Source organism: Panthera pardus, unplaced genomic scaffold, assembly GCF_024362965.1.
Source record: "Panthera pardus isolate Hobbes unplaced genomic scaffold, ASM2436296v1 HiC_scaffold_8, whole genome shotgun sequence".
Lineage (NCBI taxonomy): Eukaryota > Metazoa > Chordata > Mammalia > Carnivora > Felidae > Panthera > Panthera pardus.
The window spans coordinates 27,048,862-27,193,040 of record NW_026527013.1 but is presented as its reverse complement, the minus strand read 5'-3'; the positions used below and the strand labels follow the sequence as shown (position 1 = coordinate 27,193,040).

At 38.6% G+C, this 144,179-nt stretch overlaps 1 long non-coding RNA gene across 1 annotated transcript; it reads right to left on the bottom strand.

Annotated features, from left to right (window-relative positions):
• Nucleotides 1-67,718: 67,718 nt before the first annotated feature.
• Nucleotides 67,719-106,162, bottom strand: LOC109279144 (uncharacterized). Its single transcript, XR_002086034.2, has 3 exons — nucleotides 106,065-106,162; nucleotides 104,824-104,953; nucleotides 67,719-67,846 (listed from the first exon to the last, which is right to left on the bottom strand). It is a non-coding gene; the product is annotated as an uncharacterized LOC109279144 (long non-coding RNA).
• Between the last annotated feature and the right edge of the window lie 38,017 nt (nucleotides 106,163-144,179).

Sequence of the window (144,179 nt, the reverse complement as noted above, 5' to 3'; positions counted from 1 at the left end):
TAGCACAGTGGCCTAAATCCTAACAATGACAACCACAATCACAATGATGATAGCAGCTCTAACTTTGTGTATGTCTTTCAAGTTTTCAGTGGTGCTCTGGTTTTAGAGCCAGACAGATGAGTGACAATGGGGATGATGACAGTGTGAAGGGGTTGTTACTTTTCACTGACAATACAACTTGTTTGTACAGAAAAATATATATAATTGTAAACAATTTTGACCAAAATGAATCTGACTTCCCCACTCCTCTCCCCACCACTAGTGGGAATAGTGGCAGGGCAGGGGAAGTGAAGAGAGGAAATGAAATATACAATCTTGCTTAAAACTGAATCTAATCTGAAAAGTAAAGAATTTCTTTAGTTCAGTCCCTCTTCATTAAAAAGCTTAGACCCTCAGAAGCTCTTCTCCTGTCTCTTTTCCTAAGCAGGTATTCAGGTATCTTATTGAGGTGTTCAAGTCTTACATGATATGAGGGAGTGTGGGAAGCTCAGGGGTTTGGCCTCCAGTGTCCTCAGTTTCCAGGAACAAGCTCCTGTTCCCTGGTCACTGTGGCCATTCTGGCCCTCAGCTAGGCTTGGTCCAGTCCCACTGCTGCTTCCCAGTGTCTTGGCCTCTTTTCACTCCTGCTGCCTGCAGACCCAGATCTCTGTACTATCTTTCTTGCACAACCATGTGACAGAAAGTCCCAAGGCAGGCCCATGGTTCACACTAAGTGTCCACACTGCAGGACTGAGCACAGTCAGGGAAGCCAAAGCCCTGAAGCTCCTTCTAACCACCTGTACAACTTAACAGGGTGAATTCTGGGGCTGTCCAAAATGAGATCCTTGTCCAAATGCCTCAATGGCATGGGCAATAACCCCCTTTCCTCAATTAAATCCTCACTTATGTGATAGACCTTCCCTCCCCAGAGCCAAAAGTGAGGAAATCCACACAAATTCCTCTCCTCTTGCTCCTCCTCTCCACTCACCTGTTTCTCTTCCTACCATTTACCAGGCCAGAAAACAGATGGGCTATTTTCCTTTCACTTCCCCTACATCCTGATACCTTAGAGCCAGGCTGGCTGCCTGAGCAGAAGAAATATCTTCATGCAACAGTGTTATAAACTAGATCTTCCATATTTGGACCCACCCCAGTCCTCCAAAAGAGGAAATAAAAAATTTAAATATTATTTCAGGGAAATCATCCAACTTGCAAGTTTTCTTTGCATCTCAGAAGCTAAGACCTTGTCTCCGACTTCCTTCCTTAACAAATCCTAATGTTCCTCCTCACTCCCACATGCCACCCCAAGCAGATGCCACAGTTGAGCTAAGGAGAGCAAAGATCAAATTCTCAGAAAGACAAAATTAAAAAGTGCATTAATGGTTTCTAGTCAGTAATCCCTTCACACCAAGCAACATTTTCATTGGGTTACACTGAGGTTGTGTGTACGATACTGTAAGATATTGCATGTAAATTGCTTAGAAAGAATGCTCAATTAGTATGCAATAAAATGAAGTTATTATTATTTATTACCTGCTGTGTCATCCAACCCACCAAAACTTGGGAGGCAGTCAGAGCAGGTGGCTCTATCTCCATTTTACAAATTAGAATAATGAGCTCAAACTGCTACTTTCTCTGGGTCTCTCGCTCTCTTTTTCTATGTAGTCTGGGTAAATTAGGATTCAGAGTTTGTGACCCCTTCTCCTGTACTCAAAATTTTAATTTTCCTCTCTTAATCAAGTTCCACCTCTTATACAAAGTCTTCTGGGATTTTTAGATAAATAGTTAGCAAACTTTTTCTGTTAAAGGCCAGATAATAGATATTTTAGATGTTGCAAGCCCAAAGGTCTCTGTCACAACTACTCAACTCTGCTGTTGTAGCACAGAAGCAGCCACAGAATAAATAGCCACAGCTGTGTTCCAATAAAACTTTATTTACAAAAACAGGTAGTGGACTGGAATTCACCTTTGGGCTGTAGCTTGCTGACCTCAATTTCAGATCAATGCCAAGTTCCTGGCACCTAGTGAGGGATCCAAATTGACTTTAGGTAAATAAGTGAATAAAATAATGATATGTCCTACTGTGAATTCTTTTAGCCCTAAAAGTCTCTGCTGTCTAATCTAGCATGAAATAACATGTGTCGTTATGTTATTCAATATCATTTCCTATGTCTCTTCTCTTTCCCATACTACTGAATGTGAGTCTTGGGACTTTGCAGTCTGATAGGCCTGGAATCGAGAAATCTTCCCATTTGAGCAAATTAACCTTGAACTTCCTTTACCACATTTGCAAAATGGGGATAGGAATGCTACTTGTAGAGGTAGGGGGTTCAGAAATTATGTAGGCACAGTGATAAATGAATGGTAGTCATTACTATAAATGAACTGCAGATAGGAGACGGACTATGATCTCTGCAGACAGGGACTTCTTTTTCGGTCTCTTAGCAAAACTTTCTTGTTTTTAATCTCCCTGCTTTCTAAATGGATGGGAATTGAGAATGGTGGTGATTTTGGTCTGGCATGTGGGGGAAGGAGGCTGCAGACTAGGAGGCATGCCACATGCTGAATTGGCTTGGCTACTGCTTCCTCTCTCTAGCTGTGCACAACTTCTGAGGCTTTGCAAAGGGCCAGGGAAAGGTCCCAATTTTTGGCCTGAGCTCATGCTCATAGCAGCTGTTCTGCAAGCTATCGATAGTAACATGTTCAAGACCCATGTTTCAAATGCACTGTTGAAGATTTTAACACTTTACTGTCTAAGTTAAACTCTTCAGCTGGTATCCATATATAGGAAAGCACTGTTGCTTCTTCGTGGTGAACTCAAACTTGAATGGAGACATGGCCAGCTAAGGAAGGAAGTCCTGCTATATGAAGTCAAAAGACCTGGAAGATCCTGGGAGTTAGAAGACATGAATAATAGTCCCAGCGGTGCCTCTCACTTGCTATCTGACCTTGGGCAAGACAGTCCCGTCCCCTTCTCTGGGCCTCAATATTTTTCAAATCTCAGTAATATATATCCCATCTTCATAGTTTTTTATCAAGTCTGTGTATCCTCATACTACTATTTTTCTCTATTTCAACTAAATCCACAAATTTATTTTACTTACCCTTGCTCTACACAATAATATCTATTATGTAAAGGTACACTTATTCTTCCTATTACACATCATGATAAATACATGCACACTTATTGAAATATAAATTATAACTAGTGTAACAAAAATGTTCCTTCGCCTGTCAGCTAAAATCATCCCAGGTATCACCAGTGGTAGGTGTTCCCGCTTTTTGCAAACACTGGATTTGATGATGGATATCTATGTCCTTTCCACACTGCGTGATTCTTTCAGACTCTCAGCAGCGCCTGGACCATGTCAAACACATACATCGTATGTAAAGCTCTTACATTTGCATAGCGCTTTATAGTCTCCAACGTGCTCCGACACACTTATAAAGGAGAAGGACATGGAGGAGAGAACTTTCTTAGAGGTTTATATAAACTTGGCAATGAAGAGGAATAACGGGAAGATCCCAAAAAAGAAACCAAACCACCCACTGGGAAGCCTCTCTTGACCATCCAGCCCTGTTTTCTCACTGTGAAGAAGGCACAAGGTCCTGGGTTAGGGTAGCAGCCTCCCTCCAAAGAAGCCAACTCATTTAGAGGGTGTTGCTTCTAGTCCTCTCTCCTTAACCTTGAGGTTTTTGTTGTTCCTTAAATTGGGCCTTGCTCTTTGGCACTCATACACATTCACTGATAAGTTATCTGGCTGAATTACTAGCAGAAGGAAAGTCATGGGATTCTAGGCAACTTCACAGCATTATTAAAGCAATATTTTTTGATATTATTACCAAGCCTAATGCTATGTTGAATCTGCAGTTATGGAGTTCATTCTAAAGTACTTGATTGTGCCCAGAAGAGAAATAGTCTCACAAGTAATTTTCTCAAGCACGCTTGAAAAAAGGGTAGTGTATGGCTCAGTAAATACAACAGCCTGGACAGTTATGAGCTATCAAACTAAGTTGAATTGACTTACTGATATAACCTGCAATGAATGAGTTTTATCTATGAGAAGGTCTCTGGAAGTTTTCAGAGCCTATGATTTTATGGGTGTCTTGTGCTTATTGATAGATAGGAAGACTGATGTTATCTGATATTTGAAGGGAGACTCCATGAACCACATGACTTTCAGCTTAATTGGTTCATGAATAACTATTTAGTACAATTAAAATGACTTAATTTTTAATATCGCTATTTGTTTACGTAGTGGTTAGCTGTTCTCTTATTTAGGATATAATTGATAGCAGATTTTGGTGAGTAGAGGGAGTATCTTGCAGACATTCCTTCATGTTGTTTTACTAGTTTTATGGTCAAGTATGTGTCTTCCATTAGGTATCCTAAAAGTCTTGAACTATCCTATATTTGAAATTTTGTCTCAAATTCCAAAGATGAATGAGCTGGATCCTGAGTGTCTTCCTAAGGATGCCTCTTCCCTGCAATCACATACCTTACACAGAAAACTGAACTTCTTAGTAGATTTGGTAGTCACATGGGTTCAATTATTTTGATACTAATTTATGTGAGTTGAGTTCTGCATCATCTATGCCAACTCATAAATCATCAACAGACAGCTAGAAATTTAAATGTGAAAATGTATGCATGCTATCTCATTTTATCGCCACAATAGCACTTTGAGGAAGGTCCCAATGTCATCCTCTTTTAACAAATAAAGGGGCTGAGATTCAGAGAGGATGCATAATTTTTCTTGCAGTCACACATCACTGTGAGCCATAATCTGGTCCAGGATTACCAGGCTTCATAAACAACAGGTCTTAACTGGGCTAAGCCACACTGACTCATTCAGCATACCCTTATCTGCACATTAGTCCCCTTGAGGTTTCATAAGAAGCTATCCTGAGGCACCTGGGTGGCTCAGTTAGTTAAGCGTCCGACTTCGGCTCAGGTCATGATCTCACAGTTCGCGAATTCAACCCCCGTGTCGGGCTCTGTGCTGACAACTCACAGCCTGGAGCCTGCTTCGGATTCTGTGTCTCCCTGTCTCTCCCTGCCCCTCCCTCTCTCTCTCTCTCTCTCTTAAAAATAAATAAACATTAATTTTTTTTTAAAAAGCAGTCCTTACACAGCTTCATATACCAAGAAGAGTGACTCCAAACTTGGACATAACCCTGGTGGGGTACATGGGAACTTTGCAAGGCATGCTGCACACAGAGTTTAAGAGAATGGGTGTGTAGATCCTCAACTCATTGCCAAGACTAACCTGTCTGAGTAGGCTCTGAAGGCTGGGTTCTCCTTTCTCAACCTTTCCTTTTATGGCCTGGACAGGGATCTCCGAATCTTCTCAAGGAAAAGTTTCTTTTCACCACCGTAAGTCAGACTGGCTCTTGAATAAGGGAGAGATCCTATCCCTTCCGCCCCCAAAATTCCTTGCTGAAGAATCTCTTCTCTGAAAAGAGGTCATGGAGTGACAATTAGCTTCATCTTAAGGGAACTGAACTATCTGTTTATAGAAATGGGCCAAAATACTATGTGATGGAATTAACATCACTATTTTCAGATTTAGCAGGTCAGTGCTAGCTCATTTGGGTATAGGTCATATAAGCAAATGCATCTGTCATACCAATTTTCCTTTCCCTCCAGCATGGTCATTTCTTGGGATCTGGTATTAATCTAAATGTACATGTACATTACATTTTTATATAAAATTCTTCGTGTGAGTACAAAACACCTGCATCAGTGCTGTTCTCTCTTAAAATTAGCCTTGTTAGGTTTGGTTCTCCAGGATCAAAATACCCACAGGCCACACAAAGCTAATTTAAGTAGTTTATTTTCATTCTCCAAACAACTGATTGATTTTCTATCACTTCCTCCAATTAGGAACTTGAACCTCTTACCTTAAAATAATTACTCAAATAGAAACATTTATTAAGAGGATTGTTGTGGCTTTTTGTTTTTGCCTTTTGTCTTTTGCCTATTCATCATAAGTAACTGTAGAAATGAACAATTTAAATAAAGGAAATTGATGTACTCTTTTCAGTTTTGGTATCCTTTTGCAAACTTTCAAATTATTTCCTAACAGAAAAGAAAACTAAGGAATATTAAGACCAGTCTTTAGAATTCATTTAAGAAACATAAGATACATTTAGCTGAGGCCAAGCAATTATTGCCTGGGTTTATACCACTGCCTTCGTATAGAATGAGACAATCAGTCATGGCAAATGAAAATTGTAGATCATGGATTGCAGGGATCCAGTTGGTTGACAGCCACTACTAATTTGCAGTTAGGTCTTAAGTTTGGCCCTGTGCAAAAGACAGAGCAGACAATGGTAGGCTAATGAAGCATTTCATCTGGACAAGGTCAGCTCTTGTGTGAAGTGTATGCTGGTGGGAAAGCAGTACTGCCTGCCAGAGAGCTCGAGAAACTGCCATCTGTCTTATAGGCATCCTTTTGCAAGATGCAGGCATCAACCACCATGGAGGGCCCTGGCCAACAGCAGTAGAAATCACTTCTCACCCACAGGGAAGGCTGAGGTCTCCAAGGGCTGGATGTGGCATGTTTAGGGTTGCTCTTCCTTGACTTTTTTCTATTGTCTGCCAGGGGAAGGGAGGACCGAAGAGTCCGAAGATGAAACAGCTTCCTATCCCTAAACAACATGCTTTTCACTAGACTCAGCTCAGTCTGTTGGGAGGCACTAGGGGTTTGATTCTGAGTTCTGACTCTGCCACTTACTAGCTGAGTGACCCTGCAAAAGTCACTTACCCTCTCTGAGCTTCAGTTTGCCCATGGGGAAAATCACTACAATAACAGCATCCATCCCTAAGGTTGCTATGGAGAATAGATGGAATTATGCACACACAGTGCTAAGCATGGTGTCTGGCATGATGTAAGGATTGAGAGAAGAATAGCTAATATGTTTTTTTGCCATATATCCCTCTATGTCCCCATCCCTACCTGGGATGGTACATTCCCATGCTTTCTCTTTATTTATCTGGACCTTGTTAGAAACCACAGACACACACATTTCCCATATGGCACAGAATGCTCATACAGACCTGTCAATCTCCCTGCTACACACTTCTACCTTCTCCCCTACCAAACTCTGTTATCTCTGTTCATGAGGCCGAAAATGTGGTTATTTATACATTCCACAAAGCATTATTGGGCACCAGGATGGGCTGAGCTTTGGGATAAGCCCAGTGGTAAGCAAAGCAGACAGAACTCCTTTTCTTTTGTAAGTTGCAGTCTAGCAGGACACACAGAACGGTCACCAGCAATAATGATAGTCTCAGGAATTAGCGGCTGTCATGGGAACGTTCATAAAACTACCTACCCTACGCATGAGTGGGATGGATGAGGAGTTGAAGGAGCTTTGCTTTGCTTTCTTCAATAACAAATCTTGCACCCCCAATCCCAGCCAATTATCCCCAAAGTACAAGCCTCTGATTACCAAAGGGACCTGGTAACCAAGTAGGAGATGTGCAATATTGAGTGCATCTCTTGCATAGCCCACTCAGATACAAAGTATAGGGTATTAATATGGTTATGTCTGAAGAGTCAATAGTTATTGCCTAGGTGTGGGCAAATACATTTTCAACTTTACAGCTTGAATTTGAGTCTTCGTAGAAACACCCTGGGAGATCTTATGATTTATAATATGTATTTTTAATATTAGGCTTTTATTCCAGTATTTCCAGAAATAATATGAGATAGGAACGCCTTCCCCGCAAAAAAACAGAGGCTCAGTATCACCACTTGCTGAATAATCAGCCCATTTCTTTGCCATTCATTTTAAATATCAACTCTCTTATATAAAAACAATTCCATTTTTTATGGGTATATTTCCAGATTCTCTGTCTTGGTCCACTTGTCAATGCCACACTTTTCTAATTGCTATAGATCCATAATATGTTTTAATATCTGGTAGGGCAAAGCCCTTTGTTCTTTACATTTTTCTTGGATGTTCTTTCAAATCCAAGAAATGTCTTTGAAATGTCTTTGCAGAGAAGCTCAGTCTGAAAGTTTATTATACCTATTTCTTAATGCCAAACTCTAATTTATGGATTATGCATTGCCTTTCTTTTTTTGAATTTTTTTAATGTTTATTCATTTTTGAGAGACAGAGAGAGACAGAGCACGAGCAGAGGTGGGTGGCAGGGGGGCACAGACAGGAAGGGAGACACAGGATCCAATGCAGGCTCCAGGCTCTCAGCTGTCAGCACAGAGCCCAACGAGGGGCTCGAACTCATGAACCATGAAATCATGACCTGAGCTGAAGTCAGACGATTTAACCCGCTGAGCCACCCAGGTGCCCCTGCATTGCTTTTCATTATCTATTATTCCCACTGCTATTTTGTGCTTTTCATCTCAGATTCTGTTTATTTACATAATAAAAATGGGATAGTGGAAATCCTATGGGTTAGTAATCAAAGGATCTAGACTTGAGACCAGGCTCTGCCATTTGCCAGCTGTGTGACCTGGGGAGCATCAATGGCTATTTCTGAGCCTCAGTTTCCACATTTACAAAATGGAAATAATAACAATCTGTGTCATAAGGTATTGTGAGGATTCTATAAGAGAAGGCAATAAAGGTTTGAGTAAAGTTCCTGGCACACACTCACAGAAATACTAGAAGCTATGGTGTGAAAATGGGTTGTGATTATTTAAATGCTATGTAGTATTCAGAATCATTATTGGAGAAAATGGCTTGAATGTTTCATAACTGAATAAAAGCTTGTCCTGGAACTGGGAATCTATATATCTTTTGGTTTTCAAGGCAAGGAAAACTTTGATGGCCTCATCTTATTGCATTGCTTCTACTTTTAAGATGTCTGAGTAGTAGACCACATGTCCAAATCTTTGGCTGTTAGCTGCAAGCCACAGAGAAAACCCCCAAATTTTAGACAGTGCACCTGCCAAACCCAAATGGGCCAAGATTCTAGCTGGGAGTCATGTGAGATTAAGACAACACACAATGCAACAGGTGAAAAGGATAAACCAAGGGGTCCAGAGTCTGTATCCCAGGAAAATTACCCTATTAAATTATTATCAGGAAATCCATCATCCTGGTCTGTAAATAACTCCATGTACAGTAATGTGGTTGTCACTTTGTATTTGCTACTGCTCAACTAGAGGAAAAGGGAAACGCAAAAGTGTGAAAATAAGTCCATAAATATCTCCAAAGAGACTACTGCAAATTTAATTAACTGAGCAATTGAATCTGACTTCTTTAAATTTAGATCTGAAATATTAGGGGTTCTTCCAGAGCTTTCTTCCTGTTAGAATGGAACAGGAAGGCTGTTAGGGCTGGGGAGAGAAAATACAAAAAGCTCCACCAAATTTAAGCTCAGTAACGTTTCCTTATTAAGAAGGGATTAAAAAGAGGAATCATTATACCCTTTGTAATCAGTAGAGTACACTGGAAAACTGTACCCCAATGATTCTATTTTTTTCCTAAGAAATAAAACAGTTCTCAGTAAATAATTCCATCACATTAAACAAACATTGTGATCCCTACGAAGTATAAAGCACAAGGCACTGTGGAAAATGATATGGTGCCCAAGATGTGGACCCCACCCTCCAAATGCCCAAAGTCTAGAAGAAGATACAGATGTGCAGGTGTATGTGTGTCACAAGAGCCACAGGGCTGAGTCCCCTGCTAGAGGTGCAGGTCCAACGAAGGGGACAGGGATCATCAATCACCTGGCCACATTACAGGGGTGGTCAGGGACACTGAGTTAAAGGGCTCCTCACCCAAGATACACCCTCAGGCCACTTCTTGTTCCACCCAGAAGCATGCCAGGCCACCCATGCCCACTGACAGACAGCAGTTAAGGACGCCTGTCTTCTCTTCTCCTTCAGGGAGCAGGTTGGGTTGTGAAATTTGAGTGGGCTCTGCAGGTACTAGTCTTCTTCCCCCCTCCCATCCCCTCCTCTTCCTCCTTCCTGCCTACCTTCCTCTCCTTTATCCTTCTCTTCCTCCTTCTCTTCCTCCTTCTCTTTCTTGCCCCTTTGCTTTCTTCTTGCCTCCTTCCTTCCCTTTCTGCCTTTTTTCCTTCCTCTTCCTTCTCTCCCTTTCTTCCTTCCTGTTCTCTCTTGCTCTGATGCCCACACATCCACTCACTGCCTATCTCTCTCTCTCTCTTTCCAACCAATACACCACGCCACAAACCACGCAATATACACACAACCAATATACCACACAACAAAAAGCATCCTCAATATTTATATTTGGGAGGGGGGGTGCCTGGGTGGCTCAGTCGGTTAAGCTTCCAACTTGGGCTCAGGTCATGGTCTCACGGTCTGTGAGTTTGAGCCCCCAGTTGGGTTCTGTGCTGACAGCTTGCAGCCTGGAGCCTGCATCAGATTCTGTGTCTCCCTCTCTCGCTGCCCCTGCCTCTCTCTCTCTCTCTCTCTCAAAAATAAATAAACATTAAAAAATTATACTTGGGAGGATAAGAGGTTCACACTGGACTTTTTGCCTACACTGTCTTAGCAATACAGCTCTCAGCAGTCTTAAACTAGGGTGGGAGGGATTACAGAGTCAGATAGGAGATGCTGTACTTGGTTTCCCAGTGGCTAGCAAACTGTGTTTGTCTGCTCCATCCCCAAACCCATCACTGGGGAATTTCACAGAGGCTGACCTAATGTGAGAGCATGTCTTAGAGAAGCTGAGCTTTGAGCCTTGATACAGCACAACTTTCTATTCGAGGGAGTACAGACCTGAAGTCAGCCCTGGAAACCCCCTATCTTTGCGCCATCTCTGCCCTCCTGGAGCAGTCAGACCTTTAAATCTAAGATATCTGTAATTAAGCCCCATGTCGCTTGAAATCATTCTGTAAGCTCCTCATCTCTGAGCTTTTGTCAAGTTAGAGAACTCAGAAACAGTGCCAAGAGCATATTTATTCCCAGAATGTTTGGGCTGATATTGCCATAATGATAGTTGAAATTGTAACAAAAGTTTGGATATTTCACAAAGAGGTACCTATCACCTGGGTCCTTGAATTCTCAGACACTTCTAAATCAAATATTTTGAGCATCTGTTTTAAGCATCTTGGTGATGTCTGTGTCCATTTATAATCATATTTGGGGGGACAGGTGGCAAGAGACAGCACTGTCAGTTTGTCGATAGCATTTGGTGGCTGAGAATGTGTAATCAGGAAAGGGGGGGAAGGCCTTGTAGAGCTCTACCCCTGTGCTGCACACTGGGTGTTTTATGTTTCACTCTTAAAAAATCTCTGTGAGTTACACACTATTAGCATTCTTCCTTTACAGGCTGGGGTGGGGGGGGGGGGGTTGGGGAAAGGACAGAGAGGGGAAGTAATTTGTGCCTCCAATCACCTGGTCAATTAATGTAAGGCAAAAGGTCAGGTCCCTGAGGACAGAGAACTTTGATGTTTTCCCCTGCTATTTCCCAAGCATCTGCACAGTGCCTGGCACATAGCAAGTCCTCAGCAAATACTTTGTGGATGAATGAAGTGACAAGATTGCAGTAGAAACCCAGCAATCTAGCTCCTGAGTCCCACTCAGTGTTGAAGGGGACCAGAATATGCTACCCCAAAGTAGATCACTTTGGCATGAGGATTATTTTGAACAGAAAGTAACAGCAGATGCATAAAAAGCTCTCTACCCTGCCCCTTTCTGTCTAAAAATAGGGAATAAATTTCCTTTTGGGAGAGTGTTCCCCTTCCCCTCCCCCAAACCAGGAAGAAGAGACAACTCTTACCATTGCAAACAGCATCTTCTCGAAGCTACATAAACAAACCTTACTGAATTCTTATCTTCTATTAGTTTCTCCCCCATATATTTACCCTCCCACAATTTACCGACCCTAGCAGCCCAAACTCTCTTCCCTTGTCTCGTCGCTTCTCCGCACATTTATGACTCTTTTTAAAAATGGTATATAGGCTCCAGGGGAGCTTGGGTAGCTCAGCTGGTTAAGCATTCAACTTCGGCTCGGGTCATGCATGATCTTGCAGTTTGTCAGTTCACGCCCCGCATCAGGCCCTGTGCTGACAGCTCGGAGCCTGGAGCCTGCTTCAGATTCTGTGTCTCCCTCTCTCTCTTCCCCTCCTCCACTTGTGCTCTGTCTCTCAAAAATAAAATAAATGTAAAAAAAAAAAATTGTTAATGGTATATAGGCTCCTAGGCCTAACTGCTTCTTTGACTGTTCACTTCCCTTTCTGTGAGACCCCCGTGTACATATACAAACTAGAATATGAACATCAAATAAAATTTGTATGCATTTTAAACTGTAAATCTACTTTTGTCACTTTAATTTATACAGCCCCAGACATTGAACTTCAGAAAGCAGAGGAACAAATTTTTTCCTCTCTGTGGTGCACAGTGTTATTTCTCTCTTCTCTGTTCTCTCCCACATTTCCCCATCTTCCCCTAGACCAGTGGTTCTCAAACTTCAGCTTGCATTGCTGGACCCCACCCCGGAGTTTGCAATCAGCAGGTCTGGGGTGTGGCCTGAAAACCTACAAGCTTCTGGATGCTGCTAATCTGAGGATGACACTTTGAGAACCTCTGCCCTAGATCACAAAATCCCTTTTATTTTATTTTATTTTTTTAATGTTTATTTACTTTTGAGAGAGAAACAGAGTGTGAGTGGGGGAGGGGCAGAGAGAGAGGGAGACACAGAATCCGAAGCAGGCTCCAGGCTCTGAGCTATCAGCATGGAGCCCAATGCAAGGCTCGAACTCACAAACCACAAGATCATGACCTGAGCCAAAGTTGGATGTTTAACCAACTGAGCTACCCAGGTACCCCATAAAATCCTTTTTAAACTCCACATTTTTTATACTGATGTGCTTTCCCTTTTTCCACCACAAGCAGAACAAGCTTATACTCTCCACGATGTTGAGGGAATGAAAAAGACTGACTGAAAATCGCCCTGTCTCCCACCTCAGCAGAAGCAAACACCAGCAGCGTGAGAAGATACTGCTAATGTAACAGAGAAGGCCCATCATTTACAATTAGAGAGCCGGGATTCCAGCCCTAGGTCCCCCTTGCTCTAGCAGCCTGGCCCTGGGCAAGCCGGTTGCTCTGGCCGCCCCTCATTCTTTACCAGGAGCATGTGGATAACCCCTGCCCCTCGTACACCCCAGAGCTGTTGTGAGAACTCAGAGCTAAGACGAGGGCAGCACTTTGTAGATTCTAAAGGACCGCAGAACCGGTCCCTGCTATTATGCAGTCAGCTCATGAAGTCATAATGTTGGTCTTGAAACTAGAATTAACTCTGGTGGGTGATGGGTGAGTTCAGAAGGAAGCGTGGGCTCTCTTTATATACTGTACAGCCTGAAACAAAATGAAACAGCGAGATGTTTCCAAGTAGAACATGAAAATTAAAGCTATATACTTCCAGATGAAATATACTTCATTATCACAGGCCAAACATAAAATAAATAGGGCAGAAATACAGCTATCTGTTCCCATAAAGAACAGGGAGGAAATTTGGGGAACAATTCCTGAGTAACTTTAAATGCCTCTTCTATCTTTTTACTGCAGAGCCAAGAAGGGCAGAAAATTATGACAAACTAATTATGATGATGGATGGGGAGCCAGTCCCTTACGTTAGCTACACTGCTGGAGCAAAGAGCAGCTCTACAGCTCACATACTTCAATAGGCAAGACACTCTAGATGATAATGGGCAATACAGATTAACAACATTATGTTAAAACAGGATAATTATTCTTTTTCATTTCCTAGTTCTTTTCCGTGAACCCGGTCCTGCCTCACATTTTTCTGTTGCTTATTTTCACGGCACTATCTGTGCATATCAGGCAAGCTCCTCTCCTGCTAATTAAAGGTGATGTTGTGCTTGCGTTTCCTGCAGTTTCCAACAGCAGGGGTCCGGGACCAGAGATTGATGAAGCCACTGCCAGGAACCGCCCTTTCCAAAAGCAGGACGAGGTCATGGGAGGACCAGGGATGCAGAGCAAACAGACTCTGTAAAAATGAATTCCGCTTTCCTTTCTTTTCTTTCTTCTTTTTTAAGTGCTTTCCTGAGAACTTTAACAATACATTCAGCAATCTAGTGTGAGGGTGATGAGCTCAGAATTAAGAAGTGGGCATGTTGTACTTTAGTGGGAGATAAATTCCAGACAGCATCACGTAATTAAGCAGCCATCAGCTGTGCAAAGGAATAAATCCGTCCATTCATTCAGGTAGTCAGTCAGTTAGTCCTAGCCAGTATCTATTAAGTACCTACCATGTGCCAGGCATGAAAGTTCACCTGGGGACACAGTAGTGAACAATACAGACATGAGCTCTACTATTCTAAAAGGGAAGATAAAAATAGAAAGGCAAAGATGCAGAAGGATTGCAACTTGTAATGAAGTGCCACGAAGGAGAGAAACAAGGGGCTGAGATGGAAATTGACAGAGGGACTCCTTTCTGTAGAGCACTCCCAGGAAGGCACCTTGGGGGAGGTGGGGATTAAATGAGACCCAAGGGACTAAAATGAGCTAAGAATTCAATGAAAGGGAGGAGAACCATCCAGACAAGAGATCTGCATCTGCAAGGCAGAAAGGCATGGAGCACAGCACACCTAAGACCCAATAAAGAGACAGAGGCTGGGGGCAAGTGAACAGCGGGAAAGAGGAGCAACATGCAGCTGCAGAGGCCAGGTTAGGCAAGACCCTATGGGTCTGTCCAGGTGCAGGTGTAGAGTCTGGCACTTACTCTAAGTATAATGGAAACTCCTGGGAGATTTTCACAAGAGGAGTGATTTGTGCTGTAATGGTTAGAGGATGTGCAGAGGAAGTGTGGAGCCACTAGGAGGTAGTAGTTCCAGTAAGAGCGGTGGGGAGGCAGTGAAAATGGAGACAGCAAGGGAGGCTGAAGGTAGAATTTGGAGACTCCCTCGGGAGACTTGCTGCTGATTTGGGTAGACATAGGGATCATCAAAGAGTGAAAGAGTAGAACTATGGACCACCTGGAGGTGACTGGCTTGAGTGACTGGGTGGATGGCAGCACCTCCCTTAGTGAGACTGGCTAAAAAGAGATTTGGGAATAAGAAAATCAACGCCTGCCTTTAGAGTCTGCAGAAATCCTCAGGGTCTGACAGTTTGTGTTGCATTCACCTAGACTTTAGGCCACTCTTGTTGCACAGGAAGCTATATCCTGGAAATGCAGTCTGTTGGCTGATCCTGGAAGAACTTCCATTCTGATTCATGAGGTCCCTCCACCAGCAACCTACTCAGCCACGTTTTGCAGAGATGTCATCCATAGTGGCAGCAGAGTGGTTTCAGTCCAATAGCCCAGCAAAACAGGGAAACACATATGCAAAACGCCAGGGACCATGTTTTTACCACGGACACTGTATTAATGACAATTTGTCATATTTGTATCTCACAAATAAGATTGCAATGTATTTTAAGATAGTGCTTCTAAAACTTTAGTATGCATACAAGTTACTTGGGTATTTTGTTAAAAGAAAGATTCTGATTCAGTAGGTCCAGTGTGGGGCCTGAGAGTTTGCATTTCTAAGAAGCTCCTGAGTGACACTGAGGCTACCAGCCTGCAGATGACACTTTCTCATCTCATCTTACAACAACCTCCAGGTAAGTTTAATCATCATACACATGAAAAAATGAAGAGAGTTTTAAATGACATCTTGTCTAAACAAGGAACAGTCAGTAGGACCTAAGATGTAAACCACAGTTCACCAGTACCAGTTACAATTAGGAAATTTGCGAGGCTATGCAGGTCTTAACGTTTATTCAATCAAATTGTCATTTTGGCAAATAAGTAAAAGAAAGAAATATTTAAACCAGCAGTGATCGATAGATTTGCCTGAGGATCAATTTAGGAAAAAAAAGTTTGACAGTAACTATATTTAACAGATAATCTTTGTGTGTGTGTAATTTTATTCATATTTAATTGAGGTATAATTTACATGCATTAAAGTGCACATATCTGAAGTATTCAGTTCAGTTTTATTCATTTTTAATTGAGATATCATTTACATACATTAAAATGCACAGATCTAAAGTGTAACCACCACCCAAACCCAGATATAGAGCATTTCCATCATTCCAGAAAGCTCCATCATGTCCCTTTCCAGTCAGTCCCTGGATTTCTTTTTTTCATATAAAATTTTTTTAATGTTTATTTATTTTTGAGATTGACAGAGTGCAAGCGGAGGAGGAGTAGAGAGAGAGAGAGGGACACAGAATCTAAAGCGTTTCTAGGCTCCAACTCACAAGCTGTGAGATCATGACCTGGGCTGAAGTCAGAAGCTTAACCAACTAAGCCACTGAGGCACCAGTTGGTTTCTATAAACAATGATAACTTAGGCCTATTCTCGAATTCCCTCTAATGGAAATCATATAGTATATACCCCTTTGTGACAGCTTCTTTCATTCAGTACAACATTTTGAGGTTCATAACCAGTATTTTTTTTAACAAGAAATATCTTATCTCTCACTGTATAGTATCTGCAGTTTTCTTTCCTCACAATTTTATGATTCTCCCACAATGAAAGTTTTCCCATTTGGGACTAAAATTATAGAAATTACCTATCTAGCAACCATTGAGCGTTTGATTGTAATAATAAAGTTTGGCCAAACTTTATCATCAAGTAAAAACACTTTTGAAGCTAATTTATTTTCTCTTTCGTTGACTGACCTTGTGAGTTACTTAACTGCACATTATGAATTTTCTCATACTGCCTCTTAACACTGAACACTCTAAAATGAGAAATTTTCTCAAGGAAAATCAACAGCAATAACAGCAACACCTTTAAGAAAAAGATGTATTATTCAATCCACTTATATTCAAATAGGAACTTGTTCCTCATCTTACCTATTTTTGTTCTTGGCAGTAGCCCCATCAAAGGTAGAAATTTTATTGAAGAACAACACACATACACACAGGCACACACACACACACACGCACACACACGCACACACACATGCATGCACTTGCACTCAGCTTAAGTCCAAGACCCAGCCTTCTGCCAACTAAGCCAACTAACAGATGTTCCTCTGTCAGCCATACCTGGCCAATGAGTGATGAATCAGCTCATACCATAGGGACCCCAGTGGTTTGGAACATGTAGTTTGGTTCTCTTAGAAACCTAGTTTCTGCTCCTCCGTGATGTGGAAGTTCTAGAAACTAGATTTCATATCGTGTCTGGAGGCTGAGACTGAAATAAATTCTAAAGCCCCAGTCAGCTGTCTGTTCCGTTACACACACACACACACACACACACACACACACACACACACACACGAGGGCTTAGTGTGTGTAGAGCATCAGCAGAGCTCCCTCCGTGAGACCCCTCCCACTCACCGAAACAACCCTTGACTTCCATCCTGCTGACCACCAGCACCTGTGTTGGCGCTCATCGCTTTGCGGACAGGGTTTCAGAGGAATTTTTGTTTGGGCAAGAGTTTGGTTTCATTTCAGGTTTTTTTTTTTCTTTTTTGGCCCTGAGAATGAGTGGTAAAATTATATTTCCCTATTTACCACATAAGCTTAGGGATAAACTGCTGTCATAGCTAGTTCTATAATATTGAAGAATTTTAGAGAGTAACAAATTTTAAATTGTCTATTTGTAATTGGAAGGCTTGCCCTAAGAGGCACATAATGGCATGTCCAAGAGGATAAACATTCTGCCCTACTCGTCTCTGTATTCCCAACACCTAGCCCAGGGCTGGTGACAGGGCAATTAGGGCTATACCCAATAAATATTTGTGGAATCAATGGCATTTTGTAAATCTAAAATAAAGTAAAATGGCACGGATGTTTGAAAGAAGAAGTAAAGCAGATTCTCTGTTCACTGACAAGGGACAGAACAATTATGGAAGCAGGAAGACAACAAAAATATACTTTGGTAAATATTGTATGTCAAGAAACATTCTTTGAAGAGATCCTAATGCTTTTTAGGACAAAAAAATCAAGCTATAATTTTTATATTTTCACCCAGTTTCAAATTTAAGTGTTCATAGCACATGATTTTACTCTAGATAACTACTGAGTGACAATCACATACAGATACATTCAGTACCATTTAATCGAAAATGGCTCCCATAGGCATTCACTAATATATTAGAATCACACTTAGGTATGAGATTTTTAATCAAGAAATGATCACCCTTCTCATGAATACTGATTCTGATAGCACAAATTGTCAAAGATGTGAAGAAATACTATTTTGATTGTAAGTTGCATTTCTCATAAAAAAACTGATACTTTTGTCTGCCAAATTTTCATTAACTTTGCTTGCTCTGGCCCTCTGTTTTCTTATAGAATCACTGCACCCCCTGAGGCAGGGAAGTGGTGGAGAAGGGGAGAAGCACAAAGCCTGCTCTCTGTTTCTCCAACACAGCAGGCAGGCCTTCACATTCTAGACCTTTGCATTTGCTTTTCTCTCTCCTGAAATGCTCTGTCCCCTGCGCTTCGTTGCATCAGCTCATTCCCATCCTTCAAGTTTTTACTCTATTATTCTCTTCAGAGAGACCCTCCCTGACTATTCAATCCACAGTGGCTGACTTGGTGGCTTTCCACCTCACGACCTTCAACTATGTAGTTGTGTCGTCTATTATCTGTTGACTTGTTAACTATTTCCCTCATTAGAATGGAGGCTCCATGAGGCTAGGGATTATATCAGTCCTGTTCAGCACTGGATCCTCAGCACCTGGCCCAGTGCTAGGCACATGGTGGGCACTCAATAAATATTTGAAGAAGGAATGGATAAATGTATGAACCCACCACTTATATTTATAGAGTAGTTTAAGTGCACACAACTTGAGGATCAGTCTGTGGCTGTTTCTAAACTCAGCCTCCCAAAGCCTAATGGATGCAGGAGGCAATTAGTCACATCTTTTCAGGTTCATTGGCTATTTCTTTGCATTCCAATGGTGACAGGACAATTATACTGTAGAGAACTGCTCGAATGACATGGGTTTGGCCCACATGAGAAACTTGGATGGGAATCAAATGGCTTCTTCTCTGCCGTTTCTAAAAGAGTACATGTCAGGTATTGTGCCATAATTCAGAGCCACTGCTGAGAGTCTGTGGTCACGTCTGTGGACACCTCAGAGGTTGGCAAACCAGGAGACATGCTAACAGGAGGTTAAAGTTGGGTGGCTATGACATCAGTCTTTTATTCAATTGCCTAGAACATCTAGATGCATTCATAATAGTTTTTTTTTAACTTACATTAATTCTCAGAGTAATTCATGCTCATTGTAAAACTGAAAAAAAAAAATATACACCAGAGCACTGAGATCTCCAAAGGTCATTACAACATGTTTTGGGAGTGAAGAATGGCTTTACAATATGACTACCTTAATCATAAAAACAGCCTGGCCACTTACTGATTTTTTGAATAGGATGGATTGCAAATAGCCACAAATTTTTCCCATCCCTGTACATATGCCCTCTTGCAACGTAACCATGTCATTCTTTAAATCAAGAGTGAAATCTATTTCTCCATTCCTTGAATCAAGATTTGGCCTGATATAGCTTATTTTGACCAATAACACATTATCAAGCATGACACCAGCAGAGACTTGAAAAATGCTTGGATGTTTGGGTTTGGCCTCTCTTGTGTCTGAAAACTCCTCACCACCACGTGAAGAAGCCTTGGTTAGCCTCCTGGAGGATGAGTGACCACATGACTGTCCCAGTGAAGGCTCAGAGATGAGAGCAAGGTCATCCTCAACCATCCAGCCCTCTCCATGTGGTCCCAGTCCAGAAGAATTGCAGCCAAACCACAGAATTATGGCAAACAATAAATGTTTGTTTTAAACACAATATGTTGTTAGCATGAGGTAACGATGATTCCATGACATGATATGATGATTCTAAGCAAACTGCTTCATCTCTTTAAGCCTCAATTTCCTAATCTGCAGACTAAAGGTAATAATAGTATATTTTCCATAGGCCTTGCTGTAAGTACTAAATGAGATAATTTAGTATCACCTGGCACACGGTAGATGCTGACTGCATTTTAATTGATTTCTTCCAGGCTTCCTAGAAGATGAAGACTGTATTCTAGTATTTTCTGTTCACATAATATTATACCAGCTAATATTTATCTGTGACATAAAACTATTGCCCCATTGTTTATTATTTAGGGTTTTTTCCAGCTTTTAAATTTTAACCCTATCAGGATCTCACAGAAACAACCCCTCTGCCACACTGAAATGGAAATTAGCTTTTCCAGAGTATCTGGGAACTTTCATGACACTGCTTCAAGGAGAAATAAAAAGGAATCTTCCTGTGGAACAAACAAAAGTTCTGGTCTATCCAATATAACAGTTCGTTTTAAGTGACTGAGCTGGGGAATGCAGGGGGACACCTAGGCCCTGAAAGCACTGCTCTGGCAAGATCCATGCTCGGCATGGCATAGCCAAAGGCCCATTGTTGCTCCACACCACGTGTATTTGTTCTGGGATTAAAAAGCTCCTGCTACTGATTGGCTCATAGCAAGCCTAGATTGAAGGGGCTGTTTCCCAAATTATTAGAGACAGCTGTGCAGACTGTTGGACTGCTCCTTCCTGGGATGAGGTCTGTATCATTCCCCAAACAGACTCTACACATGTAGCAGCTGTCAGAATGTTTGCAGATCCCTGTTGGTCAGCAGTGCAGAGGCTGAGAGGCTGGGGCCAAGGGTCATGGCCACAGCATGCCAGGCACACTAACTTCTTGCTGTGATTCTAGTGACCCGCATTTTCAGTGGTCCTGATGGAAGACTGGCTATTTTGGTGTAGGTTGCAGTCTTAGAGAATCCCAGAAAGTACACTTCAGCTCTGTGGCCTCATAAAAGTGTTTCCTGAGGTTTGAAGCAGCAGGAAACAATCAGTTGTTGTCCGGAAAAGAAGAAAAGGTGAGGATCCCCATAAGGAAGGGAAAACTGTGAGCTTCATGACAAAGACCAAAAGGACTAGAGATGATTTCTGGTGTGTGTCTCTATCCTTCGGATTAGAGGTAATAGGGATGATGATACAGAAACAGACGTTCTATGCATTCATGAATTGGTAAGCCGTTCTTACCACAGTCTTTGCTAAATCATTTTAGCTTCTACTTCTTAGCAACTTGTTATGCATTCCAGCCATGCTCTCTGCTCTGACCTACTTTCCTTACTTTGTAAGGGGTTGGGGGGGGGGGGTGGGAATCACTGCAGGAACTAGACTCAATCAATATCCAAGTTTCAGCCAATTATCAAGTCGGCTGAACCACAGTTTCTGCCTCCAATTTTTACGCATTCAAGAAAAATACAGCCTCTTATTCTTTGAATTTATATCTTGTCATTCTATATAATTCGTGAAGTTTTGTTGGTAAATCCAGTACAATGGAAACAGATGACACTGGATTTACTCGGCAAACTGTTTTTCTTAGTTCTCTGGAGAGAGGAGCTTCTCCCAAAATACTGGCATGTTTGCCCTGGGTCTCATTCAATGACACACTTTTCCTGTCAGTCATAATGCACTTACATGGCTACTTGCTTGGGCAACAGACCCACATGCTGAATATTTGTCTTGATATGTTTATTTTACTTGAAAATTATTCTCTGCCCTTTTCAAAAATCATATGTGGCAGCTTACACTAAGAGATGTATAAGATAATGCAATCAAAAAGCAATGGAAAGGGGATCTAAAAAACCATACTGAGAGGGTGGGAATACAAATATTACAAGTACATTGGTTAATACAGGGGGATAAGCATTAGCTTTATCTCTGACAACACAGAAAACATTGTGAGCTGCTGGAACAGTCAAAAGACGTGGATTGAGGCAGAGAGTGGACCCCAGAAACTGCACTAATGGGAGAATTCAGGCAAGTTACTAACTCTTCCTGAATTCGTTTTTTCTAGCCCAAGGCTTATAATAGAATAACACAGAATTGTTGTGAGGAGTAATAATAACACACACATAATGAAAAAATAAATAAATGCACAGGTGTTAACTATGTGCCAGGCACTACTGTAAGCACTTTTCATATATTACTTCATTTGATTCTGACATGGTTCTATGATCCTTGACTACTATTCCAGTTTTAGTAATTTGAAAACTAAGGGTAAGAGGCCAAGAAAGGGTAATGAGGTGCATGAGGTCACAAACCAGTGGTGGGAAGCCAGTATTTGAAGCGGGGTCTGGCTCTGTGCGATGCTCTTAACCACTGTGCGATGCTGTCTCTCATTGACTGAAATGAGTACGTCAAAATAAAAAGTGGGATTCCCATTACTATCATCAGCTTCCTGACAGCCAAAGCAAATAAATAAATAAGTAACAAATAAAATATTATTTAATAATATATAAATAATAAATAATATATATTGATATAAAATAAATACATACATTATAATAAAATAACTAAAATAAAATAAACTACCTTTAGAGAAGACCCCACTTCCCATACTGAGGTGCTTGCTCCCAAGTCCGCCCCATCAGGTGGGGTGATGATGCCACTGGTGATTCGAACCAGTAAGGTCCACAGGAGATTCTTGGGGATGCCAAAGACTGTCGAGCACTGAGCTCTGCCCTTGGCTACACTTGGTTGTGCTGGTGGGTTGGAATGCAGGTGGGCTAATCCACATGCCCAGCTTCACTTACTGAAAATTATTCTCCTCAACTTCTTCACCACACAAGGCTCCCCACAAGATGCTCATTATCTACTCTGGCTGCTTGGCAAGCAGTGTTTCAACAAAACTCTACTGTGGTTCAAGTTATGTTGGGGCATAAGATGAGAGAATAGGGCAAGAAGGGTATTTGACAATTTCCACCATGCATTTAAGCAAGAAATGCCCTCACCAGCAAGGGGATAACTCAGCTCAGCACTGCCTGAAGTCATCAGGAGTCAAGGCCAAGGGAGTAGTCTGGAGACAGCTATACCATTGAGATGATAGATTTAAGCATCATTTATTCTAGATCAGAGGTCTGTATTATGCACTTGAGGCTTTTCTAAAGTACTAAAGGTAAGAGCAATTATTTTTTCCACTCCTCCCAAATTTACAAAATCTTGGGTTTCAGCATATCTGTGTCCAAAGGGTTAGAGCTGAAAGAAACTGAGTCAGCTCTTTCTCTTAGGAAACAATTCAAGGGGAAGGGAAACAGCTGCACTTTATGCTCCTCTAGATGATGTGGTCACCATTGACACCGCTAAACAGTGTACCTTATAGTTTCAGTCCAAAGAGGGAACCGACATTTCTTCTAGCCTCCCCAACACACACACACTCACACTACACTGATTAGTGAGGTCAATTTAAGCTTTAAAATATTAAGAGAGCACAGGGAATTTACAAGTTGCAGCACATTTTGAATTGATGGCAAAAAAATATTGTCACTTTCTATGAGTCACCCATTAAGATCTGCTTTGTACCCTAAATGTGAGTTTAGCCCAATCTAACACAGCGGTCAGCCCACAGGACACTTAGTAAATCTTTATTGAATAAGTGAATGAGTGTATGAATGAATTGGTGGATATCACTGTTTGTTAGGCAAAACTCTAACATATAAATACAAGACAAAACTGAGGAGTTTCTATAATCTCCAGGAAGAGGGTGCTGGTTATTTGTGTGGTAAAAAAATAATTTGGTCTAAATGTTTTTCCCTATTTATGCCAGGAATAGAGTTATATTTGAGAGATAACTACATAGACACTAAAGCTTTAAAAAATATGCAGAAAATAAAAGAAAATGCCTTTACCATAAAACATCACTGGCAGACCTGAAATTCAAAACACGTTAGAAACTTGGGCAAAAGAAAAAAAATCCTCTAACACTAAATTCTCAAAATCATATCCTTCAAATGTTAATACGGAGCTATTTTGTTTTTCAATAGTTTAATTTGCTTCTGTGACTCTTCTTTCCTTCTGATATCTGTCTTTTCTCTCCATTCCACCCCATTATGTGACATTTAAAGGGAATTAAAGTTTACATCAAAACTGTGTGAGACAAAACCACAAGTGAAATTTCAATTACATCACATAACAAAATTGTCTCATACTGCCTCTATACTTTGTGACATCCATTCTTTCAACAAATATACTTAGTGGCTATCTCAACAAATAGTTACTGAGCACAAATGGCAGGCAGTGTGCTGGGCACTAGAGATGGAACAGAAAACCCTTCCCCCACTAGATTATGGAGGTCATAGTGTAATTAGGCAGACATTAAATGATCACATGATTAATTAGTTCATTGCGACTGGTTAGGACCATGAAGTCAAATGTAGATTGACTCCTTTAAATAATAGCGCCATTTGAACAAAGGAGTATGGATTCAATTCAAGAGTTATGGGCACCCACTCTAAGGGTTTTCATCTGGAAGTGATGTAATCAGATCTACTTTTGTAAAAGGTCACTTGGGCCACAGTGAGGAGAAAGACTTTAAGTGAGGCACAGGCAGATGCTAAGTGACAAATTCGGAGTCTGTTGCAGTGTTATTGTCCAACAAACACCATATTCCAAGTGACGGGTGACTGTGGCATGGTCTAGAGTGACCACTAGAGATGGTGAGGGTAAAGTAATGATGACAGTAATAGCTGCCATTTGCAGTCCCATTCTCTGTGCTTGACCATTTATAATTTACAAATAATTTAATCCTCATACTCCTGTAAGTGAGGTACTATTATCATCCCAGTTTTATTATCGAGAAAATTGGGGCACAAAGAGGTTCAATACACTGTCCATGGTCACACAACTAGCACCTAACAGCGATAGGAACTCAGAGAGTCCCCAGAGTTCAAGCTCTTAACCATTCTACAAGCTTGCTAAATTGAATGAGATCTTTTCCTGAATGCTTGGACCTGGTTTTCCATGGCACTGACGACTCATTCACTCCCTGCCCAGTCCTTCCGCTGCTATTCAACAGGTGAAATATCTTCTCGTGAAATCAGTTCAAGAGAGCACCTTTAGTGGGAATTCTCTCTCCTTTGTTCTTATTTCCTATGCTCTTCCTACTCTCTCAAACAAATGTGTCTTGAAATTGCATGCATTGACCTATTCTAAAAATTGGCCTTGGAATTTCTTTATATGAAATTCTTTTCTGCGCAAACCATGGGTCATAGAACAGAGCACAGTTGTGAATTCTGATGCTTCTATTTGAAAAGATCTGTTAATGTTGAGAATAAATATGACTCATCAATCTTGGGCAGAGGATGTGAGCTGAGGAAAATTGTTAATTTATAGGGTCACTTCACTATGGGAGCCTGAACAGAAACGTCAGTTTAAATGTTGTGACTCTATTACTGAATTTACCACATTAGACTGTGTCCCATTTGAATGGACTTGACAGATCAGGGGCTGGCTGACTGGGGGGTCACATCAGATGTTTGCAGACCCAGGGGGCAAGGAGAATCAGAGGGCCTGCCAGGTACCTGTAACGATGCTCCTGATGAGTTTAGAAGGCAAAGTGTCAGAGAGGTCTGCGGGTCACTGAGGAAAAGTAGGAAAGGGAGAGAAAACTCAAGGTATCAGGCAATTAGGGATATCCAGAAAACTGTCACTGAGAGTCACTTCCTGAAAGGAGGGTTGGAGGCAGCAAAATGGTTCACACCTTGGCAGGAACTAAATCTTGAAGAAGAGAGTGTTCCAGACAGAGTATGGTGATGGGATTGAGACACAAGAGTGAAATAGACCCTGGCTTTGGCAGCTGAAGTAGAGACTGAGGCTTGGTTACACTGACCATGATTGTTCATGCATGCAGTCGGCACTTTCATGTCAGGAACCGTGAGGATGTTTTAAGTTTCAGAAATGAACCAAGGAACTGTTCTGCCTGGGACGAACTCACCAGCCTAAGTGGAGGAGGGACTCCTTTTTGAGAATTCGAGCACATGATCAGGGCAGGACTAACACTAAAACGGGCTTGAATCAGAAACAAAAAATAAAAGACTAAAGAACAGGCTTGAATTAAAAAACAACAACAAACAAACAAAAAAACCAATCAAACAAAAAGCGACGTTTTGATCAGCATCACCTCCCAACCCTCCTAGGGTAAGATTACTCTCACACTCTGCAGCTAAGCTGCCCTTGCTTGGAGATTGGAAAGAAGTAGCTTCCAGGTTTCAAACATTTGCCAGCTTTTCTGGACAATGCCTACTACTATGAAATGAAGTCAGACCAGAACCCCAAAGCCATCCTCTTTATACAGAGAGCCCTATCTCCTCAGAGGGACCATGATTCTTGCCGGTTCATTGTTCTTGTTCACTCAGATTCAAACTCTTCTGAACCTGTCTGTACCTCTGGCTCCTGCTTTGCTGAGAGTCCCAGACTTGAGAAAGGGGCCAGGTTATGCTTTTCCTCTGACATGGTTATCCTTCTTGAAACCCTGGCTCCCAAACTCCAGTGGACTCACCTTACCTTCTCTTCTACCTGGTTCTAGAACTAACTAGTGGCATTTTCTCCAGCCTCACTTCACCCCAGTTCTCTGCAGCATCACGACAGACCTACTGACATCACTAGCAGAGCTAAGAACCCTCAGTGTTCCAGAGTAGAGAAGTACTCTGCATATTGGGGGAATCTCTTGGGGTCCAGAGAGTAGCCTTCTTTTAAGTTTATTTATTTATTTTGAGATAGAGACAGAGAGAGTGAGCGGAAGAGGGGCAGAGAGAGAGAGGCAGAGAGAGAATCCCAACCAGGCCCCGCACTGTCAGCACAGAGCCTGATGCGGGACTCGAACCCACAAACTGTGAGACCATGACCTGAGCCAAAACCAAGAATTGGATGCTTAACTGACTGAGTCACCCAGGCACCCCAAGAGAGAGTAGCCTTCTTAAGATACTAGAAATGTAAGGGATTCTCTGGCCCAATATCCTGAAGCCCAAGTGAAGAGAGAACAAGAAGCAGAATTAGTCTAGAATTCAGCTCTCAGGTTTGACCCCAATGCCTTGCTGTCTCTGTAAATGAAACTACTTGGTAGATGTTCTAACAATTTGAATAATGAACCTCTTGTTCAGGGGTCACCTTATATTTTCTACTTACATTCTTGCTCCTCCCCTGCCGAATCCACTTTCCACCCAAAAGTCAAAGTGGTTTTAAAAAATAAATCAGGTCACAAGTCAATCACCTGCTCAAAACTCCCAGTGAGTTTCCATAAGACTCAGAAGAAAACCCAGACCCTTTACCATGGGTCTACCTGGGTTGGAATCTGCTGATTTCTCTAGCAATATCTCCTGCCACTGCCCCCTTCTCACTGTGCTGCAGCCATGCTAGCTTTTTCTCTAGTCCTCAAACATGCCAAGCTGACCCCCACCTCAGTGCTGGGAATGCTCATCTCCAGATAGCTGGGTTTTCACCACTGGGCTTCACTGTCATCTCCTCAGAGAGGTCTCCCTCTGTAGCCTCCTCCTCATACCACCACTCCATTCCACATTATGAACTTTATTTTGCCACAGAACTCTGCCCTGGCTGAGATGATTTTACACACTATCAAGTCTTCTACCAAGTATACCCCATAAGGGCAAGAATGAGTTGTCATTTGGCATTGTATCCCAGCACCTAGAACAATGCCTAGCATAGCAGGTGCCTTAAATATTTGCTGAATAAAATGAAAGAAGCACAGGGCACTTGGGTGGCTCAGTCGTTAAGCATCTGACTTCAGCTCTGGTCATGATCTCACAGTTTGTGAGTTCAAGCCCCATGTTGAGTGAGCTGGAGCCCTGTTTCAGGTAAAACATGAGTCCTACTTCAGGTGAGCCCTTCTCTCGCTCTCTCTCTCTCTCTGCCCCTCACTCACTTGCGCCCCCCTTTGCCCCTCACTCATTTGCACCCCTCTCTTTCTCTCACAAAGGAGAAGGAGGAGGAGGAGGAGGGGGAGGAAGAGTAGAAGAAACAGAAGCACAGAATAACCACAGGCTCTTTCTCTGGAATGAATGTGTTATGATAAGGTTTCAGTTTACAAGTTCTAGAAATAGACTTAATAAAGAACAAAAACAAGGGAAAAAAGTAATTTATAGTTGTTTTAATAAGAACTAAAATATGTAGTTACTAAGCCACATCTTATACATGATATTTTAACTTCATATTCTGTAAAAAGAAAACTGTTGCTGCCAAAATTACAGAAATATGGTTTTGATTTATAATAATGCAGAAACTGTTATAATAAGTTGTTAAATCTTGTTTATTTCTGGGACTTTGCTGAATTTTCCTTTTCATGAGATTATTATTTAAAGTTCTAGTTAGTAAATTAATGTCAATAATTTAAATGAATTTCTTTATATGCAATTATCTTGGATTGGAAAGCAATAAAAAGTTGGGATCACTTTTAACAAATTGCATATTCTTTCCCCTTCATGTACTCTACCGTTAACATTAGGAAAAGTTATGGCTGTAATTTTATATTTAGAGTAGAAGTATTTGGTTTAGAGGGAATTATAGAGCTAAAAAAAAATCCACATGCTCCTCACATTCACCTTAAAGAAATAAAAACACCAAGAGTTCACAATTTCCTAGTAAGTGGTATTCAATCACGCTCTATGTATTTGAATTTTGTTTTAAAGAAATTAGACTGGGGAGAAAGCATCCCAGAGAGAGAAGCTAAACTTTAAGAAGATAAATAAATTAATTCATAATGCATTTTTAAACTCATGAATAGCAATCAGTTTCTTAACCTGTGGAAATATTGGGCATTTTTCCATAGGAGACATGGGTTTACCTAGTAGCTTGGACCATAAGTAGTTACAGGAAAGGGTCAGTAATTAAGGAACATAAAGGTAGGTTTCTTTCTTCTCAAAACTATCCACACCTGAATTTCTATCTGTAACCAGTGGATTAATTTAGTCAAATTGGAAGATAATATTAAAATGTTATAGACAACAGTTGAGAAATTGATGTTATCATTAAGCTGCAAACCATGTTCTGGAAATAGCAAAAATTAATGATGGCAAAGTCAATGCGCAAATGCAAAGAAAAAGGCTTGAAAACTGATTTATCTTCTATGAAAAAGTAGAGCAGATTAGACATACTTTATTTACTTTGAGGATAATGACAATGATTCCTTTGGAATTCAGACTCAAAATATATTAATGCGAACCATGAATATAAAACAGGAGAGCAAAGCAGATAAAAAGGGGGGCTCCTGTTTGGACACCCAGCACATGACAGCTTTTGATGGACACAGACTTCTTCTGTTAATAATCACTCATACCATTAAATTACCAGGGGCACATCCGATCCTGCCTACCCTCAAAATGAAAGCCATGTGGAGAGCAGGCTAATGTAACAGAATAATGAAAGCTTCACAAGTAACGGGGTAATGTAACAGGATAATGAATGCCAATCAGACGCATTCAGTCTGGAGCCAAAATTAGCCTTTTCCTTTATCAGCCTGTTCACATCATTTAGCATATATTATTAAATCAAGGCCAAAAAGTGTTTGTGTATCTCTAAATACAAAATCTTGCAGGAGCATGTAGACATAAGGGAAATGTAAATAAATCGAATCCCAGATCTATTTGGATTAATAATAAGACCTAAAATTGCTTAATCTTTACACAATCCTATAGGAAGTAGTACTACCCCAATTTTGCAGATGAGGGAAACAAGACACGGAATTTAGTAACTTACCCCAAGAACAGACAGCTGATCCTGGAAAAGCCGTATTTGAATCCAGGCACTCTGGCTCCACACTTTACACACCTTATTTTGATATGATTATACCACTCATATGGAGATTCTTGAATTTAACTGTCATCATTGTTATGTGAATAAAGTTAAATTTTTTAATGAAAAGTCCCTGAAACCCTGATGGACGGCCATGGGCACGGGGGTCTGAGCAGATAAAAGTTGTGCACGCCCATACACTACTTCTCACCAAACACCTATCAGATCTTCTCCAAGCAGACAGCTCTGCCCTCAAGTACTTCATCAGTAATTAGTCTTTTAATCACATTTTAATTTTCAATATATAGATATTTTGGTCACCAAGCTATTTATTTTTACTCACGTCCACTGAATTTGCCCCTGAGACTTACAGACTCAGGTGTATGTCTGATTCGATATGGATTTTATGCATATCTTAAGGATCCAATTATCACTTCAACAAATATAGCCAACATCTCTATGATAAAAAATGACCTGAGGAGTGCCTGGGTGGCTCAGCCAGTGAAGTGTCTGATTTCGGCTCAGGTCATGATCTCACAGTTCGTGGGTTAGAGCCTCCCATTGGGCTCTGTGTTGACAGTGTAGAACCTGCTTGGGATCCTCTCTCTTCTCTCTCTGCCCATCCCCCACTCATGAGCATGCGCTCTGTCTCTCTCTCTCTCTCTCTCTCAAGTAAATAAACTTAAAAAAAAATGACATGAGAGGCACAGAGTGTGGTCCACATAGTAGCATCACAAATGAAATGATCAATACCCAGTATATCCAATGAACCTAGACACCCTTTTGGGTCCGTTACAGTGACATTTAAGCTATATTTAGTGAAACAGTTTGAATTGTCCTTCAGTTGTGGTTGACCAATAGAACTTTTAAAATCTTTCAACAATAAAAATGAAGCAAGTCTCTGAAACTAATGTAGACATTGATGAAAATGGAACTGCCTAATGAGTAGCATTCAGTAAACATTTAATAATATTAATTCAATTATTCTTGGTTGGGGAGAGGGATGAAGAGCCCTTTAAAGCCCATGCACAAAAGAGGAGAGCCTCTGCTTGAGGTCTTTCTTAAAAAACATTCAGTTTTATAGCTCCGGCAGCACAGGTCTCTGCTCAGCCCCTGTGCTTAGGCATTTATGCAATTCTGAGAGGACAGAGCATATCTTAGCCATAGCTATTGACTTTGATAAATCACCTGGGCTCTATGGAATGCAAAAGGATATTGTAAGGAGAAATGCAATACTGTCTGTGAGAATACTTTGAGGTCTCCAGAGAAAGGCACATATTTAAATATGACAAAAGTCTAGGAGTGAGAATATCAGAATGGCCAGGGTCTAGTTTCAGCTCCACCAAGTGGCAGACAGCAATGGATGGAGGCCTGTCTTCATTCTTTAGTAAAATTTCCACACCAGACCAATGCATGTCACTTATCACCCCGTCTGCAGAAGGTCATCCTGGTTACTCTGTTCTAAAGGGGATCCACTATACTGGGATTGTTTATTTTAGTGTTTACTTTAACCCCCAAACCATACCATGAACAGCATGTTCCTTCTGGCCATGCTAACAGCGATGAACTTATGTGTGCTAGTTTGTACTTACAGTAGCACGTACCCAAACTTATCTTCTCATCATGTCTGTGGACCTTCTATGCTTTAATGATGTTGGAGACAGAATGCTGTGCTAAGGGTCAAAATATCAATTCAAGTCCTAACTCGTCTACTAATTAACTGTATAACCTTGAACCTGGCTTCTCTGAGGCCAATAACCCTTGCTTCATCTGGCTTCCAAGAGGATAAAATGAACTAATGAACTAGTAATTTACTGAAAATGCTTTAAAATGGTAAAGTGGAATTTTCCACTATTAGTGTTGCTATTATTTGAAAAAAACACCGATTAAATACAAAAGATAATCTAAAATATACCCTATATGTAGTTTTATACATTAATATATATATGCACACTCATAACTCATATATAGGTTTACAGATATATAGGTTTACATATATGTCCTAAACACATTCTGGGCTTTAGGTCTTATACATTCTGTGCCTGTATAGCCATACCCAGTCCAGGTTATTGTGAAAAAATTTTTTTCCAGAGTGATTAACAGTCATTTTTCTCTTTATCACTGCTATTTAGCTTAGCTAGAGATAATCTTTTCAGAAAAAAAAAGAAATGTCCTTAAAACACTATTCATTATGTTCAAAAATAACCATAGTCTACTTTAGAACTGAGTTAATGATAGATTTTCCTGAGCAAAATTCCCCTTTTAGTAATTTAGCAGCAAAATGTTTACTGCTGGAAAATGCCTGTTTCCCAGGGATTATTAATCATACTTTATTGGGAAGTAATCAGTTACATAGTTTGTTTTCCCACCCCTTTTAGAAAATTGAAATGCTGAGATACTCATTTTTGCTATGAAAATCTACCCAGTAATTACCATATTTACTTTTCATTTATGGGGGAATAATCTGTTTTAATTAAGCCTAACTGAAGAACTTTTATCAGATGTAATTATCCCTTTCGATAAATATGTCTCCACTAATTACATTTAACCATGGGATTTATAGCTCTTAAGTCATTTAGTAGGAAACATAATAAATCTTTAGTAATACATGCTAAATTACTATAAATTAATTCAGATCATTAACATAATAAACAAATTAGGATAATTTTGCTTAATTAGTTTGGTGGTTAACTCAAAATCCCATGTAAGCTTCATGGTAATCTTGATTTTCACCATTATTACTGGAATGGCACATTTTGAAACAAATCTATTTTAAATTTAAATATAAAGCTGATCCCTTCTCTTAAGCCTTAATCCTTTGACAACTGATTATTTTCCAAAGCGGAAAAATAATTGGGTGTCCTTCAGTTTTTGAACTTTATAAAATTTTTTGTAAAACTTTACAACCTAAATATATTTCAAATAAAAATATTTTATATTTCCTCCTTAAGTAAGTGAATTTTCATTTTATTTTTTCTTTTTTTAAGAATTTTTTTTTACTTTTAAGTAATCCACCATGAAGCTTGGAATTTTCATTTTCTGATTCAATAAATGTATCCCAATAAAAATCTACATACGTATCTATATTGTGTGTGTGTGTGTGTGTGTGTGTGTGTGTGTGTGTGTGTGTGTATACATGTGTATGTAAACATACAATACATTTTAGGTACTTCTCCAGGAATCTTGAGCTTTAATTTAGGTTAAAGAAGAAAAAGTATGTAGCAACAGAAAGAAAATATTAAACTAGGAAGCACTTAGAGGAATTTAGAACAAATAAAAGTATGTTTTCCACAATGAGTAGAAACCTCATGGACATTCATTATCCCAAGAAGTTGTGCAGACCAAAAATGTAATTATCTTCCAAAATATCCCTGCTAAATTCAGAGATGTTAACATTTGTAGATGCCAGACTCAAGACAAGTTATTAGAGTGGCAATATGCCACGTTCTCTCCCGTTTCTGCCAACCAATCCCTCTGTTCTTTCCACTCGTTTTCTCCCAGGCCACATCTAGGATACTGCAAGATCCAGCTCAGGTGCCACCTTTCTCTAGGCAATGTTACAAAATAATCTACTAGGTGGCTTTTAACAGCACTGCCCTATTTGTTTCTGCATTTTCTCCCACACTGGATGATGAACTTCTTCCAGACACAATAAGCCCCACCTCAATGAAGATGTGGTAGGCAGGCATTACCATCGGTCCAAGATGAACTTGCAGTGACTGAACCTGCCTGGTTTTGTCTCCCTTGCAAGCATTCTTCTCTTCTATAGAGAACTGTCCGGGTATCCTTCTCTGGCTTACAGCCCTCCCCATCCTCCTCTACCACAAGGCTCCTTGGGTTTCAGCAGTTCCAGAGCTTCAGGTTGAGAGCCTTTCCCTCTGCCTGTACCTATCCATGCTCCCCGCCAGCTTAATGAATCTCTACCCAGGGCAGCCTTCTTGACTCCTCTGAGAGACAGGGGACTCAGGCAGCACCCTAGTAATTAGGGTACACAATATTTTGTTTCTCAATAGTGAATGAATTGGACTTAAGACTACCATTTGAGAGACCATCACACCTTGATGCTGCCTAGTGTTTTAGACACCCAATAAATATATTTATTTCATTCCTTCATTCAGTCCTTCATTTAGGAAACATTTTTTTTTTCTTGTCAGACACTGCTTTACACGTCTTTCACCTTAAATGTCACGTCTTTCACCTTAAATGATAGATTCTCCACAAGCATTTAATCTTCTCTAGGTCATTACTCAGCCTGATGTTGGGGGAAATAATAAGCAAATTTAGTTCCTGCCTTTAATGAGCTTGCCGTCAGTTAGACTGTTCCCTATTCTTCATTTTTGGCCCACTTCTCATCCTCAGAAAGGCTTTCCCTGACTCCGCAGAAAGGAATGGGGCCTTTGGATTTAAGGCTGTCCTAACACTCTATACCCTGCTTCTAAACCATTTTCCGTGATATTGAGTTAATGTCTTTCTCCCTCAGTAGACTGAAATATCATAAGAGCAGGGATCACACCTGTCCTGTTCATTATACCATCCCCAGTACCTAATAAAGGTTCCTCCTATTAGTAAGCACTCAGTGAATGGCCAGTCTGAAATAAGAAAGATCAAGGGGAGGAATTCAGTTAGGCTATATCATTATTATATATTATAGCTAGTATTATACAGTGGTTAGTGTGAGGTACTCATCCCAGTACTTTACACATACAAATTATTTTCATCTTCATATTAACCCCATAACATAGGAACTATTGTAACTTTACAGATAAAACATTCACATGAACTCTTTGACCAGATACTATTGCTATTTGATAGATGAAGAAGATGATCAATTTACAAACATCACATTTTTAGCTACTGGCAGGATTGTGATTCCAAACCATGCTGTTAGTCACTAAATTATATATATTTGCTATCCCACTAGCCATAGCAGAGTGAGCCAGAAAGACTATCTCTAATTTGGAAAGCTTACCAGATTTTCTATGTATTATCATGGTACACATTTGAGTAAAAAAAAAAAAAAAAAAAAAGACAGCCAAACCCTGACCCCTACCTCACACCATAGACAGAAAAATAAATTCAAGATGGATTATATGGGTGTATACACAAAACAACTGAGTTATTAGAAGAAATAGAAGAATATCTCTGTGACCTCCAAGTAATATTGCTTAGGAAAAAAACAAAAAAGGATAAACAACAAAAACTTAACTTGGATTCCATTTAAATTAAAAGCTTCTACTTATCAAAAATACTACAAAGGAAATGAACAGGCAAGCCACAGACTAAGAGAAAGTATCCACAATGTATATGTTGACAAATGTCTTGTATCCAGAATACATAAACAACTCTCACAACTCAAAAATAAAAAGACAAACAGCCCAATAAAAAAATGGCAAAAATATTTGAGCAGACACTATAAAAGAAGAGATATAGTCAATAAGCAGATGAAAACATACTTAACATTATTGATCATCAGCACAACAGAAATTAAAACCATGAGATATCAAAACCCAACCACCAGAAATGAAAATGACTAATTATATCAAATATTAGAGAGAATATGGAGCAACTGGAACTCTCACACATTGCTGCTGAGAGAATAAAATGGTACTTAGGAAGCTATCTGGCAATTTCTTTAAGATGTAAACATACAATACCACATAATACAACAATTCCATCACTAGTTTTTTATGCAAGAAAACTCGAAATATTTGTCCACAGAAAGCCTTGTGCACAAATGTTCATAGCAGCTTTAATCATAGTAGCCTGAAGCTAGACAAAAGCCACATGTCCATTGTCAGGACACTGGGTATATAAATTATGGTATAATCATTCAGTTGAATACTAATAGGCAAGAAAAAGGAATAATCTCCAGACCCATGTAACAGCATAAATCAATCTCAAAAAAGTATGCTGAGTGAAAGAAACCAAACAGACAAACAAAAGGATGCTCTAAATGATTCAATTTATATGAAACTCTAAAATAGGCAAAGCTAACCTTTAACGATAGAAATCAGAATAGTGGTGGCTTCTGCTGGGGAAGAGGAGGCACCAATGATGGGGAAGAGGCATCAGAGAACTTTCCTGGGGTGGTATTAACACTCTGTGCCTTGATATACATTCATTAAAACTGAACAGTATACTTAAGAATCGAGGATCTGGCTTTTTATAAATTACACCACAATTTTTTTAACACCATAATTTTTAACACCATTTTTTAAACACAGATAACACCAGCATTGAAAATAAGTGTGAGGAGGTGAAAGGATAAGAATAAATAACTGCTAGTTCATGAGGAAAGAATGTCAGTGTTGCTCCGAACGTAGTGGCAATTTTTATTTTTATTTTGACTCAGATAATTATATTAACATTCTTTTGACATTTTATGATAAAATATTGTTAATTGTTTGGCCTCCAACTAAGAGCAAATATTACGCTGTGTGTCAGAGCATTATATCCTTCTTTAAAAAAGACGCGGACTCTAGGATCGGATCTCTTTCCTGCCTTTCTCAGGGTGACAGATACTCCCAGAGACTCTACACAGGAGCCACTGATTTATTGCCAAAGTTCACAGAGAATGAGGTCATGAAGGCAGCTCAAACCTTACACATAGCATAGGTTTACAAGGTCTGACTTAAAAGGATCCCCATTCCTCACCAACCTGCTGTCAAGCCCAGTGTTCCCCCTTCCACCTCCTGCGATGCGCATCTGTGCAGGAAGTCTTCCTTGTTATCTATGGGATGGGATGCATTTGTCATCCATAACTCATGATCACCAATACAGTCATCACCCAGCTAGGTGGAGACATCAATCTATTCCTTCCTTTATTCTAGCATCCAGAACTTCAATCTTGCTAAGGCAAATATGCTTTTTCCCAGCTTTCCTTATAGTTTGGGGATTTGTGGGGAAGCTTTTTCTTTACTAATGAAAAGGAAATTGATGCTGCTGGCACCATCCTTTCACCTACTTTCTGTTTTGAATGTGGATGGGGTGCTTGGGGCTACAGCAGCTATACTGTAACCATGAGCAACAGCCAATAAGCTAAGTATGGTGAAACAGAGTCTAGAAGGGGGCTAAGTTCTTAATAGCATGATTCAGACTCTGCACCAACTCTAGACTGTATACTTCTAGACCTCTTGTTCTGATGGTTAGGGATGCTGACTGGGAAAGTACAAGGGCATTGCATGCTCCCAGGAAGGACCTAGACACATAGAAAACATCCTGAAAGTAAGTAGGAAGAACAAGAAGGAAGTGGATAACTCCAAAGATTAACTTTGTCCTAATCAGGTCCTACATATAATACCAGGTTCAAATGCTTAGATAAAAACAAAGAGGAAGCCAAATGTCCCGTTGCCTAGAATTTTAAGAAAAAACTGTTTGTTTCCAATTTGGCAAGTGACTGGTTTTTCACCCTTTAGAGCATGTGTGTATGTTTATGTTTAAAGAAAGAGAGAGTCAGAGAGAGACACCAAGCTATTCAGTTCTCTGTGCTTTTCCCCACAAAGATGTACTTTCCATCCAAGGGGCTTCCATTAATCACCATTCCATTTTGGCAGTGACAGTGTAGACAATACATCATGTCAAAGATGTTGCTGTTAATAATTAATGATAATTTCTGTAATGGGGAGTGACACATTGTATTATACCCAAGCTCAAGATAACTGGACCTGCCATCCACTCTTATTCTGACTTATGTGATGAGCATGGCAGACTGAGCCTGATACAGGACAGAATTGGAGGGGTGGGGGTGCAGAAACAATCATTTCACCCAGCAATTGGAGAAAGCTACGTTTCCAAAAACCATCCTGGCTCCAGGAATGCATGAGGTCCCCAGATAAGGGAAATTATGACATTCTAGAAGATAAAAGTTTACAATTACCTCTGAAATAATAAGCTAATTTATTCCATAGAGAGGCGCTGTTAATCTATAAAGAGGTAAATAATGGTATAAAAGGTATTTTTAAGAATTGGGAAGGAACAGGAAGCCCTGCTCTGTCCATCCTAGAGCTGTCTACTTATTGTCTATGCAACATGTACAGACTTGTCTCACATACAACACTGGCTTGCATTAGAACGTGTGGCACTATCAGCCTCCCCAACTTCTCCTGCCCCAGAACTTCTATGTTGGAATATCCTGGGTTGGCAGACACTTGTTAATTTCCTACCCAATATCAAATGGCCCTATTTTCTTGGTAATATAACCCAAATTTTGTATAGGGCATCAATGTGCCCAGCTAAATATTCTCTTTTCCAGGTTGTCCCACAGTTAAGGGTTGCAGTGTGAACAGTTCTGGTCAATGAGTATAAGTGTAAGTCTCTGATGAGAGCTAAAAGTTTTGCTTGTTTGATTAAAAAAAAAAGATAAATGTGTCTAGCACCATTTTACCCACTTCTTTCTGACTTCAGTGACTTAAATGTGGACACTGAAATCTGGAGCTGCAGCTACCATCTTATAGCCATAGCAATGACCCAAATGCTGAGGGTAGCACCGTAGAGAACTACAAAGACCCTGGGTCTCTGATGACACAGTTGAGCACGAAGTCTGTGCTACATGTCTCCGTATGTGCTTCTATAAGAAGAAAATTAGCCCCTATTTGTTTAAGCCACTTCTACTTGGTTGTTTTCTTACCTGAAACCAAATATATTCCTAAGTGATATGGATGAGTCTGAGACCCTACATTAAAAAAGCACGCAGATGATTGATGAAATGTATAATAAGCATACGAACTTAACATATTATACGTATATTAAACGTATAATAAGCACTGGAACTTAACATAATCAAAACAGAACCCTTGATTCTTACATGCTACTCTCTCTCTAATCCCCTCCCCAACAAAAAAGAAAGAAAGAAAGAAAGAAAGAAAGAAAGAAAGAAAGAAAGAAGGAAGGAAGGAAGGAAGGAAGGAAGGAAGGGAAGGGAAGGGAAGGGAAGGGAAGGGAAGGGAAGGGAAGGGAAGGGAAGGGAAGGGAAGAAGAGAGAAGGAAAGAAAGGAAGAAAGGAAGAAAGAAACGGAAAGAAAGAAAACCCCCGCCCTTCTCCCAGCATTCCCCCATCTCAAAGGCACTATACGACTTACCCTGTTGCTTGAGCCAAAAACCTAAGGGTCATCCTTGACCTCTCTCACCTGACATCCACTTCATCAGCAAGAATTATTAACTACCACCAAAATATGTCCCCCCGTCCACCTACTTCTCTCTCTCTCCCCATTCTTACCCACTCCTTCAGTCCAGGCTGTCACCCCAACCTCCCCACTAGTTCTTCCCCAGAACCAAACAGTTTTTAATAATGCATGTCAGAACACACCATTCTCTGATTAAGAGCTTCCCTTTGCAATTGGACTCAATCCTTACCATGGCCAGGAAGGCCTTGCATCACCTGCCCCTGCTACCTCTGCAATCTCAGTTTACCTCACTACCTCCTCATTCACTGGGCTTCAACCTCTCTGGCCTTCTCTTTGTCCCTTGGATATCCCTGTCTGGGGACTTTGCACTAGGTCTCCTCTATCCAGAGTGTAACCTGCTCATTCATCACAATTTAGAGTAACCTGCTCATTCATCATTATTTAGATCTTGGCTTAAATACCACCTCCTCAGATTTGCTTTCCCTGGAATCTCTATTGAAATCAGTCCCCCACCCACTCTCCGACATCATTCTAATTTTTGCTTCATAACACTTATCACAATCTGGTATCTTATTGTTTATTTGTGTGTTAATTGATTTATTTTCTGATTCCTGCCATTAGGGTGTATCCTCCTTGAGTGCAGGAATTTTGTCTTATTCCTTGGTGAATCTCCAGCACTTAGAATGATGTCTAACACATAACAAACTTTTAACTAATGTGTGGACAAATTTATTGAATGTATGATTTACATCCATATGGTGGAACAACTTAAATATAACACCCAGATTATTTATTTAATTCTTCTTTTACATTGGACATGGATGAGGAATGATGATTTCAGTCATAGAAAACATTCATGATTTCATTCACCTCCAGTAATACAGTCCTGATACAGCTGGTAGCTTATTGATTACTCTTTTGAAAAAAAGGAAGACCATTTTATGTTGGACTCTACTGTAGGCTGCAAAATATTCCTCATTGAATTCATTCTGGATTTTCCCTATTGTTACATCTCAGGAAAGCACCTAGATCTAGTCAGTTTCATGTAACATTCAGAGGTCAAAATTCCTGAACTTGACAATTGATGACTTCCAAAGACTCACTCTAATGTCTATCATTTCATTTGCCAATGTCTGTAGAAACAAAAATCTAACATAGACAGGCCAGGGGATAAGTAAAGTCATTTAGTTTGAAAGATAAATTATACCAATAATGTCCATTATCACATGCTGAAGAGTCACCAACCTGCTTTAGTTCAACTTTGTTACCAAATTACTCATCTTAATTACTGCCTTCTTCTTTTTCTTATCTCATTTTCCCTAGTCATATTAATGGTCACATAATAATATTAGACAATGTTCACTAAGCTTAACTCTAAAAATAATGGCTGTTTTAAATCAGAGTTAATTAGTATGTCAAGAAGTTCAGGTAATGATTGGGCCACGTGATTTTTTTTTTTAAGGTATTGGGTAAAAAGTCACTTTACCAAATGCTACATTCATGATTTCATAAAGTATTTTTAATATTTTTCTTAAAATTGTCACTGAAAACTTAATAACATGATTCTTCAGTGATCATTTGTCATTGCTAACTACAGGTGAGTGAGCTCTCCCTAATCGTGCAATCACTGCGGAAAATAGATTTAACATTAATTTATGAATCTCAGTGTCATTTCTTTTCCAGATCTAATAGTGAATCATGGTTTATCCAATTTATATTTCACCACACATGAGGAAGCTTGTCAGGAGCAAAAGATCAGAGTAACATAATTCTCTCCTGCACCTTTGTGAGCTGCTGCTAGAGAATGCTCACTAGTTTGAGCGGAGTTGGAAGGTACACTGTCCTTGGATGCATGTAGGAAATGTTCTGGGACTTCAAGGGGAAGGAGCAAGTGTACTGAAGGATGTCTCCGAAAACTGCATACATATGGAATAAGCATCATAAATAAAAGGTCTGCTATCTTGGGTATCATGGCCTGTAAACTTGTCCATCTTTAAGTCCTCTGAGGGTGCCCATGAACCCTCTCTCAATCCTTCACAAAATAATCAGAAATTCAGAGCAATCAAGAAGAAAGAGCAAAAATGGTTTGTCTTTGTTTCACTTGTTCCTAAAATACATTCCTGTCCATGAAATAGGCCTATTTCTTTAAAATTAACACTAGAAAAGAAGACAAAAATAAAAACAAGAATTGGGCAACAAAAATAAAGAGGGTCCTTTGGTACATGGATAGATTCTCAAGTACATAGTAATCTCTGAGTCACTGGGTTAAGCTATTAATAGGGCAACAAAGAGATTGTGGGTAGTCAGACGTGGGCTAGGCCTGACAAAGGCAGTGCTACAGGTTCTGACCAGGGAGCAGAGAGTCCCATGACCTAATGGGAAATCTCTGATGGAGCCTGATCTCAAGTTGGGAGAGAGCAAGCTATAATATTGCTGAATTAAATTCCCAACAGGGTAAAATTATAAACATTTTTAGTCTATTAATATTTATTATCTATCAAATGCAAGGCATTATGGACTGCATAAAGATACTGGCCTCCTATAACCCCCTTCTGTCCCCTGTAAAAACATACCACACTGATCACAGTCGATTGTTTAACTATCCATCTTCCACACTAGACTACCAACTCAAGGGCTAGTGTATCGGTGTCTATCTTGACCCTACTGCCTCTCCAGTGCCTAGCACATAGAAGGTACTCAAAAATGCATTTGAATGAGTGACTAGAGGCTCATACAGTAGTTTGAGAGATAAGATATAAACATTTGATATTTAAAACAAGAGAACAAGTGTCACAGGACAGCACATGATGAGCTGCCAAATGAAAAGTAAGACAAATCCTAGAGAAGAGGGATTTCACTACAGGCTGGATTGGGGACTCTCTCAGGTTGACAGAGGACCCCTGACACTGAATCTGTTCCATGTTTTTCCAGGACCGAGACAGAGGCACCCACATAATGAGGGAGGAATAGTAGGAAAAAGGAGGGACCAGTTGGAAGGGAGAAGAAGAGGTAACCTATCACCAGGGTCTCAATTGCCACCATGTTTCTTTTTGCTTATATTTTAGGTGTTTCATGTATAAATGACATTTGTGTAGCCAATAAGACCCTGTGCTACAATCATTTTAAGGAAGGGCTGAGGATTGGTATGTAAAAATCATGAATCCATTTAATCAATGACTAAGGACCAAGCACTTACCTTCATACTCTCATTTAATCTGAATGACGATCTATGAGGTATCATATGCCCATTTTGTGGATGAGAATACTAAGCCTCAGAAAGGTTATGTGAAGTAGACAAACTACAATCCAGAAGAGTAGACATCTGAAGTGTAGCCTCCCTATTTAACCCAAAGTAATAACAGAGTCAGAGGGTTATCCTGTTAACCTGCTAAGTGAACTAAGTGGTGCTTAGGTGGTAAACTGATATTAAATTACATTTTTTCAAGATATGAGGAACACATTACAGTGTGGAGGGGCTATGGACTACTGAGAAACCTGGAAAACAATGAACTTACCTGAAAATACAAAAAACTGGTACAGCAATTACTCCAAAATCAGAAAGTTTCAAGGTGGTACAAGTCTAAGAGGGTAAGAAACAGCAAGCATGAGAGATGACGGGGTGTACTCCCCGGTGTGATTCCTGTCTCACCAACAAGACACTTGCTGAAATTATCTCCCCTATCACCTCAGTCTGACAATTCTCATTTAAAGATTTACTCCTTGGCCTACCAAATGCTATTTTTCTATCATCAATTGCCATCACTTTTCTTCAACCCAACTGCAAAAATATGTTATCAGTTACCCATCAGGAGAGAAGGCAGAGTGCTAGCCCTGGTGTGCAAAATTACATAAAGCCAGGTCCCTGATCCCAAGGATCAAATAGAAAATACCTCAACATACCTGAGTGTACTCTTAGTGGAGTCACCAAAGTATTTTAGGAATACATGGAAGGAGTGATCAATTTTGCCTCCCCACCCAGTTTCTTGTTCTGTCACTTTGCACATGCCTAACCTCACTAATGCCATGAAGAGTCCCTCAGTTTTTACTGCTTTCCATCATTGTGGTAGACATAATGCCCCCCCAAATGTCTCCATGCCTTCATTCCTGGAAATTGTGAATATGTTATGTATGTTACATGGCAAAAGGGACTTCACAAGTGTAATTAATGTTACAGATCTTAAAATAAGGACGTTATCCTGAATTATCTGGGTAGGTTCGATCTAATTTAATCACATGAGCCCTTTAAAAAATAATTTTATTTGGTGAGAGTTAAAGAGATGCAGTAGAAGGAGTAGGCAGAGAGATTTGAGATATAAAGGGCAATGGGATGAGGAACACAGACAGCTGTACTAGGTGAAATAGACTCCCAGATGGCAGCCACTGGGAAATTGGGACCTCAGTGCTACAACCATAAGGAATTCAATTCTACCAACAATGTCAATGAGGTTGGAAGTGGATTCTTCCCCAGAGTCTCCAGAAAGAAATGTGGTCCTGCAGACACTTAGATTTTTGTCCTTGTAAGCACCTAAGTGAAGAGCCAACTGAGTCATGCTGTACTATACTTCTGATCCATTGAAACTATGAGATAAACTGTTGTTGTTTTAAACCACTAAGTTTTTGGTCTTTTGTTACAGTAGCAATAGAAAACCAATACATTGTCAAAAATGTTCTTCTACCCTTTTCAGACATAACTTATTCTTTAGGTCTTGCTCTAATGCCATGCCATCTGTAAAGCCTTCCCAACCTCCATAGGAAACAAGCTCTCATCCCTCTGAATTCCTGCCACAGCTTGTCTGGACTTTCGTGAGGGCACTTATTTCCCTTCTTTGTACTATTATTAGCTATTTTCATGACTGCCCAAGTAGGTTATGTACTGTGTCTGGTTCAGTTTTGTGTTTCCCACATACCTACTTACATTGGCATAGATGGAATAAACAGTCAAACAGCCATTTGGTATGTCCATATTTAGTATCTCTGGGTATATGGCACTAGCAGACATTCAAGTCTTTTTGGCTGGCACCCAGAGTAGTGGATATCCGTCCAAGACAATTCATAATAAGAAGGGCAGTGTTACACAAGTGGAACAGCTCATTAGTGATCAGTTGACACCATTTTATTATCCTATATTGACTTCTTTTTAAATGCAAATTGAATGCTTTAGTGAAAACTAAATTGAAATATTATATTGGAATTAGTCTAGATAAAAGAATATCACAGATTGATGCTGAGACCATCACCTGCACAGCTATAAATTAGTAGTGCATCAAAAGCCAATTCATTGACCCTCAGTTAAACAAAGACAATTTAGTGTTTCAGCAAACCTAGTAATTCATTAAGAGACATAGCAAGTAACTCTATAAATAAAGAGCTAAGGAGTAAAGTGTGATACTCATTCTTTAAAATAAAATAACACTTTAATACATGATTTGTGCTTTCTTAGAATCGTCACCCAATTTATTTGAACAGCCGATTAGCAGAGAGGCCAGAACCATCTGTTATGGATACATGATACATTCTCTTTTAGAATGCATGATAATACTATATAATTCTAGTGATATTATGGTGAAGGTGTGGAAACAGATGTCAGACATCATACATTTTGGCTAAGCCCACTTTACACTAACATTCATCATACATTACAATTATTAAACAACAGAACTCATCTAACCTCCAAGCCAACTGAGAAATCTCATGTGATTCCACAGTCCTTGACTCCAAGGAGAAATCAAAGCTTCCAGTGGATATATAACCATGAAACATGCAATTACGTGTATGCATTATTATTACTGTTGTAATTGTTTCAAGTGATGCACTCTCTCTAGGTAAAAAAAAAATCTATAGGGAAGTCCTGATTTATCTCATCACTACAAGGTGTCCTCCATACTTGAGTAGACTGAAATATTTATCTTTTTGTTAAAAAGGAAGTGCTAATTGGCCAATCTGGTTAAACTCCCTAGAGGGAGAACTGGATGAATGGAAGGTTGTTAAGAGGTGTAAACAGATCAGAAAAGGTAAACCAAACTGTAAATCAAAACCCAAATAATTGTTAGAAAAGAAAGTAATTGATGGAGCCTAAAATCCCATAAACTACATTTTTGCTAACACTGACAGTGATGAGGATGTTGGGAAAATCATCCAGTCCCTGATTCGTGAGAGATCTGATTGCAAACAAGTTTCAGTAAGTGTACTGTAGAGCTTATGGAATGGAGCTGTGTTTCGCCATAGGCTCTAGGGCCTTCCTCATTCATTCAACCAACCAGAAATCTTGAGGGTCTACTGTGGAAACCCACAGTAGTGTGGAGGTGAAAAAGTGAATCAAAAGTAAATCCTGTTCTCAAGGGGTCTGAGCAGAAAATATAATAGGAGTAAAGAGGACAGTGGTTTTCAAACTTTTAGCAAAAGTAATCACACATAGAACTCCACCAGATAAACAGACAAAATGGCTGAAGTGGAAGGTCAAAGTCCTGGATTCCAGATGATTTAGTATCTCCTGCCGTGGTACAGTGAGACCCTGAATCATGTTGAACTCTACACAGCATCATTTGAAAACAGTCACTGATAGAAATCAAGGTAGAAAGTGACATGCTCCGAAAAGGAACAAGCAAGGCTCTACAAGAAGACAGAGAAAGTTGGGAGTACTGTGTGTTCATCTGCAGTTTTTGGAATAGTGCTATCCAATAGAACTTTCTGCAATGTTGAATAATGTTCTTTATCACTGCTCTCCAGTAGATAGTCCAATGTAGCTATCAAGTCCTTTAGATGTGGCCAGTATGAATGAGATGAATTTCTAATTTTATTTAATCTTAATAAAATAGTCACATATGCTTAGTGGCTACCATATTGTACAGCAGAGAGAAAGTCTTCATAGAGAAAGTAGCAGGAATTTGGAACTGAGCAGAGTTCAGATATTCAGAGGTGGGCCAAGAAAGGGCATTCCAGGTCAAGGGAACTGAATAAGGAAGACAGGAACATCTTCTCCTAAAAGAAATATTACTTTTCAAAATAATTCATGTAAAATGAGTTAGAGTTTTTATCTTTTGGGCCTTTAGTCCCTTCCATCCAATAATATGGAATTGCCATGAATTTGGCTGACACACAAAGGATGTTACTCTCAAGATAATTAAGATAACCACTAAGTCATAGTTTTTGTTAATTTGCTTCAAAGAGAGCAAAAACAGGGAGCAGGGACCAATACCCATCAGCCCAGGAATGACAGGCTTTGATCCTGAGGTAATATTGGGGACATTTGCCCTCTGATTACCACTACTCCATGAGTCTGTGGGCTCACACTCTTTTAATAACATGCACATTAGAAGATGACCTGGAACAAATCATAAAAATTTGCCATAGTTTGAGCCACTTTTATAAATGAGTATGGAATCAACCATACATTTCATTCAAATCATTTCTTTCCCCACCACAGTAAGTATCTTATGTGATTGAAGGACATCTGATCTGATTCAGTTGAGAAGATTCATTTGTGAAAATTGACTACTTTTGCCCAATATGTCAATATAGCACCAGTTTTATAAAATTAAAATTATTCTTAATTTGAGTCCTTTGACAATCAAGATAAACAAACCACAAATGATGTGGATCAACTAAAAAGTTACAGAAGAAAACCATAGGAAATTTGACTAATTATTTCTTTGTCTTGCAATTATCCTTACCCTGCAAACCCTTAAACCAACACAAGCCTGATGCTCAAGTCCAGCAAGCTCAAATCTGAAAGGAGAAAGGGAAAAAGAAAGCATTTGTGAATCAACAAAATTCACTTTTACCAAATTGTCAAGGTCTCAAAAATAATAGAATGACCATTTATTTAGAGTTCACAGCAGTCTTGGTACTAAACATTTTGTAAATCATTTCATTTCATTCTCACAGCTCTATGTAGCTTGGATATCATTATTCCCAGTTAACAAATAGAGGAACTGAGGCTTAGGAGAAAGAGTTGAAATCCTGGCCAGCCTGACTCCAAAGGCTGTCTTCTTTACACTATGCAATACTGTGCCCCAGCCACCTCCTTATTTTCTGCTTGATTTTGAAACTACTTCCAGCCTCTGCTTTCAGTACAGGAAGAAAGTATAGCATTGTATTTACTGTATGTGCTGTGCTGTTTTTATTCATTCATTCATTCATTCATTCATTCAACAAATATCTACTGAGTGCCTCCTCTGCCCCAGAACTATTTACTGATTATCAAATTAAGCCCCAGACCCCTTAGAGCATGTTTTAGTGGACAGGGACAAATACTAATAAGCCATCAAAGAAGCATACAAAGAAATAACACAGGGTGGTGTTAAGTGCTATAAATAATTGAGAGGAAAGGTGGACAGCAATAATGTAAGACAGAGTGGCTGGGATGGATCTACTTAAGGCAGGGAGTCCAAAGGACTCTCTGAGATCATATACAGAACTTTGATTTTAGATCTAAAATCTAAAACATGAGAGAAAATATTCCAAACAGAGAAGTAGCATGTTCAAAAGCCCTGGGGTGACCAGTGTGGCAGGGGTGTGGAAAACAAGAGTATGAGATACATTCAGACTGGTAAACAGGAATCATGCAGGCAATTTGTTTAGAGTCTAGTCTATGTGCAGCAGGAAGCCATTGGAAGAGTTTAAGCACTAGGGTCATATGATACAATCTATATTTCTAAAAGGTCACTTTGGCTGTAATGTGGAGAAAAGACTGTAAGGGGCATATGTAAAAGCAGTTGCCCAGTTAGGGACCATGTGTTTGAAAGTATAAATGGAGATTAGCAGATAGATTCACAGAGTATTTTGGAGGCAGAGCTGAGAGACTTGTGGGCTGGACTGAGGGGTGGGAAAGGCATAGGGGAACAGAGAGGGATGAAGGATGACTCTAAGCTATGGGCCTAATAGCTAATGAATGGACAGGGTACATGTTGTTGAAATGAGAAAGGCTACAAGAAGAGAGGTTTGGGAGTTTGGTGAGAAGGAGGAGGGATGAAGACAGAGAAAAGAAAGATTCAAGGGTGTGTTTGCACAACTAGCCCACCATCTTATTGAGTCTTCAGAGCAACCCTATAGATATTCCTATTGCTCACATGAGGAAATTGAAATTCAAGCAAGTTAAGTAAAGTGCCCATGGACAGTCAGCAAGGAAGTGTCAGGACTGTGCTTCAGGCCAAGGTGTCTGATTCTAGAGTCCACACGTGCACATTCTACACACCACTACCACCTGCTACGGAAAGACCAATGTTTTGGTATCAGTTTTGTCTCAATAAGCTTCTCTTTCCTTATTTATAAAATGAGGCAAATAATACTCACTGCATAAGAGTTGAAAGAATCAGGGTGCCTAAGTGGCTTAGTTGGTTGAGCATCTGACTCTTGATTTTAGCTCTAGTCATGATCTCTCTGTCGTGAGATCGAGCACCGTGTCAGGCTCTACGCTGAGCATTTAACCTGCTTAGGATTCTCTTCCTCCCTCTGTCTCTGCCCTTCCCCCCTGCTTGTATGTGTGCAGGCACACTTGCACACTCGCTCTCTCTCAAAAAAAGAAAAAAAAAAGAGTTGTAAGAATCGAGGTGATTAAATGAGGAATCCTCCCTGCCCTGTAGAGTTTTTTGTAAGAATAAAATATATTTGCAGGCATTGAATCCTGGCATATATTCTTGGTTTTGTTAACTCTGAGTAGTCTGGTCTTGACCATGGCCATACCCTGGTGTGGTAGATTCCTGCTGCCTTATTTAGCTTCCAGTCAAAAAGCTTTCCAGGAGCCCTGAAAGGGACTCATAGATTCTATCCCAAGTCTGGGACAGTGCCCTCCTCTCAAACATCCCTAGAGAACTTTGAGATTCTCCATGCCTTCAAGGCTGCCTTTTGTAATTTGCCTTCAGAAAATGATGTGTCATGCTGAGCCTGGGGTTGAAATTTCTACACAAATAGATATTTTGTCATATATACAGTGGTTGTGACTTATGTCATCTGCAGGAAACTTTCTCATGCCACTTAACACACCGTGGGAGACACTTAGCCCGCAGCTGACAGAGTCCTTGACAACTGCCTGGCCACTGTCCTTTGAGCTAGAAGTGAGAGGGAAAAAAGGAGAAAGAGAGAAGGAGAGAGAAGGCCACCATCTGTGAGTTCCTACTGGGTCCTAGGCAATGGAGTATTTTTACTCATATTTTCCCCTTCAGCCCTTATAAAAATTTTGGGAGGCAACAATTAAATATTCTCATTTAACAAACAGAGATCCTAAAGCTCAGAATGTTCACTTAACTTGCCAAATTCACACAGCAGACAAGAAGCAGTCAAAATCCTGCCCAACATATACTTGACTCTAAAATATAGTGTTTTTCCCCCTGAGGCCATAACGCTAAAGTATAGAATCATAAGTAGAAGGCGGCAGAAAGGAGAACAAAATGTCCTCTTAGAGTGTACACTAAGAATCCTATTGAAAATACAAAGCCACAAGTCCAGGGTGACTGAAAATTAATTTGATTTTCAGCTCAGGATGTCAGGAAAAAAAAATCTAGGTTTGGTTATTGTATGTGGAATGTAGGTTATCAAACTATAATGAAAAACATCAGCTGTATTTAACCAGCCAGGTTTTTATTTCCCAAGGCCATGATAAAGAAGGTGACTGAAATTTAGTTTGCATAATTGTAAAGAAACCATGTTAGCAAAAGAAGGAAGGCAGCTGAATCCACTGCTAAAAGAATCAATTCTTCTATCCAAATGAGAATGCCAGGTGAAAAATGGGGATTTACGTGGCTACCTTTCATCAGGATGATTTGATTTATGTAAGTAAATTCTATACCTTTCCAACTCCTAAATCCAGAGTGGTGCAGTTAGGCTGATGCATATCAGGTCTGACTCACTTTCTCATTCCAAGTTGATAATTTAAATGCTTACATTAAAGTTTCTATGTTAACTTTCAGGGTTTTAAAAATGAAGCAAGTTTCTGTTCTCCACCAGACTCAGAAGCAACAGGAATTAATGTGATATTGTCTTTAACGAAATGCAGTAGGGACCTGTGATTCATGTTGGTTCCCAATCCTTTCCTTCTCTTTAAAATGCCATAAAATGAAAAATACAACAGCTGTTTCATATTAAAGAGAAATGCAAATGTGCATTAATGCAGCTTCAGAAATATTTTACATGTTCAGAGAATTTATTATTTATAGGAATGGAATCAATCTACATTTTTCCCATTTAATAAAATGGCACTTATTTCAATGGCTTTGCCAGCTATTTAAGTCAAATACACAAAAAAGAAATGGTCTAAGGATCTAAGATATTTTTCTTGTCCCTAAAAGTATAGAATAAACAACGAAAAATGTCTGATGCCGTTTGCCCGCCAAAGATACGAAAGCACCACATGCTCCTTATACCTAGGTTAGTAGACAAACTAGTTTCAGTTGCACATTAAATCATTTCATCAGAAGAGTCAATTGTTCAGGCTGAGCTTTGTCACAAGGTGAACTGTGTTCAAACCCAGTTACCTCTTATGCTGGTAAACTGTGTTTGGAGAAGTTCTCCTGGTAAGCAGTAATGCTTCCTTTGTTATACTCCTATTACTTACTTTGGATGCAGGTATAAATTATTTAAAACAGGAGAGGTTTCCCTTGCTAATTAATGGCAGGCTGACCAACCAGTTTCCATCAATGCCTACGGCTTCTTTCTATGTACAACTTTCCAACCAGTATAACAGCCCACTTCCATGGTTTTACTGGGTAATTTTAATCAGTCACTGTGTGTACATTGGAAACCCAACAGCTGTGCACTTGGACGACCTTATTATCATTAGTGGCAAATTGGTTGTTGAGCAGGGAATTTTTCATCAGGAAAGACTACGTGATTTCATAAACTTTAGGAATAGCCAGGTTCTATTTTTTTTTCGGACTATAATTTACAACTTAGGAAATGAGCACATTTAGAATGAAATTCACACTTTAATGAAGAGGGATATATCTGAAATTTCTTTCTAACACATCTTCCATATTCCTTTATTCTTTCCCAGGGAATAAGAGAATTGTCATCATTTAGAAATTTTCCCAGTGAATGAAAGGGAGGAGTGTTCCATGACTTTTGCTTTTGGAATTGAAAGTATCGAAAGTGGCCTCTTGGTGGTCAGGGGATCAAAAATTCTCCGAGATCATGGGGAAATAACTCAATAATCACCCCTAAAAGGAGATCTTTCCATCCCTATGGTGGATGATGCACATTTTTGGTACTAAGAAAAGCCAAATAACCTGCTGGAGACACAATCACTCACAAGAGCATATTTCAGACAGGTCAGTGGATATTAATTTTATAGTCCTGGTACAGCCCAGATGGTACTTTTTTATCAGGCATTCCAAAACTCCATACATTAGAACAGAACTACCATTATTTTCGTCCCTCAGAGTTTAAAATTTTCTTTATTACCTTTAATTTAATATTAAGAGCCAAGCTCTTATCTTTAAAAAAATTCTCCTAGTGGGAGGATTCACTGCTCTTTCTTCTGCAAGGGTAACTTCTCCAGAGAAGGCAGTAGTTTTGTCATAATTAGTCCCTTAACTTTTCAATAATCACTGAAAGCTCATTCTCCTCGTTGTTAGCCGCCATGTGATATGTAGATCAATTTCTGTGTAATTCCACAGTAGTGTTGCCAAGTGGAATGATGACCTCATAGATATTAAAGATGGTCTGTAGATGTGCAGCTAAGGAAAGAGAGAGTAGTACAAAATGCACAAACTTCTTCTTTTTTGCATGGCCCATGGGAGTAATTTCCACATTTATTACACCAACCTTCGTTCTCTGTGGTGTATTTGGCCTTGCCTCTTGTGGGTGTCCCTGGGCAAAATTGTGAAGGGTGTGAAATAAGATTTCAGCCTTCTCCTACTGTTCCTGTTTGACTCCCTTTCTCTTCATCCCCTATCTCACCCCCAACATGACCCTACAAAAACTAAGGCCAGTTGTATGGGTAATTTTAATCAGTCACTGTGTGTACATTGGAAAATCTGTGTGTACACTGTGTGTACATTGTACAAAGAGGATGTAGTAGGTACTGTGGTGCTTTGCCTGGCCAGAGAGCAACACTGTGGCTGCTCTCAAAGGCCGACACCCATCCCTCATCAGCTGGAAATGTTGGCTAATAAAGGCTCCTGGAAGTATTCCTCATTGGGATATTCCCTCAGCCTCAGGGAACTACCTCACCCAAGTTTATGCCCATTCCCAGGGAGCAATCCACAGTCAATGACTGGCTATAAATATCGGGTTCCTTGGCCTCAAGGGGGACAACTCTGAAAGGCCATCTCAGCCCTAGAGCCCCTGTAGGGTTGGTTGATGTCTCTGCTGCAACCTCACTGCATATCAGCTTCTCTTTCTGCCCAATGCTGCCATCCTTGCCTCCTCACAGGTGTATCTCCTGAGAGCACTTCCCAATAAACTTTCTGCACCTAACTTTTCATCTTTAAGTATGTTTCCAGTGAACCCAATCTAAGATGGGGGGTTATCCAAAGTAGTCTGAGACTGCTATGTCTTAAGGAAGTATAGCCAAATTATTCCCCAAGAGGCAAGAGTTACAACCAGGAAGACAAAGTGGGTTACATCCAAAAGGTAAACTCCAGACTTAACTCAATAACCTAAAGTAAAATTAAATGAGGTTTAAGATATGGGTAGAATTAATTGTTTTAGAGAAAATTTCAAGAGCAAACAGAATACAATATTTTGCATCTGAATCTGTCACATCTGCTTAAATGAGCTGGTCCCCCATGGCATTTTCTGATTTCTCAGAACACTCAACTAAAATGCAGTCTGATAAACCTCCAATCTGAGGCTCCTATAGTGCAACCAAACTAGTCATAACTGTGTCTACTGTCTACACCAGAGAATGGGATGTTGCAAACATACTACTACCCACCACCCCTCTTCAGAGTTCCATTTGAAATTCCAAGGCTGAGTAGCCATTCTGTCTCTTATCTCTATATCTCACCCCTCTGCCTCTCTCATCACTGTTGTCCATTGTCCTGGCCATGAGTCAGATCCTCTGGACAGCTGTCATTCCCCAGAGATCGCCAGAAGTTCAGTCCATTGCCAAGAAGCTACCTTAAATTCTCAATGACATTTATTGTACATGAAGATAGGGCTTTTTTTTATATAAGTTTGTTTTTTAAATATGGACATATTTTCCTCCCAGGCACTTTTTTTTCTTGCCCTCATCAGGAAGGAGAGCCAATATTTTCCTGCCTCCTTCCAAGGCCAAAAACAACTTTTACTTCTCTACCTCTGAGTTATAATGGCTAATATTGACTGGGCACCCACTGTGAGCTTGGCACTTTTCTGAGAGCTTTAATGCTTTATCTTGTGTAATATTGATAATGACCTTGTGGAAGTTATTATTGCTATCATCTCTATTTTCCAAATGAAGAAACAAAGGTACGAACCTAACTTTCCCAGGGCCACACAAACAGAAAGTGGTGGAGCCAGGATTCAAACCCAGCTGGTGCTCTTAACTGATAAGCTCTTCCGCTTTGCCCCATTCCCAGCATCCACCAACATCCACTTCATACTCCTCCATATGTTGAAAATTTCCTTTCCACTCTGAACACTGCCATCCATTCTTGTAATAACAACAGCCTCCATAATGACCACCACCAAAGCCCTCGCCTCCCAGTTTCTTGCCCCTCATCTATTTCAAAGGTATTCACTGTGGACCTGACATAAGTGACTCTCAGGATCATACTCTTTTCAAACCTCTAAGTCTGAAATTTCCCTCTGACCACCACCTTACATCCTCTACTTGCTCTGCTTCTTCATTCTTTCTATACTGCTCTCTGGCATCACTCCTTTCTCTCCTGGTATGACCCACCCCCTCCCTCAATCTTCAGCTTTAGTTCCTTCCCTGATGAGCCCCTGTTCCCTGTTTTCCTGTCAATCACTCTTTTATCAGCACGTGAAACTTCCTCACCTTCCTTTCATTGCACTTACCATGCTAATCTCCAATCCTACATTTTTCTGTTGTTATTGTTGTTGTTTCCCAGTGACTTCCCTCTGAGTAAGGTATAAAATCCAAATTCCTAAGCAAGACCTTGAAGGCATTACAGGATCTTCCTCAACATGCTGATCTCCCACCACTGCTCTCCCCCAAGATTCAGTCAGTATCCTGTCAGCACTGAGCGTCGGTTTTCAAATATGCCATGTCTCTCTACAGCTCCCTGTCAGACATCTTCCTCCCTGTTCCCCTTCTGGAAAAAAGCAACAGGATCAGATGATTTCTTAGATGGAGGACTGGGGGAAGGAGGAGGAAGAGGGGTGGAGATGGCAGTAGAGGAACAAATGGAAGATGACCTAGAAATGTTTGCCCTAAGTTACTGCAAAAATCAGAGTGCCATTATACTGAAGGAGTACCCTGGAGGAGGGAAAGCAGATAATATAAAGGGTCAAACTTGGCTTTGTCAGACCAGAGCTATTGATGAAACACTCATGTAAGAATATCATGAAAATCGTAACTCATAATTAAATGTTGATGCCTCCAACTATTATCTGAATTTCACTATGATGATGTGCTAATGATTAGGCACGAGATATAATTTATATGGTTTAGCAAAGCAAATATTTTGGGAACATTATAAAATATTACTGCCATTTTGAGAGCTGATAAAATGAAGAAATCAAAAGAACTTACCTATATAGCTGTGAGCTACTTAGAAATATGACAAAAATCTTTGTCTAAAATAAATGTAAAAATGAATGTTAGTTATCTCACATTTTACTAATAATTTATGAGATGTACTTCCAAGCACTTGTCATATTACCAGGAAATTTATATACTGATTATTATAATGAACTTAGCCATTAGAGCTAATACTGATTATATATTAAAACCAAATTTACCTGAGTAATTAATTTTAGATACTTTTAAAAGTACATTTATATATATTGTCTCATTTAATTATCCATCACTTATCTTTAAAATGACTTCAAGATCTTAGCTTTAGATTTTGTATATTTTGAAATTTTGATTCTTCTGCAGAAAACGACAGAAGTAAAAAGAAAAAAGGGAAGAACAAAGAGCAGCCAACAAAGTGGAAACATACTCTTTATGCCATAGAAACCAGGAACCACATAGTCTTTTCCTTATTGCAAGAACTTAGGCTTTACCATATATCTACTTTTATCATGAAAAAACCAAAACTTTTCCTACAGGAACCAAAGTGTTTTTTAAGTGCTATGTGGATTCTTTTGTAATAGAAGTTTGGGAAACAGGATGCTAGCCATTCCTGCAGAAACAAGGACCACTTAATACTAAAGGCTCACATCATGACACAGTAATTGGGCTAAGTTCAGGGGAACCAGAGAGCAAACACATTGCTCATGAAATCACATAGACTGCATAAGAGTCAATATTTCATAAAGTTAATGACAGTGATATTGGAAAGTTGCTCAATCACGTACTACATCAATTGACAAGTGAAGACATAATAAAGCTAGACCTACTAACAAAAGAAGGAAAAGCTTACAAGCATGGAGAGAGAAAAGGCACATCGGAAGAGAACATATGAATGTCAAATGATCAAGAGAGACCTTTGAGGACACAGATGCAGTACATTTTTGTGCTGCAAAACTCAACTATAAAATAAAGGCTGTCAATCATGCTATCATATCATTTTGCTATATAAAAATATTGACACCAGATTTAATCTCAGTAAACACTAATTAGTACTATCATTATTATTATTATCATTATTATCAGTGGTCATTAGGGTAATGGGGGAAGGAGGTCCATTTTGACTCTTCAGCAGAGAGGGCACCCCAGGAATAAATCCTGAGACCTCACTGTCCCATTCTCAGATCTCTTGCTGGCGCTGCCCCTTGGCTGAACTCAATCTGAAACCATAGGAATACATAGAAATCAGCTTCCTCATTCCCAGAGCCATGTAGACAAGGGCAGACAGTGGACATAGGGGACAAAAAGAATATGTCCAACACACATGACCACATGCACCTACATGCACATGTGTATATACACACAACCTGGGTTCTTTTAGGCCAGACTCCAAAGTTATCAAGCTACTTAAATTTATCTGAACAACAAAGTCATTTTGAGAGCTTGCTCTGTGCCCAGTATAGTTCTAGGTGCTGGAGTCACTGCCATGAACAAGACTGACAAAGTCCCCATCATGGCTACCTATGACTTTCATGGACTCCTTCAACCATAAAAATATTAGGGGCATATGGTTGGCTCAGTGGGTTAGGCGTCCAACTTCAGCTCAGGTCATGATCTCATGGTCCATGAGTTCGAGCCCCAGGTCAGGCTCTGTGCTGACAGCTTAGCGCCTGGAGCCTCACAGAGGCTGGAGCCTGGTTTGGATTCTGTGTCTCCTTCTCTTTCTCTCTCTCTCTCTTTGCCCCTCTGCCACTCGTGCTTGCTTTCCCTGTCTCTCTCTCTCAAACTGACAATAAATTTTTTTTAATATTAAAAATTGTATTTTATGACTATATTTAAAAACAAATTTAATCCAGCCTGGATTCCTTATTTCATATTCATTGGAGTTATTATGCCCATTTCCCCTAATTTTTAAAGAAATTAAAACATTTTCATGGGCCCCAAAAGTATCACCGGTTCAAGGCACTGTGCCTACTGTATCCAGTGGATAAGCTGGCCAGCCCTGGTCTCTGCTACTGTGGAAATTATATTCTAGTGGGGGTGACAATAACAAAAAAGTTGCAAATAAAGCAAGGTGAAAATATCAGAAAATGGCAGTGAAGACAATTGAACAGGATTTCTTAGAAAGTGACCAGAGAAATGGGGATGTACAGAGCGTCTGTAACATGCTCCCTGAGGGGAACATACTTGAAATGAGAAACCCAGTGATTAGAAGGGATCAGACTTCTGAAAGTCTACAGGACCTGAAGGAAGAGCAGGTGATGTAAAGGCCTTCAGGCGAGAAAGAGATTGGTGTATTTGAGAAGAGTAAGAAGGCCAGTGAAGCTAAAGCATATTAGAAGATGGGAAGGGAGGGGGGCACCTGGGTGGCCCAGTAGATTGAGTGTCTGATTCTTGATTTCAGCTCAGGTCATGATCCTAGGATCATGGGATCTAGCCCCATATCAGACATAGAGACTACTTGGAATTCCCTCTCCCCTCCTCTTTCTCCTCCTCCTCCTCCTCCTTCCCTGCTCACTTGCTCTCTCTCTCTCTCTCTCTCTCTCTCTCTCTCTCTCTCTCAAATAAAATTAAAATTAAAAAAAGAAGATGGGAAGAAGGACAAAATGAAGGAAGTAGGCAGGGGTCAGGTGATACAAAGCTTTATAGGTCATACAAAACCCATACAAATTTGGGCTTTACTTTAAGCTGAGGAGTTACATGGCTTGATTTGGAGAATGGATTATAGGGAGAAGCAGAGAGACTGCTGGCTACTGCAGGTCACCCAGGTGAGAGAAGATTCTGTTTGGCATCAGGAATAGGAGTGGAGATGTAAAAAGGATAATGGATGTAAGATGTCCTTGAAACTTAGAGTCAAGAGTACTCTTAATTAATTCAGGGAGTGAAGAGCAAAGAGAGGAATCAAGGATGACCTGGGGTGGGGGTGGGGTGGTGGTGGTTCACTTGAGAACCTGTGGGATGGGGTGTCATTCACTAGCACTGGTTTCTATAAGCCCTGCCAGTCCAGTTATATGAGTAACTAATAACATAGATCACAACAACACAATATGTTGCAAAACACAGATTTACAATGCTGTGATCCTTGTATACCTTTTCAGGAGCATGTTTGTCGTGGGAGTACACCAAATTTATGAATTCATGTTGTTATTTCCAGCGACATGGAAATAACTGCTTTGGCCACTATACTGCTTGCCGCAACTCTGCCAACCAGTGTTATCAATGAAACCTTGTGTCTTGCTTCCTTATCTTGCCTTTTAACCAACTGTGGGTATTTGGCTAGCCAACACTTGCTTTTTGGACAGAACTGTCCCTCTAGAAGGACCTACCTAGTTCAAGGTTAGCTGCCTCATTTTGTCCTCAAATAGTCTTCTGGCCTGTCACGCTGAATTTCTTTTCTGTGTTCTGATAAGAATTACCATTTGGATTTGGACTCTTTCTTTGTTCACTCATGGACATATCAAGGCATTTGAATTTTCATACAACTAGATTACCAACTCATTAAGGTATAATAAACCCAAGTTTATTTTTTATTCCTCTTGTCTTCTCATTCTCTAAACTTTCTCTGGGTTACCCCATGGATTCATTCATTCTACAAATATTTAGCACTGTTTAGATGTAATGACAACAAAAATAAGAGCTAGTATTCATATGGTGCTCACTGTGTGTTGCCAGCATTCATTTCATCTTCAAGATGATCCTCTAAGATAGATACTATAATTATCTCTATGCTAACCATGAAAAATCTCAAGGTTAAGGTATACTAAGGAACTTCACCAAGGTCATACGGCTAGCACCGTGTGGAATGAAGACTCAAACCCAGATAATGGGACTCCAGTATCCATGTGTTACAACAACCCTCTAAACTGTCTCCTCATTCATTATTTTTGATCATGCATCTGAATTACAGACTCAAATATCCAATTTCTTAATTTCTATTTGGATGACCCACAGGAAACTAAAACTCAAAATATTTAAAGCTTATTTTTCCCCCTACAGATGTTCCTCTCCCTCAAACATCTCAATAAATGGTGTTTTGTCTACCCAGTTGAGCAAGCTAGAAACCTTGGTGTCATTATTAATTTTGCCCCAGCAAATTTCATCCCCAGCCAGCATCCAATCACTGACAATGTCCTGTCTCTTTTACCCTTTTAGTGTCTTTCAAATGTATTCATTTCCCTATCCTCACCATTCTAATTTCATTCTAGTTCTCACTCTCTGCTACCTCATTTTATTGCAGTAACCTCTGTGTGGTCTGTGCTAATAGCAAAGGTCCATATCTGTGCTGAAAAAGACTCTGAGACCATAATCAGAAGCAATGGAACTAGTGTTGTGGTTGATTGGTGATACCAGTGTTGTGGCTGATTGGTGATGTCTGTTATGGGAACAATGGGCATGTGGTGGCACTAGGTTCTAGGACTTGCCAGCTTTGGCCTAGTGTTCTAACACAATACTTAATATATGGATGGTGCATAATAAATGATGCAGAATGAATGAAAAATCAATATGAATGTCTTATTGTCTCTGAGACACTAAGCACAAGTTAGTCAACAGGTATATATTGGGATGAATGCTCTTTGTTGCTAATGAAAATAATAGATTATTTCATTTCTACCAATCCAATCTAACAGTTTTCAAAAACTACTTCTTGTTTTTTGCCATAGTCTGCCATAGTCATGCCATAGTTAATGCATGAAAAGTCTCTTGAGTTTCTCTCTCATGTCCACCTATTATTCCCTCCCATATACCACCATATACCCTATCACAGCTATAGGTAGCTTATTTTAAATTTTGACCATCTACCCAAACTCTATGCATCCATTTTTATTATTTGTCCTCAATAATAAAGCTGTTCCACTTGTTAATGGGAACATGTAACACAGGAAGAACAAGTGACATGTAGAAATCCCAGTCTCTTGGTCCTTTAGGAGTTTAGATAGGACCTTTAGAAAGTCACAGACTTTCACCTTGATTTGGAGACTAATGTTTTCTTGGCTATCATGGTCTAACCATTAACCTCTTAAATTACATTCTGACCTTTTTATTAGGGTTTCTTTCTCTTTGTCTATCAGTCTACTCCCTAAACATGTCAGATATTTCTCCTGCATATGATGAATACTTTATATTTAGCTGACTGCTTTATTTTTGCTCAGGCAAATCGAGCTTTTTATATTAAATTGTTTGGTAGATATAAAAAAAGGTGTTATTTTTATTCTGCATCCTTGTTCTTGATACAGTCAACAAGCACAGGCACTAATTCTCATTTAATTTATAAAGGTTACAATGGTTTGTTGGGCTCCCTCCCTCAAGATTCAAGAAGCTTACTAATAATGCAGAACTGCTGAACCGTAACATCTATTGGTCTGTAAAACTAAAGACATTTTAACATTTGCAGGACTCCAGTCTGCTGCAATTAATTCTGATCAGATGTCCACAGTCCAGAGTTATTATTAGCTGGAGGATGTCAGAAAGTGCTGGCCATTTTGAAGGTGAGTCTTTGCAAGTGCACTTTGTTGTTGCCAAATAATAAGGAGTTAATGTTCAAGTTTATATAAAAGATTGTGAATGGATAGGAAAAAGTGTGTCTGCAATTAGTCAATTTTTCGCTGTTCTGGCTTTTCTTTTGCAGCAGAAACCCAACCTGCTTATATAATTCATATATGTCAAATACCATAAGTGTTCTCAAGTTATAACTAACTCAGCTAGCTGAAAGGGAGCTTCAGATATTCAGGGAAAGGGAATGCATAAGCAAAGAATTAAATGTCTCTAAATCTCTTTCTAACCAGGACATTGGAATCATGAGTAGCATCAGAAATGAGGTGTCAGGGCCAGAAATTTCAGGCCGGGTCTTCTCCCTGAAGTTTCTGGTACAGAGTAGCCCAGAGATGAGAGGGAGATTGAGTCCAATGACCAAGTACTGAAAATCAGGCAGAAGTTTTGAATGGGACCATGTAGTGTCAGGCAGGTAAGGGACAACCACAGAAGCCACTGGATATTATCAAGCCAATGGTCAGAGACATACAAGTCACAAAATGCCACCAAGAATTATCAAACCTAGTCTACGCAGGGAAACTTAGTAGTTGAAGTAGCATATACAAAGCTGATTTCAATACCAACTTGTTAGGAAGCATATGGACTGGTATGGAGACAGTGGTGAGCACAAAACAGCTACCGAAGAGCCACATGGGTCAAAAGGAAGCACATGGAATAATGAAGAGCACAGCATTAGAATCACACCATCCTGGATTCAGTTCTGAGCCTGGCACTAACTCTCTACATAAACCTAGGCCAAAACAAAGCAAAGCAGAAAACCAACCTGGAGCTAATCTCATGAGGTTGTTGTAAGGTTTAAATGAGAGATGTGGGAAATATATATATAAAGAAATATATAAAGATTTTATCTATAATGGTTTGTGTAGCAGGCACCAAGTACGCATTAATTGATAGGTAGCAATAGTAGCAGCTGCAACCATGATATAAGGAATATGATTTGTAATGAAGTAGAAACATCAGTGAAGCATCATTGGCAGCACACAGGCAGGAGAAACCTATTTAAACTAGAAAATCTATAATGATATTTCATAATATCCAGTCTTCCCTGTCTCTGTAAATGCTAAATCCATTTGCACAGGCCAAAAATCTCAGTATTATCTTTGGCTTTTCTTTCTGTCATACCTCAGGCTCAACCATCAGCAAGTCCTGCTGGCTCTGTCTTCAAATGCATTTAGAATTCATCCACTTGCTCCCTACTTCCCCCACTACCCACCTCCTTCAAACACCATCTCTCATCTGGATTCTTCAGTGGCCCCCAAGCTGGTCTCCCTGCTTCTGCCCTTTCCTCCAATCATCTGCTCTCAAAGCAGCAGTGACAAGGGTCCTTTTGAAATGATAGATCGGGCCTCCTGGGTGCCTCAGTCTGTTAAGCATCTGACTCTTGATTTCAGCTCAGGTCATGATCTCATGGTCATGATATTGAGCCCCATGTTGGATTCTTTTGCTGATAGCAAGGAGCCTGTGTTTGGTGTTCTCTCTCTCCCTCTCTCTCTTCTCTGCCCCTGCTCATACTCTCTCTCAAAATAAATAAACTTTAAGATAGATAGATGATAGATAGATAGATAGATAGATAGATAGACAGATAAATGATAGAATGTTAGCTCACATTCTCCACTGCTCAGAATCTTCCCAAGGTGTCCCTGTATTACAAAGAATAAAACTCTAGGTCTTATGGTGCCTGCCAGACCCTCACGATTTGGTCTCTTGCTCTGTGTCTGTCCATATTCCCCATCACTCTCCTCCTCTCTAATTCTGTTCCTGACATGCTAATTTTCATGTTTCTCGATCATATCAGCATGCTCCTGCCTCAGTCCTTTGCATTTTCTGTTTGTGTTAGTTTGAGCCCTCCAAGAAGCAGATGCCAAGATGAAATTAGCAAGGCAAGAAATGTATTGAGGGGAAATGTGGGGAAAAGATAAGGGAATGGGTGGGGAGAAGATGGAAAGGGCCTTTGACCACAGTGCCGATCTGACACCTATAATGGGGAGCGTAAGGAAAGAGGATTGCATAGGTAGGTTTCACACTGCAGTGCAGTCCTAATGGGGGTTCTGGCAGGCCAGTGGGGTGTCTATGAGCCACCGTTGCCTGTGGGAGGTGGAATAGTCCTGAATTAGAACCCCATTCTGCTCAGTTACTAGCTAGGGGAGAGACTTGGGGAAGTATGGCCTCCATGTGAATGTGGTGGTGGATTCAGAGGGTGGTGGCAAGACTGTATTTAACTACATTCCCCAGCAGGGGACCTATGTCCACCACACTGCTCCCTCTACCTAGAATGATTTTTTACCAGATAGCAGCATGGTGACCTCCTTACTTCCTTTAGGTCTCTGTTCAAATATTGCCTTATCAGTGAGGCTCCCCTGACTACCCAAATAAAGCAATACCCCCACCCTGCCACTCCCTAGCCAACTAACCCTGGTTTATTTTTCTCCATAGTGTGTCTCTCCATCTGACATATTATATATTATATAATAACTTGTTTGTTTTCTCTCCTCCTACTAGAATGTAAGCTTCATGAAGGCATAAATTTGTTTTGTTTACTGCCATATTCCCAGCGTTTAGAATAACACAAATAATATATGATACATAGAATTTGGCCAATACATATGCTTTTAATAAATGAATTTTAAAAGACACAGGTTAACTTCATTGTTGTACATGCATTTAAGTTTCCTGCTGACTTTAGAACCTGATCTCCACATATAATCTTATTCAACCCTCCAACCAATAACAATAAACAAAACTATTAATACGTATTCAAGGCATAAAGGCTTAATGTTTAAACATAATGAAATAAACTATATAGTGAGGCAGAATATATTCTGCTTTAGAATTCTCCATGTATCTACATTTACTGTCTGAAGTTTGCAAACTATCTTAAGGACCCAGAAATCTCTATGTAGAATCTTACTTTATTCCTTGCTTAATATACTTTAGTGGTTCCCAAAGTTTAATGTGCAAAATCACTTTTTAGGATTTTATACATAAGCCATGCATCTAATACCTATGGGAAATATAATCAATTTTCAAAGATAATTTTGACATCTCCTATCCTATTTGAAGGGTAGGTTTCCTAGAAGCAGACCCTGACATGAAGATTTATGTGAAAATGATTTAATAGAAAGTATTCCCTGGAGAAACTGGAGGGTCAATGGGGGAGTGGGATTGTGAAGAAAAGGAGGAGGTCAACCAAAGGTCAGGTATCAAGGAAACTCCCACGGAAAGTGGCCTAACCATGCAGAGATTTCTAGAGATAGTAGAGATTGCTCCTCAGAGTTATTCTTAGAGTACTGCATTCCTGCACAACTCAGCCATCAGTGAGGGGATGTAAATTCCCAAATACATTAGCTCTTGGAACATTCTAGAAAAATAGGCAGTGGCCTGTAGGAAGGTCCTCCAAAGAGAGATCCCGGTGCTGGATATTAGAAGTGAAAGCACAGGGGGAACCAGAGTGCATGAATATGGCAAGGAGATGGGAAGTGATGTAGTAAATAAATTGAAGGCATATGGGTGGAGCACTGATGTTGCCTGCTGCACTTGCTGACTACCTATTTGTCTCTCTGGGTACAGTTCCAGAAGAAAAAAAAGGTGAGGGGGATGGTATGTTTATAGTAAAACTAGTCATCATTAAACTTGGAATACATTTTTCAGTTTTTCGTTTTCATTTGTTATCCATGAGTATTTATATTTATGTGCAATGGAATTTCCTTAAATCTCCTGGTATACTGATCCAAACATTGTGCTTGAGGTCACATCTCATTGTCTTTTCATGGAGGACTGTGTTACAAAACTGTGGAGCCACACTAATCTGGTGTGCCTCCTCTCCTCCACTCAGTTGCTGATATTAAACATAACATCCTGCTATCATTGATCTCAGCCAACTACTTTGGACTATGAAAACTTCTGAACAACTGCTCAACTCTGAACCATATGGCAGGGTCAAACATGTTAGCCAGGTTAGGTCAAATGTTGGTGCCACTCTCTACACTTGAAATTCTGTTCACAGTAGCTTCGTTATAGGAGATGGAAGAATAAAGCCATACTGAATATTATAGAACATGAAACAAACAATGCCACTTGAAGCTAAAGAATAGCATTCAGTAAGTGACCTCAAAAAACATGATAATTTCTGAAAGCTTCATTATTATTATTATTATTATTGCTATTATTATTCTAACTGAGCTAACTAGATTCTTTCAAACTTCCTTTCTGTAATAGAAGTCCACTATTCAACAATTCTGTGGGACATGCTCCAAGTCACTGCTCTATAATTCTATAGGAGATTCCTCTATAATGGCCTCTGTATGGGGGAGTTCCTGTGGTCTTCTCAAGGCCTGTGACAATTTTGCCACTGTCTAAACTAACATCACAAAAAGATGAAAATTGGCAGTTGTTTGGTGCCAGGTACCAGGCTAAGTACACAGATTAGTTCATGTAATCTCCATAATGATATTGTAAGTTGGTATTACTATATGCTTTTTATAGATAATGAACTTGAGGTTCAGAGAGATAAAATAAATTATATAGTCACATAGCTAGTAAATATAAAGTCAGAATTCAAACCCAAAAAAGCTTGATTCTTTCCACTTTGCTTATAAAATGGAAACAATTTCTAGAATAGGAGTTATTCCCAGGAAGCAACACTAAACCTCAATCAAGGAATATTTCTTATCTTAGTTATCTCAGGCTGCTATAACAACATATCATAGACTGAGTGGCACATAAACATAAATTTATTTCTCATAGTTCTGGAGGTTAGAAGTCTGAGATCAGGGTGCCAGCATTGTAGAGTGGGAGCTCTCTCCCTGGTAGCAGACCTCTTGCTGTGTCTTCACATGGCAGAATGGATGAGAGAGCTGTCTAAGGTGTCTTTTATAAAGGAACTAATCCCATTCCTGAGGGTTCCACTCTCATGACCTAATTATCTCCCAAAGGCCTCACCTCTCAATACCATCCCATTGGGGGTTAGCATTTTAACATACGAATTTTGAAGGACAAACACATTCATTCCATAACATTTCCTGTCCCAGGAAAAAGAACTGATGACATGTACCTGGCTGGTTTTCTCTGCACAACTGATTGCTATATGTTCTCCAAAGCCCCCCTCCTTGGGGGATGGAAGTGTTTATACTCCGGTTATACTGTGCCTTTCTCACCATTGCATATTGTGTAGGGGAGGGAATAGTTTTTTTCTGTAGTTCACAAGTTTTCATATCAATAATAATTTGTACTCAAGGAACTATACTCAATGATTCACACACAAGGAGACTCACAAACCCAAATCTGATTCCAGTGAAGCAATCCTTGACACCCAATATTGCAATATGATATAATTTGGCTGGGCATTTTGGGAAAGAGTGAGTGTATTTTGCATGTAGGAGGATTGTAAATAATTCATGTCCAGAGAATGAAATGTGATAGATTAAAGATTGCCACAAATTTTTTGAGTAGTAATCCTCTTCCCTTAGAATCTCAGCTGGCTTCAGTGGCTTGCTCAAATAATTAAATGCAACATAAGGGACATTCTGAGTCTTCCAAGATTAGGTCATAAGAAGGCTTGCAGCTTGTACCTCTTAGAATGTTTACTCTGAGTGAAGTCAGCCATCAAATAAGAAATCTGACTATTCTGAGACTGCCTTGCTCTTCAAGCTTGACATATGGAAAAGCCTTGAAAAGAGAGAGGGAGATAGGGAGAGGGAGAGAGAGAGAGAGAGAGAGAGAGAGAGAGAGAGAGATGGCTGACCAAATACCAAATATGGGACTGAAGGAGCTCTCTTGAACATTCCAACTCCACCAGACACAACATGTAGAAAAGGCAAGGAACTCAGCCTATAGCTAGAACCCTGGGCATATAACTCCAGTGGGGCTGTCTCAACCATCTCTTGCCTTTTGAGTAGCCCAGCTGAGACTCCAGTCATCAGGATGCAGATAAGCAACCCTCACTATGCCTATCCCAAGTTTATAATCCACAAAACTGTGAGCATAACAAAATGATGGTTGTTTTCTATCACTAAGGGTTCTTTTTGGAGGGGTTGGAGTTGTTAGACAGCAATGGGTAATTGGAACGTACTGTTCTAAGGACTCCCTAAGGGAAGTGACTGAGTTGCTCAATCACTAGTTGTTTGCAATGGTCATTTTATTAAAATCAGCAGTATGTTCAATATCATTCATTATTAATCTTATCATTAGAGAAATGCAAGTTTATTGGAAAATGTCCATTAACTGATGAATGTATAAAGAAGATGTAATACACACACGCGCACACACACACACACACACACACACACACACGGAACACTACTTGGCCATGAAAAGAATGAACTCTTGCCATTTGTAACAACAAGTATGGAACTAGAGGGTATTATGCTAAGCTAAATAAGTCAGAGAAAGACAAATATATGATTTCACTCATATGTGGAATTTGAGAAACAACAGATAACATAGGGGAAGGGAAGGAAGAGAAGATAAAAACAGAGGTGGGGCGAACCATAAGAGACTCTTAAATACAGAGAAAAAACTGAGGGTTGCTGGAGGGGAGGTAGCTGGGGAGATGTAAATGGTGATTAAGGAGGGCACTTTTTGGAATGAGCACTGGGTGTCATATGTAAGAGATGAATCACTGGGTTCTACTAAAGCCAAGACTACACTGTATTTTAACTAACTTGAATTTAAATTTAAAAAAATAAGAGAGGAGCCAAGATGGCAGAACAGCATGGAAGTTTTTCTTATGTTTTGCATCCATTAAATACAGCCAGATCAACACTAAACAATCCTTCACACCTAGAAAATTGATTTGAGGATGAACACAACAATCTGTAAAACCTGAACCACAGAACTCAACAGGTATGTGGCACGGAGAGGTGAAATGGGGGAGAGAGAAGCCGCAGAGGACAGGGAGCTGTTTTTGCTTGCAGAGAGAGGACAGAGACAGGTGGAGAGTGTGGGAAAAGCACCCCCCCAAAAGCAGTATGAGATAAAGTGGAAAAGTGGAAACATCTGCAAGGACTGAACGAAAAAGGGAGAAAGGTGAAAGAATAGAGTTTAAATTCCATTAAGACTTTATAAACAGGGGGAGCACAGAGTCTGAAACTCTGCAGCTCAATACCTTGTGGTGTTCTGGTGAGAAGGGTGAATCCCCAGGAGCAGAGTGAACTCCAGGGGTCCTTGGGCCACACGAGGAGAGGCGGCTCCCCTGCTGGGAGGACATTTGGTAGAGGCTGTGCAGCAGCCCCACAGGCAAAGGCCCCAGTGGACCCTGGGGAACAACTACATTCACTGGTGCTAGAACAAGGCCGTTAAGGGTGAAGCCTGGTGCCAGATGTGTGTTGTGATTTTGCATAATCCTTAAAACACTGCTGCTATAGGATCGTGCAAACTTTTTCTGGGGCGTACTGGCACCCAGCCACAGTCTCTGGGCATCAGCAACAGCATGGTCCTGCGAATGTTCTTGGGTGCAGCCGGCACTGGCCATTGCTCAGTGAGACCGTCCTACAGAGGGGCAGAACAGGTCAAAGCCGTGGTCCCTCAGAAGTAAGGGGTTGGGAAAAACAGCCACATCTGAGATAAAACTCAGTCAGGAAGGTGCTGCCTGACAACCTGATGGCTTGGTCATGGGCAGTGTAAAAGCAGGGAGTGGATGGAAGCCAGAGACTAAGGATGGGTGCATGATTGCTGCTCGGGGAGAACAGAGTTCCGATGCTATAGACTGGGTAGCTGGGTGATGCCATTTTCACCCCTCCCGCATATATGCAAACAAACTTACAAGCACCACAACAATCCACCCCAGTAAGCTAAGCAGCACCATCTAGTGGGGAATGAAGCCATTACACTAAGACCCGCCCACTGGACCAACCTCGCTCTTGAGGAACACCACAAGTCTCTCACCTGCTTAGTTTATGTACTATAAAGTGCTTCATACTTTGACTTCTAGGAGAAAAAGATGTAATTTCAATCGTGTTTCAGTCTCTTCGCTGGTCCATCTATTCAATTTTTTTTTCTTTTACGTTTCTTTTCTTTTTCTTGAATACAAAAAGAAAAAATTTATTTTTATTTTCAATTTTTGTTAAAAATATTTTTCTTTAATTGTTCTACTACATTTTTTACTTTTCTGTAAATTTTTTAAACTCTATTTTACTTCCATTGTTTCATTTTACTCTATCTCATTGTATTCATTTTTCAAATTTTCAAGCATTTTCTTTTTTTTTCTTTTTCCTTTTATTTCTTTAATCTATAAGCCCCTTTCAACACCCAGACCAAAACATGCCTAGGATCTAGCATCATTATTTGATTTGTGTGTGTGTGTGTGTTGTTTTTAATTTTTAATTTTAATTTTTTTTATTTTAATTTTTTTACCTCATTAATTCCTTTTCTTCCTTCAAAATGATGAAACAAAGGAATTCACCCCAAAACAAAGAGCAGGAAGAAACGACAGCCAGGGACTTAACCAGCATAGATACAAGAAAGATGTATGAACCAGAATTTAGAATCGGGATAATAAGAATACTAGCTGGGGTCGAAAATAGATTAGAATCCCTTTCTGCGGAGATAAAAGAAGTAAAAGCTAGTTGGGATGAAATAAAAAATGCTATAACAGAGCTGCAATCTCAAATGGTGCCACCAGAACAACGATGGATGAGGCAGAGCAGTGAACCAGTGATAGGGGAGGAAAAACTATGGAGAATAAGGAAGCAGGAAAAAAGGACACTAAAGCAAAAGAGCACGATTTGAGAATTAGAGAAATCAGTAACTCATTAAAAAGGAACAACATCAGAATCATAGAAGTCCCAGAAGATGAAGAGAGAGAAAAAGGGGTAGAAGGGTTATGTGAGCAAATCAGAGTAGAAAACTTTCCTAACCTGGGGAAAGACACAGACATCACACTCCAGGAAGCACAGAGGACTCCCATTAGATTCAACAAAAACCGAACATCACCAAGGCACACCATAGTCAAATTGACACCAAGTCAAATTCACAAAATACTCAGGCAAGGAAAGAACCATGAAAGCAGTAAGGGGGGAAAAAAGTCCTAAACCTACAAGGGAAGACAGATCAGGTTTGCAGCAGACCTATCCACAGAAACTTGGCAGGCCAGAAAAGAGTGGCAGGATATATTCAATGTGCTGAATCAGAAAAATATGCAGCCAAGGACTCTTTATCCAGCAGGCTGTCATTCAAAATAGGAGAGATAAAAAGTTTCCCAGATAAAAAAACTAAAGGAGTTTGTGACCATTAAACAAGCCCTGCAAGAAATTATAAGGGGGACTCTCTAAGTGGAGAAAAGATGAAAAAAAAAAAAGACCAAAAGCAACAAAGACTAGAAAGGACCAAAGAACACCACCAGACACTCCAACTCCATAAGAAACATAATGGCAATAAATTAATATCTTTCAGTACTTACTCTAAACGTCAATGGACTAAATGCTCCAATCAAAAGACACAGGATAACAGAATGGATAAGAAAAAAAGATCCATCTATATGCTCTTTACAAGAGACCCATTTTAGTCTTAAACACACCTTCAGATTGAAAGTAAGGGGATGGAGAACCATCTATCATGCTAATGGTCGACAAAAGAAAGCCAGAGTAGCCACACTTATATCAGACAATCTATACTTTAAAATAAAGACTGCAACAAGAGATGAATAAGGGCATTTTATCATAATTAAAGGGTCTGCCCACCAAGAAGACCTAACAATTATAAACATTTATGCTCCAAATGTGAAAGCACCCAAATATACATATCAATTAATCACAAACATAAAGAAACCAGTTGATCGCTTCTCGGCCTTTTGGCTAAGATCAAGTGAAGAAACCAGTTGATAATAATACCATAATAGTAGGGGACTTCAACACCCCACTTACAACAATAGACAGATCTTCTAATCAGAAAATAAACAAGGAAACAATGGTTTTGCATGACACACTGGACCAGATGGACTTAACAGATATATTCAGAACCTTTCATCCTAAAGCAGCAGAATATACATTCTTCTCCAGTGCACATGGAACATTCTCCAGAATTGATCGCATACTGGGACACAAATCAGTCTTCAACAAGTACAAAAAGATTGAGATCATGCTGCATATTTTCAGACCACAATGCTATGAAACTTGAAATCAACCACAAGAAAAAATTTGGAAAGGTAACAAATACTTGAAGACTAAAGAACATCCTATTAAAGAATGAATGGACTAACCAAGAAGTTAGAGGAAATTAAAAAGTACACGGAAGCCAATGAAAATAATAACACCACAACCCCAAACCTCTGGGATGCAGCAAAGATGGTCATAAGAGGAAAGTATATAGCAATCCATGCCTTCCTAAAGAAGGAGGAAAGATCTCAGATACACAACGTAAACTTACGCCTTAAAGAGCTGGGAAAAGAACAGAAAATAAAACCCAAAACCAGCAGAAGACAGGAAATAATAAAGAATAGAAATCAATGCTATTGAAACCAAAAAAAACCACAGTAGACCAGATCAATGAAACCAGAAGCTGGTTCTTCGAAAGAATTAACAAAATTGGCAAACCACTAGCCAGTTTGATCAAAAAGAAAAAGGAAAGGACCTAAATAAAAAAAATCAAGAATGGAACAGGAGAGATCACCACCAACACAGCAGAAATAAAAAAAAATAGTAAGAGCATATTATGAGCAATTATACACCAATAAATGGGCAATCTGGAAGAAATGGAAAATTCCTAGAAACATATATACTACTAAAACTGAAACAGGAAGAAATAGAAAATTTGATCAGACCCATAATCAGTAAAGAAATAAAATTAGTAATCAAAAATATCCCCAAAAAACAAGAGTCCGGGGCTAGATGGCTTTCCAGGGGAATTCTAACAAACATTTATGGAAGAGTTAACACCTATTCTCTTGAAGCTGTTCCAAAAAATAGAAATGGAAGGAAAACTTCCAAATCGTTTCTATGAACCCAGCATTACCTTGATTCCAAAACCAAAGACCCCACTAAAAAGGAGAACTATAGACCAATTTCCCTGATGCAAGACATGGATGCAAAAATCCTCGACAAGATATTAGCCAACCAGATCCAACAATACATTAAAAAAATTATTCACTACAACCAAGTGGGATTTATACCTGGGATGCAGGGCTAGTTCAATATCCACAAAACAATCAATGTGATTCATCACAAACAATAAAAGAAAGGACAAGAACCACATGATCCTCTCAATAGATGCAGAGAAAACATTTGACAAAATACAACATCCTTTCTTGATAAAAAAAAAAAAACTCAAGAAAGTAGGGATAGAAGGATCATACCTCGAGATCATAAAAGCCATATACGAAAGACTCAACACTAATATCATCCTCAATGGGGAAACTGAGAGCTTTCCCCCTAAGGTCAGGAACAAGACAGGGATGTCCACTCTCACCATTATTATCCAACATAGTATTGGAAGTTTTAGCTTCAGCAATCAGACAACACAAAGAAACAAAAGGCATGCAAATCACACAGGAGGAGGTCAAACTTTCATTCTTCTCAGATGACATGATACTCTATATGGAAAACCCAAAAGATTCCACCAAAAAACCTGCTAGAACTGATCCATGAATTCGGCAAAGTCTCAGGATATAAAATCATCGCAAAGAAATCTGCTGCATTCCTATACACCAACAATGAAGAAACAGAAAGGGAAATCAAAGACTCAATCCCACTTACAATTGTACCAAAAACCATAAAATACCTAGGAATAAATCTAACCAAAGAGGTGAAAAAAATCTATACACTGAAAACTACAGAAAGCTTATGAAAGAAATTGAAGAAGACACAAAAAAAATGGAAAAATATTCCATGCTCCTGAATAGAAAGAACAAATATTTTTAAAATGTCAATACTACCTAAAGCAATCTACATATTCAATGCAATACCTATCAAAATAACACCGCATTCTTCACAAAGTTAGAACAAACTATCTTAAAATTTGTATGGAACCAGAAAAGACCCCGAATAGCCAAAGCAATCTTGAAAAAGAAAACCAAAGCAGGAGGCATTACAATCCTGGACTTCAAGCTGTATTAAAAAGCTGTAATTATCAAGACAGTATGGTACTGGCACAAAAAGAAATACTCATCAATGGAACATAAAAAAGAACCCAGAAATGGACCCACAAACGTATAGCCAACTAATCTTTGACAAAGCAGGAAAGAATATACAATGGATTAAAGACAGTCTCTTCAGCAACTGGTGCTGGGAAAACTGGACAGCAACATTCAGGAAAATGAACCTGGACTACTTTCTTACACCATACACAAAAATAAACTCAAAATGGATGAAAGACCTCAATGTAAGACAGGAAAGCCATCAAAATCCTTGAGGAGAAAGCAGGCAAAAACCTCTTTGACCTTGGCTGCAGCAATTTCTTACTAAATACGTCTCCAGAGGCAAGGGAAAGAAAAGCAAAAATGAACTACTGGGGCCTCATCAAAATAAAAAGCTTCTGCACAGCGAAGGAAACAATCAGCAAAACTAAAAAGCAACCGACAGAATGGGAGATGTTTGCAAACGACATAACAGATAAAGGGTTAATATCCAAAATCTGTTAAGAACTTAACAAACCCAACACCCAAAAAAACAAATAATCCAGTGAAGAAATGGGCAAAAGACATGAATAGACACTTCTCCAAAGAAGACATCCAGATGGCCAACAGGTACATGAAAAAATGTTCAACATCACTCATTATCAGGGAAATACAAATCAAAACCACAATAAGATACCACCTCACACCTGTCAGAATGGCTAACATTAACAACTCAGGCAACAACAGATGTTGGCGAGGATGCGGAGAAAGAGGATCTCTTTTGCACTGCTGGTGGGAATGCAAACTGGTGCAGCCACTCTGGAAAACAATATGGAGGTTCCTCAAAAAATTAAAAATAGAACTACCCTATGACCCAGCAATTGCACTACTAGGTATTTATCCAAGGGATACAAGTATGCTGTTTCGAAGGGGCATATGCACCCCAATGTTTATAGCAGCACTATCAACAATAGCTAAAATATGGAAAGAGCCCAAATGTCCACTGATGGATGAAAGGATAAAGATGTGACATATATATACAATGGAGTATTACTCGGTAATCAAAAAGAATGAAATCTTGTCATTTGCAACTAGGTAGATGGAATTAGAGGGTATTATGCTAAGTGAAATTAGTCAGTCAGAGAAAGACAAATATCATATGACTTCACTCATTAGAGGACTTTAAAACACAGAACAGATGAACCCAAGGGAAGGGAAGCAAAAATAATATAAAAACAGGGAGGGGACAAACATAAGAGACTCTTAAATATAGAGAACAGAGGGTTACTGAAGGGGTTGTGTGTGGGGGGGATGTGCTAAATGGTAAGGGGCATTAACGAATCTACTCCTGAAATCATTGTTGCACTATATGCTAACTAACTTGGATGTAAATTTAAAAAACTTAAAAATGTTTTCAAAAAAGAACAATAAATAATATAATCCAAGTTGGTAAAACTGTTTGCTATTACAAAAAAAAGCATAATGAGAAAATAAACATGAAATTGTGATAATATTGAGAATAAAGCTATGATAAACAAATAAATTAATACATTTAAAAAATAAAAGTATAAAAAAGATAAAGTCACCTATAATTCTACCATCCAGAGATATATTTACATTTTAAAGTATGTGTGTATTAGAATGACACTCAGTATATGTAACCTGCATAAAAGCATTCCCAAATTAAAGGCTTACAATAATTTTATGATTGGTCACAAGTCTGTGGGTCAACTGGGTGATTCTGCAGGCAACTGGTGGGTCAGCTGTGAACAGGTTGGTTGGTTTACGGAGCCAAAGCTGTGATGTCTCTACTCCATGTTGTCTCTCATCCTTGAGGAGGTTAGCCCAAGCTTTCTCACATGGACATCTTAGGACAGCAAAAGCTTGAGAAGATTAACTGCAATATCCCCTGAAGCCCATAATGTCATCACTTCTGCCCCATTCTACTGGTCAAAGAAAGCCGAAGGGTAGAAAAAGTGACTCCAACTCTTGACAGGAACAGCAGCCAATTCACATGGCAAAAATGCATGTATGCAAGGATAAGAGGAATCTGTGGCTATTATTATTATTATCATTATTATCATTATTACTGTATTACTATCTACAACACTATACTTGAAATTTTCTATTCATACTTTTATAAACTGTTATGCTTGGAAAATATAATCAAAACACTCTGGGTAAGTACTCTCTGTCCATAATCCTCTAAGAAAGACTGTTATTATGTCTCAGATAGATGAGTTCTTGTCTCAATATTGGGAATAGAGTTGTTTTTTTTCTAAGGAAAAAACTCCTTGCAGCTCTCTAGGCCAATTTTTTTGAATGAACAGGTCAATTAATTCATTTTTCTTTTCTCCTTCCCCAAACTGATGAGTTATTTAACTGTCCTGAGATAATACTATCTAAGAATCTCATAGAGGCACATGGTCACCACCTGCAGGGCTTTCTGATTCTCTGAACTGGATAACTGAATGATGTAACAATAGAGACAGGGTCATTGGACCTCAAGATGACCTTTGTTGCCATATTCTGATTGAGCATTCATCTCAATGGTTTATAAGTACCCTAAACTGTGGTACAAAAGTCACTAAGGCTTATTTCTGAGAGAAATGGTTTATCTCTGTCCTGCTTTGGGCAAAAACATCCCATGAGTTGAGGTTATTCACCCTGAATAAATTAAATCCCAGGGATACATAAAGGTTAAATGAAAAAGTCAGAATAAGGTGATCTAAGTAATTGGATCAGTTTGAGAAACACCTGGGAAGTGAGGGGAGAACTGTATCCCTTTCCTCAGCCATAATGTGGACTTCTATTGTCTGTGGACATAGCTATTAATCAAACAGGTTATTTTTAGAATATCCTAGAAATGAAAGTGCCCTTCTGGGTTGTTATTGTCCTCTCTTAGGTCAATGATACATGACAGACTTATCATGAAGTTTGTTGAGGAAAAAAAAATCTACCATGTTCTTTTTGTCTTGAAGCACAGAAATTTCAACCAGGGTAAGAGCCATACTCCGTCACAACTCCTTCAGCAACCTTCTTGATTGAATGCCTTATTTTGACAGCCTGCATTATGCCCATTTTGATGTGACATGGTCTAGTAGCCTGGTATTAAATGGCAATCGGAGAAAGAGGTGGTGGAGAAAAGTGATTACCAGTCTGCACCCTGGCAGGAACTGATCTGGTTTCAGGTTCCTGCTCAGCCACTTACCACTAGCTGTGTGGGCTTGAGTAAGTGAATTCACCTATTGAGCTTTGGTTTGCCAATTTGTGGCATGGCAATAGGTTGGACAGAGAAGTGAATGGGAGAATGCAAGCAAAGCCTTTGGCACAGTGTCTGGCACATGGCAAGTACTGAATAAATCTGTAAGCCATGGTGGTGTCAAAGAAGTAAGCCCACTTTAGTGCCATGGACTTCGGTCCCAGGGATGTTAGTAGGACAGAAAACAACAGCAGTGGAGGCTTTTCTTCACCATAATGAGAGGGATGTGCTACACTCATTACAGGGATAGAGGACATGACATGACCCACACTGGAGCTACATGTGCGGAATAGCTAGGTGCACTGTAATGAGTTTAACCAAGTTTGTGGAATGCTAAGCCCCGGTAACTATAGAAATTTATCATTCTCTCTGGATGCATATAATAAAACTTGAAAATAGGGAAATTGAACAAACCCCAATACCACTTATTAAAATTCAGAAAAACAAACCAAGTCTAGGTATTAGACCTCTGAGGAATCTAGTTAACATCAGAAGTTATTTTTCCTCATTTCTCAAAATATTCGCTTTCCCTCATAGGCAAAGGAATGCTGTGCTGGCTGCTACTAACCAAACAGAGGTTTCAGGCACTGACTTCAGCAGGCTCCCTCTCCTTCCCCAATCAACCATGAAGAAAAGATAGATTTCACTAATCACAGGGCAATTAATAACTCATATTTACTGAGACTCAAAACAATGTACTGAAAAGTAAACATGTTTTATGTAGTTTTGCAAAGGGCGCTGTTATTTTAGTGAATTCTAACTCATTTTCCCTCAGTTCATTCATCACATCTTATGCATATGTACAGTTCTAATCTGGGAATATATTCAGCCGACTGTAACTATATCTCTCAGGTACTATTCTCCTGTGTTGCTCCTTGACTTTAAAATGATGGTATAGTATCTTCTAGGCCTAGACTCACCCTGGGGTTCCCAATTTGCATCCTGGTATCACAACAATGACATCTTTGGAGATTTGAACTGGTGTATGATGTTATGGTCCAGCTTGGCTAAATGATATTTTAACAAAATTTTTAAAGAGAAAAAAGAGATTAAAATCATGAGTATAGTGTAAGGAGATTCCCAGCTTGCATGGAAATCCTACAGGATATGAAATACACAGCAGATGTCCAGTGGTTATGAGGAAGCCTTGGTGCAGGGAAATTTCATAGAAGAAAACTAGGGTACTAATGGTGAACTACTGTCTTCTTCAGGCAGTCATGAATGACAGCATTTGGGGGGCTTCACCATCAGACTGTAGTAGAGGCCACCTAAGCTACCTCCTTACCAAACATGTAGTGGATTTCTTTCCATGGTACGTACACATCTCTAGTTTTATAAAGTAAATCAATGGGGAAACGGGATTTACTTTATACAATGTACTTTACTGGTAGCTACTTGGAACACACCTATTCCATAAAAGTAAAGGATAGCCGTCCTCTCCAAACTTCAAGAGAGATGTGGGTCAAACTCCGTGAGTTACAATACCGTCAGAAGGTTTAACACTCCTAGAAAACAATCTAGAGCCTTAATGATGACAAATACTCCAGCTCATTTCTCATAAATGCTGAGGCTGGAAATGCTGTCAGCCAGCGTGGCAACCCCTAGATGGGGTACAGAAGTAAGACTCATGGTACATGCTTCCAGCAAACATTTCATCAACGATGTCCAGCCTACTCAGCAAGCCATTTCTTTGCTCACTGATCTGTATCCTATTTGCCATGTAGACCCAGCAAAACAAACATTTTCAGTGACACGATTGCAAATGTTTCTGTCACATAGACCCATGGCAAACAATCTCCAGTTTGGATTTATTCTTGGCAGGCAGGGCTCTGCTCTAGAAGCCTATAAGGATTCCTCTTACTGTTCACATCTCAGAGGGTGTCTGTCCTGGAAAACACATGTGATTTCTACCACAGCAAAAACAGCAGTATGGGATCCTCCTGAGAACCAATGTCTCACCTAAAATATTCATGGTTCATATTCCCAAAGGCTGATAGAGCAGTGCCTCAACTAATGACATTTCCCCTGGTACACAATCAAAAACATGAGGTCCCAGGGATATGGTAAGAATGCCTCACTCTTCTGAATTGTTATTAATCTTCAGTATTTCACTGCTAGTGAGATATATCTTTTAATAAAAACATATGAAACCATGAAAAAATTATTCTAGCTCATTTTATGAACTGATCTGATCCTACTACTCATAAATTATGGATGGTTACATCCTGTGGCATTTTAGTTCTGCTCACTTTATAATTTAGTCTGACATTTGGATAGCCCAGGCCCTTCTGCATTAAAGTACTGTTGAATCACTTAATTATAACCATTATATCTTTGGGGAAAATGTGTACCTGTAATGACTTGCCACTGTTAAGTGGTCAATTGAAGACAGTGAAAGTAAGTTTTTGATACAAAGAAAGAAGAGTTACCCTAGTTAAAAAGAATGGTCTAAAGTTAAAATACTTTGGGTGGCAAATTATAGAAACCTATTCAGAATGCTTTGAGCACAATAATGGTAACTAACCGGGAGTATCCAGTGTGTGTCCTTGAACCCAGAAGCAGCAAGCCAGCCAGGCTTGGGGAACTAAAGTCCAGAATCTATAAGCCAGTGGGAACCAAAGTAATGAGCCTCAGCATCTCTCAGTTTCTCTTTCTCTCCTTGGATCATGTGATTTCTCATCTTACATGAGATCCTTACTGTGCATCTGCTTTATTTATCTGTTTCCTTGCCAATCAGTATTTTCAATTTCCCCACTTACAGCATGGAAATGGTTGTTGCAACTCCACAGCTTCAGTACCACCCAGCTCCAGAGAGACAACTGATCCCAAATTCCAAGAGAACCTGACTGAGCCAGATTGGTCCAAGTGTTTACCCTTGCCCTAATCGACTGTGGCTGTTTCATCAATGAAATGTATAAAGCTCAAGCGCAGTTAATCATGAACCTTTTGGGGTTACCACAGAAAAATATCTACGTTTAAGGATGAAGCATGAGGCCTGTATAGTTAGCGAACGAAGTGGTAGAATTTTGAGGTTGGAAAAGCTATTAGAAATTATATGGATACTATAATTTATAAATTATATGGATTTATATATTTATAAATATATATATTTATATATAAATTATATATAAATATATATGGTATATATAATTTATATATATTTTTTATATATATATAAATTATATATACAAATATATATAATTATATATAAATATATATTATATATAACTATATGTATTATATATTTATATATATAAATATATTTATAAATTATATGGATTTATATATTTATAAATTATATAAATTATATGGATACTATAAAACTATGGATACTCCCACTGATACAGAAATCTACTAACAGCTCAGCTCTCTGGTGGGAAGCCACCTGAGTGTTCTCAGCCCGAATACTTTTTATGATTGAGTGCCGACTTTTAGCAGAGGCTCATTCTACTAGCAGGCAGATTTCATCTTCAGCCAAGTCTTACTTACATTGAGCAGAAATTACCCTAATATCTCTCCATATGCTCAGGTCTGCTCCTTGAAACTCACAAAAGAGTTCAATTCTAGCTTCCCTATGGCAAATACCTAAAGATGGCTGTTCATAGGTCCTTGTCTCCAAGGATGACATTTCCACACTCCCCCAAGCATTCCTTTAGATGATATCATCCTCACAGCTCTTCTCTCCATGCTCTCTGGTTTGCCAAGGACCCTCGATGTATGAATATAATCATATAAAATTTGTAGAACATCCAAGAGTATGTTGCCTAATTCTCACTCTTACTAATTCTCACCTAGATGCAATATTTCTATTAACATGGCCGAAAACCTGTGTGAGCCCTCTCAACAACACACTTTGGTGTAGAATTAAAGAGTCCAGATCTCCTGGGCTCAACATGCTGTCTCCTCCCTTTACTAGCTTAATGGCTTTAGGCAAATAATCTCTTCATGAGTCAGTTTCCTTACCTGTAAAGGGAGAATATGCACAGTGCCTACTCCAAGCAGTTGTAAGAATTGTATAATAATGTGTGTAAAGAGCTGAAAATAGCACTTGACACATGGTAATTGCTCAATCAATGTCAGTCATTAGTTTGGAATCAACTAAATACCATTGTCCTTTATGTGACTTTTTAAAGTGGTTCAATTTCATCATGAATGTCTTGATCATTTGTTCAGTCTACAGTACCTTTTTGTGTCCTGATTGTCTCATTCAACAAATTAGATATCCTTCTTAGGCTTATGTTATCCACAAATTTGATAATCATGGCCTACTTATCTTCAAGATAATGAAAATATTGAGTAAGATAGAACCAAGGAGAGAATTTGAGGCATCCACAGAGTGTTCTTAAATTACAAAATGCTTTCCTGACTTCTGATTTGAGTTAAGTATCATTAGTCCTGTTTTTCAGATGAAGAAATTAAGACCCCAAATTGTAAAAGTGCTTGTTTAAGGACACAAAAATAATAAGTGATTAAGCCAAAACTGAAACCTAAGACTCCTTGTTACCTCAGTGTTCTTCATACACACTTGATCAAACAGCTAAAAACGCATATCAACTTTATCTTCCACATTTTCAAAAATCTTCTCCATAGGGCACAAAGGATACTGAGCAAGAACGCCAACTTGGGAATGAGACAAATGCATTTTGGAATCTCTCAGTTCCACTACTGAGTCAATGAGATGACTCTGAAGACATTATTTAAAATCCCTGTGGCTCAGTGTTCTCATTTGTAAAATGGGTACAATAATAATACCTACCTCATAGGTTTTCTGTAGGATGGTATGAAGTCATATATGTGAAGTGCTCATCACAGTGCCTGTGCATTCACTATATGGTAGTTGTGATAATTCACATTCTTAATAATATTATCCATGAGAGATTATCAAATAGCTTACAAAAGGCACAGGTATTACTTCTTTTGGTATCATTCTGATTAAACAGCTTACTTTAAAATTAAATAACAACAACAACAAAAACCCTCGAAAGTCAGTCCTTAGGGAGAGTGAGGTTTTTGGGTTACAATACCACAATTTTCAAAGCTATATCCCTAAATTCTCCGAAAGTTAAATAGTGTCCACTTTTAGAGACAGAAGACTGCTTGAATTTGTAATTTACAATTCCTCTCCTCACACCAGTTCTATAACCAAGATTTCAAAACTAATGAGGTTTAATCATCCCAATTATATTATTATTATTATTATTATTATTATTATTATTGATCCAATAGGCTGAACTGCGATGCTGTAGTATGGTTTCAAATAGTGTGATGACCAGATCAGATCATAGTTTTGATGCAGAGTTGTTCCATGACTGAAGCTGTTCCCCAACTTCACTCATCCCATACATGTGGTCCCTGGCCACTAGCTGTAAGGGCAACTAGTAAAAAAAAAAAAAAGTGTGGATGTTAGCAGTTCCCATCCCCACTAACTGAAAATACAAATCTAAAGCATGTTATTACCAATTGTGGGTCTCTGGCACCAACTGGACACCCAACAACAGTGGATGACAAAGGACTCACTGTTCCCTTTTGTCTGGATCTTAAGAAATGGAAAAAAAAAACAACCTCATTAACAGAAACAAATTGCCTAGATACACTGTGAGAACCAAGGAGCTCATATTCATCCCAATATTCATTATATAGATTGTATGTGAGAAAGGAGTAAGCCCAGAGTAAGACCTTAAGGAGACATCTTAAGGAGAAATAATAACTACTTTTATTTGCATATGTGCTTTTACTTCTGCCTTATGTCTGAAAAGTGATTATCACTTGACAGAAATAAAATTGTAATAGCAAGAATATAAATTTAATGTGAGATTCAAACACAATTTTAATATTTATTTTGTGGAGATAAACAGTAGCAGCACATCTGAATATAAAATGTATTATAAATCAAGCCAAGGACTCACAAACTAATCCCATTTTAAATGTATTTATTCAATGTGGCAGAGAATGAGGCAGTGTCAATAATTTGGCACCAAGGGCTTCCCCTGCAGGAGTGGGAAGGAAGTCCTTGAGAACATCATTATTCTACTTCCATGTGCAGACTGTGCCCTAGAGGATCCTTGAAAAATGAAGCTGATTCTTGGGGCTTCAGCTATGAAGGGGTCTGGAGACAGAAATGACAAGAAGGAGGAGATATTTTGTAATCTAAGAGTCTTTTTCAGGGGCTGCTCTCTGTAGATGAGATTAAAAACCAGCCTGCCCCTGAGCAGATGAAGACACGGGTGACCCCAACCACTAAAGACCACCAATATCTAAGGGAGACTCAAGTGGGTGTGGCGAAGAGTCAGTTCCAAGGGAAGCAAATTATATCAATGTCCTCATGTCACAGACAGGAAAAAAATGTAACTACAGTGAATGAAAAGGCAAGATCCACCCCAGGCAGTCCAGAATGAGTTTTTGGACTGGCTTGGCTCCTGCCAGAGCCTCTTCCAACAACCAAGGCTCCACTTCTGTGAGTGAATCTTTGCAAGACATGAAGTTGCCATTCTCTATCTTAGCTTCAGGTGTCTTTCCTTCCTAGGAAGCAACCTCCTATTTGGTATGCATTTTACTTTATTTCTCTTTTTTATTCCCCCCCTTCTAGTTTCAGAAAAAAATGCCTGTTTTCTTCACTATTATATCCCTAGAATCTACAAGAGTGCCTGGCAACTGGCAAGTAACTTTTTAGTAAATATTTGCAAAGTGATGAGCAAATTCTCTACCTATGATACCTAGAGAGGAATATCTTAAGCCAGGGATGATGTATCTGCTATAATTGTGTCAGGAGTGATCAGGCACCAGTGACTTCCAGGGCAGGGTAGATCCAGGCTCACTGGAAGCGTGGCACCTGGCTCTGCAGCCAGCCAAGAGTGGGCCATCAGGCCCCCACCACTCCCATTATCCACCCTTTGGAACAACTACAGTGAATACAACTCCAGTCACATGTTGGATTGGAATGGGGGGTGGGGAGGTGGGGGTTAGGCATCTGCAATTTTTAAATATTCCCGGGTGATTCTGATATGGGGCCATGGCTGAGAGCCGCTGAGCTACCTGCTTCTTGGGAATTTGGCCAATCCTGGCAACAGGCCCTGTTTGAGATTGGAAGAGAGGCAACTGGGTGGAGAGGAAGCCTCTAGACCAGACCTTGCTCAGAGATTCAGGCCAGTCCACTTGGCTGCACAAGGGGCCACCCATGCCCTTGGCAGTCATTGAATCGCTGCTCTGCCTCTGTGTGCACCCCACGTGCCTTCCGCTTTGCACAACATTCACTGTTTCATAACTGCAAAGTCGGGGATTTCTTACTGCTAACTGAGAATAAGAAAAGAACATTTCTTCAGAAGTTCTTGATTTATGGTAAACCAGATGTAAACCTCAGGAAGAATTAATCTCGTGTGTGCAGTGAAAATTTTTGTACAAACTCACAAAATGTCCAAGAATAGTAAATAATGAGTGTCTAATTTCCCTCTGTATAATTTGGATAATAATACAGCTCTCAGATTATAACAGTGCTTGGGTAAACATAATGATATCTTATTTGCCACAAATTCCCTTAGTTTAGTTAACCAGTTACTTTTCTAATGCCTCAGGTATCATTAAAGCCATCCTGTAATAAATGTTCGATCACTATGTTGTACACCTGAAGCTAATATATTTTCAATTATACTTTGATAAAAAAGAAACCATCCTCACTTAAGGATACACAGATGCATATTATAACAAAGCTCCAAATTTAACCCCAGATACCTAATAAATGTATAAAAGGGAAAAAATTATCTATTCCTAATATGCTATTTAATTACAAGGTTTGAGAAATAATACATGCTAATAATGAAATTAAAGGCTTTAAGATCTAATTTGATTACACTCTGTGAACATTGGTTATAACTTGACTTGCAGCTAAATTTATCAAGATGACTTCCCCATTCGCATGGGACTAAAGGCAATTTTCAAGCAAGAAGCTAGAATCATGGTGGATTGTTAGTGTTGGATAACTTTTATCAACCAGCACCTCGTGCTCTGGACCTATTAGTTGGTAACAAGCATATACCAAGCTAACATCATGCCCATAAAGAGTGCCATTAGCTTCCTGTATATAAGGACAAAGGTGTCTAATGGACCAATATCACACACTTTCCCACAGCAGCAGGGCTTTTTTACAATGCGTTATTATGCTAATAGATTGTAAAAGAGTATACAGGAACGTGGCTTTAATGTATTTACCCCTGTAGACAAGGAGGGGGAAAATGCTTTGCAAGCAATTATCATGACTTATTACACTATCTAAAAAACAATTACCGTAGACTCATGTGTTTCAGTTTTCTAAGTTTATTACCGTTAGCACACACAGGGTGAAAATAATTGAGCAAGCCACTCAAAATTGTGCTTACAAACATAACACCTTGAGTAAGGGGATGTGAATATATGTTCATCCAGCCCCTCCCTGGACACCCCTCCCCCCCTATTGTTTCCCTACTCCAGAAAGGACTTTTCTTCTTGAATGCACCAAGTACTTTTAAGGAAGGGATTGAACAATGGCTGTAATTTAGAATGCAATTAGGTGAGCCACTTTTCCTTTTTTTACCTCCAATTACCCACAGCAACCTGCACACAGCTACCACCACCGCCTTCTTTCAGCCCCAGCTGTTATTCTTGAATATCAGATCAGGGCAATGTAACTCAGCCACAGAAGCTGAGTCTGAGAGAGGTCCCCAGAGGAATTTGGCTAAACCAAAGCACTTCTCACCCCTTCTGCCTTGCTGACAACATCTGTTAGACTGGTTCCCTGGGGCCTTATGCATCTTCATTGAAAACTCTCCACAGACTTAAAGTTCACAATAACTAGTCCGCCAGCTCTCTTTTCTGGTATGTCTCAAAAATGTGTGCCCAATGAAAAGGAATTGACACTGCTACAGTGGACTAAATGAACAGAGTCTTTTCAAAACCCAAGTCTGACCATGTCCTCCTCCTCCACTTTCCTTAAAACCTCTCATTATGGTCTGCAAACCCTGCATGATCTGGTCTCTGCTCACCTCTAGCCTTTTCTTACACCAAGTCCCTCAATCTCTTATACCACAGGGCCTTCACACATGCTGTTTCTGCTAGCTCATAAAACTCGTCACTCACCCCCTGCATCTAGTTAACTTCAGACTTCAACTTCCTCTGACCTCCCTAATTAGAGAGATTCCTCTCTCTACCTTCCTTCCTGCCCATGTTTTTCTCTCAGGATGCCACATTCCTCTCCTCTAAAGCCCTTCCCACATTTGCAAATTTAACTCTTATTTGTGTGCTTATTTGTTTAACATTGGTTTCCCACATCAGACTCCAGACTCCATGAAGGCAGTAATCCGTCTACCTTATTTGCCATTATATCCCCACTAGAACAGTGTCCGGCACAAAATCAGTTCTCAATAAATATTTCTGAATGGATAAACATATGAACAAAGTTAGAAAGGTAAAAATAAATATCATGTATGCAGGAACCAGAATCCCTAACATTGAGTGTGTGTACTGGGGCCTGGTGAGAGAGAGACTGGCATAGAAAATGTAGAATCAATTGTAGTGGTCATTGACAATACAAGATAAATTATAACAATTTAGAAGGAAAAAATCAACAGAAATGAGAGAATATGGAGGATTTTGGAGACAGAAAGCCCAGAAACTAGGTGAAAAATCAAGTTTTAAATTGTGTGTATGCTGGGCAGGTGGTAATCAGCAGTGTCCAATATAGCATGAACCAAGAATATCTCAGGAAAGAGCAGAGAATTTGAGTGGGAGGTAACAGAGACAGATAGACTACAGTTTTCAGTGGAATATTGGGGATGGGTGCTAGATGTAAGGTGCAAGGTGTAAGAGGAAAAGTAGGGAAACGAAAATATTTGGTATGAATGGAGAGACAGAAGTCAACCAACATTTGCCAGTTGCAGCATTATGTGAAGTGCTTCCAGATGGAAGAGTTGGATCTGTGTGAGAGGGGAGACAGAGAAGTCCGTGGGGAGGGTGGCAGGAAAGCAGTGAAAAGACTGGAAAGAGCCTATGTGGCCAGGAAGCAGGCAGGTAGCAAGGTCCCCCAGGAAACCACAGGAGGCAGATCACCGACAGGAAGATTAGCTGTGGGGAGAGGCGGGCTGACTCCCAGGAAAGTACTAGCAAGGAAAAGGAACAGAAAGAAGCAACAAAGAGGTGGCGAGAAGCAAAGAGGAAACGATGGGGCAGCTGTGATGTAGCCTCAGTCTGTCCCAGGAAGGAAGGAGCAAAGACTTCGTCCGTAAGCCTTGTCTGGGGAAGGGAAAGCCATGGCATGTTCCCAAGAAAGGAAACTTGGGGCACAGGCTTTGCACACTCCGTTCTGCAAAAAGCGGAAGGGAAAGCAACCTCTCCCACTCGAGTTAGGAAGGCAGAGGCCTATTCTAGGGCAGGGGAAGAGAAGAACTTTTACAAGTTGTGTGTTTGGAAGAAGTGCCAGTTGCCACAAGGGTGCTGAATTCCCCTGGAAGATCACTCTCAGCCATCTGTTAGCGACAGGGCTGAGCATTAGTAACGAGGACAGCGACCCGGCTGCCTGAGGAGACGCTGCACATCTCCACTGCGGTATCGGGGGCTTTCGCCAGGACGTGTCAATTTGGCAACCTCGCTCTAATGAAATGATGGATGGCCAGGCTGAGAAAGAGAACCACGGTCTCGGCTCTGAAAGGCCTGGCCATCTGAGCAAGGCCCCCACAGCTCTCCTCAGGTGGAACCGCCATCACCAGGGAGCACGAGGAAAGGAGGGCACACATGGCGGAGCCACACACAAGTTGGCCGCTTCGGAAAGGAGAGTTGAGGGGAAGAAGAATTACTACTGACAGCCCCAGAGTTTTTTCCAAACATACTTTTAATTGATGAACCCATTATATCCTTTCTAAAGGCATTTTTAAAACCTAATAAATGACTGCTTACTACGGAGCACAATACAATCCCTTACAAGTTAAGCTGTTCTCGTGAATCACTTGTAATTACTGGGCATTTTCAAGCCCAGGGGATGTATAACTATATTATTGTATTCCTGTGATTTTATGAAGTCAAGACAAGGAAACAAATCATGGTAACTGAATTAATCTCTTCACCAAGAGCTCATAATAATCAGCAGAAAACTTAAAAATCCCATAAACCAAAAAAAAAAAAAAAAAAAAAAAAAAAAGAAAAAGAAAGAAATCACTATTAAATCATCAGGTCTTTTTCTAACTACTACTTGGTTTGTTTACTCCCAAAAGGGGAGAGTAAAAGGGGAGAAGATGGGAAGGGTAGGGAGAAAAGGATGGGAGGAAAGGGATGAGAGCCAGACAGAGGGGGAGAAGGGACAGAGGGAGAGAGAAAAGGGAGAAGGGAGAAGCCAACAGGGGGAGGGGAAGAAGAGGGAGGGGTAGGAGGAGGGAAGGAGGAAGGAAAGAAAGAGAGGCAGGAAATCATATTGGTTTCCTAAGACTGCTGTAACAAACTGCCACAAATTTAGTGGCTTAAAACAACACAAATTTATTTTCTTACAGATCTGGAGGTCAGAAGCCTAAATCAAAGTGTTGGCAAGATTGTCCTCCTTCTGGAGACTTCATGGGGAGAATCTGCTTCCTTGTCTTTTCCAGCCTCTACCAGCCACCTGCATTCCCTGGCTCATGGCCTTTTCCTCCATCTTCAAAGTACATCACTCCAACCTCTGCTCCATTTGTCCCATCTCCTCCTCCTGCCTTTGACCTTCTTGTCTCCCTCTTATGACAAGCCTGGTGGTTGCAGGTAATCCAGGAGAATTGCCCCATGCCAAGATTATTAACTTAATCGCATCTGTAAAATCTGTTTTGCCACATAAGTCATGTTTCAGGGAGTAAAGATGTGGACCTCTTGGCAGAGGGCATTAATCAGCCTGCTACAGGCATTTAAAGAAAGAAGAGGAGGGAGTTCCAACTGAATGTGAAAGTTAGGGACCTCTATGCCATTTTGATTTCAAATGACCTTCAAGTCATGTTGTAAGAATGGCTTTTTAAAATCGCCCTCTCTAAAAAAAAGACTCGGAATATGCCATGTTGCCTTTTCCACAATTTTTTCAAAACACATTCACACCTATAATCTGATGTTCTCCAAAGATATCTTGTCAGATAAGAAAGACAGTTTATCCCTAGTTGCAAATAAGAAAAGGCTGGCTAAGTTGCAGCCACCTTCTCCCCTCAGTCACCTAAGGAGCCACCAGTAGCTCAGTAGGACCAGCCCACCTCCAGACCATTGTCCACTTCTCTTTCCATGGCATGACACTTAGCCCCATTTTCTCTATATAGCTTTTTTGTAAGGGAAAAAAAGGAGGTCAAGCTAGGGCAGGACACTCTTGCATAACAGTCAAGAAGATGGAGCATGGAGCCAGCTGCACTAATACCTACTTGATGTTGAGCAAGTTCCTTAATCTCTCTGAGCCTCAGTTTCCTCAACTATAAAATTGGGAGAGTAAACCTCACCTGCATCGTAGGATCGTTAAGATGAAAAGGGAGATGGTGTGTGCAAAGTGGTTTAAACAGTGTCTACAATAGTAGCCCTTACTCCAGGGACCTGGACTCTTCTTCTGTGTTTAACTAGTTTTTTGCCCTCCCATGCCATATGACATTAGGACTGGGCATATCCTCCCTCAGCAAAATCTCTTTGCTCCACAAACAACCTCTCAACACCTACACATACACACACATCGGCATGCTTATCAATTCTCTCAGGATGCTTCTAGTTCATTCAGCACTTTGCTGTGCTGGGTGCATTGGGACACACAAAGAAAAAAAAGAGTCTGCCTTCTCAGAGTGTTAAGTTTAAGCAAAGAGAAGGCCCAAGGCAAATAATTGTAATGCAAGATAAAATATTATAAGGTTCTAAGACAGATTTGTATAAATAAAGTGCTATGAAGTTTCAAAGGCCAGAGAAAACAACACTGGCTGAGAATGGAGGAAAAGGGAGTCATAAAAGTCCCACTTACTGGCCTTGATCCAAAGATGCAAAAGTGACAAGAAAGAGCATTGTAGGCAAGGGGGAGGCTTATAGGGAATGGACATTCTTTATGTGTTTGCTAGAGCCTAACCCAGTCCTCCACTTTGAAGGCCCAGAAAACTGATTTATTCAGGAGCCTGAGAGTGGAGCTAGTATTCAGGGTAGATTCACATTAACCACACTCAGTAGCCTGATGTATAATAGCAAATGGTCAATGTATTGCTTCCTTTGAGCAGTACTTGGATTACTGTAATCACATCAGAATGGCCATCATAAATTTTCCCTGAAAGCAAATCATAATCAAAAAGTTAATGATTGTGAAAACAGACCAAGGAGAGTTATGTAATGTGATTGTTTTCTGACATGAGGGTAAGATGTCTTATGCACATAAGTTTCCTCTAGCAAGTACAGAGGACCAAGATGCCTTCTTTCCTTTTTCTTTACTTCATGACTTTTTCTTTTCTTCATGATATGACTTTTCTTCATGACCTACCTCTTTCTGATTGACCCATCTTTCTTTTTTCCCTAAGTCAACTATTTAATTACATTATAACCATCTTGCTGGTGGGAACCAGCCCATCTCTGTGAAACACTTGTGTATATCTCTAATCAGACGCATAACCTCAGAAGGAAATAGAGAGTAGTTAGATGTGGTTCTGGGAGATGAAGCAGCAAAGGTCTGATGGGGCCAGACCTCAGGAAAGGAGCCAGACCCCACACAGTGGGTGGTAAACGGGAGGACTATGTAACTTAGTAATAATGACACTGATGAGCCACTCTATTTGCTTTACCACAAGGAAGGGATTACCAAGGCCATGTCTTTCCAAGATGAGGGCTGGGAGAAGTATTTTGGGGGCAAAAAGTGACTTTCAGTGTTCTTAAATCAAAGAAGCATTTTCTGACCCACACTTAGTTCCCTCTGTATAAAACTCAGAAAAGCTGCACTCCTGGGAAAGGAGGCAGGGATGAAGAAATGCACATATAGGATGGGAGAAGGAATAACAATAAAAATGGCAAAATGTTCCTGTTCCCCCGTGTCACCCTGTCATACTTCTCCTCTTCAGACATGACATGACACCCTCTGGGAACCTTCCTGATACCTCAGCATTAACCCCTCCTTCCTCTGTGCCAGAGGTCGGTAAACATTTTCCAGGAAGGGCTAAATGGTATGTCCTTTAGGATTTGTGGGCCATATGGTCTCTGTTGCAACAACAATCAATAACACTTGTTTCAGAAACATGAATTTGTCCCAGAGTGATTAATATATTGGGGAACAATAGGAGCATGACACAAATTTCTTGTTTGTGTAAGTACAGTTTCCTCCATGAGAAACACTAGGTGACGATGGAAAACTGCATCCCGCTGAAACAAGACACCCAGGAATACGCAAAACACGCGCACACACACGTACCTCAAACATCCACCATCTGCTCCAGGTCACCAGGGCTGCTGTGAGCCGTATCGTCCCCCACCCCCCTCCCGCCTGCCGGGCGCTACCGCTTCCCATCAGATTTCAGATGACCCTCCTGCTGAAAAGCGCACAGGCTGAATAGCGCACAGGCTGAAGCCCTACTGGCAGATGCCACGTCTTTTTCAAGGTCAACTTCCATATTTATTGTGGTATATGTTTCTTAACCATTTAACAGGATGCCATCTTTATTAGCTTCCTATTGATTTTTAATATTTGTCTCTGACTGTTTGAGTGTTGCCCACAATGCCATTTTCCCCATATGGTCTGTGGATGTTATTGCACAATCTTGCATCGGGTAGTAATTTTTAGGAACATGTACCATGTTAAAACACAACAGGCTATACTCAACTCTGCCACTTTAGGGCAAAAGTGGCTGAAGACAATACATGAACAAATGAACATAGATGTGTTCCAATGAATTTTATTTACAGAAACAGGCAGCAGGCCAGATTAACCCATGGCTTTACTTTTTCTGTGTGTTATCTCTCTCCCCTGTGCATGATTTAGTTGTTTCCCTTAGCATCTGGATGGTAATTTGTTTATTTGAATGTGCCTGTCTCCAACTAGGCCATAAGCTCCATGAGGGAGGGGGTTCTTTTATTCATTGCTTTCCTCAGCACTCAGTCACTGTGTCCGGCAGGCAGTGGGCTCACAGAGGGCTGCTGAGTCATCTGTCTCAGAGGAGAGGTAATCTCCTCTACCAGGAGATACTCTAACCCCAAAGAGCAAGAGCTGTCTCTCTCTATCACCCACCCCAGCATGAGGCTTTGACATTCAGATTCAGATATAAGAAATATTTATTAAACCCTATGCACTGAGCATACAGGAGTAAGACCATGACTTTATGTAACTTTATGCCTTTCCTCCAGAGAAACTTGAAAGATATGTATATTACGTCCATTCCATGAAAGAAGGAATTAAATCTCTGAGTGGCTTTATAACTGTCCCAAGTCACACAGAGCTGAGCAGGGTGTGTTCACAGGAATGCTGTGGCTCCAGAGGAGAGGACATGGAATCTTGTCTGGGGGTGTCCTCACATTGACTTCCTTTTCCTCCCTCTCCATGGCAAACATGTTATGGAACTGACTTGTTAGGTTTGCCTAACAAAAACAAATGAAAAGGAGGAAACCTGAAGAAACCTACAGAACTAGTTTCTTAAAATCTATTGATGATGTTACAATAACATAAACAAGGAAACTTTAGGAACAAAAGAAATGAGATTTCTGTTACCTAGAAAAGGTAAGAAGTCCCTACATACTTCAATTTTTAGAAGGCTCTAGGAATTTTTGGGTTCTTACTATTGATTCGGTTTTATAGGATCACATTGGTTTTTTCTTGGCCACAAGCAGTTCCTGCACTCTGTTTACAGAATAACAAAGGGTTTCTGTTTCATCTGATTTGCTTTGACATGCTATAGCAAAAAAGCATTTGTTCGGCCCATTCTCCATTTATATAGGAAATATAAGCAACTATGGATAGCATCTTGCCTGAACTGGCAAAATTACCATCTGGAGTCTGTAAATGTAAGTGACAGGAATTTCTGGAAAAAAGCACAATGTTCAAAACCCACCTGGCCCCCATTATTGCTATGAAGCCTTATTCAAAGGCCCGTGATCCAGCCAACTCCCAAAAGTCTGTGATGTTGGTTAGTGGTCCAAGGCATTTCCTTGTAGACCACCCTAGCCATGCCTGGCTCTTAGCAGAGCATGTCACCAACAACCCGAAGGAGGGGAAGGTTTTCTGCTCCTTAGTATGCTTCTGCCCTGGCTGGATGCCTGGAGTGCAATGTGTACACAATCCATTTTATAAGACAGATGGAAATTGAGTTAGAGCAAATAAATCATACGGCACTCTTTTAGTGATGTCTTTCTATAGGGAATCTTCCTGTTGACTAAGTGTGGCCTTGTACCTCCTTGATTAGGCACACAGATGTTTTGTTGATATTTGACTCCTGTGAGAAGTTTCTTACTTAAAGACTCTCTGGAGCTTCTCAACATGCAGGGCTCTGCCACTTAGACACTGTGAGGAGTTCTGTGAACTGATTATTACAATCACATTCCTTCTGTAGACACACACCCACTCCAACACAACTATGCCACCAAAACCATCAACACCCCTGTATGTCTCATACCCTACCCTACCCAAATGTTTCATGCAAAGGTTGGGGCTTGGGAAAAGCAGGCAGTGACTTGGACATTATTGTTTAAGCATCTCTCTTTCCATTCTTTAAATAGATGCCCTACCTAAAATCCAGAAGATGCTTACCAAAGAAGCAACAATCTTTGGAATTGGGCAGATCAGAGATAGAATTCCAATTTTCTCAGTGAATTGTTGAGCAGCTAGACCTATTTATTAAGGGGTGAAGATAACACAGGCAGGTTTAGCTATGCAACTATAGTATTTTGAAAATAGAATATCAAGTCTAGGAAAACAGACTAACACAGATGGAGCACCAATGTTATGTCGGCACTTAACAAATTATTTTATTTAATTCTCAAATCAAATGAAGAAACTGAGGTTCCAAGAGATTAAGTATTTTGGCTCAGACCTCCCAGCTCATGAGTGGAAACCCTGAAATTCCAACAAGGCAGATTGGTCTGGCTGTAAAGACTGGGCTTAGTTGTGCCTGGGGGGCCTCTTGCCTCCTCAAAGCCAATTATTTAAATGTAGGATGTTATACAAAAAGAGTACACAAACTCTGAATAGACACAAGCAACATAGGACCAGAATTCTGAGGAGGCCCTTCCTGAAGCAGAGGTAAGGCATAATAAATCAAGCATCAGCAGTGGTTAAAAAATATACAGTAGCAGACCTCCTGAACAAGCACTACTGAAGTCTGGAGAAGCCCTCTCAAGATTAGACACTGGTGTGCATACAGCAGAGAATTCCATTGCTTTTCTGAAACCAGTGTATGAAAAGGAGCCAAACAGGTGAAGCCGTGGATGTCTCATTCCAGATGAGACAGAAAAGACAAATAGAATAGCCAAATTCTTGCACTTCAAGACTTTAAACAAAGAATGGAGATTCGCTGACTGGAGTCAAGTCTTTTGATGAACCAAAAAATAATCAGCCCTGATTAACATTCTTTTGCATCATCAAAAGGAGATAGGTCAAAATAAGGTAATGGTAAGGTATCGATTGACCTCACATTTCTGTTAGAGGAGTCACCTGCCAGTGGGAAGGGGGCAGCTTTCTTCCCTGAGAGGGTCATGACATAGCTAGAAACTTCTGCCATTCCATAATTCTTAATAAAAAGCTTAATCTCTCTGCAATGACTTTTAAAGTCCCATGATTTTCTCTAATGACATAGAGGGAGAGCAAAATGAAGTCATCATTCTTTTCTATTTTTTTGTGTTAAACTGCTTTTCTTGATTAGAGGCGAACTGCCTATTGTTTCATCACTACCTAGGGAGACTGTGCTGGAGAACCCTAAGACTGCACATTAGAATCGCCTGGAGAACTTTTTTAAAAAAATAGTGATTCCTGGCCCTGGAACAGACCAAATGGTGTAGAATCCTTGAGAGGGGTGAGCCCAGGAAGTAGTGTTTTTTAATAAGCTCCTCAGATGATTCTAACATCCAGGAGGGTAAAGAACATCTGGATAGTGCTGGGCATCTAAGCTTTGTCAGAAGAACTGGATCAGTGGTTTGGGATTTGAATTCTGACTTCACTTCTCACTAACTGTAACAATGGGCAAAACACGGACCTTTCTAAAAGTCAGCTTCCTCTCCAATAAAATAAAGATATTCACACTGCAAGGGACAAATGACGGAGTCTGCAGAAATCTTTTTTTTTTTTTTAATTTTTTTTCAACGTTTTTTATTTATTTTTGGGACAGAGAGAGACAGAGCATGAACGGGGGAGGGGCAGAGAGAGAGGGAGACACAGAATCGGAAACAGGCTCCAGGCTCCGAGCCATCAGCCCAGAGCCTGACGCGGGGCTCGAACTCACAGACCGCGAGATCGTGACCTGGCTGAAGTCGGACGCTTAACCGACTGCGCCACGCAGGCGCCCCTGCAGAAATCTTTTAAAAACTATGAAAACACTATAAATAGGAAGTATTACCATTATGTCTATCACATATCTTAATTAAATCAAGTGTGTTTTGCAGATAAATATAATGTAAAACCCCTTTAACTCCTGTAAGACTTTTTTATTCTGAGACTTTGAGTAAGGCCATCTTAGGCTGGCCAATATGGGTGAATAAATAAAAATAATTGGGATCTCCTTAAACTTTTAGAGGCAAGAAAGTACAAAGGATATTTCTCTGGAAGATGAAAAGGGACATTCCTTGAAACTAATGAGTCACTGATTTATCCTCATACCCATATTACTAAGGAGCTTATCCTTCTAAGGAGAACATTTCTCCTTGGGTCACAGCAGCAAGTTTGTGTGCCAGTAACTAAGGGGCCCTTAGGTGGTGCATGCTAGGAGGTAAGGACACTTAATTATTCCTAAAGAGTCACTTATTGATCACAGGGTAGGAAGAGAAAGCAAATGCTTTATCTAAATTACCTCTGATCAATTGATTTGAGAGGTGTTGAAGATTAAGTGACAGGCAGGGAGTTGCATGAAATTAGCAAAACAAAATAAGCTGTATTCCTGAATGATCAGCCAAAATCTCCTAAGGGGGAAAAATCACAGGTTCGGCCCATGATGCATGTCCTATTAGAAGTATTGAAATGCAATACTCAACAACATTGGATGATGGCTTTGAATAAGAAGAGAAATACAACACTTGTTTCCTGTCTGACTCAAATGCACCAGGTGGAAAAAGGACAGTGATAACAAATATCTAGGGAGCTATGTGAAGTTTATAAAGTGAGGGAACTGGAGTCCTGCCCCCTTGCCGGCTCTAGTTGCAGTGCTATTCCACAGGATGGGAGAGAGAGTGCAAGGAAGGGATGTGTATTCAAGTGCCCATCTTTCCCTGAGCTGTCGTTTATTATAAAATTTTGCACACCATCAAGATGTGCATTACTAGATAATGATTAAGTAAACTGTCACGTTTCTAAAGTGACATATTAAGGAGCCATTATGAAAAGTGTTAGAGAAAAATGTTCTTGACATGGAAAGTGTTGACAATATATATGGTTTTAAAAAGCAAGCTGTTTTGGGGTGCCTGGGTGGCTCAGTTGATTAAGCGTCCGACTCTTGATTTCTTCTCAGCTTAGGTCATGATCTCAGTTCATGGGATTGAGCCCTATGTCTGGCTCTGCACTGACAGGGTGGAGCCTGCTTGGGATTCTCTCTCCCCATCTCTCTCTGCTTCTTCCCCACTTGCTCTCTCTCTATCCAAATAAATAAATAAACATTTAAAAAATAAAAATAAAAAAAAGCTGTTTTATATGATGCCTTTTCATATAAAATGACATGTATATAATATGAAAAATAGTGAAGCTTTTTATTCATTTATTCATACCACAAATATTTACTGGGTGCTTTCCACAATTCTAGACATGGGAGAAATAATGGTAGAAAAACAAAAGCCCCAGTTTGATGGAACTTAGATTCTAGGGACAGGATGCAGGAAATAAACAAATGAGCATGTAAATATATAGTACCTCAGACACTAGTACGTGCTATGGAGAAAAATAAAACAGAAGAGAGGGAGTAGGGATTGCCAGGGCAGGAGCTCCTCTGCAGGTAAGCAAGCCTCCCAGTTAACACAGACCTGTTGATGTTTTCTCAGTTTTCCAAATAATCCTGTCTTCTCTTCATAAGTAGAAAAATAAAGTTTTGTTTGTTTGTTTGTTTTAAGAAAATACTAGGTCCTGGAAGCAACTGGCTAGCTCACAGTACAGCATGTGAGTCTTGACCTCTGGGTCTTGAGTTCAAGCCCCACGTTGGGCATGGGACCTACTTAAAATTTAAAAAGTAAATAAATAAATAAAATACTAGGTCCTGAAAAACATGTCTTCCTAACTTATAGGAGATAAAGTATACAAAAAAGAAAACTAGCTCAGGACCAAAATCAGAAAAAGAGGGGGAAAAGGAAGAAAAAGCATAGCCCTCCTGTAAATCCTATCCATACCGCATTTCAGAAAATTAAAAATGCAAGCTAGAAAATAACACTATACCCACATATGCATGTGTGCACACACACACACAAATGTAAAAGAATAAACTGGAAGGATTTTCACCAAATCCACAGTTGTGGCAATGGTTGGATGATGGGTAAAGGGGTATGGGCCAAGGTGTGGAGCAAAAAGACACTTCAGTTTTATTTCTATTTATTTTTCATTAAAAATCAAAGACTTAAAGAAAATGTGAAAAAAGAAATGTTCAAAATAATAATTCCTGGTGGTGAATATAATGTTTGTCATGTTATTATTTTCTGTGCTCTTAAAAAAAAAAATCTCAGCACATAACACCAAAGCATCATACCTGCTCCTCCTTCACCACACCCTCATCCCATTCCATCTCTTTCCAACTCTCCCTTGGTTTCTGGTAGAATCTACTTATAATAAAATCATACAATGGCATCAAAGCAATCCATGAAATTAAGATTTAAAAATCAGCTTTTTAGCATCATTCACTTGTTTATTTATTCATTAAATATTGTGCACCCATTGCACACCAGCAAGATATTTCTGTTGTAATTACATCGCAATGATCAGGTCTTAAAAACCAAATGCCACATTCTATTAAGAAGTTGAGAGTTGAAAACATAAAATTGGTGAGTAAATTTACCAACAGGAAGTGAATTCGGGCAATTCTGTGTAGCGGATAGGATTTTGATGAGATTATGACCTTGTGATAAATCTTAGGTAGATAATAATTTGGGGTATATCTTAGCTGCTAAGCCCAAATGCAAGAGCAAAAAATGTGTATACCTTGCTGATGTTTTTCCAAGATTCCTTTCTTCCATTACAGAATTGTTTTGTTTCACAAAGAAAACATAAAATTCCTTCTAGTGTGAATGACAGCAGTAGCCTTTATGACTAATCAAAGGGAAAGGAAATGTAAATTTGTCTTTTTTTTTCAAAACAATTAAAAATTAGGAGCCAATGAATTTCATAAGGACTGATATGGCAGTGTGCAATCCTACCAGCCCCAGGATCTCTAATCGCCTTCACTGACCTGACTGCAGACTAGAATTTTCCCAGAAGAAAGCAGATAGCATTGTAACTGATGTTCTCAGAACAGCATGGAGCTCAGCAAACAGGAGAATTCTGGTCCAGAAGCAGCTTGTGAAATCACATCCTACCAACCTTCACTAATGGAGGAGAACACCAAGGAAATAATAGCTTTGTGAGGGTCAGATTATAGAAAGAACTACAGCCAGGACAGGGAGCCCATACCTTCTCCAGACTATGAGGACACTTAAATTCTTTCCTGGGTGACTATGTAACCCAATAGCCAAACTGTTCAGCATAATGGAAACCAGGGCTCTCATATAATTAGTTTCTTATCCACTCATCACCCCTCACATCCCTCTCACTCTGTCTATCCCCTACTCTCTCCTTTCTAAACTACTTTTTCCCCCCATCAAATATATAGGCACAGACTATTGAAAAAGCAGTCTTGTAAATACTCCCTCAAGAGCTTTAGTGTATTGTACAAAGATTAAAAAGTTAAAAGTTAAGCTTTGTGCAGTGGCAGTATTGTAGCCGAGGTGCAATTATTGCTAATTAAAAAAGTTAAAAGTTAAGTGATGTAAGATTTACATAAAAGAATATTCTCTTGGGGCGCCTGGGTGGCGCAGTCGGTTGAGCGTCCGACTTCAGCCAGGTCACGATCTCGCGGTCCGTGAGTTCGAGCCCCGCGTCAGGCTCTGGGCTGATGGCTCGGAGCCTGGAGCCTGTTTCCGATTCTGTGTCTCCCTCTCTCTCTGCCCCTCCCCCGTTCATGCTCTGTCTCTCTCTGTCCCAAAAATAAAAAAAAAAAAAAAAAGAATATTCTCAATGAAAAATGCTTCCTCCACTGCTTATGATTTCTACCATTAACATCAGAGTTAAGGCAGAGTCCCTCAGATGAATTCTCTGTAAGAAATTATGATTGGTTTTTCAATTAAAAAATAATCCTCTTTTTTAAGAAAGCATACTCTGGATCTCCTGGATGACCATTACCTAGTCAAGTACTGCTGTGCAAATTCAGAGCCAGTATTTTTACTGGGATCCACAGTAACATTTTCATTGTCTCGGGCAAGTGAGGAAATGAGCAAGTGTTCAAGAAAGGTAAAAGCCCAATTATGTGAGAGAATCCTCCATGAACAACAACTGTGAGGGAAAACAAGGAAGAACTGAGTCATCACACAACAGGTAGGACGGGCATGTTATACTCAGGAGAAACCCAATGCCCATGGTCAGCACCATGCTCAAATTTTCTCAGCAATTCCACTTTCAGTGAAACCATATCATCTATCGTATTAAATTAGTGTACTTAATTTGAATTTTATGCACTTTATGTATTGTATTTAATTTGTAAATTTGTTTTAGTTTTATCTTTGTAGAAGAGCTACAAACGCGAGGTTTTTATAAGCAGTTTAATGTTTTTATGCATTCATGTAACAAACTAATAAACATAAGTCAACACAGGGCAGAGTCTATAAAATTTTACTTCTTAAAACGGGGTCTGTATATTGTTTCATTTTGAGAAATACTGAGTTAAAGAGCGTCTACACTGAATACTACTTGCGACAGGCAGAATAAATGCCACTCAAAGATGTCCCCCTTCTAATCCCTGGAACAGGAAAAAGGACTTTGCAGGTATGATTAAGTTAAGGATCTTGTGACAAGGAGATTATCCAGGATTATTCAGGTGGGCCTGATATAACCATTAAGGTCCTTACAAGAGAAGAGTGGAGATCAGAGTAAGCAGTAGATGTGAGGACAGAGCAAGAGGTTGGAGTAATTAAAGAAAAAAAAAGCCAAGAAATGCGGGCAGCTTCTAGAAGTTAAAAAGGGAAGGAAACATTCTCTCCTCAAGCCTCCAGAAGGAGCACAACCTTGCCAACACCTTGACTTGGGACTTCTGATTTCCAGAACTCTGAGAATACATCTGTATTGTTTTAACCACTAACTTTGTGGCAATTTGCTGCAGCACCAATGGAAACAAATACACTACTTAATCCATTTGTATAGAATGACCTTCAGATGAGCACATGCCACTGCGTTATCCAGAAAGCAAATCCACCACTCTCTGCAATCACCAAAGAGGCTCTCAGATTATGAGAGAGCAAAGTCAGACTTCAGTGGAAGGAAGACAGTAGGACATGTGGAAGTGTGGGTAAGTCTGCACAGGGCACCCCACTGGAAGACTCTTTGTTGGAAAAGGAACCGTGTGCAAGTACTGGGTTTCTCATTAGTGAGTGGGGGTTGGCAGAAAAGTAAAGGAAGTTGGGAGTCAGAACAGCCACCCAAAGGAGAACATAACTGGACAGGTGAGAACGGTACTGGAAGTTCTGACTGCACAGCCACCTGAGTAGTTTCACTGAAACCTGACCCTTACCTCTGAATTGTTAAATCTGGCCTCAAACTCTTCCCAGCATTTAGGTTCTCAGTGTAAGTGAGGCCCCCCAAGGATCAGCTCTAGAGAAGAAAGTGGGGTCTGGGGCGCTTGGGTGGCTCAGTTAGTTAAGCATCCAACTTCAGCTCAGGTCACAATCTCACAGTTGGTGAGTTTGAGCCCCACATTGGGCTCTATGCTGACAGCTCAGAGCCTGGGGCCTGCTTCAGATTCTGTGTCTCCCTCTCTCTCTGCCCCTTCCTACCCCCTCTCAAAAATAAATAAACATTAAAAAAAAGGGGAGCATGGGTGGCTCAGTCGGTTGAGCCTCAGGCTTTGGCTCAGGTCCACTCTCACTGTCTGTGCGTTCAAGCCCCATGTTGGGCTCTGTGCTGTCAGTTCAGAGCTGGAGGCTGCTTCGGATTCTCTGTCTCCCTCTCTCTTGCCCCTCCCCTGCTCATGCTCTGTCTGTCTCTCTCCCTCCCTCTCTCTCAAAAATAAATAAAGAAAAAAAGAAAAAAAGAAAAAGAAGAAAAGAAAAAAAGAAAGTGGATTTAAAAAAAGAAAAAAAGAAAATGGATTCTGACTGCACTTAAGAGTCAAGGCAAATGAGGGGCACCTGGTGGCTCAGTTGGTTAAGCATCTGACTCTTGGTTTGACTCAGGTCATGATCTCACAGATCATGACTCAAGCTCAACAATGGGCTCAGTGTGGACAATGCAAGAGCCTGCTTGGGATTCTTTCTCTTTCTATCCTCCCCTCTGTCCCACTTCTCTCTCATAAATAAACTTTAAAGGAAAAAAAAAAAGAATCAAGGCAAATCAGAGCTCACCCAGGTTATAACTAAGGCCAGGGCACTGGAGAGACCAACAGAGGAAGCTCTTCTCTTCCTGGTCATAACTGAGAGACTAGGAAAAGAAATTGAGTCAAGAACCAAACACAGCTTGTGATAATTGTGCAGAAAGCAATAGAAAATGAATATAAAACACCACTATTTTTTTTTAATTTTACCCTCTGAAGGAACTAGGAGAAGTGATTATTCCCTATGCATCTTCAATGATGCAAGCAGAAACCAAACAAGACATCATGGTGGCTGACAGGGAGGATAACAGCAATAGAGAAAAGAAAACTTAAGTATAAGCTAAACATAGTGGCAGGGAATTTTCAACGTGCTGAATAGGAAAAATACGCAGCCAAGAATCCTTTATCCAGCAAGCCTGTCATTCAGAATAGAAGGAGAGATAAAAGTTTTCCCAAACAAAAACTGAAGGAATAAATCACCACTAAACCAGCCCTACAAGAGAGTCTAAGAGGGACTCTGTGAGTGAAATGTTGCAAAGACCAGAAAGGATCAGAGACATCACTACAAGCATGAAACCTACAGATAACACAATGACTCTAAATCCATATCTTTCAATAATAACACTGAATGTAAATGGACTAAATGCTCCAATCAAAAGACATAAGGTATCAGAATGGATAAAAAAAACAAGACCCATCTATTTGCTGTCTACAAGAGACCCATTTTAGGCCCACAGACACCTTCAGATTGAAAGTGAGGGGATGGAGAACCATCTATCATGCTACTGGAAGTCAAAAGAAAGCTGGAGTAGCCATACTTATATCAGACAAACTGGATTTTAAACTAAAGGTTATAACAAAAGATGAAGAAGGACATTATATCATAATTATGGGGTCTATCCATCAAGAAGAGCTAACAATTATAAGTGTTTATGCACCGAATTCGGAACACCCAAATATATAAAACAAACATAAGCAATCTTATTGGTAAGGATGTGATAATTGCAGGGGACTTTAATACTCCACTTACAACAATGGAAAGATCATCTAGACAGAAAATCAATAAAGAAACAATGGCCCTGAATGATACACTGAACCAGATGGACTTGACAGATACATTCAGAATTTGTCATCCTAAAGCAGCATAATACACATTCTTTTCGAGTGTACATGGAACATTCTCCAAGATAGATCACATACAGGTCACAAAACAGCTCTCAATAAATATAAAATAATTGATATCATACCATGCACACTTTCAGATCACAATGCTATGAAACTTGAAATCAACCACCGGAAAAAGTTTGGAAAACCTCCAAATGCATGGAAGTTAAAGGACATCCTACTAAAGAACAAATGGGTCAACCAGGCAATTAAAGAAGAAATTTAAAAATATATGGAAACAAATGAAAATGAAAACACAACAGTCCAAACTCTTGGGATGCAGCAAAGGCAGTCCTAAGAGGAAAATATGTTGCAATCCAGGCCTATCTCAAGAATCTAGAAAAATAGCAAATACAAAATTTAGCAGCATACCTAAAGGAACTAGAAGCAGAACAACAAAAGAAACCCCAAGGCCAGCAGAAGAAGAGAAATAATAAAGATGATCAGAGCAGAAATAAACAACATAGAATCCAAAAAAAAAAAACAAAAAACAAAAAACAAAAAACAAAAAAACAAACCAGTAGACCAGATCAATGAAACTAAGAGTTGGTTTTTTGAAAAAATAAATAAAATTGACAACCCCCTAGCCAGACTTCTCAAAAAGAAAACAGAGAGGACCCAAATAGATAAAATCATGAATGAAAATGGATTTATCACAACTAATCCCTCAGAAATACAAGCAATTATCAGGGAATACTATGAAAAATTATATGCCAACAAACTGGACAACCTGGAAGAAATGGACAAATTCCTAGATACCCACACATCACCAAAACTTAAATGGGAAGAAATAGAAAATTTGAGCAGACCCAAAACTACTGAAGAAATTGAATCAGTTATCAAAAATCTCCCAACAAATAAGAGTCTTGAGCCAGATGGCTTCCCTGGGGAATTGTACCAGACATTTAAAGCAGAGTTAATACCTATCCTTCTCAAGCTGTTCCAAAAAATAGAAGCATAAGGAAAACTTCTGGGCTCATTCTATGAAGCTAACACTACCTTGATTCCCAAAGCAGACAGAGACCCACAAAAAAGGAGAATTACAGGCCAATATCTCTGATGATCATGGATGCAAAAATTCTCAACAAGATACTAGCAAATTGAATTCAAGAGCATATAAAAAGTATTATTCACCATGAATAATGGAATAAGTGGGATTCATTCCTGGGTTGCAGGGTTGGCTCAATATTTGCAAATCAATCAATGTGATTCATCACATTAATAAAAGAAAGGATAAGAACCACATGATCCTGTCAATAGGTGCAGAAAAAGCATTTGACAAAATACAGCATCCTTTCTTAATAAAAACCCTCCAGCAAGTTGGGATACAAGGAATATACTTAAACATCATAAAAGCCATATATAAAAAGCCCACAACTAATATCATCCTCAATGGGGAATAAGTGAGAGCTTTCCTGCTAAGATCAGGAACACAACAGGGATGTCCATTCTCACCACTGTTGTTTAACATAGTGTTACAAGTCCTAGCATCAGCAGTCAGGCAACAAAATGAAATAAAAGGCATCAAAATTGGCAAAGAAGTCAAACTTTCACTTTTCACAGATGACATGATACTCTACATGGAAAACCTGAAAGACTCTGCCAAAAGACTGCTAAAACCGATACATGAATCCAGCAAAGTCACAGGGTACAAAATCAATGTACAGAAATCAGTTGCATTTCTATACACCAATAATGAAGGAACAAATGGAGAAATCAGGAAACGAATCCTATTTACAATTGAACCAAGAAGACATCCAGATGGCCAAAAGACACATGAAAGCTCAATGTCAGTCATTATCAGGCAAATACAAATCAAAACCACACTGAGATATCACTTCATGCCAGTCAGAGTGGCTATAATGAACAACTCAGGAAACTACAGATGCTGGAGAGGATGTGGAGAAACAGGAACCCTCTTGCACTGTTGGTGGGAATGCAAACTAGTGCAGCCGCTCTGGAAAACAGTGTGGAGGTTCCTCAAAAAATTAAAAATAGATCTACCCTATGACCCAGCAATAGCACTATTAGGAATTTATCCTACTACTAGGAATTTATCCAAAAGATACAGGGGTGCTGATTCATATGGGCACAAGTATCCCCAATGTTTAGAGCAGTGCTTTCAACGATCGCCAAATTATGGCAAGAGCCTAAATGTCCATCAACTGATGAATGGACAAAGATGTGGTTTATATACAATGGAATACTACATGGCAATGAGAAAGAATGAAATCATGCCATTTGCAGCAACGTGGATGGAACTGGAATATATTATGCTGAGTGAAATAAGTCAGTCAGAGAAAGATATCATATGTTTTCACTCATGTGGATCTTGAGAAATGTAACAGAAGACTATGGGGAAGGGAAGGGGAAAAAATAGTTACAAACAGAGAGGGAGGGAAGCGAACCATAAGAGACTCTTAAATACAGAGAATAAACTGAGGGTAGATGGGGACAATGGGGGACAGGGGGAAATTGGTGATGGGCATTGAGGAGGGCACTTGTTGGGATGAGCCCTGGGTGTTTATGTAAGCGATGAACCACGGGAATCTACCCCCAAAACTAAGAGCACACTTTACACACTGTATGTTAGCCAATTTGACAATAAATTACATTAAAAAATAAAAATAAAAAAATAAATGTTTAAATAAAAAAAAACTATAAGCTAAACATTGTCTAGTAAGAAGTAATGGTATATCTTCTGTCCCTTAATTCTCTTGTCCACTCTCCTGCCATTTTCACTGCTTCCCAGGCCTCCTCCCTTCTTCACACCCCATACTTAGGGAGGCAAGATTAAGATGTTATCATTAATCAATCCTCTGAACACAATCAGGCCAGGGCACACTAGCTCACTGTACAGGGAAATACATTACAGCTATTGGTTTCAATGAAAATAGAGTTAATGATCTTCTGTGTTGTCACTCAATACTTTCCTATTGTAGCTTTGCACAAGAACTCATTTTGGGGCCCTGAAGTATCATTTTATTATAGCTATCATTTAACAATCTAAGAATAATGTATTAGCTAAAAAGACAGAGATTCCAATTCTGTTCTAGAACTTAAGTCTTCTATCAGGAGCCTATTTTAAGTAACAGAAAATGTACTAATATTGTCACTACCCTCTCACAACATAAAATATAAAGATCACAAATGTTGCATAGGGAATTCTGAATCCATTCTAAAGATGCTTTCCACCCTTCAAAATACAATATCTTATGTTTTTAAGTGTTTAAAGTGGTTGGAGAGTATTACCCTCTTCATTATGATCCATCATTTCAGAAGTAAATTCCTTAAATTTTAGCTACCTTAGAATTCATGATAAATTTAAATTTAACTAAAGTAGGGTTGATATCATAAGATCTAAGAAAAAAACATTATGAAGATCATAACAGTAGAATCTGTAACGTATTTAGGAAAAATGGTTTTCCTATAGAGTGTTGGCATTCATTTGGATGATACTAATTACAAAATACGTCTCATCCCCTTGAAACAAATAAATGGATTCTTATAAAACCATGGCACATTTGAATTGGAAGGGACCTAGAGTCATCTATTTCCTTCAATCATTCAGACTTGAATAGGTCACCTCCACCGTAATTCCAACTGATTGCCCAGACCTTCCCTGAACACCGGCAGAAATAGGATGCATTCTCATCTTTGGCAGCTTATTCTCCTCGTTCTGGGACAACAGCCTATCTGGGTGTCCTTCCTTTGACCCTCATGTCACACCTCTGCCCTCTATAGCCATGCATAGTGAGCCTTCCCCAGTGGGACTCCCCAGAGTTCCCCTCTTTGACCCCTGCACACAAAATCTAGTTTTAAGTCTCTCACCATCATTGTTCCAGTACTCTGGGTCACTCCAATCTGTCACTGCCCCTCCTGTCATCTGGTGTCTGCAACCCAACCTGGTTTTCCAGTGAAGGTTTGACCTACTTGCAGCATTTGTTGAGCATTGGAATTTCTGTAAAAAGTAGATACAATTGCATTCACTAGATACACTCTATAAATCAGACTTGCCGTTAAGAATGGTCTCTACCCTCCATGAGCCCAAAATTTGAGGGTCTTTTTCTCTATAGTTCCTCTCTCAAGAGTCCAAATTATCTCTTTAAGTCATCCTGAGCTATAAAAGTCAAAACAAATCAAAATTAAGGTTGCCCAAGAATCACCCCTAGCAATACAGAAATGAGAAGCCAAACATGATCAGGTGTACTGCTTCCTCATTGTAAAAATTACTGAAAAACAAGCTGAAAAAAGAGACTCAAAACACAAGTTGAAAAAGTCTCCTAACTTGAAATTTTTCCTTTTACAAACTTTCCCATCTGGGGAAAGTAGATTGAATCACATTGAAAGTAGATTCATCCTTGTGATTGAAATGCAGAAAAGATTACTTTAATATTTTCTGCTTTCAAAACAAAGCCCTAAACTTACTAGCCAAATGTTCACTAGGCCAGGTTTTAAAGCTATTTATTTAATACTCTTGTTCTTAACACTCAGGACTTGCTAGGGGAAGCAATGTGTTTTCAAGGTAGAGTGGCAGAAGAGAGAGGAAAGGAGACCCATGACGTGAAGCACAGGCCCAAGGAGACTGCATCCTGTTGGTTGACACAGTGGCAAGACCCAAGCTCATGATGGGAGCCAGGGACAGCCTTCTGGCAGGTGCCTTGGCTCCCAAGAGATCAGTTCACTAGCATTCCAATGCTACATTTTGTAATGAAACAAAAGATAATTACCCCCTTAGAAGTTGGGTGTTTGGGTTTCACACCTTCTCATTTGGGCATTCTTTGCTTGGCCATCAACAAGAACTGATTGAAAAGAAATACTCACAGAGATTTCAATTACTGTTAATGTGGCCTAAGTGTTTTCACTGTCACAGTCTAGGGCTTCAACTTTTTAATAAGTTTCCCATAATTATTACAAGTTTTTGGTCTAATTCCAGCTGAGGATTTAATGGGACTCATTCTGACAAGATATAGGATATTGTCCCAATAGATGTTCATTTGGAAATGGGCCACTTGCAATTTCAAGTGTGCAGAGCTGTGCAAGATTAAAAGCACTGGCAGTATAATTTCCACCTTGTGTCCCAGGCTCTGTGGATTTGTAGCTCATCCAGGCTGTCCATCTGGGGAGCAAACAGCATGTACTCCTTGATGAGAAACTCTGGCCAACCAACCAGCTGTGAAAAAAATAGATTACTCTTGTCATTTTTTTCTCCTAGGTAATTTGCTGGGAGTAAAAATACAATTTCTTAGAAGGTATGCAGTTAAAAGCAAATCCTAGGGATGTGTCTGATTTATATTTAAAACTTCACTACACTTTTATTTGTTAAATTTAATTTTCAACAATACCCTGGATGTGATAATATTTTCTAATTCACAGGAGATGGAAAGGTTGGTTTCTGGTATTTGTACACTAAGCAAACACAGGAAGGAGGATGTGGAAGAGAAAGAGCATAGGAGAAGGACTCAGCTGGCAGGCTGAGCTGAGCACAAAGAAATGCACTGTTGTTCTTCCTAAGGTAAAGAAGATATTATGGTGGAATTAAGTGACTTTTGGGAAAATAAATCTTCCTATTGACCACAAGTAGCTAAAATGGTAAATGCATCTTTTTAAGGCTCTGACATAGAACTTCATCCTTGTGAAAATTCAGAAGGTCATGCTAGATAGATAATCAGAGTAATTCTAGATCAATTGAGCTGAAGAGCTGAAAGGGAACAGTGTGAGTTGTAATATATAACACCTATAGGTAAAACATGGCCATGCTATGCATTTTCAGCCAACCAAAGGGAATGGAAGGATATATGCCAAGTAAAATTAAACTCTTTAGTTTGTAACCAGTGGAGAGTTAATGATAAAATTTGAAGTGAAAGAATTTGCAGTAATACTTCTGCACTGTGAGTTACAAAATATGTAGACATAAATGAGTGTTGCACAGTAACTGGCTGTCTAGCTTTTAAAAATCACAGCACTGTAATGAGAAATTGTTCTGACCCAGAAGTTATTCTTAAAAACTTAATTCCAAATAGGAGTTAGCATTTTTAATTGATATGTTAATGTTACATATTATTTCATTTATTTTGACATTGGCTATAGTTAGTTATCCATTAGTATATACATGTATACACATGCACACACACACACACACACACACACACACACAACAAAGGACTATATATACAAATCATATGCTATGACTTTTATTGATTCTTATAATTCAATAAAAGGAAGCCAAACAAACCAATAAAAATAATAGGCAAAGATTTGATCAGAATTTCCACAAAAGAAGATACATTAATAAATAAGAAGCACATGAGTTGGAGCTCAATATCATGAATTATCAGGGCATTGCAAATTAAAATAATGAGATATCACTCCACATTCATTAGAGTAAATAAAATTTAAAAGCCTGACACTATCAAGTGTTGATGAGGATATGGAGCAACAGGAACTCTACAGCATTGCTTATACAAAATGGTTTGATTTCTTTGGAAAATAGCACATATAGAGTGGAATATGCTCTTACTATGTGACCCAGCCATTCCAGTCCCAGATATTTATTCAAGAAAAATGAAAACATATGTCTATACAAAGACTTGTATATGCACATTTTTGACAGCTTTATTCATAATAGTCAAAAACTGGAAATAACTCAAATGTCCTTCACACACCGAATAGCTAATTAAACTAAGGTATACTCAAATAATAGAATATTATTCAGCAATAAAAAAGTAACTTCTAATACATACAACATGGGTGAATTCCAAGAACATTATGCTCAGCAAAAGAAGCCAGAGGGTACTATACGATTGCATTTGTATAAAGATCTGAAAAGACAAATCTAATCTTTAGTGACAGAAAAAAAAAAAAAAAAGATTAGTGGTTGCCTGAAGTCAGAGATGGGATCTGGTTATTGACTAAGATGGGCACAAAGGAACTTTCTGGGTAATAAAAATTCCTTATATATTTATAATGGTGGTATTTATACAAATATATAAATGTTTTAAAACTCATCAGAGTACATTTCATTGTATGCAAATATATCTCTATAAATGTGTTAAATACATTTCTTTAATTGTCAATGGCTTCCTAATGTATTCCTTTTTAAATGATTATCAGTTGCCTTGGTGGCCCAGTCAGTTAGGCAGCCGACTCGGCTCAGGTCATGATCTCATAATTCATGGTTTCAAGCCCCACATCAGGCTCTGTGCTGACAGCTCAGAGCCTGGGGCCTGCTTGGGATTGTCTGTCTCCCTCTCTCTCTGTCCCTTCCCAAATTGGGCTCTCTCTCAAAAATAAATAAATAAACATTAAAAAAAATAATTTTCAATAATTATCAAGCTTCTCTGAGCCTCACAGTCTTCTTTTCATCTCCTTCTCTACCAAACCCACCACATTAGCTATCCTGATGTGTAACTTGAACATGCCAGACACACTAAAATCTGACGGAATGCCATTTCTTCTTTCTAGAAAACTATACTCTCAGATCCCACTTGATTCACCTCCTCATCTTCTTCAATTCTGTTCTCAAGTGTCTTTTTCTCAGGGGGACCCACTCTGTCCACTCTATTTAAAATTATAACCTTCTTAATGTTGCCCATAATCTTACTGTGTTTTTTTTTCTGCATAACTTCTATCACCTTCTAATATACTCAATATTTTTCTGATTTTTATTATATTTATTATCTTTAGGCTCCCAACTACAATGTAAATATCACAAGTTTGGGATTTTATCTGTTGTATTCATTGCTGAATATATTGATACATAGGAGGCACTTAACATATGTGTGATGAATAAGTGAATAAATAAATGCATAAAATAACATCAACTACATAGTCATAATACTAAATATGGCAAAACCAAATTCTCACATTAAAAAAGAGAGATGGTCATATCAGGGTATAAAACAAAACCCAACTACATTTACCCAAATAAAAGAAACCAAGCCTGAAAATCACTTTATAAGAGATTAATACAAGCAAACAAAAGAAAAAGCAGCAGCAATGTTAATATTAATAAAGACTAATCTAATATAGAGAGAATATCATGTAGTACAATTACATAATCTAACAGTTATAAATCTATAGGCATCAAAAAACACAGCATCTAAAATAAGAAACAAATATATTACAAATGAAGCAGAGCTTGGTAAATTAAAATAGTAGTGAACCTTTTCAGAGTTGAACAAACCTGGTACACAAAAAAATAAATATGGACAGAGAGGAATTAAATGAAATAATTAAACTTAATGATATTTTTATGTCTCAATGGAATATTGTCATTTCATTAAAATATAAACCCCACAAAGCAAGGTATATATCTGTGCTGTTGACTGCTATGTCACCAGCATCTAGAAAAAAAGCTGGCTTGGAAATGAGCTTGATCAATATTTGTTGGATGAATACTTACATTCACAAAATTTGACTCTGTACTTGATTAACAAAACCTTTAGCGAAATATTTTTAACAGATATTTTTAAAGTACAGCTCGTGCAGGGGCGCCTGGGTGGCTCGGTCGGTTAAGTGTCCGACTTCGGCTCAGGTCACGATCTCGTGGTCCGTGAGTTCGAGCCCCGTGTCGGGCTCTGTGCTGACAGCTCAGAGCCTGGAGCCTGTTTCAGATTCTGTGTCTCCCTCTCTCTCTGCCCCTCCCCTGTTCATGCTCTCTCTCTGTCTCAAAAATAAATAAACGTTAAAAAAAATTAAAAACAAACAAAAAACAAAATAAAGTACAGCTTGTGCAAACCACATAGGAGAAAACTGTAGACCAATATAATTCATGAGTAAGGATGAAATGATGAAAAAACATCTTAGCAATGTAATCCAACAATGCAGCAAAGAATAATAATACCACATGATCAACTAAAGTATATTATAGGAATTCAAGAGTGACTTAATATCAGGAAATCTAAAATTATAAATTCATCATATCATTAAAGAAGAAAAAGCACATGATAATATCAATGTTTGCTGAAAGGGCCTTAGATAAAACTAAGCAGCTATCTCTGACATAAAAGCTAAATAAAAATAGAATACACACCAATGACTCAAATATGATAAACTTTATTTACCAATGACTGAAAAATAATTTCCTAAATTATGAAACACTAAGCCCATTTTAAGTTGGGAGCTATACTGAGGTGACTTTTATCATCTTTAGTTTAATAGTAACTTGGCAGTTCAAAAAAATAAAATAGAGCAAGAAGATAAAATAACAGGTATAAATATTGGGGAAAAAAGAGATAATATCCTTTTGTGTTTTGTTTTGTTTTGTTTTTGAGAGAGAGAGACAGAGACAGAGAAAGAGAGAAAGAGAGAGAGAGACCATGAGTTTGGGAGGAGTAGAGAGAGAGAGGGGGAGAGAGAGAATCCAAAGCAGGCTTCCCACTGTCAGTGCAGAACCCAAGCACAGCTTGAACTCACAAACCATGAGACCATGACCTGAGATGAAATCAAGAGTTGGACGCTTAACCAACTGAGCCACACAGGCCCCCCCTTATTTGATGATTATAGGATTCTGTGCCTTATAAACCAAAGTGACTCTAGTAAACTACCACTAAATTTAATGAAGTTATCAAAGAGCTGAATAATATAAATATACAGAAGTCAATATCTCTTTGAATAAATGCAAAGAAGTATGACATTCCTGAATGGGAAGATTGCAAAAACACCAAAAGAATCCAAAAATTAATATATAGATTTAATACAATTAAAACAGAACTGAGAGACTTTTAAGAATTAGATCCACTTACCTTAAAGTTTAGATCTAAGAGAGGGGGGAAAAAGCCCTGAAGGAACTAGGAAAAAGATGAAGAAGAAGAATAAAGGATTGCATGTCTTAACAAATATTAGAACTTTAATATTCTATTGTAATCAAAATAATATCATAATGGCACCAACGTATTCACTGGGTAGTCCGTGTAATAAACAGAAAATCCACAACCAGATTTCTCTAAATTTGAGGATTAAATATATATCAGAAATTTTATTTTAGTTCAGCTAAAAAAGGAATGAACAGTTTTAAACAACATAGACCAAGTTGGTTATTCATCTGGAAGAAAACATAGGTGGACCTCTCTCTTGCAACTTAAACAAAAATAAATCTCAGATAAAGACTAAACCATAAAAAAAATAAAACATAATAAATCTAGAAGACTACATGTATAATCTAGAAGGTATAGAAGGCCTTTATAATAAAGACAGAAAACCCAGAGATAACAAAAGAATAGATGAACCCACACAATAGATAATTGTTAAACATTTGTATGGAGAAAGATATAATAAACAAAGTTCACAAAAACATATATAGATTTGAGGATATATTTCCAATAGAAATGAGAGCTGGTGGGGTAAAATCTATAATACACAAGTGTCTTTTTTGAATCAACAGGAAAATTAAATATCCCAATGGAAAAATGGTCAAGGAATATGGAAAGAGCAAATCCAAATGACTGCAAACATATAAAAAGATACTCAACCTCATTAAAAGTAAGGAAAAGAACAATAATCAATACAATATTTTCTACCTAGTGTAAAGGCAAAAATGAAAGAGTAATGCCCATTCCTTGCAGGGATGAGAGGAAAATGGACATATCTCTACACTGCTGATGAAAATATGAATTGGTATAGCCTTTTTGGAAACAGTCTGGCAGTACTTATTAAAACTAAATTACCTATAGCCTTTGTCCTAGCAATCCTATACCTCAGAATCTCCCCTATAAAAGTGCTCATATGCAAAAATGTATTTTCAAGAATATTTATAACAGCACTATTCAAGGTAGCAAAATATTACAAAGTAAGTGGTGCCCTTCAATAAGACGAGGTTAACTGGTCAAGTCACATTAATGACTATTATGCCTCTATCAAAAAAAAAATGAATTAGAGCTAAACCAATAGACTTAGAAGAATATCCATGAGTATTATTAAATAATTTTTAAAGTTACACAAAGTATTGTATAATATCATAATCCCATTTTTGCCAAACAATGATCTAGTCATTTTGTCAAACAATGATATAGTCATGTTTGTTCATGACTATATGACCACTAAGGCTAATACAAGAGGATATATACCAGATTGTTAACATGGGTTTTCCAGATAGGAAAGTTTGGTGATGTGGGACAAGAGAATGGGAGAAAGGTAAGAAGGAAAAGGAAGCCAAGAAAAAAAGAAAATGCTACATTTTTAAAGCAAAGCATAAAATACTACATTTTGAAAGTATAAAACATGTGATCCCATTTGTGCATTTATGGTGGTGGTGGTGGTGGTGGTGGGCGCGCGCGCGCGCGTGTGTGTGTGTGTGTGTGTGTGTGTGTGTGTGGTGTATATGTTTGTGTCAAGAAGAGAGAAAAAGAGAGAATATGTAAGAGAGAAATAATTTGGTAGTCTCCAGTGGAAAATAGTTTTTTAAACTATCTTAAAGTTATTTTGTTCTTTTCTGCTTAGATGAATCTTTCAAAATGTTTAGAGAATGAAAATAGATACAAATTATTTAAGTACATATTTTATCTTTCAGAAGCTTAAATTTGTACTTCTGAAAAGAGGAAATACTTGTTTCTAGAAATGTCCTTATGACTGAAATGGTACGAACTTTATAAAGACTGATAAAAATTACAGAACAATGTACATAGAACTGAAATAGCTTAAGTTTAATCTCTTTACTTTTAGGCTATCCTTATTAGATTCTTAGAGACAGAATTGTGAAAACAGGAGGTATTGCATTTCAAAAAGAAATAAGTTCAAGTTGGCTGTTGCATAAAAAAACTGCAAAACCAAGGATTTAAAATAGGCAAGAAAAATAAATTTGTCACAATTCAAAGAATCATGAAATAAGGTTCAATTTCATCTTAAAGACCATAAAGGATATTCATTCTCATACACTACATTAGTTTCCTGTGGCTGCTGCAACAAATAACCAAAACTTGGTGGTTTACCACAACAGAAATTTATTCTCTCACAGTTCTAGAGACCAGATGTACCAAATCAGCATCACTGAGCCAAAATCAACATGTTGGCGGGCATGTAGTTCCTGTGTAGGCTCTAGAGAGAACCCATTTCTTTCCTCTTCCAGCTTCTGGTGGTTGCCAGTATTCCTTGGTTTGTGACCACATCACTCCAATCTCCGCTTCTGTGGTCATACTGTCTTGTCCTCTTCTGTCTGTGATTTTCCACTGCCTCTCTCTTATAAAGACACTTGTGACTGCTTTTAGGATCCACCTGGAGAATCCAGGAAAATCTCTCCATCTTAGGTTTTTTATTTAGTCACATCTGCAAAGACTTTTTCCAAATAAAGTAACATTACAGGTTCCAAAGATTAAGACTTGATACTTGAGGGGACTATTATTCAGCCTACTACAAATACTACAGTAGAATAAATTATTACAATTTTATGTAAGAATAAATTATTACAAATCTTTATTTGTTAAAATGCATTTAAATCCTTAAAAATGTATATATCTTTGATGCAAAATACCATTACTAGAAATGTATTCTAATAAAACAATTCAATTAATAGTTATAAAGTATATAATCATGTGAACATGGATGTTTGCCTAAAAGAATTATTTATAACAATGAAAAATGGAGACAGCCTAAGCACCTAACAATACGTGATTGGGTTATAAATTATGTATCCATACAATAAAAAACAAAACAACCATAAAATAATAATATAAATGTGTATTTACAGGCATGGAAAGACATATGGTATTTTAAGTAAGAAAATCAGGTTACCAAACAGTGTGATCCCATTGAATATTTGTTTATTTATGTCCTTCTGTGTCTGTATGTATTTATATATATGTATTTACGTGTGTATATACATAATTCTGAAGCATATACAAAGAATGAAAGTATGTACCTCAAAATATTAACAGTGATTATCTACAGGTGAAAAGATTAAAGTTTAATCTTCTAAAGTGAATATGTATTGCTATAATAATTCTTTGGAAGTCAAGTAAAAAGACTGTGGTTCTGGGAATGAAGACTAAGAGACTATGCAACAATACCCCTGCACACACAAACAAAATAACACCAGGATATACTACAAAGAGTGACAACCTTTACAGCATGGAGAATGAGCAGAAAAGAGTACAAACACCCTATCTGCACAGCCTTTAGCCTGGAGCTAAGTGTAGTTGACACCAGCAGGCAAGGGGGCAAGTTAAGAGGGTGCAATTAGGAACATTGCAGTATTTCTGGCTTGAGAACCAGAAAAATAAAGCTGGGGAAACCATCACTGCAGAAGGTAGTGGGTTGATCCTGGAAGGGAAAGACCTAGAGAAAGAATTGTCAAATTCCTCACCTACATTTCTAACTGATCCTTGAACCACACAACCATGGAACAGGCTCAAAGCAGCTCAGCTAGTGACAAAACATCTGAACTGAGGTCTACATTACCACTGCAAGAAATAGGATTTGCAAGGCCAGTCAACATAATTGCCTACTAAAACAAAAGAAGCAATATTCATGAGAGTAAATAACATAACACAGAACCTCCACAGCTTAACAAATAACATCTAGGACACAATTCAAAATTACCAACCATGTGAAGAATGAAGAAAATGGAACACTGTTTCAAAAGAAAAGAAAATCAACCAATTCTTCCTCCAAGCTGAACCAGATTTTGGAACTAGTAGATGAGGATTTTTAAATGGTTACTATAATCAGTCTAAATGAAGTGAAATAAAATGTGATCACAAAGAATGATGGTGTTCCTGTCTTCAGTGGTTGGTATGTGAGGTCAGCCAGGACAGTTCTTACATACAGTCTGCCCTGTACCACTAGCCTGAACTCATGTAATCACTCAACCCCACATCTGTTCACACTTGAATTCATGCCTCAAATGTCTTTGAAATTCAAAAGACTTTTCTTTATTCTGGTAAACTTCTAACTCATTAACATATCTCAAATATCATTTCTAAAATATTCATCAAGCATCAATTGTGTGCAAGGGTTGGTGCTAAGGCTATAGAGCTAGAAAGATGACTAAGATACTGTCTCATAGCCTTTGTGAAATGAAGTAGGAAATAAATGAACAAGTACAGCTCTTCTTTGCTTGTTACCAAGTAAGGATAAAGCTAAGTACACACAAATTATAAAAATTATGTACTATAGATGAGACACCATAATGCTCAATACACAGGATTTTCAACTGGAGGGTGAAGAAAGGTATGCTTTTTTTTTAACCCCAACACATCCTACTGGAAGGTCTGATATGCCTACTCCACTCCCAATCTCCTACCAAGAGATGAGAAATACTGCCATAGTGGTTTACTGCCTTTGCTGAAAGATTTTCATATCCCTCATATTTGTTACAGCTAAAATATGGTGAAACTTCAGCTATAAGTAATTATGTTCTAGTTAAACACATATGTATTAATGGTATATTGGAGTTGCATGGGAATAATATAGGAAAAACTCTGATGTGTTAACTGTGCATTCCATAATTTTGAATTTTTATTCCTTTGATTCAAATTCCATCATTACATCTTCAACAGAGTACGAACACCAATGACTGACCCACCAACACATATAAAAGTCTTAAGAAAGTCTTCAGAAAAATATTCATGGATTAACTATTCCCAGAGTTATCCACAAGTATGTTATCCAAAAATACCTCCTTCACTTCACCCTAGTCCCAGATGAGAAAAGCCTAGTTAGTGGACCCATGTAGGTGAAAATCAAACTTTTACTATCCACCAGGTGGTGACCATCCCAATAATAAGGGTTACTGCTCTTGTCTAGCTGCAGACTCAACCTCTTGCACTTGACCTACAAAACCAAAATAACAGAAAACTGAAACAGAAGCAAAAGTGTTAAAGAGACTGGTTGTTCATTAATAGGTTCAAATATTTGCAGTTAATTGAGTTGTGCATACATGACATAAGGTCATTAGTTGATTGGGTTAATTTAGTCCAAGAGCTGGCCAAATCCAAAAAGAAAAAGAGAAACAAAAAAAAGAGTGATGCCAGCTATTTTATTGAATTGTACTCAGATAGGTGTCAGTGCTTTAGCTGTGGTTGTGGAATACGGAATAGGAATGGAGGCTACTATGAAAATGGTAACTTCATGTATTAAATCAATATGCACATGTACATAGCAAAGCATCCCATAGAAATTGGACATTTTTTTAGTTTAAGCTGATTTTTAAATGTTGAATCCATAAATATATATGACCGCTTACATTTTAAAACTTCTGCCTTTAAATGTTAAAATCTGGTATTTGTAACAAGATGATGTTAGGAAGCTTCCTATTAAATTGCTTTGACTATTTTAGTTTGTATAGGACAAGATATTTTTCTTTCTCTTTTCTAATTATAAATGTAGCATATTATTCTCACATAGATAACTTTAACATTACAGAAGTGTAAAAAGGCAGAAAGAAATCTTTGATAATCCTACCACCCAAAGAAAACCACATTGTTCATTTAGATATATTTTCTTCTAATCTTTTTCTTTACATTTTACACACAGGTAAGATTATGATGGGCCATTTATACATTATCTCTCTGACTTGATACTACCATTTTCTTTGTGTTTACTTATTTAAAAGGCAATCCCTTCATATTTGTAGATGTTATTAATTAAAAATCATGATAGTGTATGCTTGGAAAAATTCTTGGAAGAACTATGAATAATGTTGTTAACAAAGGACTAGAAGTCTACTGTGCCAATTCCATGCTTGAGAAATCTGAGATCAGGCATGCATTTCTCTCTATATGTAACTATGACCAAAATTTTATCTCCAAAGAAGTCTCTGAAAAAAGTATTCATGTGTGTCCTATTACTTTCTTGTATGATCTACCTACAATGATTCATTAGCAATAAACTTTCAGAATAAAGGATTTTTGTTGTTGTGATGTTATTTTTGGTTTTTAAAAGAGCTAGTTAGGAGGGACAGTGCACATACATGTTTTCCTATGAAAATTGAAAATCCCAACAGTAACGATCCGGGGGGCCTAAATGACACCTAGAGGATGACTATGTAACCCCCATTAACCTCAGCCCGGGAAAGCAGAAAAGAAAGTTGAGCATGAGCTAGTTGAACCCCAGATGTCAAGGTTGGGAACATTCCAAAGCGTTACATCTGGAAGCATCTACTGCCAAACCTGTTTCATCTGTAACAAAGATGATAAATTCCTCCCTCAGAGGAGAGAAAACCAGAACAGGTAAAACAGTGTTGCTGTGTCAGGTTTTTGGCATACTAGTACCATTCTCTGTGAGCCTTCAAGAAAGGACTCAAAAGAACCTAGGAAGTTAAGAATTGAAACTAAAATGCTAATAAAATTCAAAAGAAAGCACAAATTACAAGGATGTATGAATTAAGTTCATTGGAAAGAACACTGTTGTTTTCTTTTTCTCCCCCCCCCCCCCACCCCCTGCCCAAGCAATAAATAAAATACAACAGTGCACCCTTCTGGTCAAAATGCAAAACTAACATTTAGATAAAAGTCTAATCACCAGTCTCTTCTACTTCCTTGGGGATAATCTCAGAGTTTCTGGTTTCCTCATCTGGTGAGGGGGTTCATCACAATGACCTCATTTGTAGACTTTTTTTTCAAATGATAAAAGCAAGAGATTTTCAAACACGGAACTTATTTCCATAAGGGAGTTTTATCACTTTGAATGAGGTGAACACTCTGGCAAAGAAAACCGTGAGGACCTCTGATGCTATATTTACTTAATATTTATATGGTACTTCATTCCTTTGACCTTGACTTTCTGGGAGATTTCCCTAAATACGTTAAATATTTACTAAATATTTGTTGAATAAATTAATCAAGCAAATTTCTGAAACTCTAGCCCTCAGGAAAATCTAAAAACCAATTGTAATTCATCCTATGTGCAAAGCTCTGGAAGTTTCAATAAAGGGAAGCCCAAAGTATTGTGCAATGGAAAAGCAGGTATGAAAATGCCTAGCAAGCCCTTCTTGCTACAAATTTGTAGAAATGCGTTAACATCAGCATAGAATTTATGAGCAACAAAATCTGATCTATGTAAAAGCAGTTGCTATCCCTATTATTAGTGGAGGCTATCATAAATTACTAGTAGAGAACTCTGCACATTTGCTTTGATGGAGCAATTTGTATAAAAGGTAGTTCATAAACAGCTTTGCATAAGAAAGGCTGTTTCCAGCCCACCTGTCCACTTCTGTAAGCTGTCGGTAGAGAAGGGCACCAAGGAAAATAGTTGAACATCTTCTAAGAAACAAAAATGTTTCAGAAACGCTTGGTCCCATTTTTTTGGAAATAATTATAAGTATATTGTCACCTATTTTCAAAAAGTTTACAGCAATCAGGACATAGGTTCCTGAAAAGTAACTGATAATGCAAAATTCTATTTCTCCTTCACCCAATTGAAATATACAGCACAGAAAGCCTTCCTTCCTTTTAGAATGCTCATATTAAAGCTTTGAATATTCAGATATTCACATATTCCTCACATATTAGCCTTTTTTGGTTTTATATTTGAAAGTATAAAAAGACAAAACAACATTATAAAACGTCAACAATATTTACAAAACATCATTATCACAGCGTAACCATGTTTTGCATCTCTGTAAAAGTATCTTATCTTACTACCCTTGGTCACCTTGCAGCAATCTATCTCTATGAGATCTGTTTTCTGCCTTGACCACAATCTCTTAGAATTAATGAGGCTAAGAATTAATGTTTCAGTAAATGGAAACTCTTTCTTTGGCACTAGGTTGACATTATGCCATACTTTTAAATGCCACCAGCTGTATCCCACTATATAGTACATTACATAGTCTGCTCAAGTCAGTGATTCATCTGACAGACAACACCCTAAAAGCATAACAGTATGACTCAGTGTTAGCAAAAACAAATTTTATACATTGATCAAAGTTTGGGGACATTACTGTAGTGGCCTGCTATATACTACTTCCCAGGCATACCAGGTTAAGAACCAACTATATTGACCACATACAGAAAGAAAGAATTGTTAGACATTCTAGAGACAAAAATAGTCTCAAAGAATTATGAATGCTTCTTTCCAAAAATAGGTGTTAGTCTGAAACTCTTTGCAAAAATTACCCCAGTCAAAGAAAATCAATGTAAGGAAGAAAGAACTCCTCTTCTAAAATCTACACACACACACACACACACACACATACACACACACACACACACACACGGTTTCCTAAGACACACTTGGGACTCAATTTTTAGCAATAAATCATCTTGCCTATAAAGATTTCTTCCAGCAAGTTCAAGCCAAGCAGATGTCAGACACTGTAATACTAGCATAAAAATACAATGGTAAGAAGCAAAGTTCACTGACAAAAGATCCAGACCTGACAGGGTTATCATCAGGATGTAATCAGAGAAGAGGGAAGAACAGAGACTTCCTGAAGAAATGAAAGACTGCTCTTCTGGCTAGTCAGGGCCATGGAAGGAACACATCTAAAACACAAAAAGGTAGCCAAAGAGAGCAACCAAGGGTTAACGTTTCTTGAAATAGAGACGAAATTGAGAACCATGAAAAGCAAAGAATGTTTCCAAAGCAGATAACCTGCATCCCTCAAATCTTGAGAATGCAGTCAGTGAAAGTATTCATATATTATAAAACACCTGGCCTATCACAGAAACACCTGGATCCATGGGCAATAAACCTGAAACGGTGTCCATATCAAATGAAAGATGAAAGACATCAAGAAATAGGAGACCAGCTTTGTGGAGTTAGGTATGTTGAGATCAGGAAATAATATAAAATGGGGCACTTGCAGAGAATCCATGGGGAGTAACCCTGGGTAATCACGGGAGTTTTATCTGGAGGTCAGTCTCCATGAACATTTTGTAAAATTAGAGGTCTTCCAGAAATTAAATAGACGATATAAAAGCTAAAACTTTTAAACCAGCCATTAAATAATGCTGTATGAAAGGTTAGTGGTGGGGTGTGAAAGTACAGAAATGATGGAAAAATCTGCAACAAGACATGCAAGTTTGCCAATAAACAGAGGTCAATCTGTAAGCCTACCTTGTGCCTAAGCATAGTAATGGATGTTGACAGCATGTGGAGGAATAATAAGGCATTGTCTCTGCCCTCCAGGAGCAGAGGAATGAAGCATTCTGGAATGTTTTAATCCTTAGAAAAATCCTGTGAAGTAGATACGACCACTTCCATTTTACAGATAAGGAAACCAAGGTTCAGAGAGGTTAAATATCTCACCAAGGGTGCACAGCTAGAAAAGTGCTTATTCAGAACTCTAGGCACATGATCTTTCCACTAAATCACATTTTCTAATACACTATAGAATAATATGTGGCATTTTTTAAAAGTAGCAACCAATACAAAATAGGATATAATATGTCAAACAGCTAAGAAAACTTGGTAACATACAGCACAGATGAAATGTATGAATATAGTGGAGTGCTGACTGTATCTCCTGGACATTGACACTGGAGCTGATCAGAAAGGACAGGGCTCAAAAAGGGCAGATGCAATCAAGAAAAGAAATGGAAGAACAGGTAACTTTCTTGGAAGGAACATCATGTACAGACAGGAAAGTGAGCACCATGGGTTCATGGGGCAAAAAGGAAAGTGGCCTAACCAATGGAGCTCAGAGGGGCCACCATTGAGAAATGCAGCATGGGCAGGTCACACAGAACCTGGAGAACTGGGCAAGAAGGTTGAGATTTTAAGCTGTGGGAAGGAGGGAAAGCTAGAGTTCTGAGCAGAAGAGTGAAATTCCTACTGCCCCATTGTAGGCTAAATGTCTCTTTATATTAGTTTTCTACTGCTGCCATAACCAGTTACCACAAGCTTAGTGAATTACAGCAACTATTACTGTTGTACAATTCTGTGCAACAGGGGTCTCACTGGACTAAAACCAAGGTGTCAGCAGGGCTGCGTTCCTTTGTGGAGCCTCTAGGAAAGAATCCCTTGCCTTGCCTTTTCCAACTTTTAAAGGCTGCCTACATACTTTGGCACCTGGCCCCCTTGCTTTGTCTTCAAAGTGCATTTCTCAGACCATTCTTCTGAGCCACATCTCCTTCTGACCACATTCATAAAAGTTGTCTGCTTTTAAGGATTCATGTGATTAGAATAGGGCCACCTGGATAAACCAGTATACCCTCTCACATCTGCAAAGACCCTTTCACTAGGTAATATAATATATTTACAAGATCCAGAGATTAGGACACAGACATTTTGGGGCCATTATTTTGCCAACCGGCCTCCAGACTATCACCTGCCCACTCATGCATCTCTAGCCGCTGTGGCTGTCACACAACTTCCCCTCTGCTCCCTGGATAAACAGTCCTCTGCTCAAAAACCTCAATGGCAAAAGCTAGTCACTGAACACCAAAAGGCTTAGTTTGGCATTCCTGTCACATGACTAGGAACACTATTGACCAACCAAATAAAAGAATAAAAGCACTGTGTAAGGAAGACCTGAGAAAGGTGAGGGCCAGGCAGAGGCAAGGAGCTGATGCTTGAGAAACGGTAAGCATGGCCTGGAGTCGAGGTCAGTATGGCAGAGGGACACACTGTGGCCGCACAGCCAGAGTCCATCCCCGGGAGCTGTGATGTGGGAAATTTATAGCACCTCTTCGAGCTCTGTTGCCTGGTCTATGAAATGGGGATGCTAACAGTATTTTCCTCACTGAACTACTGTCGGAATTAATGAAATAAATATAATTAAATACATGGCAACCACTTATCACCTAGTAGGCACTCAGTAAATGTTACTTCCCTATCCTTTCCCAGTATAAGGAAAAATAAAGCAAATGAATTATAGTGATGACTCCCAAGAACTAACAGAGAGATGCAGAGATATTAAATGTTAGGCTTAGTTCAGGATAATTGCTCTTTCCACATGGGTAGAAAATGCCATATTGCTCCTCTTTATGATGTGTGAGCATATTTCTATAGAGAACTAATGAAAAGATGTCATTATAGCAATGGATATTTAATTGAAAAATTACAATCTAGAGAAGCAGAATTTAAATGTAAGTGATAAGTACAAAATTAAAGTTCTTAAATATATGTGTATGTATAACATCATCACTAAAAATCAAATGCTGTATTCATAATGATTGAGCATTAGAAAATTTATGAAGTATTAATTTGTTTATTCATTCACTCAAAAGTATTCATTGAATTTCCTTTTATATGTCAATACATATTATATGCTAAACACATGAGATATATTCTGCCCTCTTAGAACTTATATTCTACAGGGGGGAGACTAATAAATATAATAAATATATATGTATGTAGAGGGGCACCCAGGTGGCTCAGTCTATTAAGTGTCCAATTTTGCCTTAGGTCATGATCTCACGGTTTATGAGTTTGAACCCCATCAGGCTCTGTGCTAACAGCTCAGAGCCTGGAGCCTGCTTCGGATTCTGTGTCTCTCTCTCTTGCTCTCTCTCTGCCCCTCCCCTGCTTGTTCTCTGTCTCTCTCTCTCTGTCTCTTTCTGTCTCTGTCTCTGTCTCTCTCTCTCTCTTTCTCTTTCTCTCTCTCTCTATATATATTAAATAAATTAATAAAGTATATATATATTAAATAAAGCTTGCTCTCTCTCTCTCTCTCTATATATATATATATGTATATATATATATGTATATATATATATATACATATATATATATTAAATAAAGTAAGTGAGTAATTGTCTTCCCCAAGATTTTTTTCATGGGTGCTTAATAAATACGCAGATCTAAATTACATTTTAACATCATAAGTTTTTTCATATTAAAGCAAGAAGAAGATTTAAGAAATATTATATCAAGATAAAATCTATAAATAAGGCAGGAAGATTTAATAATCAATTACTCTCAAGAATATATATATACAGAGAAGTATGCTACTTATTTTTATACCCCAACATCATTCTAAAAATGTTTATAGATAGCTAAAATAAATCCATATATGCAACAATACAAAAGACATAAGAAAGGAAAGAGATGGAGAGGGAGGGAGGGAAAAAGGAAGGGAGGAAGTGGGTGTTGGGGAGGAAGGGGCTGGGGTAAGAAGGAAGGGAGAATGGAAGGAAGGAAAAGTAAATAAAAACAACAGCAGGAAAACAAGATAAATCCTGTAATACATTTCTTTTCTGGATAGGTACTAGAAATTTGGTTCTGAGCTACTTAGCAGTCAAAGCAAAGAAGAAATATGATTTCTAACAATCATCACAGAATTCTAAAAATAACTCTGTACCTTAAGAAAAGCATACCTTTATTTGCTCAGAGATGTAAGAATCTCCCACAGATTCTCCTAATGCCCGTTATACCACATTTTCAACAACAGTTTAGGAACAATGATTTTAATGCTGATGTCTTCCACACACTAGAAGGCTGCAGGTAAGTGGCAGAGAAAGGAGAGGAGTTTCAGCAGCACTTCAAGACTGATACCTCAGACCTGGGTCATATACCACATGGTGAGCTGCTCAAGGACACAAGTGTGTTGCACCATGAATGCTTTCCTCTGCTCACGTCTGAGGAGAAAGACTGGAATCCTTTGATCTTGATAAATGGATGGAGCAAAGATCCTTTAGGCATTCTTAAGTGTAAATATAGTTAAGTAGCTGAGCTTGGTAAGACCAGAACAAAGGGGAATTTGAAGTATGTCTTCTGCCAAGAGTCTGGAAGATGAATCTCCTAGTCAACTGGATGCCTTGAGGGTAAATTTGGCCTCTTCTTATAAAACAAACCATCCAGAGCACTTGCCAGAAAGAAGACCACCTTACCTGTACACCAAGGCCAGCTGAGTCATTGTAGCACCCAGTTGAAGACACAGCTGTAACCTAAATGCCTTTCTTGAACAAAACGTTAAAATGTTCAAATGAATCATACATTTGAAGAAAACAGTTGCAAGATGATTTAATTCTGCTACCATAGTTTTATTGATTTTGTATGTTCCTTTACTTTTAAAATACACTGCAAGCAATTAACCCTAGTGGATTTTGACATTTGCTGTCCCTTAGAAAACTATCTACTTTAATTAGATTCTAGAAATGAAGTAACAATATCTTATCAACAGAAAGACATTTTGAGGATGGAAAAGTCAATATCAGACACCACCAACTTTAAGAAACATTAAAAGCCAAATTTGTAAAACAGATAAATTAGTGGAATATAATTTTCATTTCCAGGATTATTCCTGACTTCACAAAAGCATTCACTGCAGGGATCCTTTAAATAGCAGATTCCTCTTGTACAATTGAAATATTAAGTAATTTACATAAAATTCCCTTTTCAGGACATATTTATGGTGTTAATCTAGGTGCGCTGCAATCAACAGAGCTTAATTCTTCTACATGTAAAATGAGTAATTGGAGGCAAGTCACTTTACATCTCTGATACGTCATTTCCACATCTCTACCTATCCAGATTATCACTCAGAATTGATGAATGGGGTAAATACCCTGTTCTTGAAAGTCTTTTGTAAACTTTAAGGTTTTTTTCAAATATTTATGTTTACACAAGAAGGAAGGAAGGGCTCCAGCATTCAGATAGTGCCTCGTGTATACCAGGTACACTCATATAACTTATTTGACTTTCTGGACACCACATTGTTAAGCAAGTCATATCATTACCACATGAGGATTCTATGGCTCAGACCTTGCCCACACAGCCACCCAGTGATAATTCTAGAGTATCAAGGCTGGTCTGTCTCATTTCAAACACCACTGTTCATTCCACTACATCACACAGGTTCAAGCACTTGCTCCATCACCTACTAATAGTGTGCCTTGAGCAAGTTAATGAAACCCTCTGAAATGCAGCTATCTTGTCTCAAGATTAAGATGAAAATACGTCTTACCTCAGAGGTTTGCTGTGAGGACTGAATGAGCCGATGCACATAAAAGCCTTGGCATTATGTCTAAGTACCCAATACATGTGGATTATTGGAATCCACATGTTTAAGCCCAAACAAAAGTTAGGACACAACTAATCACAAACAGGATTTAAATATCTATAAATGGAAAATAATCATTTTTCTAAGCAGAATATGCAATATCATAAAATTGTCATTTCCAGTATTTCTATTATCTATCCTAGGTAAAAGCACTAGATCTAGTATGAATAGTGAGAAAATTCTTAGCTGCTCAGAGATATAAAAGGAATTCTTAGCTGAGTCATTAACTATGAATTTTGCCTGAAGCAAAATCTGTATATGCTTCAGTTTTCTTTACTATCAGAGAGATAAAAATATGAGAAAATAACAGAAATGATAACAACATATAAATCCAAATCATACTGATTTTTTCCCTTCCTTAAAATGGCAGACCATTTTATTTGAAATGAACCTTACTACTCTCAATCACTATAAAAGCTGGAAAAAATTAAAACAAACATCAATTGGAAGGCAGTCAGAGAGCTACAAAGACAGTGAGGATTTGAAGGACCAAGATCTTAAAAAGAAAAGAAACCCAGAGAAGTGAACTGGCATTTGGCACCGCTTTTGAACTATTTGTGAATTCTCAAGAAGCAACTGAAAAGTAAGAAAAGCTGAACAGAAAATAGTGTCTGAAAGGCTATAGAATTGAACAGAGTTTACTGTAGTCTCACAAAATTTGCGGTTCTGAGTTCACCCAGTAGGAAGGGCCTAAGTAAACACTTTGGGCTTCGAGTTGGTATTCTTGAAGTGCTATAACTTAAGGGTATAAACTCTAAATAAAATAACCCTCACAGAACTGAAGCCCAGCTTTGTATCTGCTCTACCCACGAATGGATCAAACTGATTATGCAGGCTAGGCTATCCGCATGCCAAAAACAAATGTGAATCCTGCCTGAAGTAAGATATGATCCAGAAACTCAAACTGTCTCTATAATTTTTATAAACAATGACCCACATGCATGGCATGACAAAAAAAATAGCTAAAAATAAAAATAAGAAAAGACAATAGAAATAGACCCACTCTTCTGTGGGTATCTTCTTACAGATATTAGAATCATCATATAGGGACTTTAAAGCATAACTAAGTGTTATGTTTTTAAAAGCACATGATAAAATGAATTTCAAACAAAGACCTGAAAATTATAAAGAAAAAGTCAAATGAAATTGTAGAACTAAAAAAATCCAATAAATGAAATAAAGGATTCAATGAATAAGTTAAAAAGCAGAATAAATCCAGCTAAACAGAGAATCAATAGACTGGAAGATAAATCAGAAGAAAATATCCAACCAAAGGAGACAGAGAGAGGAGAATATATTAAAAAGAGTGTAAAAGACATGTGTAATATGGGCAAAAGGTCTAATATGTATAATTGGAGTCCCCAAAGAAGAGAGACAGAATGGGAGCAAAAGCAAAATCTGAAAAGTGCTACTACAAATCCGAAATAAAATAAATGCAAAGAAAAATCATACCTGGGCACAACATGATAAAATTGCTAAAAAACAAAGACAAAGAGAAAAGTTTAACAACTAGAAAGAATGCCACATTATTTCTGGAGGATCTACAGTAAGACTAAGAGCTTATTAACAATAGAAACCAAAGACAGTGGGTTTATATCTTCAAAGTGCCAGAGGGGGGAAAAGAGAAAAAATTACCAAACCTATAATTCTAATCCCAGCCAAATTGACTTCCAAAAATGAAGCTGAGGGGTTCCTAGGTGGCTCTGTCAGTTAAGCCTCCAACTCTTGATTTCGGCTCAGGTCATGATCTCACAGTTCATGAATTCAAGCCCAACATCGGGCTCCATGCTAACAGCATGGAGCCTACTTGGGATTCTGTCTCTCTCTCTCTCTCTCTCTCTCTCTCACTGCCCTTCCCCTGCTTGCTCTCTCTCTCTCTCTCAAAAATAAATAACATTTAAAAAATGAAGTTAAAGTCTGAAAACTCAGAGAATTTATAAGCAGCAGATCTGCACCAAAGAGTGCTCTTCAGTAGAAGCAAAATCATCACATTTAGAAGAAGATAAAGAAAGATATAAAAAGCAATGAAAAGGAGTAGTATGAAGATGTATTTAAATGCATAGTTGTATAAAGTAATAACAAAAATACCTATAAGGCTTAAAATATCTACATAAATATCTAATATAAATGCAAGAAACAAATACATTAGCAATAATACCATAAAAGGCTGAGGGAGGAAGTGGAATTAACATGTTCTAAAGTTACTACATTGTCCAGGAGGTGGAAATATACTAAATGATGTTATTTAATGATTTAAAGATACATGTGGTAATTTCTAGGGTAACTACTACAAGACTAGCAAGAGAGATCTAATGGTGGAGAAATAAAGGGGCTACAAGAAACAATACAAAAGGAGAAAGAAAAGAAAAAGAGAAGATAAGTGGGACAAAGAGAAAGAAAAGTGAGATGGTTGATTTAAATTAAAATATACCAGTAATTCCATTATGGTAAACAGCTATGTAATCCAAATAAAAGAGAGTCTTTGTCTTTGCTTACATGAAACACATCTGAAGTATAAAGACCTAGAAAGCCTCAAAGTAGAAAGACAGAAAAGAATACACCACACAAAGCAAACACTAATCAAAACAAACTAGCTTAGCTTTACTAATAACAGACAAAATCAAATTTAAGGGAAATAACATTACTAGAAATGAGAAGGAAACTTCATAATGACAAAAGGGTCAATATACCAGAAAATATAGCGATTTTAAATAAATATGCACCTAACATCATTGCTTTACATCTGCAAATGTAGTAACAGTTGATGGAACTAAAAGGAAATATAGAAAAATCCACATGATACTGCAGATCAAAATATCTGCCTATATAACTGATAGAACAAGCAGACAAAAGATGATAAAATAATGAAATTATTTGAATTACCTTTATTACAAAATTCATCTAATTGATGTTTATAGAAAACTACAACTAACAACTGCAAATACACATTCTTTCCAAGTACATATGGAATGTTTACCAATACTGACCACATTCTGGTCCATAAAGCAAGTTTTTCAATGATTAATGTGTTAAAAGCAGGTAGTAGCCATAATAAAATTGAGCTACAAGTCAATGGCAACAAGAACAACAAAAAATAACTAAAAAATCCACAAATGTTTAGAAGATTATCAATGTTCTGGATAATCCATGAAACAGAGAAGAAATCACAATGGAAATTTTCTCTTTCTGGTTGATCTTTGACAGCTTTATATGTATAAAAACCATTCATATTTAAAATGTTTAACCCTAATGAGATTCAACATGTTACACACCTGTAACATTATCACCACAATCAGTATAAAATATTCAATACCCCCAAAAGTTTTCTCATGCCCCTTCATAATCCTACTCTCTTGCTACTCCTTATCCTCTATTCCCCCAGAAAACTATTGATCTCCTTTTTATCATTATAGATTAGTTTGTATTTTCTAGAATTTTGTAGAAATGGAATCATATGATTTATACTATTTTATCTGAATTTTTTCACTCAGTATAATTATTTTTTGATTTCAATCCATATTACTGAGGGTATCAGCAGTTCATTACTTTTGTATTGCTGATAAGTTTCCTATTGTATGGATGTATCACATTTTGTTTACACACTGATCTGTGGGTAACCATGTGGGTTATTTTATTTTATTTTAAAGATTTTATTTTTAAGTAATTTTCACACTGAACATGAGGCTTGAACTCACAACCCTGAGATCAAGAGTCACATGCTCTACCAACTGAGCCAGCCAGGTGCCCCTGGGTTGTTTTTAGTTTTTCACTATTATAAACAACACTGCTGTGGATGTTAGTATGCAGGTCTTTGGATAGACTTATGCTTGCTTTCATTTCTCTTGGCTATGACAAAGGTGACATTGAACGGTAGTGGGTAAAATTGGTCCTTTAAATACATGATGCTGTGTCAATTATCCATATGGAAAAAATGAGTTATCAACTTACCCCCCACCCACCACCAAACACATGCCATACACAAAAATCAATTCCAAGTAACTTATAGATCTAAATGCAAAAAAAAGAAAGCATAAATGTACTAGAAGATAACATAGGATAGTATCTTTAGAAGTTTGGGTTAAGCAAAAGATTTCTGAAACAGAACACAAAACCACTAGCCATAGAAGCACAGAATGTTGAATTTTCCTATATTAAAATGGAAGATTTCTGCTTATCAAGAGGCACCGTTAAGACAGTTTTAAAAAGCAAGACAGTGGACATTTTTTTTTTTTTGGAATACATGTATCCCACAAAGGCTCTAGAATAAAGAATTCCTATAAATCAATAAGACAAACAAAAAGACAACCGAATAGAAAAACTGATAAGAGTTACTTCATAAAACAGGATATCCAAATTGCCAAAGGACTTATTAAACCATAGTAAACATCATTAGTCTTCAGGAAAATGTAAATTAAAGTCACAATGAGACAGCACCACAAACCCACTGCAATAGCTAAGCAAACTACAATACCAAGTGTTGATGAGAATATGGAACCAACTGGAACTCCATGAGACTGTGGAATGCATACCTGATGACCCAGCAATTCCTTCTCCTAAGTATACACTCGGTAGAGATATATTTATGTGTCACAGACAGACATGTTAAAGAATAACAGTCTTAGGCAAAATAGCAAAGAACATACAAACGAAAAAAGAAGCAAAAACTAGAATCAGTACCCATCAACAGGAGAATGTGGTTTATTCCTATTAACAAATACTTTAAAGCTATTAAAATAAACAGGGGACTATCACCTGCAACATGAATGTGAAGAGTAATGTTGAGGTAAAAAACTCAGACACACACACACAAAAAGGTACACTGCATAATTCAACTTAAAGTGCAAAAACATACAGAACTAATAAAGGAGAGTCATCATCTCTGTGCATATAGTAAAACATATGTAATATAAAATGTACCTTTTTTTGTTGTTAATTTAGAGAAAGAGAGAGCACAAGCGGGGGGATAAGGGCAGAGGGAGAGACAGAGAAACTTAGCAGCCTCCAAGCTTAGCACAGAGCCCACAACCCTAGGATCATGACCTGAGCTGAAACCAAGAGTCAGACACTCAACCGACTGAGCCACCCAGGTGCACTTAAAATGTACCATTTTTAATTGTACCGTTTAGTGACATCAAGTAAAGTTATATTATTATGCAGCCAATACCACTATCCATCTCTGGAACTCTTCTCATCATCCCAAACTGAAACTCTGTACCCATTAAACAAGAACTCCTCATTCTCCCTTACCCTAGCCTCTGCAACCTTCTCTCTCTATGAATTTGACTACTGTGGGTACCTCATAGAAATGGTGTCACACAATATGTGTCCTTCTGTATCTGGCTTATTTCACTAAGATAATGTCTTCAAAATTAATCCATGTTATAGCATATATCAGAATTTCCTTCACTTTTAGGGCTGAATAATAAATATGTACCACATTTTTTTTATCTATTCATCTGCCAGTGGGTATTTGAGTTGTTTTTACCTTTTGGCTACTGTGAATAAGGCTGCTATAAACATTGTTATACAAGTATCTGTTTGAATCCCTGCTTTCAATTATTTTAGTGTACACCCCAAAGTAGAATTGCTGGATTATATGGTAATTCAATATTTAATTATTTGGGAGAAATGTAATAGTCTCTTCCATACTGGCTAGACCATTTTACATGCCCATCAGCAATGCACAAAGATTCCACTTTCTCCACATCCTCACCAACTTGTTATTTTCCTGAGTGTTGTGTTTTTTGTTTTGTTTCATTTTGTTAACAGCTATCCGAATGGGTGTGAAGTGGTATCTCATTATGGTTTTGACTTGCATTTCTCTAATGACCAGTTATGTTGAGTGTCTTTTCATACATGTATTTATTGGCTATTTGTATATCTTCTTTAGAGAATTGTCTATTCAAGCCCTTTGTCCATTTTTTTAATCAAGTTGTTTGTGTCTCTACATTGTTGTTTTTGGATTTGGGAGCTCTTCATATATTCTAAGTATTAATCCCTTATCAGATGTATGATTTGCAAATACTTTCTCCCAGTCTATGTGTCGTTTTCTTATTCTAATAGTGTCCTTTGATGCACAAAAGAGTTTTAATTTTGATAGAGTCCTATTTAGTTTTTCTTTTGTTGTCTGTGAAGAGTCATCATCATTGATGATGAGAGAGGAATTAGAAAATGAGAGCTTGAGAGGAGCTTCTGAGGTGCTACTAGTGTTTTATTAATTTATAGTTTATAAATTATTTTTCTGATTGCTACTTTTTTTGTACTGGAAATATGACTGGAAAACAGAATGAAGGGATAGCCAATTTAGTGGGTTTGGTGGATTTAATGATCAGTTTAGACCCCTGCTGTGCTAAGTCAACTAACTGTAGGTATTAGCCATTAAGTAAAACCAAAATTCAGGCTCACTTAAATAAAATATTTGTTTTTAAATGCTTATTTTCAAAACATTTAAATTAATAAATGTTAGATGTGTTTTTTTATTGTTTAAGTAAAGTGATGACACTGTTGTTAAATCACAGTAATTAACTATACAAAATATAGCTAAGCATCATCTTCCTAGGTTGTCAGGTTCCTACAGTCAGAGATTACCTGCTTCCTTCACTATTATACTGCATATTGGATAATTATGCATAGGTACACATATCATTTCTAAAAGGCTATTTCAGAACATGTAACCAAAAATATTTTAAATGTACTTGTTCCTTTTTTAAAATTTATTCTGGAGAGAGAAAGCATGCAAGCAGGGGAGAGGGGCAGAAAGGGAGAGACAAAGAATCTTAAGCAGGCTTCACTCTCAGCATGGAGCCCAACACAGGACTTGATCCCATGACCCTGGGATTATGACCTGACTCCAGATCAAGAGTCAAACCTCAACCAACTGAGCCACCCCAACATGGAGGCCAATGGAAGACTCAATCTCATCACCATGAGATCATGACCTGAGCCCAAATCAAGAGGCGGATGCTTAACCAGCTGAGCCACTCAGGAGCTCCAAAAAGGACAGCTTAGAAGACCACTGTGTATGGTATTTGCTCATGTTTTAATGTGAGAGAAAAGTCAAGAAAGCTGTAACACCTTAGTAGGACTATCTCTGGGTGGTGAAATTACAGCTAATTTTTCCTAATTTGCCTACTTATAATTCTAATTTTTTACAGTCAAATGTCTTATTTTATATTAAACACACTGAAAAAGTGGCTTACTCTAAGAAAATGAAATGGGTCATCTTGGATCAGATTTATCAACAATTTAACTGTTAGTTTGTGAGATGGCATTTTGTAATTTTCATTAAGTGTTACATGCTTACACAAGCACAAGCACACATGCATATAAATATGATGCAATGGCAGTCTTCATAACAAGCCAACACATTTCCATTTTAGATTAAAATTTCAATGCAACCTTGCAAGTAAGTTTTCAGTGTCTATAAGCCCACACCAGCACCAGCACCAGCCCATGAACAGAATAAAGAAAAGGCAAAACAAAAAAAAAAAAACTTTATGTTGATCTATTGTGTGAACACCAAATGGAAAAAGAATGTTTCAATTATGTTATTTATTTTATACTTTGCTGGTTTGTTTTGATTTATTTGTTAGTTGGATGGTTGTTTATTTGATTTATGACTCTGTAGGACTGAAAAACAGAGAACCAAAGGATAGCCAATTTAGTGGGCTTGGTCTGGTTTAACTGTCAATTCAGAGCACTGATATGCTCAGTCAATTGACTTTGCAGAAATTTACCATTAAGCAGGACCAACAATCAGATCCGCTCTGCCATGTCCAATTTGAATGCACTGCCCAGACACAGTCTTTGGCAAGAAGAGTTCACTTACTCAGCTTCTCCACAGTCTTGCTTTTCTTATACTTTCTTTCATTTATTCTAATTTGGTAAGCTTTCTGCCACAAAGGAGAAAAACCAAGCCTAGAAGGAAAGAATTACACTTTTTTTTGTTTGTTTCAATTACAAGAGCTAGACAACACAAGGAGAGTCCCAAAAGGGACCGTTAACGTAGCAATGGATTCTTTTCTCTCTGTGGGGAATGGCTACCATTGTTGTATCATTAAGATGGACAATTTCTACTCCATTTAGTTTCTGCCAGAAGTCAAAAGGCACATTCAGCATGTTAACAAAAAAGTCCGTGTCGTCCTTACCAAAACATCGACAATGTAGTATGTCTCTGTGTCATATAACTTACGGGATTTCATGATGGGGGAAAAGTTTGGAGAAAAGCCTGAGAACCATTTTTGAGTTACTAGAAGTGCGGAGCTGAAATTCTGTTGATCTGAAAGTGTGAGATCGATGTCTTCAGAGGAGACATTCTCATACTCTGAAACGGGTTGAATGATAGAAAGCTCATTCAAGGCTTATGACACGGTGGCTTACATCTAGTTATCTCCTAGATGCCTTTCTAAAGAGGATTTCCAAATATAATAAATGGTAACATTTGTCACTGAAGTAACTCCCACCTCAATCGTATTCTGGAATTTATCATTTCCCACTGTGTAGGTCAAGTGAATGGTATATTCTTCTGTCAAAAATAGGACTTTCAACTAATACTTCCATACCATTCATCACTGGATTTCTCTACATCACCATCCAAAAGGACAAGCCCATTTACAGCTCTACATTTTGAAAATGAATAATTTTTATAAGTCCAGTTGACCTTGATATTTTTTAATCAACAAAACTTTTCAAAATTTGGTGAATTGTATTCAAACAATAGAATTACATTTTAAAATAATTTGCATTGATTTTACTTAGAAAAGCAAGGGAAAATCTAGAAAATGAACTGAAGACTGCCCTTGTGAATTAAAGCCTTGTCCTATTGGTACCTTTGTACCAGATTCCAAGATGAGCAGATGTGCAGCACAGTGCTGCCAGTTTGGTCAGAGACTAGCAAAGGGCATTTCAAGAAAGCTCTGATTAAAATGTATTTAGGGAATGCTATAAACAATGCCTATCCCCATGGAAATTAACATTGCAAACTAACACATTAAAGACTCTGTGAACCCAGCAAAAAACTTTTAAACTTTTGCCTAACCCTGTGTCCCCATCTACTAAAAATCCATATTTGAGAAACACCAGCTAAGCATAAAGGAGGTTTCCGGAAGAAGACTGTCGAATAGAAATATAATGTAAGCTATACATGCAATTTTAAATTTTCTTATAGCTACATAAATATAAACAAAGAATTGAAATTAATTTTATTAATACCTTTCACTTAACTCAATAGATCCAAAATATTTTTCAACATATATTATAAAATTATTAAAGATATATTCTTTTTTGTAATAAATCTTTAAAATTCACTGTGTATTTTACAACATCTTAATTCAATCTAACCATGCTTCAAGTGCTCAAAAGCTAAATATGACTAGTGGCTAACTTGACACTGCACATATCAAAGATTAATGGTGTTATGAATTTAAGTGTTTAAAATGTCAGAATATTTTACAAAATGATTATAATGACAGCCAATCAACAAATGATATAGAAGGTAATTACATATTAACAATTATTATTTAGACAACAGTACTAGGTTGAACAGTAATTCTTGTTGCCAAATAAAACCGGAATTGCCTAGTTATGTCCAGTGTTTTTTTTAAAGATAGGATTTTTTTATGTATTTTGTTAATTGCTATATCCACAGAATGTAAAATAGTGCCAAACATATAGTAGATAGCCAATGAATATTTGTAAAATTAACACCATTCTCATTTGGAGAAAGCCATATTTCTATCAAATGGCTAATAACAGCTTTAGGTTTTCCTTAGTCAGTTAAACATACTATGTACTATTCAGAGCACTGACTATATGCAACTTACTAAGTTGTACAGTTAAAGAATTGAATAAACCCTCAAAGAAGAAGCTTATAACAGGAGTTAGCAAATTTTTTCCACAATGGTCCAGACAGTAAATACTTTAGGTTTTGTGGGTCACATAAGTCTCTATTTTAACTACACTCAACTTTGCCACTGGAGTGCAAAAGCAGCCATATATATAAACAAATATATAAACAAATAGACATGACTGTGTTCTTACATGTGTTACAAAAACACATGGTAGGCCATATTTTGCCAGTAAGCTGTAGTTTGCCAACCTCTAGTGTATACAAGATAGTAAGCAACTCAGATACATAAAACCTAATTATGACCCCATTTACAGTAGTCAAAAACTTAAATAATAAAGAATAAACTTAGGAAAGGGGTGCCTGGGTGGCTCAGTCGGTTGAGTGTACGACTTCGGCTCAGGTCATGATCTCGTGGTTTGTGAGTTCGAGCCCTGCGTCGGGCTCTGTGCTGACAGCTTGGAGCCTGGAGCCTGCTTCGGATTCTGTGTCTCCCTCTCTCTCCGCCCCTCCCCCACTCACACTCTGTCTCTTTCTCCTTCAAAAATAAACATTAAAAAAATTTTTTTAAAAAGAATAAACTTAGGAAAGAGATGGACAGAAACCATATGGAGAAGAATTTTCTACTTCAACATATATGTGATCCATATCTCCCTCAAAAAGCTAATTTCCTAAAACTATAACAAATTCTGAAAATGAATAAATACAGTAATCCAAATGTAAAATGGGCAAAGCACATACATAAACAAGTCAAAAAATGAAGATGGATCTCAAACACAGAAAAGATGACCAGCCTTATTCATAATAGAAAGACATAATTCAGAACTAAAACAGCTGTATTAGCAAGAATGTGGGGTAACAGGGAATATGCACTGGTAGCCTCCCTTTTGGAGAGAAATTTAGCAACATCTACCAAAATTACAAATACATGTCTCAGCAATTTTACCTCTATAATTTTTTTCCCTGAAGACAAACATACTCTTGTTCAGATGTGAAATGACATAACATACAAGGTTATCCACTACAGCTTTATTTATAATAGTAAACGATGTGGAAAAACTTTAGTCCATCATTAAGGGATAAGTTAAAGAAATTATGAAACAGCCAAAAAATGGAATATTATGCATCACTAAAAGAGGAATGAGGACATACTTGAGGGACATGAATGGAAGTTTTCTCTAAAACATCTGTGGACAATAAAAGTACAGAACAGTATACATAGTATGCTATTTGCATAACAAGAGGGGAGGGGTGCCTGGGTGTCTCAGTTAGTTGAGTGTCAGACTCTGGATTTTGGCTCGGGTCATGATCTCATGGTGGTGAGATCAAGCCCCATGTGGGGCATGGAGCTTGCTTAAGATGCTCTCTCTCTCCACCTTTGCCCCTCCCCTGCTTGTGGGAAAAAAATAAAAAGAGGAGAGAAGATAGACAGATAGATAGATAGATACATAGATACATAGACAAAATAAATATTAATATATAAAAAATATATGTGTATGTATTCTTAAATAGACTAAAATATCTTTGGAAGAATACAAAGAAACTAATAACATTGGTTTCTTATGGGCTGGGGAGGTGGATGGGTTGGCCGACAATGGAGTGAAAGGAAAGCTTTTCAATGCATACCTTACCTTTTGAATTTCAAATGTATTCAAAACTATAAACTATATAAAATAAATAAGAATGAAACAAAGCAGAATGAAATAAATGTTAAATAAAAGAATGAGCAACATGATACGCAAGCATAAGAAAATGAAGGTTAATTTGACAGGATGAAGCATCCTTCTGGGATCAGTGTAAGCCCCTCACTTGTACCATCATTTAGATATGTTCATGTGTTTACAGATAGAATTACAAATGAAGAAGTAAGGGAATCAGAAGCCAGCCTCTGTCCCTGATCTGTCTTGCAACTAACCCTACCCCTACTTGGTCTGAAATGTCTATAATAATTGGCAGCCAAGCCACAAATTGGCAGCTATAAAGCCATCCCATAAATTTCTCTATCTCATTATCAAGGAAATAATGGACCACTTGGTCAAATGGCTTGCCAAAATAATCATTATACCTCACATTTATATTTTGGAAATTATTTATATCAAAAAAAGTGCATTTAAGCAACATTCATTTATTGAGTGCTTACTGCTAGGGTACTGTTTAAGATGGCAGGAATACAGTAAAGGTTAAGACACATGAGACTGTCAACCCCATGGAATTTGCATTCCAGTGGGAAAGGAGCCAAGCAATACACAAATAAAATCGCTGCAATATAATTTTATATATCAATAAATGTCTTAAATAAAAACAGTAAGGTAACATTTTATGGCTATTAACCTGGATAGCTGCTTTAGACCAACCGCTTAGGAATTGCCTTTCTGAAAAGGTGACAGTCCACACAGAGCCCCAAATGATGAAATTCTATGCTGCCTTTGACATTTTCTCAGTCCCTGGTATAATGAATAATCAGAAGAAAAGGCAATACCATTTTGACTTGACTTGAAAAGCCTATGTTCAGAACGAGTCATCACCACATTCTTTTCTCCAATTATTCACAAAATTTTTTTTTAAATTTTTTAACGTTTATGTGTGTGTGTGTGTGTGTTTGTGTGTGTGTGAGAGAGAGAGAGAGAGAGCGAGCAGGGGAGGGGCAGAGAGAGATGGAGACACAGAATCCCAAGCAGGCTCCAGGGTCTGAGCTGTCAGCACAAAACCCAATGTGGGGCTCGAACTCACGAACTTCGAGATCATGACCTGAGCCAAAGACAGACACTTAATTGACTGAGTCATCCAGGTGCCTCACATCCAACTGTTGTTTTGTTTTGTTTTGTTTGTTTACCCTCTCCTTTTGAAAATTAGGACACTAGCCCCTACCCAGGATTCTGGAAACTCTCCCACACTCCATGACTTCTCAAAGATTACCAACTACAACTGCAGTTCTTTGATCAGGGCTGTGAAATGGGAGTTGCCTATAACTTTTGATCTGAGCTCTAGTAAATGGCCAAGTGCTCCTCTTCAAATCTCTCTTGGATTTTAAATCTTTTTTTTTACTGATTTTTAGTCCATCCTTCTGGCTTGAAGATCATTCTCCTTCAAGAAAAACAGAAAGCAAAATCAAAGTTGGGAGGTACTGCCTTTTCTCTCTTATTAGTTAAACATTACATTACCTGCCCCAAGCAGGTGAAGCCTTTCTTTTTGCTGCAAATGTAGCTTGAAAAATCCTTTTGGTTGTTCTGAACAAACATACCCATAACATAAGAGTAGATATTCTAAGAAATAAGCTCTTGCTTGTTCCTTTCTATGAACTTTTTTTAAAATCTTTTGAGGCAAGTTTGCTATCTCTTCAACTCTTGTAATTTGTATAAACAGATCATTTACTGTCAGATCACTGCTATGATCACACACACAAACACATACATACCTCAAATTAATTTCAAAAAACAAAATAAATAAAAGTCATCAAAGAGGAAAGCCAATATAGCTGTAGTTTTATTCACTCCAGTGGCCTTGTATGACTTTTCCCTAATTACAACAAAATGCCTGGTGGGCACAATATGCCTCCAGAAATATTTTTATTCTTTGAGCCTGAGTTTTGTTGGTTGAAACAAAGCACTGTGATCTTTCTCTTTCTCCCTGGAGGTTTCTTTCTTTCTGGTTTGATACATTATTAAGATAAAAGGTGAACAGATTTTCCTTCTTTTCTTCTTCTTACAGAAGTTCACAAGACCTATCCAAAAGGATAATATATTTGGCCTTAGGGAAGTGGCCGGGCCTCAAGCATTTGCACCCTTTCTTTCTGCTACTGTCCGGGTCATTGCAAAAGACCACCTGAGTATAGGAAAGGCATTAAAAACTCATTAAAAAAATAGGCTTTTTTAAAATTGAGCTAAAATTAACTAAGGGGACCATCTAAACACCCATCAGAAAAGATAAAGCTGCCTTTTTCTCATGATCTCTCAGCTTGAAGAAAAAATTTCAGCAGAAAGAACAATAGGGCCACCCATTCCACCTCAGAGAATTTATCCCCCAAAGCCAGCTGGGAATGTATAGACCAAAGACTTATCTTCCCATCTGCTTCTCTGCCAGTTTGTCAATCGCCACGGTTCATGCTCTCTATTCTCCCCCACTCTCTGTCTCTGTCTCTCTCTCTAATACAAGAAATTTTCAATTCTTTAAAATACCCAGTGAAAAGAAAAATCTTTAAGCACTTAGATTTACCATACCAGAATGTGGCAAGATGAAACTGCACAAAATTTTACTTAATAAGCAAACCAAAATTTAATGCAAATCAGAATAGCTAATACTATTTAATAATAACCTTTCTCTAGAAATTTCTTAGCAAAGAGAGAGGTTATCTAGTAAAATAAATTGGCTTTTTAACTTGATTTTATTGGGAAATAAATTTGTCTTTTCAAATTTTCGTCTCATCAAAATGGTTTCTTCTTCCTTGCTTGTTTCCTTCTTTTCTTTCTTTCATTTTGGTTTTCTTTGTTAAAGACAATCCAACCTACACTGGTCAGGCACCACACAAAAGCAAAGGGTCACCAGGGTGCCTGAGTGACTCAGCTGGTTAAGCATCTAGGTCTTGATTTCAGCTCAGGTCATGATCCCAGGACCATGGAATCAAGCCCCACATCTGCTTAAGATTCTCTCTCTCTTTACCTCTGCCCCTCTCTTCCACTCACACACTCTCTTTCTAAAAAAATAAAATAAAATAAAAAAGCAAAGGGTCATCTAGATAGTTTGACTTGAATACCCTAAAACCTTCATTTCCTAATAAACCATATTTATTTTTCCTAATCCAGATTTTAATTCCATTAAAACACCTCTGTGCATTTTGGAGAAGAGGAAAGATATGTCAAAATTAAAGTCTATAACAAAAAATTAAAAGAAATATTCCCAAATTTAAAAATGACCAAAAGTTGGGAAGAAAAATAAATGACTGGGGTGAAAAAGATATTGCAAAGTATCCTAATTCAGAGAATAATCAGAAAAATACAGTCTACCCAAGGGTCTCATTGTAAAATAAAACAGTGCATTTTGTTAAAAGTTGCAGAATTAGCCTTTAAATTACATTACAATGCATTTAAATCGTCTTAAAAGGACATACTAAAGCACTGGGATTTGGGGATATATTACTGTCTGAACCTAGTTGATAAAATAGGGATGTAGTGAAGATTCAAAAAGATTATATTAAAAGCATTTGCATTATCATCATCATCAGGTGGTGCCTAATAATATGGTGCAAAAGAATAATAAAGTACTTTGCACATAGTTAGAGTTTAATAAACGGTCACTTTTATTATTGTTATTGTTTTTGCTACAGTCCTGCTGCTCCTCCTCCCATGTCACAGGCTGCTCTTGACACTCTGATTTCCACTGTCAGGGAACTTATTACTATTGCAGAAATGTTGCAATCTCTTAGGTACAGAATGTGTCAATTGGGATATTGAAGTTAAGTGTGGCTTTGTTCCAATGTAGCCTGCCAATTGCCATTTGGGACCATCAGCCTCTATTTATGAGCCAGGACAGGTCCTCTCTCTCTCTGTGCCCTTGCTATATGTCTCTTGCCATTCCATCTGCCTCTGGGTTTTGCACCCTTGTTCTTTGCTTTGTGATAATCTTTGTTTCCTTGCTTACTTCTTGACAAAAAGTAACTGCCAAGTAGAGTCTAAATTGAAAAGTTAAGCATCCAACTTTTCATTTTGGCTCAGGTCATGATCTTGCAGTTCCTGGGTTCGGACCCCCCATAGGACTCTGCACTGACAGCGTGGAACCTGCTTGGGATTCTCTCTCTCCCTCCATCACTGCTCTCCCTCCCCCGCTCACGTGTGCTCTCTCTCTCGCTCTCTCTCCCCCCCCCCAAAATAAATGAATAATCTTTAAAAAAAAAAAAGTGTCCAGTAGGTGCAAAAGCAGAATTCCATTTCTTGACATTTCTTGCAGGAGTCCAGAAGTTTTAATTTAACTATTTTATACCCACTATCATACAGAGTATGGATCCTCACTATAAGGAAAATGGTAATGATGTCAAAAAAGAGAGAAGAAAAGAAGAATGAATTAAATATACAGAAGGAAAATAACAATTTGAATATTTATTAGTCCCTTTGACAGGCATTATATACTCTTTATCTATTTCTGAATAGAGGACTTTGAGGGGCAACATTAGACAGTTTTCCAAAAGAGCTGGCTAACTCTCTAAGTTTTATGCAATTAATGGAAAGACATGGGAAAGAGCCATTTGTCAATGGTGTCAAAAGTTACATGTGCCACACAAGGCTGTGGAGAAATTAAAACCCTTGTGCATTGCTGGGGGCTATGTAAAATGTTGTAGCCACTGTGGAAAACAGTATAGCAGTTCTCCCCCAAAATTAAATGGTTATCACCACATGATCCATCAATTCTACTTTGGATGTATACTAAAATAATGGAAAGCAATGACTCAAAGATGCTTGCACTCCAATGTTTATAACAGCATTATTCACAACAGCCAAAAAATGGAAAAAATTTAAATGCCCATTAAATATGAGTAGGTAAACAAAATATGGTACATACACATTATTCAGTCCTAGAAAGGAAGAAAATTTGGTATGTTACCACATGGATGAATCTTGAGGACATTACCCCAAGTGAAAAAAACAAGCCAGTCACAAAGACAAATACTGTATGACTTATTTGCATGAGAGTAATAAGTTGCCAGGGGCTAGTGGGAAGAATAAATGGAGAGTTTTTTAATGGGTATAGAGTTCCACTTCTGTAAGATGAACAAAGTTCTGAAGATGGATGGTGGTGATGGTTGCACAACATTGTGAATCTACTTAATGCCACTAAGCTTACACTTCAAGATGGTTAAAATGATAAATTTTGCGTTATATCTATTTTGCCAAAATTTTTAAAAGAAAAAGTCCCACATGCAACAGGCAATGCACACTGAGATGTCCAGGAAGGACCCGCGTGTGGGAGGTCTGTGCTCTTTGCTCTGATATATGGGGGACGGCAGTCATGAGGAAAGGATGAGGATGTGGATGACACCAGTTAAAGCAGAGGAGTCTGACAATTCAGCTGAAAGTATTTTGACATTTAATTTAACTGCAATTTCCCAAGCATTGGATGCTTACTTCCTTCAGGGAGAATAGACGGATTCCATTGCCTTGACTGTTCTGTCCGGTAGAGCTTGTGAGTGAGTTCCTTCCAGCTTCACTTCAGAAAAGAAACACAGATGGTAGCCTTTCCTTTTTCCTTGGCTTCATCACCTTGCCAATAAATGCAGCTTCCTTTCCAAAGAGTCCCTGTTGCACATGTCATGCTTTTTCCGTTCCTCTCTCCTTTTATTAATTTTTCTGTTTGAGACATACGGGGAAACATGTGTCGGTGCCGACACAGTTTCCTGTGCCACTGCCAAAGTTAGGGGCAGCTCTGAAACTTTGGGAATTGATCTGAGACCTGTAAAACTGATTAAGAGGGTAGAAGAAAGTCTGAAATGCTAAGTAAGAAACGGCATGTGAGCAAACTGTAGTCTGTTAAAACTAGGAAATAACACAGGCCATGTTGGCAAAGACACAAGTTAATCTGTCACCCAGCATTAAAATATCACAAGGCTGTTCACTGCAGCACTGGCTGTACTGGTGGGAGGGATGGGGAGAAAGTGTGACCAAAAAAGTGTGTCAATCAATGAGAGAGCCGTTAAATGTATCATGAAACATCCAAAATAGGCTACTGCTAACAAAGTGCCCTTAAGACTATACTTTCAGGGATCATTTCTATAGTTCATCATAAAGCGTCCTTGTGTGAGTTAGGAAAAGTGTGCCCTCTTTTGGTGAACCAATTGCAAAAGGGCAGAACCTCTTCCACACCACCGACACCCAGGTAAAACAATGAGACAAAGGTGTCCCTTCTCCCCACCGGACACCCCCAGCTCTCACAACCCAATGCAGGTGGTATACAGGCTGGATTTCAGCCCCCAGACACAATTTGCTCACAACCTGCAATGCATGGAGCCCTTAAAAAGGAAAATTATCTGGGGTGCCTAGGTGGCTCACTTGGTTAAGTGTCTGGCTCTTGATTTCAGCTCAGGTCATGATCTCATGGCTGGTGAGATACAGCCCTGTGTTGGGCTCCACGCTGAACACGGAGCCTACTTGGGATTCTCTCTCTCCCTCTTTCTCTGCCCCTCCCGTGCTCATGTGCATGCTCTCATTTTCTCTCTCAAAATAAATAAATAAACATTAAAAAAAAGAAAATTCTCTGAGATATATTATCGAGTAAGAATGAAAAACTCAGAAGAATTGTTTTTTATATACAAATACATGTATGGGATATTTCTGAAAAAACTATCCAAGAGAATGGGTACTTACCGGTAGTAACTCTGGGGTTTGGAGTTTCAAGTGAAAGATGAGTGGACATTTGTACATGGAATGGAATGCCAGATATGCTGGCTGGGGCAGTACTAGGCAGTTTTTCTCCTTCTCCTTCTACTTTTTCTTCTCCTCCTCTTCTCCTCCTCCCCCTCCTCCCCCACTTCCCTCTCCTTGTCCTCCTCTTTCTCTTCTTCTTCTTTCTTTTTGGTTACATAAGTTTGCATGCTTTGAATTGGGGAGCGTGAGACCTCCAGTAGTGTAATTTTCCTCAGTTTTTGGGACAGCACTCAAATCAGGAGAAGATTTTAAAATTCTCAAAAAGTAAACTAAATCTTTCTTGCCAAAGACACCACTGACAAGCAGTTTTCACTTAAATTAACAAGATCTGAGGGCTCATTCTGGTTCACAGTCCTAAGAATTATCTCCAAATATTTAATTTTTTTTGGACTCAAAAGCAGTATCTTCCTTTGGAAGGAAAGTGAGGAATGTAGGGCAAAATAGGTCAAGTTTTGGGTTCCCCATTTTAGTTTACCAATGACAGTGACTAGGCATATGTGTAACCTGTTGGTTTTGTTACTTTGGAGAATGCTGACTAATACACTGATAGGCTAGTCTTCCTTCATCATCCAAAATTGTCCTTATTATTCATGTTGGTTTATTTTCCCATATAAATTTACAATTAGCTTAACTACTTACAATTAAAAACTGTTGTTATTGTAATGTTATTAAGTGTATGACTCTATAGCACATTTTACATTTAGAAGTTGAAAATTAAATTCAGGGAGAATATAAATCCTTATGATACTATTGAGTCTTCCTATGATTGAGACTTATTTTCTATCTTTCAAGGACATTCCATATCTTTTACATTCATCCCAACATTTCTTGTTACAATTATTCGTAGGGATGCCTGGGTGGCTCAGCTGGTTGAGCATCCAACTCTTTATTTTGGCTCAGGTCATGATTCCAGAGTCGTGGGATCAAGCCCCACATCGGGCTCCATACTGAGCATGGAGACTGCTTAAGATTCTCTCTCTCTCTCTCTCTCTCTCTCTCTCTGCCCCTTTTCCCTACTCACACACTCTCTAAAATAAAAATAAAATAAAATATT